The sequence below is a fragment of the Oncorhynchus keta genome, chromosome 28 (genome assembly GCF_023373465.1).
Source record: "Oncorhynchus keta strain PuntledgeMale-10-30-2019 chromosome 28, Oket_V2, whole genome shotgun sequence".
Classification (NCBI taxonomy): Eukaryota; Metazoa; Chordata; class Actinopteri; order Salmoniformes; family Salmonidae; genus Oncorhynchus; species Oncorhynchus keta.
In genome coordinates, this window is record NC_068448.1 from 29721103 (window position 1) to 29826590 (window position 105488).

Below are 105488 nucleotides of genomic sequence, written 5' to 3' on the forward strand. Positions count from 1 at the left end.
ATATTGCTCAGTATTTGACTGTAGCTCAGTTGGTAGAGCATGGCGCTTGTAACGCCAGGGTAGTGGGTTCGATTCCCGGGACCATCCATACGTAGAATGTATGCACACATGACTGTAAGTCGCTTTGGATAAAAGCGTCTGCTAAATGGCATATATTATTATATTATATTGTATAATTTTGCGCTCATCTTTATGAGATTGCCAATGAAGAAATTAAGAATGAAGAAATGTTACAAATTGTACCTTTTAAGTTTTATATGAATGCCCCAAGTCTAAAGCCGGGTTAAATTAGTCAGTTGGGTTTACTCACTGGCATTATTCTATCCGTCTTAAAGTAGGGCCATCTGTAATGACTGGGGTTACTATGGTGACCAGCATCCCGCATCCCTTCCTCATGGCTGTGACACCTCATTTTCTCAGCCGTTGCTTTAGCATTGAGAGTGCAGATGGGTATAATAATGTGCTTTTAGCAAGCACCAGGCAGCCAAATAATCACACCACAAACCATCAGGCGTTATTAGCGCATGCTGTGGAAAATAATCGCATTTTATCCCTCTGGTGCTCAGTAACACAAAACTTGTTGGGAGAAATACAACAGAAGCAACCACATTCAAGACCCCTAAGGTCAATTTGCAATAATATAATAATATATGCCATTTAGCAGACGCTTTTATCCAAAGCGACTTACAGTCATGTGTGCATACATTCTACGTATGGGTGGTCCCGGGGATCGAACCCACTACCCTGGCGTTACAAGCGCCATGCTCTACCAACTGAGCTACAGAACGTTATCATGGGTAAAAACAAATAAAATTAAAAAAAGAGAAATGTCCTTCCGTCTAAACTTGATCGACTACAACCTAAGTAGAAATTATAATAGACCTTCACATGTTCTAATAATTTAAACTTTGAGAACTCTTTTCGAGGCTGGTTTGGTTGCACGCGCCATTGTGTTCACCACAATCATGGGACTTGTCTTAAAGCAACAGCATAGTAAACATTTTTAAATTATTAATTGTGTACAGCTCAAGGACAATCACTCAAATAAAAGCTAGACAGTCACGGGGCATTGACAATTCCCCAAATTATGAATGAAGGAGTATTTCTTGCTGATTTGGGCAGACAGGAATTATCCCTAATTTGCAATGCAGCCCCCTGAACTTTCAGGAAGACTGAATGTACAGTATCTCCCGGGAAGAAAATAGTTTGACACCGCAGACTAAAACATTGTGCTTTTACAAAGTAAAAAACCTCACCGCTGATGGACAATCTATTATGAACTCTTGACAGAATTATACATATCTATACAATACTTTTAATAAAGTATATTACTGGTAGCAATATCCTTTTCTTGATGGAATTTCGTAATTTTTTCTTTAAAAATGTCTTAACTAGTCATCCATACTGTGTTTGTACAGTGCTCTCCAGCCAACCTATCTCAAATGTCACAACTGAACAAATTGTGCACAAGAGATAAATAAGACTGCTGTGGGCACTGTATCCATACTCTCCGGGTTAATGAAGTACGAGAACATATGTGGACTGAGAACAAGGATCCAACTTGTCCAACACAAGTTGGATCCTTGTTTTCAGTCCACATATGTTCTCCCTCTACGTGGTCAGTAGTTTACCTGTTGCCATACTTTTGTAAACCATTTTCAGGTCTGTTTACCAACATTAGTTGTCTCTAATAGTGTTCTTATCCATTCCGGCAGTCCAGTAATGAGAATGAGCACAGGAATGCTTGTTTTTCTTCAAACTGGTACCTTAAATGCGTAAGACATTCCATTTTAGAATTTGTCAAATGTGATAACCAAAATAAACCACAATGTTTCTACCCTTTGAAAAGTAAACTTAGTGTCCTCTCAGGCCTTTACCAGCACAGTCCATATTGGAACCCTCTTCCCCATAGCTGAAGTTTTGAATCACATTCTGCGTATGTGTTATTTTATCTGTTGAAACTACGGATATTACAGTAGCACAAGCAGGACGCAGTCTACACATTGCATTTTAGCAAAGCCACACATTTGTGGTGATGTGTTGATATCATCACTCCCTTCTGACAAAATAACATGAAATTGCTTCTAAGACTGCCCGTTTGTGTCGTGCTTATGTTTGCAATAGCCTACTGTTACAACACGCAAAGAAGTTTGTTGTACAACATGCCGATGTTTGTAAGCTACGCCAGACAAAGACTTGCGATCATCGCCACGGGGTGAAAGGAGGGGGAAGCGGCAGTAAACAGCAAACCAAATGTTATTTCTTACATGTGCCGAATAGACTTTACCGTAAAATGCTTGCTTAAAAGCACTTCCCAACGATGCAGAGTTAAAAAAATAATAATACAAAATAAAAATAGTAGCACAAGAATTAAGCTATATACAGGGAGTATCATTACCAGATCAATGTGCAGGGGTACACGGTATTTGAGGTAGATATGTGCATAAAGGCAGGCGAAAGTAACAAGGCAACAGGATAGATAAGAATAAGAATGAAGAACAGAGGAGCAACTGTGTGTGTGTGTGTGTGTGTGTGTGTGTGTGTGTGTGTGTGTGTGTGTGTGTGTGTGTGTGTGTGTGTGTGTGTGTGTGTGTGTGTGTGTGTGTGTGTGTGTGTGTGTGTGTGTGTGTGTGTGTGTGTGTGTGTGTGTGTGCGTATGTAGTGTATATGAATGTGTGTGGGTTTTGTGTGAGTGTCAGTGTAGTGTGTGTGTATATAATGTGTATATATATATATACAGATAGCCTCGTCGAAAACCTAAAACTGGAACCTAGGCATGTCCATGGTAGAGAAATATCTAAATATTGGTGGGAACCCGCTGTGAATCAGTGACTCCACACAACACGTCAAACCAATCAAATGCCATGCTTGGGCAGAGCTCCAACGGTGCTCACTAGTTTAGTGTAGTAAGTACAAGTAAGTGAGGATGGCCAGAAAATCAGCGATTAAAACCTCATCAAAATATGTTGACGTAAGCCGATTTTGTGGATAGAACACACTTCTGGCAAAACAGAATTCCATTTTCTGAAATGTTGCAAACTAGCACAGGAACAACTCTCTACAAAATGTGTCCTACCTGGTCTGAAAGCAGTGACAAACATAACACACTGCACCAAGACCCAGCACCAAAGGGCATGTGGGTTGTCACTAGTTACCACAATGTAAAATATCTATGACTTAAAAAAAAATGCACTAATGATAGTTAGCAACTTCCTTCAAGCTGCACGCAGAGACATACAAATTGTATCCACAAGTTAATCTGGGAAGTAAATAGAGGGTTTCATTGTCAAAATCCTGATGTATCCCTTTAACATAGTCTACGCCACAGGAGGATGGTGGCACCTTAATTGGGGAGGACGGGCTTGTGGTAATCACTGGAGCGGAATCAGTGAAATGGTATCGAATACATCAAACACACGGTTTCCATCTGTTTGATGCCATTCCACTAACTCCATTCTAGCCATTATTATGAGCCGTCCTCCCCTCAGCAGCATCCACTGGCCTACGCACACACACAAACAGTTGGGCATGACAGCGCCTCTTCTCCCTCAGGAGGCTGAAAAGATTTGGCATTGGCCCTTGGATCCTCAAACAGTTCTGCAACTGCACCATTGAGAGCATCTTTACTGGCTGCATCACCGCTTGGTATGGCAAATTCCCCACCCTAGACCACAAAGCTCTACAAGGTGTGGTGCGGACGGCCCAGTATATCACTCGGGCCGAGATCCCTGCCATCCAGGACCTCTCTATCAGGCTGTGTCAGAGGATAGCCCGAAAAATGTAGAAAAGACTTCAGCCACCCAAGCCATAGACTGTTTACTCTGCTACCGTCCGGCAAATGCTACTGGAGCATCGGCTCTCAGACCAACAGTCTCAGAGACAGCTTCTACCTACAAGCCATAAGACTTCTAAGTAGCCATAAGACTGCTAAATAGTTAATTAAATGGTTACCCTGACTATCTGCATTGATCCTATTTTGCACTCTTACAAGACTACAGGTAACTGCCAAAATAATGTAAACACTTGAGTAAATGAGGGATACAACGTATATAGAAAGCAGGTGCTTCCACACCTGTATGATACCTGAGTTAATTAAGCAATTAGCATCCCATCATGCTTCGAGTCATGTATAAAAATTATTGGCAGGCAAGTTAGTATTTTGGCTACCATGGCCCCTATAGGATGCCAATGCCCCCATCCATAGGGCATGAGTGGTCACTGAATGGTTTGATGAGCATGACGATGCAAACCATATGCCATGGCCGTCTCAGTCACCAAATCTTAATTCAATGGAACACTTATGGGAGATTCTGGAGCTGTGCCAGAGACAGCGTTTTCCACCACCCTTAACTAAATAACAAATGATGGAATTTCTTGTGGAAGAACGGTGTCGCATCCCTCCAATAGAGTTCCATCCAGACACTTGTAGAATCTATGCCAAAGTGAAATGAATCTGTTCTGGTTCGTGGTGACACTACCTCTGGTAAGACGAGGGGTGGGAGTGTGTGTATATTTGTTAACAACAGAGGACCTTATGATAAGCTGTAGACAACACTATCTACCAAGAGAGTTCTCATCTACATTATTCGTAGCCGTCTATTTATCACCACAGAACGAAGCTGGCACTAAGACCGCTCTCAACCAACTCTATAAGGCCATAAGCAAAGAAGAAAATGCTCACCCAGAAGCGGGGCTCCTAGTGGCTGGGGACTTTAATGCAGGCAAACTTAAATCAGATTTACCACATTTTTACCAGCATGTCACATGTGCATTACAGAAAAAAAATCCTAGACCACCTTTACTCCACACACAGAGATGCATACAAAGCTCTCCCCCGCCCTCCATTTGGCAAATCTGAACATGATTATAACGTCCTGATTCCTGCATACAAGCAAAAACTAAAGCAGGAAGTACCAGTGACTTCCTCAACATGGAAATGGTCAGATGACGCGGATGTTACACTACAGGACTATTTTGCCAGCACACGTCGTCGTCGACCCCACAGTGACTAAATACATATCCGAACCAGAAGCCATGGTTTACAGGCAACATCCACATCAAGCTAAAGGCTAGAGCTACTGCTTTCAAGGAGCGGGAGACTAATCCGGACGCTTATAAAAGAAATCCCGCTTATGCCCTCAGACAAACCATCAAACAAGAAAAGCTTCAATTCAGGATTAAGATTGAATCCTACTACACCAGCTCTGATGCCCGTCAGATGTGGAAGAGTGTGAAAAGTATTACGGATTACAAAGAGAAACCCAGGTGAACATAATTCTAACCTCCTGATTCCTGCATACAAGCAAAAACTAAAGCAGGAAGTACCAGTGACTCGCTCAATACGGAAATGGTCAGATGACGCGGATGTTACACTACAGGACTTTTTTGCTAGCACACGTTGTCGTCCCCACAGTGACTGTAAGTACATATCCGAACCAGAAGCCATGGTTTACAGGCAACATCCACATCGAGCTAAAGGCTAGAGCTACTGCTTTCAAGGAGCGGGAGACTAATCATGACGCTTATAAAAGAAATTCCGCTTATGCCCTCAGACAAACCATCAAACAAGAAAAGCTTCAATTCAGGATTAAGATTGAATCCTACTACACCAGCTCTGATGCTCGTCAGATGTGGAAGAGCGTGAAAAGTATTACGGATTACAAAGATAAACCCCCATTGAACATAATTCTAACCTCCTGATTCCTGCATACAAGCAAAAACTAAAGCAGGAAGTACCAGTGACTCGCTCAATACGGAAATGGTCAGATGACGCGGATGTTACACTACAGGACTTTTTTGCTAGCACACGTTGTCGTCCCCACAGTGACTGTAAGTACATATCCGAACCAGAAGCCATGGTTTACAGGCAACATCCACATCGAGCTAAAGGCTAGAGCTGCTGCTTTCAAGGAGCGGGAGACTAATCCGGACGCTTATAAAAGAAATCCCGCTATGCCCTCAGTCGAACCATCAAACAAGGAAAGCTTCAATTCAGGATTAAGATTGAATCCTACTACACCAGCTCTGACACTCGTCGGATGTGGAAGAGCCTGAAAGGTATTACGGATTACAAAGAGAAACCCAGATGCGAGCTGCCCAGTGATGCGAGCCTACCAGACGAGCTAAATGCTTTTTATGCTCGCTTCGAGGCAAGCAACACTGAAGCATGCACGAGAGTACCAGCTGTTCCGGATGACTGTGTGATAACGCTCTTGTTAGCCAATGTGAACAAAACCTCTAAACAAGTCAACATTCACAAAGCCGTTAGGCCAGACAGATTACCAGGACATGTACTCAAAGCATGCACGGACCAATTGGCAAGTGTCTTCACTGACATTTTCAACCTCTCCCTGAGTCTGTAATACCTACACTATTTATACAGGTGTCTTCTGTCTGTCTGTTGCCAGTTCGTCTTGTCAAGTCAACCAGTGGGTTTCCCATGCTCCTGTTTTTCCTAGTCTCTGTGTTTCTAGTCCTCCCGGTTCTGACCCTTTGCCTGCCCTGACACTGTACCTGCCTGCCTGACCACTCAGCCTGCCCTGACTTCGAGCCTGCCTGCTGCCCTGTACCTGGTTTATGAACTTCTGCCTGTCCTCAACCAGGCTCTTGCCTGCCCCTTATTTTTCAATAAATATCAGAGACTCTATTTGCCTCTGGTGTCTGCATCTGGGTCTCGCCCTGTGCCTTTATACACAGTCACTACAAAGATACTGGCGTCCTTCCTAACTTAGTTGCCAGAGAGCCAGGTCTCTTTGCGAACCAAAATAGCAGGGCTCGTATCATGCACCCAGACATAAAAAAGGTCCATCTTTGACATCAATCTTTGCTTGTTTAAGTGCAACAGCCAAATCCCTCTTCGTGATTTGAAAACTGAGGGGGTCTCCATATTTGTGGAATTCATGTGGTAGCCATGCTGGTTAAGTGTGCCTTGAATTCTAAATAAATCATAGACAGTGTCACCAGCAAAGCACCCCCACATCATCACACCTCCTCCTCCATGCTTCACGGTGGGAACTACACATGCAGAGATCATCCATTCACCTACTCTGCGTCTCACAAAGACACAGCGATTGAAGGGCCCCACATACCGGGTGCTCAATTTTCGGCAAGTAAAGGCGGAGGGGAGTTCGCTGGTGGATAATGATCACCAGGATGGAACAGGTGGAGCCTCACTGCGGTGGTGGGGCTCACTACCCCTGCCGGTCCTGGCAGTGACTACTAACGAACCTCCCCAGCTCCTGGTTGATCCTCTCCACCTGCTCGTTGGACTGAGGCCGGTACACGGATGTGAGGCTGGCCGTGGACCCCTGCTTCTCCATGAAGGATCTCCATACCCGCAACGTAAATTGGGGATCACGGTCGGAGACAATGTCCTCCAGAAGGCAATAGCGTCTGAAGAACTGCTGGAACAGTGCCTCATCAATCTAGTGAGACCAAAGAGAGTGGTAAAATGGCAGGATTTAGAGAATCTGTCAACAACAATAATAGCAGTGAAACCATCAGACGGAGGAAATCAGTTACGAAATCTATGGACAGATGGGACCAAGACCGCTGAGGCACAGGAAGGGGAAGGAGTTTCCCTGCTGGAGCGTGCTGGGTATAGTTGGTTTTGGCACAAAAGACAATAACAACAGATCAGCCAGGTCTGAGTACAGCTATTAGAGATCTAGCCTAGGCTACTTATCCATGTTCTTCAACATGAACTAGTCACAAGCTGCTACTAGAATTGGGATAATTTGCATAAATCCGTTTTACCTGATAACTACAACAAAAACAGTGGCTAAATGGAACAAATGTATGTCCTGTTTTGATTCAAATCATTGTGGGAAATTAGAGTTGTATAGAGAGTCAGTCAGCCATGGCATTGGAAACATTCTTGTTTGGTTTGCTAGTTAGCTAACATTAACATAACTAGCTAGCTACTTCTGTGCAAATTAAGTTTTAGCTGTTAGTAAAGACATATTTGGGAATGTGTTTTGGTTGAACTTTTTATGAAGTTTCCTTAACAATTGTTGCTCAAACCTGCGCGCATGTTGCAGAGACAGACAGCACAGCGTCAGCAGCACAGTCGTCACTAGTTAACACAGCCACAAAGTCATAAACCCTGTTACTATTTATCTTCTTCAAATCTGTTAAACATAACCCCAACCACACTGCTAACATTATGCCTAACCTTACATTGAGACCAAAAAGCAAATTTTAGTTTTCATACTGTAATGACCTGACTAGATCATAAAGAAACAATTGTCCAGACAGAGGATTGAGTTTACAAATTGACGGTTTATTAAACCAACTTTACATAAGCTACTGTTTGGCCGTAGCCCACGCCAAATAAATGAAAGATAAACCACAAGCCAATCGTGACCTTCTCTTGTGAAGCCCAGACGTAAGAGAGAGAACAAAGGCTAAACCTGGTCTTAACTTCCAATGCTCCATCCCCTGCCCAACCCCCCTCCACACCACTCTGCCAACCGCCAGGATGCCCGGCATCAGAACATTCCAGGCATTCCCGTGTTTGGCAGATAGCAGGTTGATTGGAATGTCGGACCCCGCGAACACTGGGTACTGGTAAGTACAACACAACCACCTACTAGCCTAACACATAACACACAGCTGTCTGTGCGGGTCGCTACAATACATTTTTACTACAGCCAATTAAGACTTTGTGGCTGTGTTATCTCGTGGAAACCCAGCAGCATCGACAAATATTTTTATAATTAAACCTTTCTGTGACAATGAGCTATATTGAAACAGTCAGTAGAGCTTGTTGTGTGTTGGCTTATGGTCCGTGCAGAAACACGTGTGGTTAAAAGGGGCCGGGTGATGAAGAATAGAGATGTGATTAACAGTGTCAAATAAATTTACGGTGTTAGAAATGTAACGCATTACTAAGTTTGGCAGCCCTAGTCAAAACACATGTTCATTTCGCAGGAGCTACACTACAGGAACAGCAAGTGTCAAGGGGTTTCCCAGTTTGGCCGCTGCTTAAGGGGAAACTTCAACACTAGACACTATTTTGGTTTTTTTCCCAGTCTCCCTACATAATTATGAGTGATGAGAGGTGCTTCAGACATAATTTTGCACCATAGTGGTATTTCTGAATTTGTGTACCGGAAGAGTTCAACCAATGTCATCGGTTGATTGACACTGCAAAGACCAGCATACATTTCATGCTGGTTTATGCTGGTCTATGCTGGTCAATGCTGGTCTGATGCTGGTCTGACCAGCATGGTCTAACTGGTTCTGCTGGCCGACCAGCATGATCTAGCTGGCATACTGTATCAGCATTCGCTGCGTTTTTGCTGGTTACCAGCCTTTGCTGTGTTTTTGCTGGTGACCAGCCTTCGTTGTGTTTTGGACACTGGTGACCAGCATAAGCTAAAGCAAAACCCATATAAAGTCACATTATTCTGGCTTGCAAAGTAATGTTTAAATCCTATTGGAATCCAACCAGAGTGGATTTCCACAATCTGCATTCAGAATGACTGCCAAGGTTAGAAAGATTAATGAATGAGACGACCTAAACCATCTAAACTGGAACAACCATTTCAGTAACAGGTGCAAGAAGTCCAACTACCAGATTGGGTTAGTTCAGAAAAATGTATTTTATTTATCTTTGTGCAGCACAAGATAAATTCATTGAATTGTGCCCACAGAGTCTTTTGCCTCAGGCTCATTGCAAAATGTGTAGAATAGCAGAACATTTGCTTTAAAAATGCTACATTTGCTCAACTTCATTGTAGAATGTATAGAATAGCATGAGGTTAGCTATAAAACTGCACAATTTATTTCTGTAGAATTGCAGGAAATGTTCTTTAAAACAGCAACATTTTCTCTCAGCCTCATGGCAAAATGTGTTGATTAGTATAAGATTAGCTATACCTTGCTCCGACCTTGCAAGTTATACCTTGCTACGCCACTGTCAATTAATGTACATGCAAAAACACAGAAAGAAACCATTCTAAAAATCTAACTGCATTAAAGCAGTTAGATGGGAAATATCATAATGATGGGTGTGGTTTTGCAGACCAGCAGAATTCTGAGTACTTGGGATTCAACCTCATTTGGGATTTGAACTCACATCCTCTGTGTGTGTCTATTTGTCAACAACAGCTGGTGCGCGATGTCTAATAAATGTCTAATAAATATTAATGTCTTGAGGTATTGCTCGCCTGATGTAGAGTACCTTATGATAAGCTGTAGACCACACTATCTACCAAGAGAGTTCTCATCCATATTATTAGTAGCCGCAAAGAAGAAAATGCTCACCCAGAAGTGGCGCTCCTAGTGGCCGGGGACTTTAATGCACGCAAACTTAACACGTTTAAATGTTTTACTCACGTCGGGCCCCAGAGAAGGAGAGCCCACAGTCCTTGCTACCGGGCCACGTCGGTGGCACTGTGTTATCATCAAAGCGTGTGAAGAATGTGTTTAGCCGGTCCGGAAGCAAGATGTCGGTCTCGGCGACGTGGCTGGTTTTCCTTTTGTAGTTCGTTATTTTCTGTAGTGCCTGCCACATACGTCTCGTGTCTGAGCAGTTGAATTGCAACTCCACTTTATCTCCATAATGACGTTTAGCTTGTTTGATTGCCTTGCGGAGTGAATAACTACACTGTTTATATTCTGCCATATTACCAGTCATCTTGCAATGGATAAATGCGGTGGTTTGCTTTTTCAGTTTCGCATGAATGCTACCATCTATCCATGGTTTCTGGTTAGGGTAGGTTTTAATAGTCACAGTGGGTACTACATCTCATATACATTTCCTTATAAACTCAGTCACCGTATCCCTGTAAGGGTCTAGATTCTTTTTGCAATCTACCCGGAACATATCCCAATCCACGTGATCAAAACAATCCTGAAATGTGGATTCCGATTGGTCAGACCGGTGTTGAAAAGTACGAAGCACGGGCACTTCCTGTTTGTGTTTCTGCCTATAGGACGGGAGGAGCAAGATGGAATCGTGGTCAGATTTGCCGAAAGGAGGGTGGGGCAGGGCCTTGTAAGCATTCCAGAAATTGTAATAGCAATGGTCGAGAGTCTTAGTAGCACAAGTAGGACAGTTGATATGTTGATAGAACTTCAGCAGCCTAGTCCTCAGATTTATTTGTTAAAATCCCCAGCTACAATAAATGCAGCCTCTGGATATGTGGTTTCCAGTTTGCGTAAAGTTCAGTGAAGTTCTTGAGGGCCGGCTGTATGTACTGATGCAAAACATTTCCTGAGCTTATAATGTAAAAAATAGTACAGAAAAAAAAAATACTGCAAAGGTTCCTAATACCTAGTCGCAATCCAGCCATCTCCGTCCACGTCATCTTTTCTTTGGATTCGGAAGACGTGCTGCACCATGAGCTGTGCCGTCTCATTGGCTGAAGGTAACTTGGGGAGAGGGATGAAATGGGTGGTTTTGGAGAACTTATCCACTACTGTCAGGATAGTGGTGTTGCAACAGACTGGGGAAGCCCAGTTACAAAATCCTGGGAAATGTGGGACTAGGGGCGATCAGGAACAGGGAGTGGCTGAAGGAGGCCAGACGGAGCTTGCCGTGGAGTCTTATTCTGAGCACGCAGCAACAAAGTCCGAGACGTCAGGAACCATAGTGGGCCACCAGAAGCGTTGTCGGTTGAAGACCAGGGTTCTACGGGAGCCAGGGTGACAGGTAAGCCTGGAGTAATGAGCACATTCCAGGACCTGAGACTGTGACGAATCAGGGACGAACATCCAGTTAGCCGGGTCCCCCCCAGGGTCCGGCTGGGAACGTTGTGCCTTGTGGACCAGGGTCTCAATACCACAGACAACTGAAGATGCAAGACATGAGGTAGGGAGGATGGTCTCAGAGTGTGGCAGCAGAACTGTACAGGCATCCGGCTTCACATTCTTGGACCCTGGGCGGTAAGAGATGGTGAAGTTGAACCTGTATAGTAGTTGGTGTGTTAAGTGCCAGATCTCTCTACATCTCATGTGTCTGTGAACACATACACATAGTCACTGTTCTATTACCAATGGCAGTTAAGGATAGGTAATATCTGACACACAAGCACATACTTTGTGTAAGTTTGAACAAGTCAGACTAAACCTCCCGAATTCTGTTCTCCCCATCAATGACCAGGGTAGAGGTGAGGTCTTTGCAAGACCCCCATTGATGGGCATAGCAACATAATTCAGCTCCTGGCTCCTTATCAAATAAACTGGTCACACACCTTGTCAGCTCGGGGATTTGAACTTGCAACCTTTCGGTTACTAGTCCAACACTCTAACCACTAGGCTACCCTGCCGCCCCAGGGTTGTTATGATTAGCCTGGTGGAAACAACCTGATCACTGTATTCACCTTTCTATTTAACTTCAGATATCATAAAATGGGAAGTGAAATACAATGATGAACACAGCAATCAGGCTGTTTCCACCAGGCTAGGTCATGCCCTGGATATTATATGCCTCTAAGTGGAAGAAAAAACCCTGAATCATGTTAGTTTACATAAATTATGTTTCACAATTGGGTTATCAAATGTATCAAAGTAATGAAGTGGGTTACCTTTGTATTCATACAAATGATGAGCCTGTGCAAGCTGTTGCTTCTGACAGTGGAAGGTTGCTGGCTGGATACTTGCCAACATGTGGCCCACAGCAAAGGCATTACATTTATATTTTAGTCACTCTTATCCAGAGCGACTTGCAATTAGTGCATTTATCTTTTAAGATAGCTAGGTAAGACAACAACACACCACAATCGTATCAAACTGCATTTTCTCTCAACAAAGTATTTATCAGCAAAGTCGGTGCTCATGGCAAAAGATAAGTGTTTTTTTAGAGACCAGAGGTGGATGAACGAAATGCGCTGGTTGGGATGTAGGGCTTGAGCATAGCCTGAAGGTAAGGATGTTGTAGTTCCCTTTGCTGCTCCGTAGGCAAACACCAGGGTCTTGAAAATGATGCAAACTTCGACTTGAAGCCAGTGAAGTGTGCAGAGGAGCGGGGTGACATGGGAGAATTTAGGAAGGTTAATCATCACCCGGGCTGTAGCATTCTAGATAAGTTGCAAGGGTTTGATGGCACAAGCGGGGAGCCCAGCCAACAGAGAGTTGCAGTCGCCCAGATGGGAGATGACAAGTGCCTGGATTATGACCTGCTCCGCTTCCTGTGTGAGGAAAGTTTGTACTCTACGGATGTTGTAGAGCATAAACCTGCAGGCACGAACGAGTTACTGCTTTGATGTTTGCAGAGAATGACAGTGTGTTGTCCAGGAACACGCCAAGGTTCTTTGCACACTGGGAGGGGGACCCTGTGGAGTGGTCAACTGTGATGGAGAGGTCTTGGAACAGGCACTTTCCCAGGAGGAAGAACAGCTCCGTCTTGTCGAAGTTGAGCTTGAGGTGGTAGGCCGACATCCAAGCTGAGATGTCTGTCAGGCACGTAGATATGTGTGTATACACTTAGTCGTCAGAAGGGGGGAAAGAGAAGAATAGCTGTGTCATCCACATAGCAATGATAGGAGAGACTATGTGAAGATATGACAGAGCTGAGTGACTTGGTGTAAAGAGAAAAGAGGAGAGGGCCTAGAACCAAGGCCTGGGGGACACCAGTAGTGAGAGTATGTGATGCAGACACATATCCTCTCCACACCTCCTGGTAGGACCGACCTGCCAGATAGGATGCAATCCAAGAGTGTGCAGATCCTGAGATGCCCAATCCTGAGAGGGTAAAGAGGAGGATCTGATGGTTCATGGTGTGGAAGGCAGTGGATAGATCTAAGAGGATGAGAATAGAGGAGATCAAGTCAGCTTTGGCAGAGCAGAGCCTCTGTGACACAGGGTTGGTCAGAGAAAGCGCACTCAAGTACTTTAGAAAAGAAAGAATCAAATCAAATATTATTTGTCACATGCACCGAATATAACAGATGTTGGTTGACCTTACCGTGAAATGCTTACTTACAAGCTCTTAACCAACAATACAGTTCAAGAATCGAGATAAGAAAATATTTCCTAAATAAACTAAAGTTAAAAAAAATCAAATGAATCAAATAGTAACACTATTTGGTCAATGTAATATTCCTGGTGGCGTATGGCTTGAAGCTGTTATGGAGCCTATTGGTCCTAGACTTGGCGCTCCAGTACCACTTGCTGTGCGGTAGCAGAGAGAGCAGTTTCTGACTTGGGTGACTGGAGTCTTTGACAATTTTCTGGGCTTTTCTCTGACACCACCTATTATATAGGTCCTGGATGTCAGGAAGCTTGGCCCCAGTGATGTACTGGGCCGTACACATTACCTTCTGTAGAGCCTTACGGTCAGATGCCTAGCAGTTGCCATACCAGGCGGTGATGCAACCGGTCAGGATGCTCTCGATGGTGCAGCTGTGGAACTTTTTGAGGATCTGGGGACCCATGCCAAATCTTTTCAGTATCCAGAGATGGAAAAGGTGTTGTCGTGCCCTCTTCACAACTGTCTTGGTGTGTTTGGAACATGATAGTTGGTGATGTGGAAACCAAGGAACTTGAAACTCTCGACCCGCTCCACTTCAGTCCCATCAATGTTAATGGAGGCCTGTTCAGACCTCCTTTTCCTGTAGTCCACGATCAGCTCCTTTGACTTGCTCACATTGAGAGAGAGGTTGTTGTCCTAGCACCACACGGCCAGGTCTCTGACCTCCTCCCTATAGGCTGTCTCATCATTGTCGTGATCAGGCCTACCACTGTTGTGTCGTCAGCAAACTTAATGATGGCGTCATGCTCGGCCACACAGTAGTGGGTGAACAGGGAGTACAGGAGGGAATTAAGCACACACCCCTGAAGGGCCCCAGTATTAAGGATCAGAGTGTTAGATGTGCTGTTGCCTACCCTTACTTACCACCTGGGGGCGGCCGGTCAGGAAGTCCAGGATCCAGTTGCAGAGGGAGGTGCTTAGTCCCAGGGTCCTTAGCTTAATGATGAGCTTTGTGGCCACAATGGTGTTGAACGCTAAGCGGTAGTCAATGAAAAGCATTCTCACATAGGTGTTTCTTTTTTCCAGGTGGGAAAGGGCAGTGTGGAGTGCGATTGAGATTGCGTCATCTGTGGTTCTGTTGGGGTGGTAGCTTTCTGGCGTTTTTGACATCAGAGGGGTCAACTATTGGTTTCTTGAGGGGGGAGCGACCCTGGCCATCTTGAAGTCAGAGGGGACACAGCCAGTGGTCAGGGATAAGTTTATCAGGGAAGTGAAGAATGGGAGAATTCTCCTGAGATGGTCTGGAGAAGGGAGGAGGTGATGGGGTCAAGTGGGCAGGTTGTTGGGCGGCCGGACATCATTAGTCACAGGATTTCATCATGCATGTCTGCATAATTCTGATTAGGGCCCCCTTGCTGGTCTTCTCTATGCTTCATGTTCGGCTGCAAACTGTACATCTCTCGAACAACTGCAGCATGCAATCTTATGAGGTGGTGGGCAGAGGGTATGCTGACTTCCTCTTGCTCAGGGAAGAGCGGGGGCTGATATCACAAGGAACACTCGATGGGTGAGAGACCAGTGGCCAAGCAGGGAAGGGAGGTCCATGGATCCGGAATACGTGCTGCACCATGAGCTGAGCCGTCTCCTTGGCTGAGGGTAACTTGGGGAGAGGAATAAAATGGGCAGCTTTAGAAAGCCTATCCACCATCGTCAGGATCTTGGTGTTGCCATCTGACGGAGGAAGACCAGTAACAAGGTCCAGGGATATATGGGACTAGGGGTGGTGAGGAACAGGGAGTGGTTGAAGAAGGCCAGCCGGAGCATTCCACTGAGTCTTATTTTGTGGACACAGTGCAGGCAGCGACGAATGCGGAGAAATCAGGAACCAAGGAAGGCAGCCAAAAGCGTCGTCGGATGAAAGCCAGGGTCCGACGGGAGCCTGGATGGCAGGTCAGTCTCAAGGAATGTGCCTATTCCAGGAACGGGAAATGGGCAGAGTCTGGGACAAACATCCAGCTGGGAATGCAGCACAGACGTGTGCAGACGCTATACAGGCAGGAGGTAGGAGGATGGTCTCGGGGTCAGACGGTGTAGCAGCAGGTCTATACAAACGTGAGAGTGCGTCATGCTTTACATTCTTGGACCCCGGGCGGTAGCAGAGAGTGAAATTGAAATGGGTGAATAACAGGGCCTCACAAGCCTGCCTAGAGTTGAAGCACTTGGCAGTGCAGAGATATTCCAGGTTCTTATGGTCAGTATACATTACGAATGGGTATTCCTCCCCCAGAAAATCTCCAATCCTCCAACGCTGTCTTGACGGCGAGGAGTTCTCGATTTCCCACATCATAGTTCCTCTAAGCAAGGGTAAAACGATGGGAGAGAAAATTGAAGGGGTGCAGCTTTTGGTCCTGGGCAGAACACGGGGACGGGACGGCCCCCACTCCGACATTCTAGGAGTCGACCTCCACCACAAACTAACAGTACGGGTCCGGATGGATTAAGATGGGGACTGTAGTGAATCGATGTTTGAGGTTCGAGAACGCCCGGTCAGCTGCTGGAGACCACGTGAATGGATCCTTGGGCGAGATGAGTGCTGAGTAACCCTGGATGAAGCAGAGGTAGAAGTTAGCAAATCCCAGGAAACATTGCAGCTGCACTCTGGATGTGGGTTGAAGACAATCCACCACCGCTCTCACCTTGTCTGGATCTATCTGTATATGCCCTGCAGCGATGACGTATCCTAGGAAGGAGATGGTGGAGCGATGGAATTTCACATTTTAACGAAAAGCTGGTTCTCCAGGAGATGCTGAAGGACCTGTCGGACGTGCAGGACATGCTGAACGGGAAAAGATGTTATCGAGGTAGACACACAAACCGGTTCAGCATGTCCCAGAGCACATCGTCGACCAGGGCCCGGAACACAGCGGGAGCGTTGGTGAGTCGGAATAGCATAACCAAGTACTCATAGTCTCCTTCCTGTATCCTAACCAGATGGTCGGTGTTCCAAAGGTCCAACCGAGAGAAGATGGTCACGCCCTGAAGAATTTCAACTACCGAGAAGATGAGTGGTAGAGGTTAACGTTTTTACCCGTGATGTCATTAAGGCCCATCCAGCACTCTGACGTCCATGGGGTTGAGGGTTTGAGTCGAGATTCCCAGCTCCGACACCAAGGTAGCGTCGATAAAGCTCTCGTCGGCCCCAGAATCAATAAGCATCTGGAGAGATTTGGCTTGGTCACCCCACAACAGGGTGGCATGGAGAGTGTTGCACGAGTAATGGGAGATTGGAAAATCCCTATACGACTCACCAGAGTACTCGTAACTACTGGTCAGCCTGGTCTTTTTAATGGACAGGTGGAAATATAATGTCCTGTCGTCATGCAATACAGACAGCTCCTGGTGCTCAACCTGCGTAAACGTTCATCCGGAGATAATCTAGCCCTTCCCAGTAGCTTGGGCTCTGGAGGATGCGAGTCAACCGCCCTCTTTGATTCCCGTGGGCACTTGGGTGACCTCAGATTTTCTCGGGAGGGTGGACATCGAGAACATCCAGGATTCCTTGGAGGTGAGGTGGGAGCAGTGGATGAGTGGGAGTGACTGGGATCAGACCTCGTCTCCCTCCTTCATTCCTGTAGCTGCCCATTGATCTGTATAGAACAAACAATGTGACAACTTGAGCTGTAATATGGCTTTTTTATTGGCTTGGATTAGCTTCTCTAGTGGTTTTACCCACACATCGCTACTGGGCTAGTTGGTAGCAAGCTAGCTAACATCAGCTATGCTAGCAATGATAGTGATAATGGTTATCAAAATATACATAACCAGATACATAATTAACAGTCTATGGTCTGGCTACTGGTATACTCACCATCACTGGGGACCAACGAACTCCAACCACCTATTCCGCATGACAGGGTCCTTTGTCGGGGCATGCAAACTATACAGTAGTTGTTGGCTGTGCATCCTACTAGAAGCATGCATTGCATGGTAAATCCATATAGGGCTTTTCAGTCTCAAACAATGATCCTATTAATGAGTTGGGGACGATGAAACAATGGAGCCCCTAGGGGTATGCCGAGTAGTCGGACAAAACAAGAATCACCATGGATATGGGCAATTTTCTGGATGTAATAACTTTTTTTGTAATGATCCGTGATTAGAAAAAAGTACTTTTTCCGGTGCCTGCCAATGTTTTTCTGATGTCATTCAGTCAGTCAATCATGTGCAAACATTTTGTACAGTTTCTGACCTGAACTATATAAGTATACAAATAACTTAGAAATGCTACTCACAGTTTGCTGCACGCACAAAACAAATATTAGCCATCAAGGCTCTTGATCCAGGAGGGGATTCTCTGCTGTTACCGAGTGAATGCTTGATTTTGGAAGAAGATGACCACTTAGCTAGATAGCTAACTAGATACTAAATTAGCAAACCAAATGCATGACTGCAGAGCATTTAGCACATTTTAGACAGTTAACTTAATAGTTATAAGATATCTAGCTGGCATGATCTATGCATAGCCACTTCACCCCTACCTACATGTACAAATTACCTCAACTAACCTGTACCCCCGCACACTGACTTGGTACCGGTACCCCCTGTATACAGCCTCGTCATTGTTATGTTATTGTATTACTTTGTATTATTCTTTTATTTGTTTAATTGGTCAATATTTTCTTCACTCTTCTTGAACTGCATTGTTGGTTAAGGGCTTGTAAGTAAGCATTTCACGGTAAGGTTTACTGTCACGATCGCCGTAAGCATACTCGGACCAAAGCGCAGCGCGATATGGGTTCCACAAATCCAGAGGCGCCCCTCAGTCCAGAGCCGCCCCTCAGTCCAGTGGCGCCCTCTACGAGGGTCTTCAGTCCAGGGCCCGCTGCATGGGTCCCCGCTCCAGAGGCGCCACATTAAGTGGGCCAAGACTGAGGTGGCGTGGGGTCCACGGCCCGCACCCGGGCCGCCGCCGTAAGAGGGCCCACCCAGACCCTCCCCTTTAGAGGGAGTCCGCACCTTTGGGGGGGGGGGTACTGTCACGCAGTACCCTCTATTTTGGTTAGGCCAGGGTGTGACTAGGGTGGGCATTCTATGTCCTTTTTTCTATGTTTTGTATTTCTATGTCTTGGCCTGGTATGGTTCTCAATCAGGGACAGCTCTCTATCGTTGTCTCTGATTGAGAACCATACTTAGGTACCCTTTTGCCCCACCTGTTTTGTGTGAAGTTAACTTTGTAGCTGTTCAGGGCACATAGCCCAAAGCTTCACGGTTGTTTTTTTGTTCTTCGTTTTGTCGGCGTCATTTTTAATTAAAGTTCAAATGTACGCTTACCATGCTGCACCTTGGTCCAGTCCTTCAGCCAGCCGTGACACCCAGTCAGAGACAACGACCTCTGATTGGGGACCATACCATGCCAACATACACCTGAACAACCTAGATTAGAACATCCCCCCTAGTCACACCCCGACCTAACCAAAATAGAGAATTAAAAAGGCTCTCTATGGTCAGGGACATTTACACTTGTTGTATTCGGCGCATGTGACAAATAAAGTTTGATTTGATTTGGCGAACATTTAGTGACGAGGGACTACCATAAGCTTCATAACAATGTGACAGGTGAAATGAAGAACACAATATTCTTTATCTCCTAACATATTTCACAAGTTTACTGCAGGTATTTACTTAAAAAGTAACTACAAATATAGCATTTTATAAAAATAACTTAAATAAATAGTTTCAACGGTATTGACGGTATTAAAAAAACATCCTGTGACTTTTTCTAACTACCCTGGTATACAGTATATATGGTATACTGCCAAAAGCCTATACTATACTGATCAAAAAAATATAAACGCAACATGTAAAGCATTGGTTCCATGTTTCATGAGCTGAAATGAAAGATCCCAGGATTTCTCCAAAGCTTATTTCTCTCAAATTTTGTTCACAAATCTGTTTACAAAACCAGCTATTGAGTATTTCTCATTTGCCCAGATAATCCATCCACCTGACAGGTGTGGCATATCAAGAAGCTGATTAAACAGCATGATCAGGTGCAACTTGTGCTGGGGACAATAAAAGAACACTATAAAATGTGAAGTATTGTCACACAACATAATGCTACAAATATCTCAAGTTTTGAGGGAGCGTGCAATTGGCATGCAGACTGCAGGAGTGTCCACCAGAGCAGTTTCCGGATAATTGAATGTTAATTTCTCTACCATAAGTAGCCTCCAACGTCGGTTTAGAGAATTTTGCAGCACGTCCAACAGGCCTCACAACCACAGACCTTGTGTAACCACGCCAACCCAAGACGTCCACATCCGGGTTCTTCACTTGCGGGATCGTCTCAGACCAGCCACCACAGCTGATGAATGTGTGGGTTTGCTCAACTGAAGCATTTCTGCAAAAACTGCCAGAAACCGTCACAGGGAAGCTCATCTGTGTGCTCCTCGTCCTCACCAGGGCCTTGGCCTGATTGCAGTTTGGCATTGTAAATGACTTCAGTGGGTAAATGCTCACCTTCGATGGTCACTGGCATGCAGGAGAAGTGTGCTCTTCACAGATTAATCCCGGTTTCAACTGTACCGGGCCAATTGCAGACATCGTGTGTGGCATTGTGTGGGTGAGCGGTTTGCTGATGTCAGCGTTGTGGACAGAGTGCCCCATGATGGTGGTGGGGTTATGTTATGGGCAGGCTTAAGCTTTCGGACAGCGAACACAATTGCATTTTATCAATGGCAATATGAGTGCACAGTGATACTGTGACGAGATCCTGAGGCACATTGTCATGCCATTCATCCGCCGCCATCAACTCTTGATTCAGCATTATAATGCACGGCCCCATGTAGCAAGGATCTGTACACAATTCCTGGAAGCTGAAAATCTCCCTGTTCATCCATGGCCTGCATACTCACCAGACATGTCACCAATTGAGCATGTTCGGAATGCTCTGCATCAATGTGTACAACAGCACGTTCTAGTTCCTGCCAATATCCCGCAACTCCAGCAACATTCCATGGAAAACAATTACCAGCCTGATCAACTCTGTCACTCTGTATGAGGCAAATGGCTGTCACAACAGACTCTGACTGGTTTCTGATCCACGCCCCAACCTTTTTTTAAGGTATATGTGACCAACAGATACATATCTGTATTCCCAGTCATGTGGAATCCATAGATTAGAGCCTAATGAATATATTTGAATTCACTGATTTACTTATATGAACTGTAACTCAATAAAATCTTTAAAATTGTTGCATGTTGCATTTATTTTTGTTCAGTGTACATGCTCTAACTAACTAAACTGGCTAGTTTGCCTGTCTGTAAAGAGAAGGGTGGGCTGGATGTTGATCCTGCTGCTCTGATTGGATAGAGTGAAGCTGTATATCCCCATCCACTCGCTTCATCATTTCACCCAATCAATTTTCCTCGCATGTTTTCGTTCTGATCATTTAGATTGCTGCTGCCTGCTACTATGATAAATCACAGGGTCAGGACTTTTGCCATCAAGCTATCAATGTGCATAACTTGGTGACAGCAAACTTGGCTGCTCGCTGCAAGTTGAGGACACATGTTGCATCCATAACAACTGTGAACTGGGAACTCGGAAATATCCAACTTTAGTGCGTACAAGACAACTGGGAACTCTCAGAATTCCAAGTTAGGAACTCAGGCCTCTTTCTAGAGCTCCGACTTTCTGACCTGAAGATCACCGACGTGATGATTTGACCATGTTCCATTTGTTTTGAAAGCACCAACAGACACACATACAGACCAGTGGCGGTCAGAGACGTTTAAGATGAGGGTCAGAGACGTTTAAGATGAATTTTTGTTTTTTATGAGCGTGGCTTTATTTCTATTACAGCATATTGGATGACTGTCATTCATATTCCATTCACCCAGCTCAATGTAACATCAAAAGGTTTAGACTACTACATTATACTCAAATTTTCCCTGGACTCATCATGAGGTTGCTACAACTTAGCCTATGAATGAAAGTTTAAAATCCAGCTGCACAGATCGACAGAATTTTGAGGAAACGAGGTGACAGACAGTGACACATTCAATACCGCCTTGCACACTCTTGCCTGCATATAGCTGATCTAGGGTGTAATCATTAGTCCAACAGTTGCAAATGAGAATGTCTATTGGACAAATTCAGGTATGTTTATCCTCATTTCATTCCGTTTGCTTCTGTTTAAGAAATGTGTTTCAACAGAATCGGAAGAATGAATACACCCCTGATCAAACGTAAACACAGTTCACTTTCATAGCATCCATTTTGGGGTGAGAGCGTTGGACTAGTAACCGAAAGGTTGATGGATCAAATCCCCAAGCTAAGGTAAAAATCTGTTGTTCTGCCACTAAGCTAGGCAGTTAACCCACTTTTCCCCGGTAGGCTGTCATTGTAAATAAGAATTTGTTCTTAACTGACTTGCCTATTTAAATAAAAAATATTTTATAAAATAGCATGATCACTTTGCTCGTTGTGTATATATAATTCCTTGTCGCAACTACCTACGCGCTCTCCTCATTTAATCTTTTCCCTACGCTTGTGGACTTCTGTGCACAACACATCAGCTGTCTGTGACAAGGCGAAAAAGCCTCATCAGAGGATGCTGGCCTTCTAGGCAGAGTTGCAAAGAAAGAGCCATATCTCAGACTGGCCAATAAAAAGAAAAGACTTAGATGGGCAGAAGAACACAGACACTGGACAGAGGAACTCTGCCTACAAGGCCAGCCTATTCACTGTAGACCAGGGGTGTCAAAGTCAAATGGACGGAGGGCCAAATAAAAAATTTAGCTACAAGCCGAGGGCCGGACTGTTCGAATGTTCATTGAAAATTTTTTAAATGACGCATATAGTCTAGTGAACCTAATTGAACCTACTGAAAACCTAACAAATATATTCCAATATGATCAGATAAATAAAGCAATATTTTCTTATGGCTCTGTCAGTAATCTTTAATTTTCAACAGACACAAAAGACAAATTTCCTTTATATAAAAATCCCCATAACATGAACATTAAATGAAAGAAACCGGTATTCAAGGCACCATCAGTAGCCTATATTTTCTATTTTAGCAAAAGTGGGCTAAATTTACTTCAAAGAAAAAAACAATAATAGCAATTTTCTATCATCCACTCAACTGAAATATTTTTAAAATATAATTGGATTGAAATACAATAAAATAAAGTGCAAAAATCTATTAATCAAAAACAACACTTTGTTTAAGGAGAAGTAACATGCAGTGAAAACAAATATTAAACTTTAACTTTTAAACTTGAACTGAGTAAAAACTCTAAATATGTGATTGCACAGTAATGTTCACTTGTTTGAGGTTGAGGGTGATACTTGGTGGTGTCCCATCTTTTCCACAAGTTCATCAATGTTCGGGGTAAGGCTCTGAGCTGAGGAAATCCTCAGAATTGAGTGGAGGTGTTCAGCAGTAAGTCGACTTCTGTGTGATGTTTTGTTCAAGTTCATCAAAGAAAACAGTTGTTCACACAGGTATGTGCTGCCAAACATAGACAACGTTTGAGCAGCCTGGATGCGCAGCTGGGGCATTGTGTCGGGGAGGAAACGGGCGAACTCCGCAGCACCCACTGCCGCATATTTTGCCCTCAGTGCATCATTGCATTGAGGTCAATCAACTCCATTTGGAGGTTTGGTGGTGAGCTTTCCACGTCAACAGCAAATGGGTTACCGAGCAGTTCCAACCTGCTTTTTGTGCTTCAAAGTCAGCAAATCGGCGTCGAAAGTCAGCGGCAAGCATACCTATTTTATCAGCCAACTGTGCGCTCGGGAACGCACTGGTAGAGAGCTTCTCTTTCATGGTCTGGCAGCTGGGAAAGTGGCTCAAATTTTCTTTCCGCATCTGCGTCTCCCACAGAGTCAGTTTGGTTTTAAATGCCTTCACTGTACTGTACATATCAGAGATGACACGATCCCGACCCTGCAGCTGCAAGTTCATTGCATTCAGATGACTCGTAATGTCACACAGAAAAGCCATTTCACACAGAAACATTTCGTCTCGGAGTTGTGTTGTGTCTTTCCCTTTGCTGTCCAAGAACAGACAAATCTCCTCACGAAGCTCGAAACATCTTTGAAGCACCTTTCCTGGCTTAGCCATCGCACCTCTGTGTGATAAGGCAAATCACCATGCTCCGTTTCTAACTCCGTCAGAAATGCCTTGAACTGGCGGTGATTCAAACCTTTGGCTCTGATAAAGTTAACTGTGCGCGTGATGATGCTCATTACATGCTCCATTTTCAAGGCTTTACCGCACAACGCTTCCTGGTGTATGATACAATGATAAGCTGTCAGCTCACCTGTCGCGTTTTCCTCTTGCATCTTTTCCCGTATCTTCGCCACCAGTCCGCTCCTGTGTCCACACATCGCAGGTGCTCCGTCGGTTGTCAAACCCACGAGTTTTTCCCAAGGCAGCTCCATCTCATTTACACATCTTGACACCTCTTCATACAAATCATGCCCCGTAGTTGTGCCATGCATAGGACGTAAAGCCAAAAACTCCTCTGTCACGCTTAGGCTGGAGTCCACTCCGCGGATGAAAATTGACAACTGGGCAATGTCAGAAATGTCGGTGCTCTCATCCACAGCCAAGGAATATGCAATGAAATCTTTTCCCTTTTTCACAAGCTGCTCTTTTAGATTGATGGACAACTGGTCTACTCTCTCGGCAATGGTGTTTCTGCTCAGACTCACATTTAAAAAGAGTTGCCTTTTTTCTGGGCAAACTTCGTCACAAACTTTAATCATGCAGTTTTTGATGAAATCCCCTCCGTAAATGGCCGGGCTGATTTAGCGATCTCTTCTGCCAAAATAAAACTGGCCTTGACAGCAGCCTGGCCTTGTGATTTGGCTTTTTGAACAGAGCCTGTCGAGATTTGAGGCCTCGTTTTAATTCCTCTGCCTTTGTAGCCTTTGTTCCATGTCCATATTCTTGTTTTTGTCCGCGTGTTTCGTTTCATAATGTCGTCTCAGATTATACTCTTTCAGTACCGCCACACTTTCTCCACACAGAAGACACACAGGTTTTCCAGCTACCTCCGTGAACAAATACTCCGACTCCCACCTTGTTTGAAACCCCGGTTCTCAGTGTCCACCTTCCGTTTTGCCATTTTTGATGGGTATCTGAAAGTTAATTTTACTGTGATGCTGACAACTGCTGTGCCAATAAATATTGAAATGAAGCAGCCTACTGCTCGGTGCGTCACCGTTGCATTGTGGGAAATGTAGTATTGGTGCGTGTAAAAGATCTGCGGGCTGCCGGCTTGCTGCGGTCTGCGGGCCGGTTCTAATAATAAATCAAGATCATCCCAGGGGCCGTAAAAAACCTTCTCGCGGGCCGGATGTGGCCCGCGGGCCTTGACTCTGACATATGTGCTGTAGACGTTGAGACTGGTGTTTTGCGGGTACTATTTAATGAAGCTGCCAGTTGAGGACTTGTGAGGCGTCTGTTTCTCAAACTAGACAATCTAATGTACTTGTCTTCTTGCTCAGTTGTGCACCTGGGCCTCCCACTCCTCTTTCTATTCTGGTTAGAGCCAGTTCGTGATGTTCCTTGAAAGGAGTAGTACACAGCGATTGTTTTCTAATGATCAATTAGCCTTTTAGAATTATAAACTTGGATTACCAAACACAATGTGCCATTGGAACACAGGAGTGATGGTTGCTGATAATGGACCTCTGTATGCCTATGTAGATATTCCATAGAAAATCTGCAGTTTCCAGCTACAACAGTCATTTACAACATTAACGATGTCTACACTGTATTTCTGATCAATTTGATGTTATTTTAATGGTCAGAAAATGTGCAATTTAAAAAAAAGGACATTTCTAAGTAACCCCAAACTTTTGAACAGTAATGTATATAAGGAAATCAGTCAATTGAAATAAATACATTTGGCCCTAATCTATGGATTCCACATGACTGGGAATACAGATATTCATCTGCTGGTCACAGATACCTTAAAAAAACAAGGTTGTGGTGTGGATTAGAAAGCCAGTCAGTATCAGGTGTGACCACCATTTGCCTCATGCAGCGTGACACACCTTCGCATAGAGTTGATCAGGCTGTTGATTGTGGCCTGTTAAATGTTGTCCCACTCCTCTTCAATGGCTGTGAGATGTGGGTGGATATTGTTGGGAACTGGAACATGCTTTTGTACACGTTGATCCGGAGCATCCCAAACATACTCAATGGGTGTCATGTCAGGTGAGTATGCAGGCCGTGGGACAACTGGAAGATTTTCAGCTTCCAGGAATTATGTACAGATCCTTGCGACATGGGTCTGTGCATTATCATGCTGAAACATGAGGTGATGAATGGCACGACAACAGGCCTCAGAATTTTGTCACGGTATCTCTGTGCATTCAATTTGCTACTGATAAAATGCAATTGTGTTCGTTGTCCGTAGCTTATGTCTTCCCATACAATAACCCCCACTGCCACTCTGTTCACAACGTTGACATCATCAAACCGCTCGCCCACACAACGCGATACATGCTGTCTGCCATCTGCCCCATTCAGTTGAAACCGGGATTCATCTGTGAAGAGCACACTTCTCCAGTGTGCCAGTGGCCATCGAAGGTGAGCATTTACTCACTGAAGTCAGATATGACGGCGGACTACAGTTGGTTCAAGACACTGATTAGGATGACAAGCAAGCAAATGAGCTTCCCTGAGACGGTTTCTGACAGTATGTGCTGAAATTCTTTGGTTGTGCAAACCCACACTTTCATCAGCTGTCAGGGTGGCTAGTCTCAGACAATCCCGCAAGTGAAGCAGCCGGATGTGGAGGTTCTGGGCAGGCGTGGTTACACATGGTCTGCGGTTGTGAGGCCGCTTGGATGTACTGCCAAATTCTCTAAAACGATGTTGGAGGCAGCTCATGGTAGAGAAATTAACATGAAACTCTCTGGCAACAGGTCTGGTGGACATTCCTGCAGTCAGCATGCCAATTGCACGCTCCCTCAAAACGTGAGACATCTGTGGCATTGTGTTGTGTTACAAAACTGCACATTTTAGAGTGGCCTTCTATTGTCCCCAGCACAAGGTGCACCTGTGTAATTATAATGCTGTTTAATCAGCTTTTTGATATGTCACACCTGTCAGATGGATGGATTATCTTGGCAAAGGAGAAATGCTCACTAACAGGGATGTAAACAAATTTGTGCACAACATTTTAGAGAAATACGCTTTTAATGCGTATGGGATATTTCTGGGATATTTATTTCAGCTCATGAAACATGGGGCCAATGTCGCATTTATATTTTTGTTCTGTATATATGCTCTACTTGCAAAGGAATGATTAAACTCTTTTAGCCGTCTCTTTGATGTTGTTTCATTTTTAAGAGGAGTCATGACAAAAGCTATTACTTTGTTATTTTTTAAATACAGGAAAACATGGAGTCACATTTCAATTTGAATTACACAGTTAGGTTGGAGCACTTTGCATCCCTTTCCTTCAGATCAAAAGAAAAAACCAATAGAAATGCCTTGGTTGCAGGCACCAGCTTTGATGTTCATCCAGTGCATGCTCTTTTAAGCTCAGGGGCATAAGGTGTGGAGTGGACAGCTTCTCCACTGACATCAAATTGCTTTGTGCAGTAACCTTCCTGGGAGGTTTTGGGAACAAACAGGACATTGAAATCAATCATTGGGAGGTTTTGGGAACAGAAATAAAGTTTCAATCATGTTTTGTATACACTGGGAAAGTAACGTCAATTTATGTTTTCCGTATCCATTTTTTCTGTTTTTACTGGAAGTCAAGATATATAATACACTTCATGAAAACAGTCATTTAAGATGTAGCCTACATATTTATAACCAATTTCGTATTTGTGTATTAATGTACGTATCTGTACAATGCCGTTTATGAAGGTTTATGATTGCGTTTTTATTCACCTACATTCTCAGGGTAATTTATTTTCTCATGTCTAGTTTCCTCAGTCTTTGGTGGAGGATACATGTAAATTCACCAATGTCTACTATCCTCCCTTATACACCGATCCCGGGTTCCACGAGGTGTGATGTGGCTTAGCCCTCTCGGTTGAAACTTGTGCCATTTTAATTTTAGTTTTATGTCCCTATGTAAAAATAGCAAAAAAGTTCAAATGATTGAGTGACAGGTTGGTGCGAAATCTGTATCTCCGCTGCACTGTATCAGCTCCATGGACATAGCGCGCAGTGGAGTGTGTGTGTAAGGGGCCATGGAATGCCACTGAGCGGTTAGGTTTGACTCCTTTGTTTTTCCATAAAAAGCACTGCTCATCTGTGGTTGGTTACATGAATAACAAGATACGCCTCCGCCTGTAATATTTGATATTGATTTATGAGGACGGGGTCAAGTTTACAGTTCAAGCTGGTTCACACAACTCTACTTCACGCCCCACCAATACAGAGTTGGTTTAGCTTCCAACTAGCTGTAAAAGGCGTAAATGTTATTAGCCTATTTAGCTCTAACTAGCTGATCTGCCACTGCCACAATGGACATCAACCGATGATGCCCATCAGCGATGAAGCTGCCTATCTCCAGCCAGCTCAGTTTGAAGAGCCCACTCCCACTTCCACAAGTGCCGCCAGGATAATGGCTCCAGAGCGCCCTCCACCTCCTCCTGTTCCCGAGGATCTTAGAACAGAAGAGCCAACCCAGGTTACCTTAGAATCCTACCCTAGCCGCAGGTTTTCTGTCCAAAAACGTTGATTTAATAGCAACTGGTTCATAGGAAGGAAGTGGCTGAAATACTCGGTTACAACAGATGCAGCATTTTTGTTCACATGTCGAAAGTTATAAAATAAAATAAAATGTTATTGGTCATATACACATGGTTAGCAGATGTAATTGCGAATGTAGCGAAATGCTTGTGCTTTTAGTTCAAACAGTGCAGCAATGTCTATCAAGTAATATCTAACAATTCCACAGCAAATACATAATACACACACATCTAAGTAAAGGAATGAAATATGGATGAGAAATGTCAGAGCGGTATTGTCTAAAATGCAATAGATCGTATAGAATACATATGAGATTAGTAAGGCAAGATATGTAAACATTATGAAAGTGGCATTATTAAAGTGACTTGTGTACCATTTATTAAAGTGGCCAATGATTTCAAGTCTGTATGTAGGCAGCAGCCTCTGTGCTAGTGGGTCCAATGCTAGCGCAGACTAGGCCTTAACCCAAGGCGGCTATTCTAGCTGGAAGCATGCTATTGATATTACCAACAGCCTATGTGAATGCAGGCGAATACAACTTGTTTTAATTTCCACAGTGCAGTGCATTTAAATTTCCCATTGCTTAATGCTTGCCTAGCAAATCCTTTGGTTCTAAGTTAATTACCCTATATATCTTGTATCTTATATTCATTGACAAATCGTCCTTGCTTTGCTGTGTAGGGTGCTGTCCATTGTGCTGATACAGTGCAGCTGAGATGGGATACAGATTTTGCGCCAACCTGTTACTTCTAAAGCACTCAATGGTCTCAGAGTCTCAGCATTGAATTTTATGTTTATTGTGGTATAGCATCCGGGTTTGGCCGGGGTAGGCCGGGTTTGGCCGGGGTAGGCCGGGTCTGGCCGGGGTAGGCCGTCATTGTAAATAAGAATTTGTTCTTAACTGATTTGCCTAGTTAAATAAAATAAATAAGCAGAATTAAATGTAATTCCAATGTAAGAACCTCCCAAAATTGTGCCCCCTCACCGATTTCAACTGCTCTCTTGGTCACTATATCCTGGCGCCGGGTTTGCTTATACAGGGTCTCGTCTCTTTTACAAGTGAGCCTTGCAAACAACATACTGTACATAATACAATATGCATATTTAAAGAAAACTATCAAACAATACAAGTGCAGTCCTCTATGAGCAGGTGGCCTAATTAACACCTTTGAAGCCACCATAGGGGACCAAACTTTCCAGTTTAAGTCTACCCTGGAGTTATTGAACATGATACTGTGCCCCACAGACATGGAAATCTTAGAAAAATGGGTTCCAAAAGGGTTCCTCGGCTGTTCCCATATGATAACCCTTTTTGGTTCCAGGTCGAACCCTTTTTGGTTCCAGGTAGAACCCTGTTGGGTTCCTTGGAGAACCCTCTGAGGGTTCTTCCTGGAACAAAAACGGGTTCTTCAAAGGGTTCTCCTACGGGGACAGCCGAAGAACCCTTTTAGATTCTAGATACCACCTTTTTTTAAATAAATGTATCACAGTATCATTATGTTGTTTAGCTATGTTTCTCACCTATCACCATATCATGGAATTGGTGAAATACCAAGGGGTATATTACAGTGAAGTAAATGAAAGGGTATAATTGCACAAGAAAATGAAAGTCCTCAGCTGACGCTTTGAGCGATGCATTACCAGACCATATAATTCCTTCTCAGGAGATCCATCAATTCGCTGTTACATAACGATGCTCCAGGGCTCTAGACTAAAGTCAATATTTGGTTGTACTGTACACAGTAATGATTTGATTATTGTATACCTGCTCTAGCCCTTGGTATTGAGCTAAATGAGCAGTCATCATAGGCATAGCCTATATGCCTGAATGCCTATGAGAGCCTGCAGGTTTCCGGTGCTTGGTAATTGTAGTGTGATAGATAGATCATCAAACTCCTATGTATAATGCAGGCCCTGTGCGATGAGAATCGAACAGACAGGCAAGATTTTATTATCTCCAATTGAAGATCCACCCGGTCTCTGGCTATACATGTATTGTGCTCAAGCATACTAATATAATAATAATATATGCCATTTAGCTGACGCTTTTATCCAAAGCGACTTACAGTCATGTGTGCATACATTCTACGTATGGGTGGTCCCGGGAATCGAACCCACTACCCTGGTGTTACAAGCGCCATGCTCTACCAACTGAGCCACAGAAGGACCAGGTATAACAAGTTTATTCCTAGCTACCCTGCTAGCACATATGGTTCCTTGGAACTGGTGGGAAAGTGTGTTTTTGGTTTCAGTTTGTTGTGGGAACATAGCCCTCAAGTTTCTTGAACGGTCAAATTGAATGTTTTTTTAAACATTCTCAGAACAAAAGATAACATTCTGGACTGTTCTGGCAACATGTGTTTATAGGTTACAGGTACTGTGAACATTTCACATGAGATCCTTGAATGTTTACCTGAAAAGTTTCAGTAACGCTCTGAGAAGGGAAATACTAGGTTATTAAAAGGTAATTAAATAACATTCTGAGAATGTGGTGTTGAACGCTGAGCTGTAGTCTATGAACAGTATTCTCAAGTTATTTCCCCTAATGTCCAGATGGAAGAGGGCAGTGTGAAGTGCAATTTCAATGGCATCATCTATGGATTGGTTGGGGCGGTATGCAAATTGAAGTGGGTCTATGGTGTCTGGGATGATGGTGTTGATGTGTGTCATGAACAGCCTTTCAAAGTACTTCATAATTACAGAGGACGATAGTCAGGACAATAGTCATTTAGGCAGGTGGCCTTGGAGCTCTTGGGGACAGGGACAATGGTGGCCTGCTTGAAATATGTTGGGATAACAGACTGTGACAAGGAGAGATTGAAAATGTTTGTGAAGACACTTGCCAGCTGGTTTGTGCATGCTTTCAGAACACGCCCTGGTATTTCATCTGGTCCGGCTGCCTTGTGATTGTTAACCTGTTTAAAGGTTAACAATCGGCCGTGGAGAGCGAGATTACACAGTCATACAGAAAAACGGGCTTTCACGCAAGACACAGTGTTATATTCCTCGAAGCGAGTATAAAAGGCATTTAGCTCGTCTGGGAGTTTTGCATCGCTGGGCAACTCATGGCTGGGTTTCCTTTTGTAATCCGTTATCATCTGCAAGCCCTGCCACATATGACAAGCGTCGGAGCCTGTATTGTCCCTTTGCATGTTTGAAGTCTCACCAGAGGTCATAGCGGGCTTTCTTATATGTGTCCATGTTGATGTCCTGTTCCTTGTAAGTGGTAGCTCTAGCGTTTAGGCCAGCACAGATGTGGCCTGTAATTCATGGTTTTTGGTTTGGATATGTTTTTATAGTCACTGTGGGGACGACATCGTTTAGGCACTTATTGATGAAGCCTGTGACTGTTGTGGTAAACTCCTCAATGCTATCGGCTGAATCCCGGAAAATATCCCAGTCTGTACAAGCAAAACAGTCTTGAAGCTTTGCGTCTGCTTCATCTGACCACTTCCATTTTAAGAGCATCACTGGTACTTCCTGTTTGAGGTTTTGTTTGTAAACAGGAAGCAGGAGAATGGAGTCATGGTCAGATTTGATGAAGAGAGGATGAGGGAGGGCCTTATATGCCTTTCTGTGGGTAGAATGGCAGCAGCTAATAGGGATCCTTAATTAATACAAATGCAAAAGTAAACCTCCACCAGAAATGCTGCATCTGGGTGGGCGGTTTCTTGTTTGTTTATGGTCCCACACAGTTTGAGTGCCAGAGTGGTGTTGGCTTGAAGACAGCTGTGATTATTACGGACGAGAACTCTCTTCATAGATAAAAGTGTCTGTAGCTTACCATGATGTATTGTATACATTATCAGGTGAGCAAAATTTCCCTCACACTTGAAGCAGCACACCAGTGGTTATTTATGAAATAAAACACTCCACATCCTTTTTTAAAAGGTTCTCTGAACTATTTGAGAACATTACCTAGGTCACACTATTTTGAGAACGTTTCTAGGATATTACCAAAAATCGAATGAAATGTTACCATGTGAGAACGTGGAAAAGTTATGTGAAAGTAATGAAATACCAAGAAAATATAACAAGCAACTATCATGCAACATTCCCAGACATGTGTGGGAATGTCGAATGCAAAATAACCATGGGGATAACCACACTCTAACCATAATAGAACGTTTTGTGGTAGATACTGGCAAGGCTTTCAATATATCAAATTAGACCTTTAACATACAGTAGGGAGTAGAGGTCCATTTAAATTGAATCCCTCCTCTGATTACATGTCTAAACCAGTGGAGGCTCCTCAGAGGAGGAAGGGAAGGACAATCCTCAGTGATTTTCATAAAAATTCAAATATTGAAACATTTAAGTTATCCTTTTTAGATAAAACTGTACAAAATATATTCACGTCACCAAATAATTGATTAAAACACACTGTTTTATAATGAAGGTCAACAGTAGCCTTAACAGCACTCTGTAGGGTAGCACCATGGTGTAGCTGGAGGACAGCTAGCTTCTGTCCTCCTCTGGGTACATTGACTTCAATACAAAATCCAGGAGGATCCGTTCCATAGACTTATACAGTAATTATGACAACTTCCAGAGGACATCCTCCAACCTTTCAGAGCTCTTGCAGCATGAATTGACATGTTGTCCACCCAATCAAAGGATCAGATAATTAATGTAGTACTGAAAGCATAAGATAAAGCTAGCTAGCACTGCAGTGCATAAAATGTGTTGAGTAGTTGACTCAAAGAGAGAGAAATACAATAGTAGAACAGGTTTTAACAAGTACATTTCTTAAAAAATGGAGGAGTGAGAGAGAGAGACAGCTAGCTAGCTATAAAAACAATAACTTTCACTTACTTAGCTAGCAAATGCAGCTAGCTAGTTTATCCTACTCATTTACCCCGGGGCTTACTGACTGTACACTGTACCTCATAAACACATTAGTATTATTAGCTACGTTGACTATGACTTTACTTTAGCTAATTTGGTGACAACGATGTAGGTTGTGTGTGGCGGTTATGAAATGAAGGGTTGTTTTGGAACGCTTCTTTCATCAGGTCACAGACAGCTGATGTGTTGTGCAATGAAGTCCACAAGAGAAGAGAAAAGGTGAGAGGAAGAGAGCGCATAGATGCGAGAAGGAATACAATGAGCTGTTTGAAAGTGAACGTTTGCATGTAATCAGGGTTGTATTCTTTCCACTGATTCTGTTGAAAAAACAGAAGCAAACAGAACGAAATGGGGATAAAAATACCTGAATTTGTCCAATAGAAACTCTCGTTTGCAACTGTTGGACTAATGATTACACCCTGGATCGGTAGATGCAGGCAAGAGTGTGCAAGGGAGTATTGAATGTGTCACTGTCTGTTACCTCAAATATTTCTCTTGACCTGTGTGCACCTACATTGTAAACTTTCATTCATAGGCTAGGTTGTAGCAACCTCATGATGGGTATAGGGAACATTTGAGTATAATGTAGTGGCCTAAACCTATCGATGTTACATTGAACTGGGTGAATGGAATATGAATGACAGTCATCCAGTATGCTGTAATAGAAATAAGGCCATGCTCATAAATTTTTTTTATCGTCACCGACCGCCACTTGTCTAAACTCTCATGAGGGAGGAGTTTGTATAAGACAGGACGTGATATTTCTGTCTGTGAAGGTTGCTCACATCAGAACGTTTGCACATCATATTAGCAGTACTACCTCCTGCACCTTTTGCATATTAGAATAAAGTGGTATGTGGGTGATCGTGACTTTTACTCATCACAAATAGATATTTTTTTTAAATGTGGAAAACCAACACATTCCTCAAACAAAGCAGGATAATTGTATTCCAAATGAAATACTGAGGAGCCTAGCGTGAGCTTTTGGGCATACATGGTTAGATTCTTGAATTATTGTCCTGTCCTTACTGACATGCTTTCTGACCTGCAATAATTCACGGAATCATCAGTCCCTACATGTGACCATGAATAAATAAGGATAAATGCAACAAGGGAGCTGATCGATCAACAAAAAAAAAGTCAATTTGGTCCAGAAAGAGAATTCTGACGTTCAAACCTTTTAACAGCAAGCCTTTTAACAGACATCTTACAATCATACAGTAGGTCCTATATTTTCAATCTACAAAATCTGCCGACATTTAGCCAGATGTCCATGTATGTCACTGCCTTAATTTTTTGTGGTGTATTGACGTCAATCGTATATTATGTTATATTCTACCTGTTCATAGACATTTACCTTTTTCACAACCAAAGAAGACAGTCATCTGAGTCCTTTAGCATATTATTGAATTAATTTGTTTGTGTTTTGTTGACCATGTTAAGTATTTTAATTGTAATATGTGGGTAATTCTATTGAATATAATGCAACCTTGTCCCCAGAATAATTACTATCGTATATAACAGTGACTAGTTTCACAGAGAGCGTTCCGGGCTGATGGACGAGACTAGATATGATGTCCCCTTTGCAAATTATGAATGCATGATATGGTTAGAAAACAAATGTAAGCAAGGCTTCACATTTTGATGAAAACATACACATTTTTACAAACATCTATTCTTGGCCAAAATATTTTTTTTTATCATTAAAGAAATGGTTTATCTGTAAACTCTATCTTAACTGTAGGTCAATTGTAGATCCTGTAAATATCACTTACAAATTGTTAAAATATTAGTTGACAAATAAAACATATATTTGTTGTGTTGATGATATTTGATCAATACTAGTGTTCTTTAGGATATGTTTTGCAGATAAAGAGCTAACAAATTAAGCTTGGCAGAAAGGGTAAACTATGCTCAGCAAGTTGTGTTGTTGTTCTGGACAAACAAATAGGAATTTATGTGTATCTTTGACAAGACCAGAAAATGTAAAGAGATCTCAAACATACCTGTCCACACAAATATAATTAATTGGCACTGGCATTCATTGGCACAATCCTTCACCAAGAGATTAAGCCATATCGCTATCAATCTATACACATCCATTTAACCTAACCCCTCTGAATCAGAGAGGTGCGGGGGGCTGCCTTAATCGACATCCACATCTTCGGTGCCCGTGGAACAGTGGGTGAACTGCTTTGCTCCGGCAGAACGACAGATTTTTACCTTGTCAGACCGCTGTGAAATGTGTTTTCCATAACCAAAAATAATTTGTTTTCAGCTTTTTCATGCTGGCGTACAAAACAGAAAGCTAAATATTCAAAAGCTAAACATAGAAATATCACACATAGAACAGATCTACCACTTCTTTGACTTGCTTTTAATGAGAATGACATATCTATAACGCACATTTCTATGGGAATTTGGTCAGTTGCCCATGTAATGTGAACAAAGAAAAAAAGAGACTATTCACCATAACCATGCTTTATTGTTTTTGGATCATCTAAAATAAATAAATACATACATAAATCGAGAAATAAATCATCAATATTTAAAACAGACTGTCAGTGTTTCAAAGGTCATTGAGAGCGATCTTCAAACTGGGTGGATGATATGTACAGCTCAGGTCTACCACAGTTCATGTTGGGTCTGGGTCAGATTGTGTTGTTTTGCGGGTCAACCGGAGCATAGCGGGCTGACTGGATATAACTATTAGCAGGAGGTGAAGGTTTTCCAGAAGAAGTTTTTACAGGGAGCTTTGCGGTCACGCTGCGGCAGCTGTGATAGCCTGTTGTAGGCGGCCCTCTCCTCCAGTCGAGACTCTAGGGGCTCCTCTAGATCCACAGGGGACATCCCTTCTCCGGGCAGCATGTTGGTGTCCGTCGCTCCATCTAACAAGCCAGACACCAGCTTGAGAATCAGCTCTTTGCGCTCTTTACTCAATTCCTAATAGAAAGGCAGAAGAGGTGGCAAATCAGTGGTTGCGTATATGTAGAAATATATAAATATGTCAATGTTAGCTACAAAGAAATGGTATATTTTGTTGACCTAGGTGACCTATTTCTTTATCAACTGACAAACCAGGTTAGAAATATTTGTTTCATTCAAATAAAAAAGCCATCATTTAATTCGTTATGAAAATGTATAAATGAAATTTCAAACCCATTACTAAAAAGAAATATAAAACCATTCAATTGTACTAATTTATTAAATATCAGTTATTGATAATTGATCACTACAAATGAATGTGTCAATTCAAACACAATTTTATAATGATTGATCAAACTTTTTATAATGATTATTTTTTTAACCTTTTTAATAATTGTAAAAATACATTTGAACACACATTTATCTGACAACCATAAAAAGCATAATGAAAATAACAATTGATACAAGTAATAGTAAAACATGACAATAAAAATTGTATGAAACATAATATAAAATTAAATTCTCTACTCACCCTGTTAAGTAGTGGGCTCCTTTCTTCGACAGGAAGCACGGCGGCTGCTCTAACACTGTATAGAACCCCCATGAGAGACGCTAAAATGACCAGGAGCTGCATGCTGAGAGGGAGAGAGCAGGGGATGGACGACAGGCAGACACTAAATTAAGAGACAGACAGAGAGAGAGAGATATATCTGGAGGGAGCGCACAAAGTGGTGAGAGTTCAGTGGGAGAACAGAGAGTGGTCGAGAAGGTGCACTGGTAGCCTTGGATAGGTTACTGTCTGAACACTAAAGCGATGTTGATTCTTAAGCTCTACCTCCAAAGTCCCCCACTCCTTTATAGCCCTCTCTCCCTGTCTCCCAATGACGCAGAAAGTGATGGGTGTATGACGGTGGGGTGGGGGGGGTCAGAGGAAAACAAATGGAGTCATTGATCAGTTAACCCCTTGACTAATGGCGAGACGTTTTCACGTCATGTGTCTAAGAATAGTTCTGACATCAATATCAAAATAATACATTGACAGTAATTTTATGTGTATCAAGCCATCTGCAAAAAAAGTGATCTCTGGCAGGTGTCATTTCTGGGGTTTCATCAGATGTATGCAGCACGGTACGTGAGGACTTCAAACATTAGACAACCAGCTTGAAAAAGGTTCTTCATCCTGATTCTAGTTTATTAATCCGAATAATGTTGTATTTTTTCCTTCAAATGTTTCTATTTAAAAAGATACAATAAAACCAAGGCACAGAGTCAAGGGCATGTATTTCATTCAGGACACAAATAAATAAGTGCCCTTGACTCTGCCTAGGTTGTACCATTCATTCTATCCACAGATCTATTGTATATTTCTCTGCATACAATTCCTCTCCCTCTGATTTCAACTCCAAAACCTTGAGATTACAATCGAACTGTCTGACGCCTGCTATGCCTTGCAGCACTGCGCCGACTACAAAGGGTTTGGCCATCTGTCTGTTTTCAGATCACCACATGAGAACAAGCTGTGAGCCTGTGAGACACAATAAATGCATCTACTGTCAACGGCATGTCAGATTTGGGCACTTCATTCAACAAAACACAACCGCTTTAACTGGTGTCTCTTTAGCTAATGCCTTTGTATCAAACCATACTCTTTCATCCAATTGTGGAATGGCTCCATGTATAATACACGAGAGAGTTTTCACCGGCTCCCATCCCCTGACAGGTCGGTTACTCATGAGTAGGAGCCCGTCCTCTGGTTTACTCTTGTGGATAAGGCACTCTGGTGAAATGTGTCTTAAGCCAGACACTCTTGATTTTAAAGTCCAGATATCCAGTTTTCTTCATTTACCAGTTTGTGATTGTAGTTTAGTTAGTCTTTCTGTTTCCATGCTCACCCTAAGGATTCATATTCTTATGGAGGTTGTGTTTGGGCTGAGCACACGGATATGAACTGAGCTTTACTCTCAACTTCTATTCAGACAATATACTTTGTGATTATCAGCGTGGAGGAATATGGAGTCTATGATGGCTTAGTTTAGGTAGAAAGCATTCATGTTTTTAAAAGGGCATTCTGGGATTGGTATTTTTGGACTTCTAACGTAATTATATATAGCCATTGATTCTTGAAGAATATACCTGTTTTATTCCATTGTATGTAAACAATTTAGCTTATTTTTTAGCACACACTGCTTCAAAACATAGTTAAAACTATAATGTTTTATATCCTTGCATCCATCCGTTCTCCAGCCCCATCCCTCAGCTATTTACCAAAACAAGTGGTGGGGTGACAGCTATGTTATTTTTCAAATCCTGATTTCCCCTTCAGTGCATTGATTGCATTTACATTTTATATTGTTGCCTATAGGCCTAGGCTAAATCAATCTGCCCAGACATACACTACCCTTCAACATTTTGGGGTCACTTAGAAGTGTCCTTGTTTTTGAAAATAAGGCAATTTTTTTTGTCCATTTAAAGTAGCATAAAATTTATCAGAAATACAGTGTAGACATTGCTAATGTTGTAAATGACTATTGTAGCTGGAAACAGCTGATTTTTAATGCAATATCTACGTAGGCGTACAGAGGCCCATTATCAGCAACCCTTACTCCTTGTGTTGTGTTAGCTCATCCAAGTTTATCATTTTTAAAAGACAAATTGATCATTAGAAAACACTTTTGCAATTATGTTAGCACAGCTGAATACTGTTGTGATGATTTAAATAAGCAATAAAACTTTAGACTATTTGAGTATCTGGAGTATCAGTATTTGTGGGTTCGATTAAAGGCTCAAAATGGCCAGAAGCAAATAACTTTCTTCTGAAACTCGTCAGTCTATTCTTGTTCTGAGAAATGAAGACTATTCCATGCGAGAAATTGCCAAGAAACTGAAGATCTCATACAACGCTGTGTACTACTCCCTTCACAGAACTGGCTCTAACCAGAATAGAAAGAGGAGTGGGAGTCCCCGGTGCACAACTGAGCAAGAGGACAAATACATTAGAGTGTCTAGTTTGAGAAACAGACGCCTCACAAATCCTCAACTGGCAGCTTCATTAAATAGTACCTGCACAACACCCGTCTCGACATCAACAGTGAAGAGGCGACTCTGGGATGCTGGCCTTCTAAGGCAAGAGTTGCAAAGAAAAAGCCATATCTCAGACTGGCCAATAAATAGAAAAGATTAAGATGGGCAAAATAACAGAGACACTGGACAGAGGAAGAAAAAAGTGTTATGGACAGACAAATCTAAGTTTGAGGTGTTCAGATCACAAAGTAGAACATTCATGAGATGCCGAAAAAATGAATGCTGGAGGAGTGCTTGACACCATCTGTCAAGCATGGTGGAGGCAATGTGATGGTCTGGTGATGCTTTGGTGTTGGTAAAGTGGGAGATTTGTACAGTGTAAAAAGGATCTTGAAGAAGGAAGGCTATCACTCAATTTTGCAACACCATGCCATACCCTGTGGACGGCGCTTAATTGGAGCCAATTTCCTCCACAACAGGACAATGACCCAAAGCACAGCTCCAAACTATGCAATAACTATTTAAAGAAGAAGCAGTCAGCTGGTGTTCTGTCTATAATGGAGTGGCCAGCACAGTCACCAGATCTCAACCCTATTGAGTTGTTGTGGGAGCAGCTTGACCGTATGGTATGTAAGATGTGCCAAGGGCGAGCCAATCCAACTTGTGGAAGGTGCTTCAGGGAACATGGGGTGAAATCTCTTCAGATTACCTCAACAAATTGACAACTAGAATGCCAAAGGTCTGCAAGGCTGTAATTGCTGCAAATGGAGGATTCTTTGACGAAAGCTAAGTTTGAAGGACACAATTATTATTTCAATTAAAAATCATTATTTATAATCGTGTCAATGTCTTGACTATATTTCCTATTAATTGTTTTCATGGAAAACAAGGACATTTCTAAGTGACCCCCAAACTTTTGAATGGTAGTGTAGGTCTCAATGATGTACTGTATTTGTGATTGGCCTCGGGCAGTTATAGCCATGACAACATTCATGATATTATTATCACAGTTAATTTTATCACCTGTCTTGTGTGTATTTGGAGAGGAAAGGCCAGGGGTTCAGTTTATCAAAGTGATACTGCAAATTTCTGCACCAACAACATCCTAGGGCGAATTGAAATCTAAATTTAACATGTTATTTTTTTTAAAATTCAAATGATTCCGTTTGTAGTGTTTGCAGTATTAACCTCATCATTGTGTGATGTGGAACCACATAGGGCACCCACACATCAGCCTCTTTGATATTCGTGCACACACGTCCAAATGGATTCCCCATGAGGCCAAACAGTTTTTTTTTTTACACTTCATGGCTGAAAAAATCCAAAGATTAATGTGTTGAAATGAGAGTGCCCTGAGGAAGATTGGTGATTTGGTGTGTTTGAAGGATTTACGGCAACAGACCTCTCTTTCGAATATACACAGCCCTCCCTGAGAGAAACTTCAAATATAGGAACTGTCAGCATAACACCCTGCAAAGTTCCCGACGAAGTATGTCTAATGGGCATGTTTTCCTTCATTTTCCTCTCATCAACTGCATCACTTGGCCTGGAGCTTCACTTTGACAGACCTCTCTGGAACTTAGACACACACACACACACACACACACACACACACACACACACACACACACACACACACACACACACACACACACACACACACACACACACACACACACACACACACACACACAGAGAGAAAAAGTTCACAACAACACAAAAAATATTGTTGGCAAGCTTAGTGAAGTTGGTCCCATAAACACGACATAAATGCTTCAAAAATAATCTATAAGCGCGTATTTAATTAATATTGTAGTATTTCTATAATGGTATATAAACCTACATAGTGCGTTGTCACATTCGGCAATTCAACCTACAGTGGAATTGTTAAGTCACCCTTCACATAACATTTATAGAGCGTGACATATGCTTATAGATGATTTGTGAAGCATTAATGTAGTGCATAGGAAGCCTTTATGTTTTATATTTGTAGCTTTTATAATTTCTACTTTTAAAGTAGGAATATAAAGTCATCTTTATATGACTGGGGTTGTTTTGATTCTTAATTATCCACCTTTTTAATTAAACAATGTCCATGTCCAGATTCATGTCAGACTGAGGACTGAATATATCATATGTACACTGTACCATGAAGGATACTCCTATTCTTACCCATCATCACAAAGCTGCACTGCAATCATAAATAAAGGGAGACATGAAGCTGAACATTGTACAGACAGAGGGTTTCATATGTTATACATTGTGCCATGGGGGATATTATATTCTATACCCATCTTCATCACAAAGCTGCACTGCAAGAGGTTACTGACCATGATATCAATACCCATTGATCATAAGTACAGCACGGCGAGAAAATGTAGCCAGAAATTATATACTGTCACTATATCAGAGTTAAAAGCCACAGATGTCACGAATATTACCGAAGGTGACTCCCCTTCTTGATCGGGTGGCGCTCGGTGGTCGTCGTAGCCGGTCTACTAGCTATCGCCAATCCGTTGTTCTGTGTTCCAGTAGTTCTGTCTAATTGGTATCACCTGTTTCTTGTTTGGTTGTTAGGGTAGGGTTATATATAGTTTGTTCAGCCCGCTTCTGTTTCGTGCGGGCTTGTTCGTCTGTTTTGTTGTTTGAGTGTATTTTTGTTTGATATTGGGTTTCACGCTGTCCGTTTATATTTCTGATCATTTGTTTTCGTACTTTTGTTCATGTTATGTTTCCGGGACATTAAAGCGTGTTTTTTCCCACATCTTTTGCTCTCTGCGCCTGACTCCACACCTCCTCACTCATTTATTGTAACAACAGAGACCAGCAGTGGCGAAACTTCATTCAGGGAAAGTGGGGCGCAGCCCCACCATTATCCAACAGATGGTTCTGTTTTGCATGTAATTCTGGCATTAATTTGTGTCACAAAATTATAGAATATCAGTTAGCAAACAATGTAAAGAAAATAATTGCTTCAGAATGCAGCTGTTTCAGCCTCTCTGAGTGCTTTCTGTGGTGGAAGGGCAGCCAGAGAAAGCACAGAGTGCAGGTGTCGTTGATCTTATCTGTTTGAAAGTGATTGGCTCAGGTCAATGTCACTCACATCACCACAGCACCTACTGGGAGAGCCCACTTAGGACCAGCAGCTTCTGCCCCCTTGCGTGCTGCCATAGAATTACATTGGCAGTGCCCGTCCAAAAAGTCTCAAGATCATTGGCCATAGTTAAATCAAAGTTTCTTTCTCTGATAACTTTTATTAGACTGATGTGTGGTAACTTCATTTTTTACCACTTCAAGAAAGCTGAAAAGTTATCATGAATCATGTTGACTATCTATTCATTTTCAAATTTAACATTATGAATGAAAATGTATATTTTCCCTATATCCATCATGAAGTTGCTCCAACCTAGACTATGAAGTATACAACGTAGATGTACACAGGTCGCGAGATACATTTGAGGTGACAGACTGTGACAGATGGACAGACAGTGTCACATAGGATGTAATCAGTCCAACAGTTGCAAAATAGTTTTGTTCGGTTTGCTTCCATTTAAGAAACATTTTAACAGAATCAGTGGAATGAATACACCCCTGATCACGCGTAAACACAGTTCACTTTCATAGCAGCCACATTGTAATCCATCTCACATCTATGCGCTCTCCTCCACTCACCTTTTCCCTTGACTTGTGGACTTCAGTGCACATCAGCTGTATGTGACCAGGCGAAAAAACCTTTCCAAGCAGTTTAGCACTTACAGTTGAAGTCGGAAGTTTACATACACCTTAGCCAAATACATTTAAACTCAGTTTTTTTTTGTTTTTTTTGTACAATTCCTTTCCACAAGCTTCCCACAATAAGTTGGGTGAATTTTGGCCCATTCCTCCTGACAGAGCTGGTGTAACTGAGTCAGGTTTGTAGGCCTCCTTGCTCGCACATGCTTTTTCAGTTCTGCCCACACATTTTCTATAGGATTGAGGTCAGGGCTTTGTGATGGCCACTCCAATACCTTGACTTTGTGTCCTTATGCCATTTTGCCACAATTTTAGAAGTAAGTTTGGGGTCATTGTCCATTTGGAAGACCCATTTGCGACCAAGCTTTAACTTCCTGACTGATGTCTTGGGATGTTGCTTAAATATTTCCACATAATTTCCCTGCCTCATGATGCCATCTATTTTGTGAAGTGCACCAGTTCCTCCTGCAGCAAAGCACCCCCACAACATGTTGCTTCCACCCCCATGCTTCATGTTTGGGATGGTGTTCTTCGGCTTGCAAGCCTCCCCCTTTTTCCTCCAAGCATAACGATGGTCATTATGGCCAAACAGTTCTATTTTTGTTTCATCAGACCAGAGGACATTTATCCAAAAAGTATGATCTCTGTCCCCATGGGCAGTTGCAAACCGTAGTCTGGCTTTTTTATGGCGGTTTTGGAGCAGGAGCTTCTTCCTTGGTTAGCTGTCTTTTCAGGATATGTCGATATTGGACTCGTTTTATAGTGGATTATAGATACTTTTGTACCTGTTTCCTTCAGCATCTTCACAAGGTCCTTTTGCTGTTGTTCTGGGATTGATTCACACTTTTCGCACCGAAGTACTTCATCTAGGAGACAGAACGCGTCTTCTCCTGAGCGGTATGACGGCTGCGTGGTCCGATGGTGTTTATACTAGCATACTATTGTTTGTACAGATGAATGTGGTACCTTCGGGTGTTTGGAATTGCTCCCAATGATAAACCAGAGTTGTGGAGGTCTACAATATTGTTTCTGAGGTCTTGGCTGATAACTTTTGATTTTCCCTTGATGTCACGCAAAGAGGCACTGAGTTTGAAGGTAGACCTTGAAATACATCCACAGATACACTTCCAATTGACTCAAATGATGTCAATTAGCCTATCAGAAGCTTCTAAAGCCATCACATAATTTTCTGGAATTTTCCAAGCTGTTTAAAGGCACAGTCAACTTAGTGTATGTAAACTTCTGACCCACTGGAATTGTGATACAGTGAAATAATCTGTCTGTAAACAATTATTGGAAAAATGACTTGTCATGCACGAAGCAGATGTCCTAACCTACTTGCCAAAACTATATTTCTTTAACAAGAAATTTGTGGAGTTGTTGAAAAACAAGTTTTAATGAGTCGAACCTATGTAAACTTCCGACTTCTACTGTACACCGGCGGGCCCTGGTGGCAATACATTTGTAAAACCAAAAGCTTACCTTGACTTTCCAGTGTTGTGTTGGATAGTCATCAAATCAATATCAAAATCAAATCAAATATATTTGTCACATACACATGGTTGGCAGATGTTAATACAAGTGTAGCGAAATGCTTGTGCTTCTAGTTCCGACCATGCAGTAATATCTAACAAGTAATATAACCTAACAATTCCACAACAACTACCTTCTACACACAAGTGTAACGGAATGAATATGAATATGTACATAAAAATATATAAATGAGTGATGGCCGAACGGCATATGCAAGATGCAGCAGATGGTATAGTGTACAGTATATACATATGAGATGAGTAATGTAGGGTATGTAAACATTATATAAAGTGGCATTGTTTAAAGTGGCTAGTGATACATTTAATTACATCAAGATGCAGTAGATGGTATAGCGTACAGTATATACATATGAGATGAGTAATGTAGGGTATGTAAACATTATATAAAGTGGCTAGTGATAAGTTGATTACATCAATTTTTCCATTATTAAAGTGGCTGGAGTTGAGTCAGTATGTTGGCAGCAGCCACTCAATGTTAGTGGTGGCTGTTTAACAGTCTGATGGCCTTGAGATAGAAGCTGTTTTTCAGTCTCTCGGCCCCCGCTTTGATGCACCTGTACTGACCTCGCCTTCTGGATGATAGCGGGGTGAACAGGCAGTGGCTCGGGTGGTTGTTGTCCTTGATGGTCTTTTTGGCCTTCCTGTGACATCGGGTGGTGTCAGGGTCCTGGAGGGCAGGTAGTTTGCACCCGGTGATGTGTTGTGCAGACCTCACTACCCTCTGGAGAGCCTTACGGTTATGGGCGGAGCAGCTGACGTACCAGGGGGTGATACAGCTCGACAGGATGCTCTCGATTGTGCATCTGTAAAAGTTTGAGTGTTTTGGGTGACAAGTCTAATATCTTCAGCCTCCTGATGTTGAAGAGGCGCTGATGCACCTTCTTCACCACGCTGTCTGTGTGGGTGGACCAATTCAGTTTGTCCGTGATGTGTACGCCGAGGAACTTAAAACTACTGTCCCGTCAATGTCAATGTAGATAGGGGGCTGCTCCCTCTGCTGTTTCCTGAAGTCCACGATCTTCTCCTTTGTTTTGTTGACATTGAGTGTGAGGTTATTTTCCTGACTCCACACTCCGAGGGCCCTCACCTCCTCCCTGCAGGCCGTCTCGTCGTTGTTGGTAATCAAGCCTACCACTGTAGTGCTTTCTGCAAACTTGATGATTGAGCTGGAGTCGTGCATGGCCACGCAGTCGTGGGTGAACAGGGAGTATAGGAGAGGGCTGAGAATGCACCCTTGTGGGGACCCAGTGTTGAGGATCAGCGGGTTGGAGATGTTGTTACCTACCCTCACCACCTGGGGGCAGCCCGTCAGGAAGTCCAGGACCCAGTTGCACAGGGCGGGGTCGAGACCCAGGGTCTCGAGCTTAATGACGAGTTTGGAGGGTACTATGGTGTTAAATGCTGAGCTGTAATCGATGAACAGCGTTCTCACATAGGTATTCCTTTTGTCCAGATGGGTTCGGGCAGTGTGCAGTGTGATGGCGATTGCGTCGTCTGTGGACCTATTGGGCCAGCTAGCTATCATAGCATCCCTCTGTTTGAGCAGGGTGTTTGAGTAGACTCAAGTAGCTAACTGCATTTGCGATCTAAGTAAGTGAAAGTGAAAAAAATGACTCTCTCTTCTTCATTTTCGAAGAAAATAATTTGTTCAAAACTGATCAACTATTGTCTCTCTCTCTCTTTAAGTCAAATATCAATCAATCAATCAATCACATTTATTTATGAAGCCCTTTTTACATCAGCCCGGTGTCACAAAGTGCTATACAGAAACCCAGCGTAAAACCCCAAACAGCAAGCAATGCAAATGTAGAAGCACGGTGGCTCGGAAAAACTCCCTAGAAAGGCAGGAACCTTGGAAGAAACCTAGAGAGGAACCAGGTTCTGAGGGGTGGCCAGTCCTCTTCTGGCTGTGCGGGGTGGACATTATTACAGTACATGGCCAAGATGTTCAAATGTTCATAGATGACCAGCAGGGTCAAATAATAATAATAATAATAATAATAACAGCAGTGGTTGTAGAGGGTGCATGGTCCTTGGGCTCAGGTCCTCTGAGAGAAAGAGAGAGAGTGAGAGAGAATTAGAGGGAGCATACTTAAATTCACACAGGACACCGGATAAGACAGGAGAAATATTCCAGATATAACAGACTGACCCTAGCCCCCCGACACATAAACTATTGCTGCATAAATACTTGAGGCTGAGACAGAAGGGGTCGGGAGACACAGGGACGACCAGGCATGATATAACACACGGCTAGAGGGATATCTTCAAACCACCAACTTACTACCCTGAGACAAGGTCGAGTATGGCCCACGAAGGTCTCCCCCACAGCACGAACCCAAGGGGGGCGCCAACCCGGACAGGAAGATCATGTCAGTGACTCAACCCACTCAAGTGACGCACCCTCCTAGGGACGGCATGGAAGAGCAAGTGTAAGCAAGTGACTCAGCCCCCGTAATAGTGTTAGAGGCAAAGAATCCCAGTGGAGAGAGGGGAACCGGCCAGCAAGGGCCGTTCGTCGTTCCAGTGCCTTTCTGTTCACTGTTCACTCTGTTCGCCAGAGTACACCCAATAATAGTACCTACTGAAGATATGTCACGCCTTGATCTGTTTCACTTGTGCATGTCTCCACGCCCCTCCAGGTGTCGCCCATCTTCCCCACTTATCCCCTGGGTATTTATACCTGAGTTTTCTGTCTGTCTGTGCCAAGATTCTAGCAGCCGTGTTTAGCACTAACTGAAGTTTATTTAGTGGGGAAAGTCCTTCTCTGACTACAAGATGGTTATCATTAGCATCGCTAACTGGCTGAACACAGAGTGATAGACAAACGCTTGCACCATACAGACAGGGCCAATATTGATGGCAATGAATTGGCAGATATTGTGTTACGATTGGATTTTTAAAATAGAGATGAGAGTTTTTTTTCATGGGCTGCCTCTCTATCTACTGCATCCGCCTATGTTGGCACTCCTCACCTGCGGTGGAAGGTGGCTGAGCTACAGCGGTGTTTGCCAGACCACGAGACATCCCGAAAATCTGCCTTCTCACGAAAATGTCTGTAGCGTCTGAATGGTTTGACATATGACCACTCTCACCTAGATGCGCAATCAAAGGATAATTACACTCAAAAAAACAGTTTTAGTTCATAGCCCCCCCTTTATTTGTTGTTAATTAACCATTATGCATTATGTTTTCATACATAGTTCTGAGCTATAGTTCAAATCAGAGTTTGATTAATTTGTTACATTGTATTATTTATTTTTTGGGGTCCAATTGGTTTCACATTGCCAAATGTCAAATGAACTAAAATTCCTAAACAAAACAATGTGTTCATGCAAGTCATTTGTTTATTGGCCAAAAATGCTCATGTTAAAACCATCTATGATCATCATGGTACATCACCTTGTGTCCCAATTGTCATATTACTTTTGCTTTGGTCTTCCAACAATATTCAGGAGAATAAAAATGTGTAATAGCTGCTCTAACTGCTGAAATGCTGTGAATATATTCAGTAACCTATATCCCCTGGTCTCCCCTAATCTGCGTAGGATACACTCATAAATGCACTGCTCACAAAATATTTATGATATTACGTGCATTTAATCAAATGCTCACAGTCAAACAACCAATAATATTGTGCGCCTGTGTTTGGTCTGGACTGCTTTCACACCTGCAGCCAACAACACAATCATACAAATGAAAATGGATTGAGACCACCCTTTTGGCGCGAAACACACAATCATACAAATGAAAATGGACTGAGACCACCCTTTTGGGGCAAACCACAATGCGTTGCTTCCGAGTGCATATAGTGTTCACACCAGTCCAAACTAGCTGAACTAAGGGGGTGGTCACCAGAGTTTGGAAAAACCTGGTGTAAAAGCTCCCCAAGTTACATTGCCCACAGACATGCTGAAGCGAATATAGAGTTTTTTTTAATCTAAAGGGACAATCTGAAATTCAAACAACAGCAAAGTGGTCACCCCACCACTTTATTTGGTAACCACCTGAGAGAAAGTGCTGGAGAAATGTAACCACTCTCAAATTCATAGACAGAGCTATGCTGCCCTAACAAGAAAAAGAGCAGTACCTGCACATTTCGTAAGAAATTAGTTTTTTGATTGTTTCATACATTAAATGCATGCTTCATCATGTGGACAATTATTCTGCCTCCGTTGTGTTATGGAGAAATTGTGGGGTCATGTTTACAGTCACGGGATAAAGGCGGTAACTGTCATCACTCATGTCACTTACTGCCTTTTATCTTGGTTTCATTGAGCCTTGGGCTGCAGTGTCCACGGTTTACCATGGTATTATTTATTATTCTTTACTGATACAAGTATCAAACTATATGACACTGACAGCCACATACAAATAAATACATGAACACAAGTTTGTTAAACAAAATTGTAATGGAAACGTATTCCAGTGGGTGTACCAAGCAAGAAGGCAGTAACTGCCGTCTAGGGTCAAAGGTCATGTCAAAGGTTAGGGTCAGTATTAATCAAATATAGCCTCATAGGAAGACATCTCCAATGATCTGCCTACAGTTAATTTGGCTGGACAATAAAACAACTTTTTACGTCATTTTTGTCAGTTCGGAGGGCATGCTGTCCGGTCCTCTGGCAGTCTCTGTGGGGGTTCAATTCTCGGGCCGACTCTTTTCTCTGTATATATCAATGATGTTGCTCTTGCTGCGGGCGATTCCCTGATCCACCTCTACGGGTTCCGACCTTGAATATGTGGACATCTATAAGTACCTAGGTGTCTGGCTAGACTGTAAACTCTCCTTCCAGACTCATATCAAACATCTCCAATCAAAAATCAAATCAAGAGTCGGCTTTCTATTGCGCAACAAAGCCTCCTTCACTCACGCCGCCAAACTTACCCTAGTAAAACTGACTATCCTACCGATCCTCGACTTCAGCGATGTCATCTACAAAATTGCTTCCAACACTCTACTCAGCAAACTGGATGCAGTTTATCACAGTGCCATCTGTTTTGTCACTAAAGCACCTTATACCACCCGCCACTGCGACTTGTATGCTCTAGTCGGCTGGCCCTCGCGAAATATTCGTCGCCAGACCCACTGGCTCCAGGTCATCTACAAGTCCATGCTAGGTAAAGCTCCGCCTTATCTCAGTTCACTGGTCACGATGGCAACACCCATCCGTAGCACGCGCTCCAGCAGGTGTATCTCACTGATCATCCCTAAAGCCAACACCTCATTTGGCCGCCTTTCGTTCCAGTTCTCTGCTGCCTGTGACTGGAACGAATTGCAAAAATCGCTGAAGTTGGAGACTTTTATCTCCCTCACCAACTTCAAACATCTGCTATCTGAGCAGCAAACCGATCGCTACAGCTGTACATAGTCTATTGGTAAATAGCCCACCCATTTTCACCTACCTCATCCCCATACTGTTTTTATTTATTTACTTTTCTGCTCTTTTGCACACCAATATCTCTACCTGTACATGACCATCTGATCATTTATCACTCCAGTGTTAATCTGCAAAATTGTAATTATTCGCCTACCTCCTCATGCCTTTTGCACACAATGTATATAGACTCCCCTTTTTTTCTACTGTGTTATTGACTTGTTAATCGTTTACTCCATGTGTAACTCTGTTGTCTGTTCACACTGCTATGCTTTATCTTGGCCAGGTCGCAGTTGCAAATGAGAACTTGTTCTCAACTAGCCTACCTGGTTAAATAAAGGTGAAATAAAACATCTAAAAAAAAAGTTTCCCTCTATGAGCAGTTACTGCTCTTTTGCTTGATATGGCAGTATAATGGATGCAAGGACTGACTATCCATGAGATCAAAATGTTGGGCCTATTGCAACCATTATTGTGGCTGTATTACCGTGAGGTGATCTCTCATTGAACCATCAATATAGGCTAAGATCAACCGCACAACTGATCTCAGTTGCAACCATTATTGGCCACTGTATTACCACTTTTGCTAAAGCGTGTTAACTTAAAACCTGCTCAGTGAGCAGACTAATGACAGATTTATTCATTTCAAATAATTCCGTATAACTCAAAGTATTTCCTTGTTTACAACAACAAATATATACTGTGGCAATTTAACAAACACATTTTCTGAATTGAATTTATCAATAAAATTGTCTAATTAAGAAAATTAAACTTGCACAAATGATATAATTATGTTGCCATGAAACGTTATGATATATACTCCATTATTATAATAAGAATTGTCATCACTCCTATAGGTTTTGGGGGCGGGAATAGAAAAACTAGACACTGGTATAAATACAGTAACAACGAGATATGATCTACTCTACTTGTAAATTCTTGCGGGTTTTTATTCGAATCAAGATTATTTTAGCACGCAGGTAGGTAGGTGCATGTAGTCTCCCGCTCTTATATTTGAAGAAAAATAACTTTAATACACTGCAGTGTGCGAAGTTCAGCTTGTTCGTTGCAATTGGCCGAACAGTTTTAATCAAGCTGTTTGTTTACATTGTTTGTTTACCATTACATTGTTCACAAACAGGAGTATGGGGATAAGTTATATTCTTCAATAATCAATGACTGTATACCATTCATTTAAAAGTCCTCCAGAAATGGAAATGCTAATTCGTTCGCAATCTGCAGAAGTGTCAGGTTAACTTCCATTTTGCCATGTAGGCTACGCCCAGAAGGTTAAGTTAGTTTGAATTGAAGCACAGCTGCATCACCTGGCATGGTCAATCTAACTGCAGAGGATATAATTTATCCCGCATTGTAGTTTTGTTTCTCTTTTTAAACCTTCAATTATGAGTTTAAAATACTGTGTAAAATATGTCTTTGATACAGGCTTTCCAATAATATTCACTGGACCAAACATGTCAGAAAGTAGAGGATGCCATCTTCTGGTTAGAACTAGTATGAGATACAGGATAACAACTCAAAGGCTGCTGTCACGTTCGTTGAAAGATGGATTGGACCAAGGTGCAGCGTTGTAGGCATACATTTTTCTTTTGTTTAAATGACACCGAAAAAACAACAAAACACAAAAACGAACGTAAAGCCGCATGCAGTGCAGAAAGAAAGAAAGAAACTACATACAAACAAGATCCCACACACTGAAGGTGGAAAAAAGGCTGCCTAAGTATGATCCACAATCAGAGACAACGATAGACAGCTGCCTCTGATTGGGAACCATACCCGACCAACAAAGAAATAGAAAAACAAGAATGCCCACCCAAATCACACCCCGACCTAACCAAATAGAGAAATTAAAAGGCTCTCTAAGGTCAGGGCGTGACAGCTACGTTTAAACTGCCAGACCAATTTAATTGTCCAAAGACCTGATCTGATTGGTCAAAATACCAATTAGTGTTAAAAGATCATAATTGGGCTACCAGTGTTGACGCTGCCTATACAGCCTGAATGCTTGAATCATGTCATGAATTATTAAATGAAAGATGACATTTTTCAATTAGTTAATTGCCTTTCCAGGATATATTTGAGAATATGTTTACATTATCAGTTTACGTTGCATTAACTTTGAAAAGCCTTTAAATTGGAGTTAGAGAAATAAATTATATGAATATTATGAAACTTATTAAAGAGCGACTGAATCGAAAAACATAAACTTGTTCAACAATCTTGAGCAGGTGGTCAATATGGATTACATCCAACGCTAGCTACTACTTCTGCGGGCTGTTAACCGTCAAACCTGAGACTGGTGTTGTTGGTGAGTAAATGTTGGTTATACTAGCTAGGTAGCTACATTATTTGATCATTCTAGCGAGCCAGACTAGCTATGATACTGTGATGTAACTAGCTAAATTCAAAGGGTCTCCCTAACATGTAAATTGATGTAATGTCAGAGTGGAAGATTTGCATTGCTAACGTTAGCAAGCTAGCTACATTACTAACACATGTTTTTCAACTGCAAGTTGGAGGGATTTCGATTGGCTTTCATGACAGATCTTGTAGCTATATTCATTGGCATTTCAGGTTGGATATGATGTTGCCAGCTAGCTATCAATAATGTTTCAACTCAAACTGGCTACCTAAGATCCTAGCTAACGTTATCTAGCTAGATAACTCATTTCAAGTCGGAATTGCATATTAGGTAGCTATCAAATGTTATTTGTCACATGCGCATGATACTACAAGTGAAGAACTTACTGTGAAATCCTTATTTACAAGCCCTTAACCAACAATGCAGTTTTAAGTAAATAGAGTTAAGAAAATATTTACTAAATAAACTAAAAAGAAACAATAAAATAACAAGGCTATATACAGGGGGTACTTGTACCGAGTCAATGTGCGGGGGTACAGGTTAGTCGAGGTAACCCACAAGCCATAATACTCCTGAACAGCTAATGAAATGGCTACCCAGACTATTTGCATTGCCCTCCCCCTTTTATGCTGCTGCTATTCTCTGTTTATTATCTATGCATAGCCTCCCGGGTGGAGCAGTGGTTAAGGGAGCTGTACTGCAGCGCCAGCTGTGCCACCAGAGACTCTGGGTTCCCGCCCAGGCTCTGTCGTAATTGGCCGCGACCGGGAGGTCCGTGGGGCGACGCACAATTGGCCTAGCGTCGTCTGGGTTTGGGAGGGTTTGGCCGTTAGGGATATCCTTGTCTCATCGTGCACCAGCGACTCCTGTGGCAGGCCTGGCGCAGTGCACGCTAACCAAGGTTGCCAGGTGCACAGTGTTTCCTCCGACACATTGGTGCGGCTGGCTTACGGATTGGATGCACGCTGTGTTAAGAAGCAGTGCGGCTTGGTTGGGTTGTGTATCGGAGGACTCGTGACTTTCAACCTTCGTCTCTCCCGAGCCCGTACGGGAGTTGTAGCGATGAGACAAGATAGTAGCTACTAACAATTGGATACCACGAAATTGGGGGTAAAAAAGAGAAAAACTTTTTTTTAAATCTATGCATAGTCATTTTAACTCAACCTACATGTACATATTACCTCGACTAACCTGTGCCCTGCACATTGACACTGTACCAGTACCCCCTGTATATAGCCTCACAACTGTTATTTTACTGCTGCTCTTTCATCATTTAAAAAAAAGTTTACTTATCTATTTTTTTCTTAACTGTTGGTTAAGGGCTTGGTTAAGGGCTTGTAGGTAAGCATTTCACTGTAAGGTCTGTTGTATTTGGAGCATGTGACAAATAACATTTGTGGACTAAGCACTCACCCCTGAGGGGCCCCTGTGCTGAGAATCAGTGTGGCAGATGTGTTGTTGCCTATCCTTACCACCCGGGGGTGGTTCGTCAGGAAGTCCAGGGTCCAGTTGCAGAGGGAGGTGTTTAGTCCCAGGGTCCTTAGCTTAGTGATGAGCTTTGTGGGCACTATGGTGTTAAACACTGACCTGTAGTCATTGAACAGCATTCTCACATAGGTGTTCCTTTTGTCCAGGTAGAAAGGGAATTGTGGAGTGCAATTGCGATTACGTCATCTGTGGATCTGTTGGGGCAGTATGCGAATTGGAGTGGGTATAGGGTTTCTATGGTGAGGGGACTGTGGTGGTCTGCTTGAAACATGTAGGTATTACAGACTTAGTCAGGGAGAGGTTGAAAATGTCAGTGAAGACACTTGCCAAATATTACATGACATTACATTTCACATCACTTTCACAACATAGTAAGCGTGTTCCCTCAGGCCACTACTCTACTGCCACATATCTACAATACAAAATCCACGTGTGTGTATAGAGTGCGTCTTATCACGAGTGTGTCTGTGCCTGTGTGTGTCTCTCTTCATAGTCCCCGCTGTTCGATAAGGTGTGTTTTTATCTGTTTTTATAAATCTGATTATATTGCTTGCTTCAGTTACCTGATCTGGAATAGAGTTCCATGTAGCCATGGCTCTACGTAGTACTGTACGCTTCCCATAGTCTGTTCTTGACTTGGGGATTGTGAAGAGACCTCTGGGGGCATGTCTTGTGGGGTATGCATGGGTGTCCGAGCTGTGTGTTAGTATTTTAAACAGACGCCTCGGACAACACTTCTTACAAAACAAGTAGTGATGAAGTCAATCTCTCCTCCACTTTGAGCCATGAGAGATTTACATGCGTATTATTATACATTTAAGGCCCAGCCGTGCTGCCCTATTCTGAGCCAATTGTAATTTTCCGAGAACCCTCTTTGTGGCACCTGACCACACGACTGAACAGGTGTGACAAAACTAGGACCTTTCGGACCTGCCTTGTTGATAGTGTTGTTAAAAAAGGCAGAGCAGCATTTTATTATGGACACACATCTCCCCATCTTAGCTACTGTTGTATCAACAGGGTTTGACCATGACAATCCAGGGTTACTCCAAGCAGTTTAGTCACCTCAGCTTGCTCAATTTCTACATTATTTATTCCAAGATTTGGATTTGGTTCTTATTCCAAGATTCCTCGCCACCCATTCTGAAACTAACTGCAGCTCTTTGCTAAGCATTGCAGGGATTTCACTCGCTGTAGTAGCTGATGTGTATATTGAGTTATCTGCATACATAGACACACTGGATTTATGTCATGTCATTAGTCAAGATTGAAAAAAGTAAGGGGCCTAGACAGCTGCCCTGGGGAATTCCTGATTCCACCTGGATTATGTTGGAGAGGCTTCCACTAAATAACATCCTCTGTGTTCTCTTAGACCGGTATCTCTTTATCCACAATATAGCAGGGGGTGTAAAACCATAACACATACTTTTTACCAGCGGCAGACTATGATCCATAATGTCAAAAGCCGCAGTGAAGTCTAAAAAAAACTGCTCCACATTATTTTTATCATCAATTTCTCTTAGCCAATCATCAGTCATTTGTGTAAATGCCTTGCATGTTGAATGTCCTTCCCTATCTGCTCAAACACCATTTTTTCCAAAAGTTGGTAACTGGGACTTTTTTCCATTACTATGTTGCCAATATATGGACTCTTAACTTTAATCATACATTCTTTATGCTCTCATTCATGATCGGTTATTTGAGAGAGTGAAGGGGGCTTTACAATTCTGGAATTACCTTTCCTTCGCGCCAGGCCTGTAGGAACACACTTTCTAGTAGGCTTAAATTGAAGATATGGCAAATAGGAGTGGCAATATTGTCTACTATTATCCTCAGTAATTTCCCATCCAAGTTGTCAGACCCCAGTGGCTTGTCATTGTTGATAGACAACAATAATTTGTTCACCTCTTCCACACTCACTTCACAAAATTAAAAATAAAAATGCTTGAATTTCTTAATTTGACCAGTTATACTTGGATATGTAGGGTCAACGTTTCTTTGCTAATCTTACCAATGAAAATAAATCATTAAAGTAATTGGCAATATCAGTGGGTTTGGTGATGAATCCCCAAAATGTCATTAGTCATTATAGGTACTATAAAGCTTTTTACTATCATTCTTTATATCATTTATCTTTGTTTTTTAGCACAGTTTCTTCTTATTTTTATTCAGTTTAGTCACATGATTTCTCAATTTGCATTACGTTAGCCAACCAGTTGTGCAGCTAGACTTATTTGCCTCATCCCTCTCAACCATACAATTTTTCAACTCCTCATCAATCCACAGGGATTTAAAAGTTTTTATAGACATTTTTTTTAATGGGTGCATTTTTATTAGTCATTTTTTAAATTTTAACTAGGCAAGTCAGTTAAGAACAAATTCTTATTTTCAATGACGGCCTAGGAACAGTGGGTTAACTGCCTGTTCAGGGGCAGAACGACAAATTTGTACCTTGTCAGCTCGGGGGTTTGAACTTGTAACCTTCTGCCGCCCCAATTGGAATAAGTAACAGGAATAACTGGAAGTAACTGGAATAAGCAATTTCATAAATGTGTCAAGTGCAGCGGCTGGTTGCTTCTCATTACACACCACCGACCAACAAATATTCTTTATATCAACAACATAGGAATCACTACAAAAATTATTGTATGACCTCTTATACACTATATTAGACCTAGCCTTTGGAACTTTGGTTTTCCTAGATATGGCTACTATATTGTTGATACTGCTTTTAAGCACATTTCTGCAGCATTAGTAAAGATGTGCTCATTCCTGTGCTGTTTGTAACTACCCTGGTAGGTTGATTGATAGCCAGGCACTGATAGCCAGGCACTGATAGCCAGGCACTGATATTTGGCCCCATGAAAAGATATCACATTGGGCCGCACCACCACAGGCCACACCAACCCTGCGCAATTGCTGTAACCACACACCTCCAGGACCCAGTCGACACATTCAAAGCTTTAAATAACTCTACCTTTGCAGGCTTGAAACTCTCTTGCAGTCCAATATTTACTGTATGATATTTACAGACAGTGAGCTGTGAAAATATAACACTGTGCAGATATGCAAGCGACATTCTACATAAAGTGGAACTAGAAAATAATCAGCTGTAATAGTGGAAAATGGAAAACAAAATGGAAATGAAAAGGCCTGATGGTGGCGCTAGAGGAAAGGTCAAGTGGTCACCAAATCAATAGGTTTCTTCCACTTGTAGTCTTGATTGTGCACAACTAATTTTATGGCAATCCAGCCATTACTTTGAGATATATCTTGTTCTCGGTCTTGTTCCAAGCCTGTGGGCATCGTGTGTAGTGATTCCATATCCAAAGCTATGCCATTTAACAGTTATCACTGGCCCTTGCTCAGCCTTACTCACCAACCTAGCGCCAAGCCTTCTTGCTAGCAAAGTCACTGATCACCTTGTTTTTCAACATCTTCACTTTGTCGGTCTCTTTCTGTGCACTTTTTCTCATTTTCTCCATCCTCATTATCTGCATTGGTACTGCCAGCACTGTCTTTCACCTCTTCCTCCACTTCCACACTCGTCCCTGACAAAACTGTATCACTTGAAGAGGGTCCTGACTCTGTAGAGTGTACATGACACATATGATAATATATCCTATAATATAATACCATTTGTAATAACATCATAACCAAAATGTCAGTTACTACCATCTTGTTGATTTAAAATAGCTGCATGCACCACGGAAAAAATTAAACAGCACTGAATCCTGCAGAATATTGACCCAAATGACCTGCAGTTACGTATCACCACCACTAGACGTCAGTAACCAACCATATTTCAGTCTGCGTCAAAGCCATGGAGACGTCCCTTGACCATTTGAAGGTATTATTTTAACACTTATACAGACTGAGTCACTCAATGCTTCAAACTGTCTAGCTTCCAATACAGTCTATAGGCTGTTTTTGTTTCATATAATGATCATTATGTGGAAAAAATTATTTGTGTTTGAATTCTTATCATCGAAAAGGATTTAATAATTTGTATTTTTTTCATAATAATAAAAATAGAAATTCCCATGGACCCCTAGCAATTATGCCAACTGACATGTCATTCACCACAATGCTGCTCACCTCCTCCTCCAGTTGTGAGTAGGGCTGGTTCAGGGGTGTGGGGATGTGAAATGTAAACACTCAGAATTTTCTGTCAAGATATTAAGTAACTGTACTCCCTGTTCACCCAAGACTACGTGGCCACGCACGCCTCCAACTCAATCATCAAGTTTGCGGACGACACAACAGTGGTAGGCTTGATTACCAACAACGCGACGAGACGGCCTACAGGGAGGAGGTGAGGGCCCTCGGAGTGTGGTGTCAGGAAAATAACCTCACACTCAACGTCAACAAAACTAAGGAGATGATTGTGGACTTCAGGAAACAGCAGAGGGAACACCCCTATCCACATTGATGGAACAGTAGTGGCGAGGGTAGTAAGTTTTAAGTTCCTCGGCGTACACATCACAGACAAACTGAATTTGTCCACCCACACAGACAGCAGGCTGAAGAAATTCAACTTGTCACCAAAAGCACTCACAAACTTCTACAGATGCACAATCGAGAGCATCCTGTCGGGCTGTATCACCGCCTGGTACGGCAAATGCTCCGCCCACAACCGTAAGGCTCTCCAGAGGGTAGTGAGGTCTGCACAACGCATCACCGGGGGCAAACTACCTGCCCTCCAGGACACCTACACCACCCGATGTCACAGGAAGGCCATAAAGATCATCAAGGACAACAACCACCCGAGCCACTGCCTGTTCACCCCGCTATCATCCAGAAGGCGAGGTCAGTACAGGTGCATCAAAGCTGGGACCGAGAGACTGAAAAACAGCTTCTATCTCAAGGCCATCAGACTGTTAAACAGCCACCACTAACATTGAGTGGCTGCTGCCAACACACTGACTCAACTCCAGCCACTTTAATAATGGGAATTGATGGGAAATTATGTAAAATATATCACTAGCCACTTTAAACAATGCTACCTAATATAATGTTTACATACCCTACATTATTCATCTCATATGTATATGTATATACTGTACTCTATATCATCTACTGCATCTTTATGTAATACATGTATCACTAGCCACTTTAACTATGCCACTTTGTTTACATACTCATCTCATATGTATATACTCCACTCAATACCATCTACTGTATCTTGCCTATGCCGCTCTGTACCATCACTCACTCATATATCTTTATGTACATATTCTTATCCCCTTACACTTGTGTCTATAAGGTAGTAGTTTTGGAATTGTTAGCTAGATTACTTGTTGGTTATTACTGCATTGTCGGAACTAGAAGCACAAGCATTTCGCTACACTCGCATTAACATCTGCTAACCATGTGTATGTGACAAATAAAATTGGATTTGATTTGATTTGATAACTAATGTTAAGGGAGCAAAAGTTGCCTATTTCACTATGGACTCGCTTACAGGTTCATTTCCACCACTCTCGGACTACACCCACCTTCCTTTGTGAGAAACTGACATACTGTCGCCCTTTCTTTTCTCTCTCCCGTCTTTCTTTTCTTTCTTTTCGTTTTTGGAAGCCACATTTTTCTTTTCTTTCTTTTCGTTTTTGGAAGCCACATTTTTCTTTAGGAACCTGAGACATGATTCTCCATCGGCACTCCTCACTCGCAATTCACTGCCGTTCGCGCCTGGTTTGGGGGCAGAACCGAAGCATTTCATGTAAACAGAGAGGGGGGGGTCTCTCTGGATGTTTACTTTTTGCCGAAAAGAAAAATAAACCGTTAGTTTAACTAGTACATTTTAAGTAAAATATTATATTAATGATGATAGGTTAATAATTCAATACTGGAAAAAATTTACCTCATGTTCTAATCATTTTTTAGGGACCCTGTCAGTCACACACAGGCCCTTAGAATTGTCCTAACCTACCCCCCTCCTCCATACGGTGCCCCTGCCTGTAACCATATTACTTCAAAAGTATTTGACATGAGATCTTTTCTAAGCTTTACAGGAATGTGGTTCTGAATATAAACAGTAACACCTCCACCATTGGCATTTCTGTATTTTCTGTAGATGTAAAACCATGTATTGCTACCACTGTATCATCAAAGGTTTTATCTAAGTGAGTTTCAGAGATAGTCAGAATATGAATGTAATCTGTTACTAGCAAGTTATTGATTTCATGAACCTTGTTTCTAACAGTATAACTCTGGTTCATAGGCACATGATTACTGCATACAATAGCTGTGGGATCAGCAGAGGCATTCAGGGCAGTTAGAGGGGCATAAATTAGGTTACTTACATTGTGTCTACCAGTGGCAGTCAGTGCCGTTTTAAGATGAGAGAGGACAATTTATTTTTTCATGAGCATGGCCTTATTAGCAGCACAACATGGTAGCAGCACAAAACATGGTACAAACATTATTGGGCACAGACAACACACAATGCACAATGGGCAAGAAGGTAGAGACAACTCAAAGCAGCCACAACTGTCAGTAAGAGTGTCCATGATTGAATCTTTGAATGCAGAGATTGAGATAAAAACTGTCCAGTTTGAGTGTTTATTTGCAACCTGTTCCAGTCGCTAGCTGCAGCGAAATGAAACGAAGAGCAACCCAGGTATGTGTGTGCTTGGGGGACCTTGGGGGACAGAATGTGACTGACAGAACTGGTGTTGTATGTGGAGAATGAGGGCTGCAGTATGTATCTCAGATAAGGGGGAGTGAGGCCTAAGAGGGTTTTATAAATAAGTGTCAACCAGTGGGTCTTGCGAGAGGTATACAGAGAGGACCAGTTTACAGAGGAGTATAGAGTGCAGTGATGTGTCCTATAAGTAGCATTGGTGGCAAATTTGATGGCCGAATGGGGATGATTAGGTGGCCATAATGGGATGTGGCCAGGTTGGGAATTTAGCCATGACACCGGGGAGTTTGAATGACCACAGAGAGTCGGGACACCCATTTTAACGTCCCATCCGAAAGACTGCAATCTACGCAGTGCAACTCAATATTTGGAAGGTGTTCCTAATGTTTGGTATACTTAGCCCCTTGATTATGGCTTATGCTTTAATTGTAGTAGTGTAACTGTGTTATGATATCATAACTAGAACGAATAGAAACTATTACTGGAAATAGTCAATGGGATAGTTTATGTTGACATGGGAGACTTTTAAAACCAATTATGTGGCTGGCCACCCCTTTACAACTTGGAAGGCATGGTTTTGCAGATATTAAAAGTGAACAAGACTATTTCGATAAGCAATTGTCCTCAAACAACTCGTTTCAAGGTGAAATCACTGAAGTAGAAAACTTAAAACATCAGTTTTGAGTTAAAAGCAGCTGACAATCTGCAGCAGATGTTGTTTATTTAAAGCATAATTCACCCATCAACTCAGTGGCCTTGGGGTTAGTGTTGGCCCTGAGATTGGAAGGTTGGGTTCAATCACCAGTTTAGTCATACCAAAGACTCTAAAAAGCAGAACCCAATGCATCTCTGCTTGGCAATCTGCATTAAGCAGATTCATTCGGGGTAAGGCATTGAGATAGTCTAGCGTCCTGTCCAGGGGGTATACTTGTATATCAAGTTGCCTCACGCTACTGAAACAGGAGATAGGCTTCTGCCCTATAGGCTGTTATAGCTGGGACAGGGCTAATTATAATGCACCCAGAGGTAATGTTATATCCCATACATTTTTCACCAAACCTAAACTTCGTAAGCTTGTTGATTATGTTTAATATGTGAAATGCAAAGTTTTTTATGTTGTTGACCCCGAATAATGGTAAAACTGAATTTTCGACTGTGTATTATGCCGTTACGTATCACAGATACCAGCTTCATGAGATACCAGCTTCATGAGGCAGTCACCTAGAAAAGGTCAGTCGAAGTAATTGAGGTAATACTGTATGTACAAGGAGGTAGAGTTAAAGTGACTGCATACATAATAAACAGAGTACAGCAGCGTAAAAGAGGGGGGAGGTGGTGACAATGCTAATAGTCTGGGTAGCTATTTGATTAGCTTTTCAGGAGTCTTATGGTTTGGGGGTAGAAGCTGTTAAGAAGCCTTTTGGAAGTAGACTTGGCGCTACAGTACCGCTTGCCATGTGGTAGCAGAGAGAACAGTCTATGACTAGGGTGGCTGGAGTCTTTGAACATTTTTAAGGCCTTCCTCTGACGCCGCCTGGTATAGAGGTCCTGGATGTCAGGAAGCTTGGCCCCAGTGATGTACTGGGCCGTATGCACTACCCTCTGTAGTGCCTTGCGGTCGGAGGCAGAGCAGTTGCCACACCAGGCAGTGATGTGCAACCAGTCACGATGCTCTCAATGGTGCAGCTGTTGAACTTTTTGAGGATCTGAGGACCTATGCCAAATCTTTTCAGTCTCCGGAGGGGGAATAGGTTTTGTCGTGCCCTCTTCATGACTGTCTTGGTGTGTTTGGACCATGATAGTTTGTTGGTGATGTGGACACCAAGGAACTTGAAGCTCTCAACCTGCTCCACTACAGCCCCGTTGATGAGAAGGGGGGCGTACTCGGTCCTACTTTTCCTGTAGTCCACAATCATCTCCTTTGTCTTGATCACATTTGGGGTGAGGTTGTTATCCTGGCACCACACGGCCAGGTCTCTGACCTCCCCTCCCTATAGGCTGTCTCATTGTTGTCAGTGATCAGGCCTACCACTGTTGTGTCGTCTGCAAACCTAATGATGGTGTTGGTGTCGTGCCTGCCATGCAGTCATGAGTGAACAGGGAGTACAGGAGGGGACTGAGCACGCACCCCTGAGGGGCCCCCGTGTTGAGGATCAGCGTGGCAGATGTGTTGTTACCTACCCTTACCACCTGGGGGCGGCCCGCCAGGAAGTCCAGGATCCAGGTGCAGAGGGAGGTGTTTAGACCCACGGTCCTTGTTTTAAGGGCACTATGGTGTTGAACGCTGAGCTGTAGTCAATGAACAGCATTATCACATAGGTGTTCCTTTTGTCCAGGTGGCATAGGGCAGTGTGGAGTGTGGAGACAGATAGGTCCGATCGGCCGGCATGCCGGATAAATGCCTGGCCGGGTGGACCTAGGTATAGAGTGCATTCGGAAAGTATTCAGACCCCTTGACATTTTCCACATTTTGTTACGCTACAGCCTTATTCTAAAATGGATTGTTTTTTTCCCTCATCAATTTACACACAATATCCCATAATGACAAAGCAAAACCTTTTTTCATTTTTTTTAAACGAAAAATAAAAACCTGAAATATCACATTTAAATAAGTATTTGGACCCTTTACTCAGTACTGTTGAAGCACCTTTGGCAGTGATTACAGCCTCGCTAAAAGCTTTGCACACTTGTATTTGGGGAGTTTCTCCCATTCTGCTCTGAAGACCCTCTCAAGCTCTGTCAGGTTCGTTGGGTAGCGTTGCTGCACAGCTATTTTCAGGTCTCTCCAGAGATGTTCGGTCGGGTTCAAGTCCGGGCTATGGCTGGGCCACTCAAGGATATTGAGACTTGTCCCGAAGGCACTCCTGCGTTGTCTTGGCTGTGTGCTTAGGGTAATTGTCCTTTTGGAAGGTGAACCTTGGCCCCAGTCTGAGGTCCTGAGCACTCTGGAGCAGGTTTTCATCAAAGATCTCTCTGTACTTTGCTCCATTCATATTTCCCTCAAACTTGACTAGTCTTCCAGTCCCTGCCGCTGAAAAACATCCCCACAGCATGATGCTGCCACCACCATGCTTCACTATAAGAATGGTACCAGGTTTCCTCCAGATATTCAGGCCAAAGAGTTCAATCTTGGTTTCATCATACCAGTAAATCTTGTTTTTCATGGTCTGAGAGTCCTTTAGGTGCCTTTTGGCAAACTCCAAGTGGGCTCTCATGTGCCGTTACTGAGGAGTGGCTTATGTCTGGCCACCCTACCATAAAGGCATTGGTTGAGCACTGCATAGATGGTTGCCCTTCTGGAAGGGTACCCATCTCCACAGAGAAACTTTGAAGCTCTGAGTGACCATCGGGTTCTTGGTCACCTCCCTGACCAAGGCCCTTCTCCCCCGATTGCTCATTTTGGCCGGACGGCCAGCTCTAGGATGAGTCTTGGTGGTTCCAAACTTCTTCCATTTAAGAATGATGGAGGCCACTGGATTCTTGGAGACCTTCAACGCTGCAGAACGTTTTTGGTACCCTTCCAACAGATCTGTGCCTCGACACAATCCTGTCTCGGAGCAATCCGACACAATCCTGTCTTTCCTTCGACCTAATGGCTTGGTTTTTGCTCTGACGGGCACTGTCAACTGTGGAACCTTATATAGACAGCTGTGACTTTCCAAATCATGTCCAATTAATTGAATTTACCCCAGATGGACTCCAATAAAGTTGTAGAAATGTCTCAATGATGATCAATGGAAACAGGGTGTAACTGAGCTCCATTTTGAGTCCCATAGCAAAGGGTTTGAATACTTATGTAAATAAGGTATTTCTGTTTTTTATTTTTAATACATTTGCAAAAGATTCTAAAAACCTGTTTTAACTTGGTCATTATGGGGTATTGTGTGTAGACTCATGAGAAAAAAAGTATTTAATCCATTTTAGAATTGTTTTATTTATTTAACTAGGCAAGTCAGTTAAGAACAAATTCTTATTTACAATAACGGCCTAGGAACAGTGGGTTAACTGCCTTGTTATGCATTGTTTGCTCGGGGATTCAATCTAGCAACCTTTTGGTTACTGGTCCAACGTTCTAACCACTAGGCTGGCTACCTGCTGTAACGTAATAAAATGTGGAAAAGGGGAAGGGGTCTGAATAGTTTCCGAATGCACTGTAACGCAACATATTTTTTGTGATTAAACCATCAGTAGAGTTGAAAATGCAATGGAAACCCATTTAACTTGTATTTTTTTTATTTGGAACATGGGTATTTAACCATAAAAGGTATTTGTATGTGTACTACATCATCATTCAGCCATTTTGGCACAGTAACTGTTTGCAGAATCTATGAGATGTACCTATATACATATTTGTAGCTTTATAATAGGAGCTTAGTATAGGAGGTTAGTGATGGTAAAGAGCTCTCTGCTTAAAGGCATAAAGGAGGCCTATTGGTGTGCACATACAACATAGTTTCACCACTTCCCCCACCGTAGGGTTGGTTCCTCTCTTCCACGTTCACTCCCCTCAACTGGTCTAGGAGTGTAGTCAAGTACATTGGATAGAGATAAACTTGACGAACAGAATAGACCTGTATTGTTTCCAATCATCTTTGCTTCTGAGTAACTTGGTCACATGGCATTAGACAAAGATGGAGATATGAAGAGAACAGAGGCTAGCTTGGTAAAGAAAGGAGTAACGGAACTGCTGTTATCACTTGTTTGTACGAAATGACCTCACAGACCCGATACACATAGCCACAAGAAGAAAACAAGGTAGCTTATGATGCCCCAATCTGCCGGGGAGGGGTGGAACCAACCATGATTAAGTCGTTTTTAGGGTTCTATATAAACCCCTTGCTTTTGTTTTATTGGGCTCTCAGCGATCACCTCAGCTCCATTGTTGCAATAATGAATCGGTATTAAAGGCTGATTGATTGAATAAATTGAGTCTCTTCTCCCTTACTTGATTAGAATTTCCACTACATAATTCACTACCCAAACCAACTGGTTTCAAGCGGCCAAGAGACCTTGTGATCTCCTACTACGATCTCGTGGACAAACTTGGGGAATCAGACGGGACAGATTTACATCAATGGATAGGTAGAGACTTTCTCGTATGTATGTCACTCCTGTAAGACAAAAAAAGAAGGCATGGCACGTTGCTCAAGCTGCTGTATCTCGGGCTCTGTAGTAGTAATTTCTGACATCTTAATCAGAATTCCACAGTTCTTGCCTTTCTAACAGTACTAAGCATGTATTTGCAGGACTTATAGTTTAGAAACCGAAATGTACTTTGAGGGTAGCATACAATATAATGCGATGTTTAGAAAATGCCACCAGAGTTTAACAGGATAAGTTCAAGGTCATAATATGTGTAGAGAGAAGTCCATAAATGGAATCTAGCTATATTTACGGTCTCATAGCTATAAAGCGGAGACCCTGAGCTCTGACATGTATAGCATGTTACTGTACAGCCACTCCGTTCCAACTTAGGCGCTGAAATCGGTGACCAAATCTTATAATTTTCGTACAGTATACGATTGTATAGGGCTATGAGGTCAATAAGTTTGAAGGTGGAATCAACATGTAATATTTATTTAATTGATAAGTTCAACCACGAAACAAACTATATAACATGATTATTCACAATGGTGGAAAGAAGGGCATGTGCTCCTTCATACAATATTAAAGTGAAACTGCTCACCCAGCAATATGTTGATATGGATGCAAGACTAACTATAAACGGTTTACTTTCAGACTTCAGAAATATCGAGTTAACGTGTAGACTCAGAGGGAGCAAAGCAGAACATTGCAGGTAAACCTGTTATGTATGCTGTAGGTAGATGTGGCAGTTATCTATGATATCGGAGAACTATGGATCTAACATGTACAGTGCCTTCAGAAATTATTCATACCCCTTGACATACGCCACATTTTGTGTTACAGCTTGAATTAAAAATATATAAACATCTCATCCATCTTCACACAATACCCCCATAATGACAAAGTGAAAACATGTTTTTAGAAATGTTGGCAAATTTATTGAAAATGAAATACAGAAATATCTCATTTACATAAGTATTCTCACCCCTGAGTCAATACATGTTAGAATCACCTTTGGCAGAAATTACAGCTGTGAGTCTTTCGGGGCAAGGCTCTAAGATCTTTGCACACCTAGATTGCACAATACTTCAAGCTCTGTTGTTGATCACTGCTAGAAAGCCATGTTCAAGTCTTGTAACTAGGGCACTCAGTAACATTCAATGCCATCTTGGTAAGCAACTCCAGTGTATATTTGGCCTTGTGTTTTAGGTTATTGTCCTGCTGAAAGGTGAATTTGTCTCCTGGTGTCTGTTGGAAAGTAGACAGAACTAGGATTTTGCTTGTGATTAGCTCGATTCAGTTTCTTTTCATCCCCCCAAAAACTATGTAGTCCTTGCCGATGACAAGCATAGCCATAACATGATGCAGCCACCACCATGCTTGAAAATAAGAATAGTGTTCAGTGATGTGTTAGATTTGCCCCAAACGTAACGCTTAGTAATCAGGACAAAGTTAATTTTTTTGCCACATTTTTTTGCAGTTTGACTTTATTGCCGTATTGCAAACAGGATACATGTTTTGGAATATTTTTATTCTGTACAGGAATCCTTATTTTCACTGTCATTTAGGTTAGTATTGTGGGATAACTTCAATGTTGCTGATCCATATGCTGTTTTCTACCATCACAGCCATTAAACTCTGTTTTAAGTAATTGGCCTCACGGCAACTAGTTAGGAAGGATGCCTGTATCTTTGTAGTGAATGGGTGTATTGATACACCATCCAAAATGTAATTAATAACTTCACCATACTCAAAGGTAATTCAATGCCTGTTTTTCTTCCTTCTGCCTATAGGTACCCTTCCTTGCGAGGCATTGGAAAACCTCCCTGATCATTGTGTTTGAAATTCACTGCTAGACTGGGGGACCATACAGATAATGTGGGGTACAGAGATGGAGTCATTAAAAAAATCATGTTAAACACATTGCACAGTGAATCCATGCAACTTATGTCACTTAAACCCATTTTTACTTCTGAACTTATGGCTTGCCATTAAAGGCATTGAATACTTGACTCAAGACATTTCAGATTTTTATTAATTAATTTGTCAAAATAATCTACAAACAATTCCACTTTGACATTATGGGGTATTGTGTGTAGGCCAATGACACAATCTCAATGTAATCCATTTTAAATTCATGCTCTACACAAAATGTGGAAAATATCAAGCGGTGTGAATGCTTTCTGAAGGGCCCTGTGCAGTGGACACAATTCTACAATATGGGTTTGAAACCAAATTGGTTCATTGTAATTTTCATGCCTAAACTAGTTCAGGTGGATTTCTCACTTCATACAGTTTTTGTATAATCACTTGATTTTGGACGAGAAATGTGGAGCTTTAAAACAGAGAAACAAGTCTCAGATATCCAGTTTACCTCAGATTTATTATATTTCATCATTCTTATAAAAAAACATGATCTTAATGTTCATGTGTAACACCATTGCCTTGGACATAGGTTTAGTATGGATGAACTACTGATACATACTCCATAGAGATCTATAGTTTTCAATATTTCACACCTAAGATCATAACAAATCAGGTCCCCAAGAAATAAAAACCAAAAGGCATAATTTTGACATCAGTATTCTGGATTATTCCATACTAGATCAACAACCATATAGTACCAAATATAGGGATTGAATAGCAAAGGATAAGAAACCAACTAAATTGATGTGCAGTACATCAGCATTCAATCAACTTACACATGTAACTTCATCTCCATTGGTGAATAAACTATATCTAAACAAGTGTTATATAAGAAACAAGCAACACTTCTGTTGACATTTTAAAGTGGTAATGTTCTCAACTCAACTTCTGACCTGAGCTTTTCCATTGTGGCAGATAATACATTTTCAACCAATATAAAAATCATACCATTCGTAAACTATGATAGAAACCACTTCAACAAATGTTTACTACTGTAATGGAAAAACACAATCCAGGCACTATTGGATCATCTTGAATTATTTGGGTGAATGAGTTGACGGAGAGGTGCGAAGAGGAATACGTTTGTATTGGTTTTCTTTAAACCAGAGTGGGCATGTTTTGCAATTGAGTGTACCTTAATCTTAAGAGGTAATCTGGTATTTATACAACCAAGTACTATGATTACATCCATACTAATGTGTTAGAATCACATTGCTCCAAAGAGGAGGGTATGAATGTTTTCCATCCCACCTCATTTTCCAACTAGATGTTGACATAAGTGATTACCAATTAAGAATCAAGACATGACAAATTCCAGAACAAATAAATACAAATAGTTTGTAAGACTGGAAGGAAGCACTGGAAGGAATTAATACTCTCTGAAAGGAACAGAATTGCCCACTGAAGGTCTTTCCTTCCTGGTGGAGACTGAGAAAAGAGGCGTAGCAGCTCGTGTTGCTTCTGTTGCCAGAGAGAATCAGGTCAAGGATTAAGATTTTGTTCATCATGCCACTCATGCTTCACTCAGTACCTGTGAAGAGAAATAGTATGGATAAAAGTGAGACAACGCAAGGATGGAAGATACCTGGTGTAGGAATTTCACTAGGGTGGGGGAAATGCCCTCAATTTTTGTATGAGGGGTCTGACATGTACAATAAATATGATTGTAACAGGGTTACCTTTCTTGCAAACTCAGGGAGGATGAACGATGCTCTGTGGATCTCCGGGTTGTAATACCTCAGGTTCATACTTTCCACCTCATTTGTTGATAGTTCTCTCACGGGATCTCTGAAAGTGGTTTGCTAAATACAAAAACACAATTGTTGTAAGAATATGGGACTGTGACTGACTGTGGAAAAAAAGTCATCACTACGGAATTGGGTTTCAGAATGTTTTTAAATACTTTGCTTGTTTAGAGGCCTGAAAAACTACTTTTTCCCACATCTTGGAATAGACCTGTCAATGTAAGGTTCATACATGCATTATAAACCATATGTAGTCATCTTTTAACATATGAATCCCAGAAATCCTTACATGCAATTATTTAAGGTCTTCATGCATGTTAGCGAAGCGCATGCCTTTTTTGAGCACCGCGAGAATATATCAATAGAACAATTATGAATGCATCCAAAGTTAGATTTACAGATAAAATGTTCTACAAGTTGGATTGGGAAGGATCTTAGACCATTCATCCATACAGAACCCTTCCAGAGTCTTTATATCCTGAGTCTGCGATTATGGAGTTCCCTCTTCAATTCAAACCACAGGTTTTCACTGGGATTGAAGTCCGGAGTCGGCCATTAAAATGTGGATTTTGATGTGTGCTTGGGGTTATCGTCTTGCAGTCAAGTTTCAGCCTCCCCGCAGAGGCAACAATGTCCTGGTACAGGGTAAAGTTCATGATGTTGTTGACCTTAGCAAGGGCCCCAGGACCAGTGAAAGCATAATAGCCCCATAAAAGATCCACCACCATAATTTTACAGAAGATGTGGGGTTATTTCCTGCTCATGCATTCTCATTTTGACATCAAACCCACCACTTGTGTGCGTTTGTGGCCAAATGGCTCTATTTTCATTTAAACGCCTGGAGTTTGCTAAACGTCTATGGCACTTGGATTGGAACTTTGCTCAGTATTAGACCTTGCTAGTGTCACTTCTCTCTTTCAATGCATTTATCCGGAAACAAAGTAGCCTAATCCCAAAAATATACAAGGCAAGTCAGTTAAAAGGGCCCTTTTTTCTCTCCACTTCCTGTGTGAATGACGTGCCCAAAGTAAACTGCCTGTTACTCAGGCCCTGAAGCCAGGATATGCAAATAATTGGTACCATTGGAAAGAAAACACTGAGGTTTGTAGAAATTATAAAATAATGTAGGAGAGTATAACACAATAGATATGGTGGGAGAAAATCCAAACAGATTTTTTTGAGAGAGAGACAATGCTCTTTCAATGGCCAGTATAAGGGAATACTCAATTCTAGCTCCCAGGATGCAATTCCTATGGCTTCCACTGGGTGTTGGCAGTCTGTTCAATGTTTCAGGCTTATAACTTAAATAACAAATAAGAAATAACAGTTTTAGTACGAGGACACCGGCATAGAAATCCGTGTTTGCGCGTGCCAAGACGCACCTGCTAAAATCGGTTTCCTATTGAGTTCACTTTCCGTAAGAAATATTAGTTTGATTATATTTTAGGGTATCTGAGGAACAAATGGAAATGTATTTTGAAGTTTAGGCGTAGATTTTCAGACTCCTTTCTTTGCATGTTGAACGAGTGGATTACTCAAAATCGATGGCGCCAACTGAACAGACCTTTTGGGATATAAAGATGAATTTTTATCTAACAAAACACTACATGTTATAGCTGGGACACTGGATGACAAATCAGAGGAAGATTTTCAAAAAGTTAATATTTAATCTCTATTTGTGAATTCATGAAACCTGTGCCGGCGGAAAAATATTTTGATATGCGGCGCCGTCCTCAAACAACCACATGGCATGCTTTTGCTGTAATAGCTACTGTATATCGGACAGTGCAGTTAGATTAACAATAATTTAAGCTTTCAACCGATATGACACTTGTATGTACCTAAATGTTTAATATTCACAATTTTTATGATTATTTATTTGAATTGCGTGCCCTCCAGTTTCACAGGAAGTTGTTTCGCTAGCGGGACTCCTAGGCTTAATAAGTAATTAAGAACAAATTCTTATTTTCACTGTTCCCCGGTAGGCCAACGGCCTTGTTCAGGGGCAGCACGACAGACTTTTACCTTGTCAGCTCTGGGATTTGATCCACTACCTGCTGCCCTGGTTGGACAAGCAAATGTATAGGATACAGATGAGATGGCATTTCAGCTGCAAATACATTGATCATTTTCAACCTGATCAGAAACATTGGTCACAATCTTCCTAAATAGTATCACTTATGTCTCTTGTTGAATTTGGGTACTATTTCACAATAAGGATTTATCGTGGACTCCCGAGTGGCACAGCATCTCAGTGCAAGAGGCTTCACATTACATTACATTTAAGTCATTTAGCAGACGCTCTTATCCAGAGCGACTTACAGTACCTAGTTAAAATACAGGCTGTATCACATCCAGCTGTGATTGGGAGTCCCATAGGGCAGCTCACAATTGGCCCAGTGTCGTCCATCATTGTAAATAAGAATTTGTTCTCAAACGACTTGTCTAGTTAAAGGCTAATAAAAAAAATGTTTATTCTTTCATCCATTTAGATATCCTGGGCACAACACACAGTATTCATTCCATAGAGGCTATCAAAGGCAACTGTTTCCACTTTTTTTTATAGATAAGTACATTGTGGCCTGCCTTCCTGTAATGTCAATGATCCAAATCAATAATTCCATATTGTCCTTTTTTTTTGTCAATCGCTGGCTTGTAACCTGATGAACAATGTTGATTGGCAGATGAAATCATTTCCAATGATGTTGTAAGGTTAAAGTAATGAGGTTACAGGATGGGCCCAAGCACACCTAAGAATTTATTTTAACTCTTTGCACACACCTGCATGGACAGAGAGCAACGACGTGGTACGTGACGTTGTACACACAAGACACGCACTCTACACACACATGGATTTTGTATTGTAGATATGTGGTCGTAGAGTAGTGGCCTGAGGGCACACAATGTGTTGTGAAATGTAATGTCATGTAATATTTTAAATGTTGTAACTGTCTTAATGTTGCTGGACCCCAGGAAGAGTTGCTACTGCCTTGGCAACAGTTAATGGGGATCCTTCATAAATACAAATATATTTTCAAGGACCTTTTTTTGGCTGTTGAGCACTAGTTTCAAAACTACTTGCTTAAAAAGTACACAAACTTTAACTCATTCATTTCTATAAGTAATGAACCACTAAGAACTACATCACTGAAGACAGAAAAAAGCTAACCAGGACAAAGATGGAAACTTACAGCATTTTTACTGCACAGCATAAAGCCAATCTGACCACTTGGGTAGGTGGGAATGGTGCAGTAGGCATAATCTACCACTGGGAACAGTGTCTTGCAGAAGGTCCGCATCTCTTTAATCAGCTCCAAGTGGAGCCATTGACACTCTCCTGTGGAAATCAGAGGCAAACAAAAAAGGGTGGGTCAATTCTCTGTCAGTGTTATTGATCTAACCGACTGCAAAAAAAATCTAACTATTTCCTCACAGGGCAATAAGTAAGCTGCTGAGCAGCATTTGCTGCAAATAAAGATAGGGATGGTCTTCTGACTCCCCTCACCAATTGAACATGTATCTTATTGGCAATCTTGCTATAATAATGTGATATAGGTGGCAACAGGTTCCTGGCCAGTTTAGATTGGCTGTCTATTTACCTTGTGATACTGCTATGAATTGCACACACTTTGCCATCTTTTTTCTAATAACGATATCTGAAGCAGGATTGAAGTAGAAATCATGTCACCTTGGCAACAAAGAATTCCACCATCTCGTAAGGCTGTCTTCATTAGTTCATAATAAGACTCTTTGAACAAACTCTCAGCAGGCCCTGTAACAGCAAGACATAAGTAACTGGATTAGACTTACGGAAAAGTGAACACTTGAGATAGCTATTGATATGTCAATTATCAAAAGGTACATTTATTTTCCAGATTACAAATAAATATGAGCAAATAAAACACTCATGTCGCAGGCATCTGTTTCCTTACCAACAGGGTCAGATGAATCTGTTATAATGATGTCAAAGGCATCCTGGTTCTGTTTCATGAACTCAAATCCATCCCCAACATTCAGAGTGAGTTTGGGACTGAAGAACCCTTGTGCCATACCTGGGAGGTATTTCTTCGACACATTGATTACATCCTTAAGGGCAAAGTGAATATTATAACAAACTTTACACTTCTGTCTTCTATGCTGTTACCAGTCAATTACATTTTGAGAGAAGAGCATGATTCCAGTTAGTGTTTTGTACCTACCTCGTCGATTTCACACTGAACCACTGATTCAACAAGTGGATGCTTTACCACTTCTCTCAGGACGCCACCATCTCCTCCACCAATAATCAGGACCTACAAAGAAAAGGGAACATTCATTATAATAAGTGATACAAGACACCAATTTCCAAAACTTCCCCAAAAGGTCATCTGTCCTGGATTCTCTACAAGGCACAATTAAGTCTTGTAGTATAATATGTTCAACTGAATTTATGGTGGGATGACTATACCTTTTTGGGGCAAGGGTGGGAGCACAGAGGTAGGTTGGCTATCATTTCTTGGTAGGAAAACTCATCTCTCTCTGTGCATTGAATAACTCCATCCAGCACAAGTACATTTCCATAGGTTTTGCTGAAAATATATGGTATGAGATTACTTACTCAAACGACTAATTAGTGCAAACAAATAACCCCAGAAACACTAGAAGAGCAGGAACGGGTCAAAAAGGAACAGACTGGATGTGGTTGCATGATAATAAATCAGGAATGGGTTAGGGGTGTCAAATAAAAGTAAACTGACAAGATAAAGCTAGCAACCTAGTTAGCCAACTAACGTTACGTATGAGACAAGTTGTGCCAAGACATGATAGCTAATACAGGGCTACTTACATTACTTAGCACACATAATATTGCAGCAATTTCAATGACGGAAGTGAGAAATGGCAACATTTGGGTTCATGACATCTGGCAAGTTAAACTAGCTAGATAGTTAGCTTTGGCTAGCTAACGAGCTAACATGAATAAAATGACCGCGACAAACAATCAAAACAAATAACTAGCTAGAAAACCTTGGAAACATTTACACCCTTGGAACCAATTAGGTAACTAACCGTATAGTAGCTAGATTAACGACGTTGAGATATTGCTGTCAGCTAACTAGGTAGATACGTTTGCTAGCTAATTAACGTGAGCTAACTAGTTAGCGCTAGGTAAACTTCTAGCAATAATGATTAGATGAGAGAACAGTTACTTAACATTTCAAGTTTAAAAGCAGACTAAATACTAGCTAGCCAGCCACTCAGCGTTACATAACTAGCTAACGTAGCTAGCATAAACAGTTGTATTGCTAGCTCGCGTTAGCTACCTAGTTAAATAGCTAGCTACTTACCTCCTGAAAACCATGACATCTTGAAATTTCGATTTTTGTTGGTAAAGAACCTCTTCTACTTGCAGACTCATCGCTTGTCCAGGCCATAACGTACACGTTTCTGTGAACCATCCGTCTTTTATGCTGTCCATTATTGATGCAGTCAAAGTTTACAGTTCGTTATAGTAACAAACAAAAAATATTTGTTAATGTTTCATTCAAAATAAATCTGACTGAGCTGTGAACCACGTTGGGGCGTGTAGCATGCCTTCTTCGCTTTGGTATCTTCTTCGGTGGTTTTATCGGTGGTTGGCATCCAACGTTATGGTTCATTACCGCCACCTACTGCACTGGAGTGTGGGACAGAGAGGGAGAAGCTAAATCCTACCTGCCAAGCCCGTTGCTCGCAGGTAACGGGCTGGCAGCAAAAAAGATCAAATATTTGAGACTAAATCTAATGACGTTCTCCTCAATATACTCTTTAAACTAATTTCCTGTATCCCCTTCTTCCTCATACGAGATCTCAGCTTCCCTCTGATACTGCCCACACTATAGCAATATTTAGGCTCCTGAGTGGCACAGAGGTCTAAGGCACTGCATCGCCGTGCTAGAGGCGTCACTACATATCCTGATCCGATCCTGGGCTGTATCACAACCGGCCATGATCGGGTGGGGCACAATTGGCCCAGCGTCGTCCGGGTTAGGGGAGGGTTTGGCCACGGTAGGCCATCATTGTAAATAAGAATTTGTTCTTAACTGACTTGCCTAAGATGTGGATGTCGATTTAAGGCAGCCCCCCACCCCTCTCTGATTTAGAGGGGTTGGGTTAAATGCGTTAGACACATTTCAGTTGAAGGCATTCAGTTGTACAACTGACTAGGTATCCCCCTTTCCCTTTAAGGTTAAATAAAAAATAAAATATGCTCCATGGTCTGTTTCCTGGCAATAATCACAATTTCCTGTTGGATGCTTTCCTATCACATTTAAAGTCTTATTCAACCGGCTTTGTCCCACCCTTAATCTAGTAAAAATAGCCTCCTCTCTTCTGTCCTTTGCTGCTGCCCCCCTCCCTAACTTTCCTCTGTACTTGAAATACATGCCTGCCCTTAGTATCTCATCACTGTCCATAACAGGCCTTTTGCCTCTGCCTTGCTCGTTGAAACTACAACATCAACATCCCCACTACTAAGTGCTTGTTTAGCCAGTACATCAACTGCCTCATTCCCCTCCACCCCACATGGGCTGGGACCCAAGTAAATCTTCTGTATACCCATCTGTCTAATCCTGCCATGGGTTTGTAGTACATCCTAAATTATGTCTTGTCTGCTACGTAATCTAAAGGACTGCAGACTCATCAACATTGCATATGAATCAGAGAAAATAACTACTCTGTCTGGTTTAACTTCCTCCACCCACTGCAAGGCCAACAGTAAGGCCATCAGCTCCGCCGTATATACACAGTACAGCCAGATGATCTGTAATGATCCGTCCTGTCCTTGGATCTTTTGAACCATCTGTGTAAATGGCCACAGAATCCTGAAACACAGTATCCAGACGTCTATTAAACAAATCAACACAACACAACACATCACACATCAGCTGATTGTGACCAGGCAACAAAAACCTTTCCAAGCCAAACTTGCATATCATAACCGCTACACACAGCCTACATTGTTGTCAACATATTAGCTTACGTCAAGTCAACATAGCTACTTGAACTAATGCGTTAGTAAACCCGCTACAATAATGCAGTACAGTGTACAGTTAGCAAGCAGTTACACCGGCAGGCCTCAGTGTGTAAAGGAGTGCGTAACTGGCTGCAGGGAAGTCAGGTGCAGGAGAACAGAAATGGGTAGCAAACGGAGCCCTTTATTGAGGCGAACAAAACACGGCACTCAGAAAACTAAACACACAAGGGTTACAATAACCCGGCGCAAATACATTTACATATAACAATTCCACACACAGACATGGGGGAAACAGAGGGTTTAATACAAGACGAGTAATGAGGGAATGCAAACCAGGTGTGCGGGAAAACAAGACAAAACAAATGGAAAATGAAAGGTGGATCGGCGATGGCTAGAAGACCGGTGATGTCGACCGCGGGAACACCGCCCAGGAGAGGGACCGACCTCGGCGTCGTGACACAGTGGCAATACATTTATAAAACCAAAAGCTTACCTTGACTTGGAAGAGTTACAGTGTTGGATAGCCATATCCAATTAGGTAACATAGCATCCCTCTCTGTTTGAGCCGGCTGTTTGAGTAGGCAAAACTAGCTAACTGCATTCTCTAGCTAAAAAAATAGAAAATCTCTCTTGCTTCTCAATTTTTTTATAATTACATTTGTTCAAAACTGTTCAACAATTGTCTTTCTTTGAGTCAACTACTCACCACATTTTATGCACTGCAGTGTTAGCTAGCTGTAGTTTATGCTTTCAGTACTTTCAGTACCTTCTCTGATCCTTTGATTGGGTGGACAACATGTCAGTTCATGCTGCAAGAGCTCTGATAGGTTGGAGCACTGTCCTCCAGAATTTGTCATAATTACTGTGTAAGTATGGAAGCGGGTGGGAACCACGATCCTCCTAGGTTTTGTATTGTATTGTTTGTATTAAGTCAATGTACCCAGAGGCTACACCATGACTCTACCCTACAGAGTGCTGTTGAGGCTACTGTAGACCTTCATTGCAAAACAGTGTTTTTTAATAAATTATTTGGGGACGTGAATATATTTAGTATAGTTATCTAAAAAGGATCATTTTAATGTTTCACTATTTTATTTCTATGAAATTCACTGAGGATGGTCCTCCCCTTCCTCCTCTGAGGAGTCTCCACTGTGCTTTGACCCTAACTGATACTACACCAGGCTAGGGGTTTTCTAGTTCCCACCACAACTTTACTTCTTGTGTTTCTCTTCTTTTTCGCCACTGTAACCCACTCATTCTCACTCTCTGTGCTATTATCTTCACCCGACTCACTAGCAGTTTAAAACAAAACCACAGTTTCCGCCATCTTCTCATATACTTTCCTTCATTCCGAATCATCCTGCCGCTCTTTGAGCCACCTTCTGTTCTACTCTGACCCAAGCCCAATATTGGACTAAAGGAGCCTAACGTTACTCCTTAGTCCAAGGACCGTACATGTTCTGTTTAAAGGCCGAATTGGCTCAGGAAGCCAAAACAGACAAAAACTCAATCTAAACGTGAATTGATTCTCAATTGCGGTACGTTTCTAGAAACATAAATCCTTCTACTTTCACATCACATCAAAATAATTTCATAAATGCAAAATACACCGACAGTATTTTTCAGTGAAAACACATTTGTGGCATCTGTCTTCCGTTTACACACAGGTGTTCAGAGACTCAAGATAGCTAATTAGCACAAGTGCAGTAACATTGAAATATGGCCATGTGGGAACCCTAACTTTATAAAAGGTATGTATCAAATGTAACCTTTATTTTATTATTATTTATTGACGATTTGAAAGATAAAAGGTCCTTATTCTTCCAAAACCGTACCGCAAGCGATGCATATTCATTTTCAGACCAAGCACCACAGAAACCCCTACAGAAGATGCCTTCGTCCAATTACTTATGTGTAATGTAATGGAACTGAGAGTCATGATCAAGGGCTACTCTGACCCTGGCAACCTCAACCTGTCTCTCACGCACTGGACACTTCTGATCCTCAGCAACATGGGCACTCCCACAATTTACACATTTTTTTCCTAGTGGTTAGAGCGTTGGACTAGTAACCGGAAGGTTGCAAGTTCAAACCCCCGAGCTTACAAGGTACAAATCTGTTGTTCTGCCCCCGAACAGGCAGTTAACCCACTGTTCCTAGGCCGTCATTGAAAATAAGAATTTGTTCTTAACTGACTTGCCTAGTTAAATAAAGGTAAAATAAAAATAAAAAACACAAAGTGCTTTTTCCCTCTGGATGGAAGAAACAAAGAAAATCATCACAAGTCCACTTCAAGCTACCTTTACCGATTTAACAGTACCCAACGTATTTTCTACCCAGCCTGATATGGATATGGATCAGCCAAAAGACTTTCTCCAAAAATGTAACTCCCACTGGGCCCGAATCATCCGTTGCATGACCATCGGGGCGAGACTCAGACCACAGGTAATTCATCTTCACTCTTGTCAAGTTAAATTTCTGAGCCATCAGAGACTACAGAATACCATTTGGATTTGGCACCATTCTTCCTCAACACACATCTTCCCACTGCACTTGGCTCTTCTCCTTCTTCCTCGCTGTCCATAACCACATCTACCGTGGCTTCATCCACTGTACTGCTTGCAGAACATGCACTGATGGCCTTTCTCCAATACCCACCTTCTCTTCCTTAGCCCAATTTACTAGTCTGGCTATCTCCGGCCTCTCCATGCTCACAAAATATTGGCTACTCTGCCCGCTTGTTGACATCAACCTGTATGTCACATTATGACGCACCTAGCATGTGTTCTTCTCCTGTGATGTTTTATGGCGAACGACACGCAAAAAGATGGCTGCACCTCTACACACGTCTTCCTGAAGAAATGTGCCTGTCCATTGGGCTGCCTTCCTTGAACCCTCCATAAAGGTACACGTGAACTTAAAAATATACAATAACGTTCAAAAGTTTGCGGGTCACTTAGAAATGTCCTTGTTTTTGAAAAGAAAAGCACATTTTTTGTCCATTAAAATAACAAATTGATTAGAAATACAGTGTAGACATTGTTAATGTTGTAAATGACTAGTGTATCTGGAAACAGATTTTTCATGGAATATCTACAGAGGTATACAGAGGCACATTATCAGCAACCATCACTCCTGTGTTCCAATGGCACGTTGTGTTAGCTAATCCAAGTTTATCATTTTAAAAGGCTAATTGATCATTAAAAAACCCTTTTGCAATTATGTTAGCACAGCTGAAAACTGTTGGTCTGATTAAAGAAGCAATAAAACTGGCCTTCTTTACAGGCTCAAAATTGCCAGAAGCAAAGAACTTTCTTCTGAAATTTGTCAGACTATTTTAGTTCAGACTCCTCACAAGTCCTCAACTGGCATCTTCATTAAATAGTACCCGCAAAACACCAGTCAACGTCAACAGTGAAGAGGCGACTCCGGGATGCTGGCCTTCTAGGCAGAGTTTCTCTGTGCAGTGTCTATGTTCTTTTGCCCATCTTAATCTTTTATTTTTATTGGCCATTCTGATATATGGCATTTTCTTTGCAACTCTGCCTAGAAGGCCAGCATCCTGGAGTCAAATGTAATCTATTACTTCTGTACTGCCATAGTAGTAGCCTATACTCAGATCTGGGCGGCCCTATACGCTCACAACGCAAGTTGCCTGGGGCCCCGAATATTGCGCAAGGGCCCCGCTTCCCCCTCATGTCAAAGCAGGTGTCAATGTTTACGACTTCGATGAGAGGATGAAGCGGAACTATCCTTCTGGTCACGAAAAGTGAAGAAAAAAAACATGGAGAGTGAATTGCGGGAACAGCAAGTTTGATGTCAGCAAATACAGTAACGTTAAGTTGATGTGTTAGCTTGCAGTGCATCTCCCTCTAGTCTGTCTGTCTTGCTAACCTAGCTGGGCAGTGCATATCTTGGTCTGCCTGTGTCTTGCTTGCCAGCCACTTCCAGGGCTGTGTTCTGTGATTTTGTGCCTGACAAAAGTGAGAGTGAAATACAACTATTTATTAAGTTTGATTAACACCAATGGGCAATGGTGTTTATAATTTGCAGCTGGGTAAAGATAACCTCGTAGTGTGTGAACATGCGTTCATATTCACGTGCACAAAATGAAACTCGCACTTTCCAGCAGCAACCTCTGGAGACCAATCCAGACAATTATATATGGGCGTGATGGCACTCCTCAGAGGTGCACAATTTTAAAACAAGACAATAATAATCTAGTCTCTCAGTCAAGGTTTAGTTACAATTCTGGACTAATGCAAGATTGAAAGCAATGGATTGACATTGACTATCGATTTATATATTGAATTTAAAATGTTGATTAGCTCGGCATACTGGGCAATATGGATGCACATCTCTCAGTGAATAATAACCATCAAGTATTCAGCCAAGCCATAGTATAAATAGTATTTTATATTTGAAAATGTTTAAAAAGGAAATCTGGGGGAGACAGTTTGAATGGGCCTGATGCAGCTGATAAAAATAATAATAGTATTGTTATATATAACATCTACAGGTGCTATGTTAAGTTTGTCAGTAGAGGAGATGCTGGATCATCAGCCAGTACAAGCATCTACTCAGTTGATCCACATCCAGCCAGTACTAACACAGACCCAGTACAGCCGGCTTCAGCAAATACTAAAACAGACCCAGTGCTGGCAGCTCAGCAAGTACTAACACAGACCCAATACAGCCATCTTCAGCAAGTACCAACACAGACCCAGGTGAAGTACAGGTAGCCTCAGCCAGTACTAGTATTGTTTTTGATGTAAGCTCTTTTCTTCAAAACACTACAAAATAATAAAGGAAGGCATGAATGACTGGTCAAATATCAACGCCATTCTGAAACACCATGATGGTCGTCCTGAACACACACACAATATGATTAAGTGGAGAGGACTTGATATGTGCCTAAGTCAGGGACAGACTCTTGACCAGATACAAATGACAATTTTGGAGGCTGAAAGAAAGATAGCGGGATGTCCTTACACATTTACTAATAATCACCCAGTCTCTGGCTGAAAGAAACCTAGCATTCAGGTGTTCATCAGACAAACTCTTCCAACCAGATAATGGAAACTTCCTAAAAGAGGTTGAATTACTGGCCAAAAATTGACCGTTATGGAAAATAATCTCAGCAAAAAAAGATGGAGAGATACATCCTCATTACCTTGGAAAGCGCACACAGAATGAGCTGATACAGATTGTGAGTGACAAGATTCTGGAAGCAATAGTGACTCAAGTCAGAGACTCAAAGTACTTCTCCATTATCTTGGACTGTACACCTGACATTAGTCACCAGGAGCAAATGTCCATTATTCTGAGAAGTGTTGCTTTAAAGGGAGAGCCAGAGATCAAGGAGCACATCCTCGGCTTTGTGAATGTTGAGGTTAACAGGCTTGAATCTGTCCACTGTCATCTTAGATGAGCAAAACGAGCTAAAGATTCCATTTGAAGCTTGCTGAGGGCAAGCTTATGATAATGGGGCCAACGTGAAGGGCAAGCACCAAGGTGTACAATCCAGACTGCTAAAAAAAATAAAATCCCAGAGCCGTGTTCATCCCATGTGGAGCACATACTCTAAATATTTTCATTGCAGATGCTGCCAAATCTTCAAAAGATGCAGTTGGGTTTTTTGGGCATGTGCAAAAGCTCTTCACCTTCTTTTCAGCTGGCACATAAAGATGGAGTGTTTTGAAGAAACACGGGAACATAACCGTGAAGTCATGGAGTGATGCAAGATGGGAGAGTAGGCTCCAAAGTGTTCATGCAATCAGGTATCAGGCTTCTGAGTTTCGGGAGGCATTACTGGAAGCCAGACAGACGATCAACGATCCTGTGGCCAAAGGGAAGGCACAAGCACTTGCAGAGGAAGTTGGGTCCTACCTCTTCTTGATTTGCTGTATTGTATGTGTGAGATACTGACAATGACAAACAAGGTGAACAAGCTCCTCCAATCCACCTCAACGCAGTTAGATATCGCAGTGAATTTAATCTCAAATGCAAAGGCCTCCCTCACTACATACCGGGAAACTGGATTGTCTGAGGCCCAGACAACAGCCAAAAGCATTTGTGAAGAAATACATGTGGAGGCTGATCTGAAAGAGAAGAGACTGAGAAACAGCAGGAGGCATTTCAGCTATGAGGTTCCTGATGATCCAGTGACTGATGCACTGAAAAACCTTGAACTCAACCACTTCAACATTGTGGTTGACTCTGCTGTGACATCCATGAATGAGAGATTTCTAACACTCAACCAGGTGACAAACCAAATATGGAGTGCTGCTGAACTTCAGCACTGCCTCTCAGATGTCCAGTGAATCTTTAAAGGCTCACTGCATGGAAATGGAAAACACTATAACCTTCAGAGGTGACTAACATCAGTGGAATGGACCTGGCACACGAGATTCAGAATTTGCCTGATCTGCCATCAGATAAGATGACTGTCTTTGAGCTACTTTCCTTTCTCTGTGAGAACAACCTGGAGGAACTCTATCCTAACCTTTGAATGGCCCTCAGAATTGCAGTCACCCTACCAGTAACAGTAGCATCGGCAGAGAGGAGCTTCTCAAAATGAAAGCTCATCAAAAGATACCCGAGGTCTTCCATGTCACAGGAACGTTTGAGTGGTCTGGCCATCATGAGCATAAATCATGAACGTTTGAGTGGTCTGGCCATCATGAGCATAAATCATGAACGTTTGAGTGGTCTGGCCTTAACTTTTTCATTACATTTCATTACATTTCATTATAGTACAACGGTTTGATTTGTCTAATCTTAGCAATTTCTTCTTAGCTAGCTACATAGCCGTCTTTGTATCAAAGATAATTGCGTAATTATCGTATTTCGTCGTCCTAACGTAGTCTACTGCCCAGCAGTTAGCCACATAGCTAACGTCTACCGTATAGCACCACTGTAGAAACTATTACACTCAACGACTTGATTGGTGTAGTGTTAGCTAGCTACATAGTTGTCTTTGCTGTCTTCGTAGCCAAGATAATTGTGTAGTTTAGAGTGTGTAGTCTTAGAGTGATTATCTTAATTTACCGAGTTTAGCTAGCCAGCTATTTGTCGTCCTTAACGTAGGAGACACTGCTAGCTAGCTAACAGCTAACAGCTAGCCAGCTATTTGTCGTCCTAACGTAGGAGACACTGCTGGCTAGCTAACAGCTAACAGCTAGCCAGCTATTTGTCGTCCTTAACGTAGGAGACACTGCTAGCTAGCTAACAGCTAACAGCTACCCAGCTATTTGTCGTCCTTAACGTAGGAGACACTGCTAGCTAGCTAACAGCTAACAGCTAGCCAACGTCTACCGAATACAACTTCTGCACTCAACAACCCGGTCGCATTCCGCTTCGCTCCACAGGTAGTATCACATTTTCATTTCATTTCATTACAGCACAACGGTTTGATTTGCTTGATCGTAGCTAGCTACATAGCCGTCTTTGTATCAAAGATAATTGTGTAGTCTAGAGCGATTTTCTAGGTTCGCTAGCCAGCTATTGTCGTTCTTTTAACGCAACGTAACGTAATCAACACTGCTAGCTAGCCAGCTAGCCCCCGAATAGTAGCACTGTAGAAACTATTACACTCAACGGAACGACTTGATTAGTGTAGTGTCAACAACGCAGCTACTGCCAGCTAGCCTACTTCAGCAGTACTGTATCATTTTAATCATTTTAGTCAATAAGATTCTTGCTACGTAAGCTTAACTTTCTGAACATTCGAGACGTGTAGTCCACTTGTCATTCCAATCTCCTTGCATTAGCGTAGCCTCTTCTGTAGCCTGTCAACTATGTGTCTGTCTATCCCTGTTCTCTCCTCTCTGCACAGACCACACAAACGCTCCACACCGCGTGGCCGCGCCACCTAATCTGGTGGTCCCAGCGCGTACGACCCACGTGGAGTTCCAGGTCTCCGGTAGCCTCTGGAACTGCCGATCTGCGGCCAACAAGGCAGAGTTCATCTCAGCCTATGCCTCCCTCCAGTCCCTCGACTTCTTGGCACTGACGGAAACATGGATCACCACAGATAACACTGCTACTCCTACTGCTCTCTCCTCGTCCGCCCACGTGTTCTCGCACACCCAGAGAGCTTCTGGTCAGCGGGGTGGTAGCACCGGGATCCTCATCTCTCCCAAGTGGTCTTTCTCTCTTTCTCCCCTTACCCATCTGTCTATCGCCTCCTTTGAATTCCATGCTGTCACAGTTACCAGCCCTTTCAAGCTTAACATCCTTATCATTTATCGCCCTCCAGGTTCCTTGGAGAGTTCATCAATGAGCTTGATGCCTTGATAAGCTCCTTTCCTGAGGACGGCTCACCTCTCACAGTTCTGGGCGACTTTAACCTCCCCACGTCTACCTTTGACTCATTCCTCTCTGCCTCCTTCTTTCCACTCTCTCTCCTCTTTTGACCTCACCCTCTCACCTTCCCCCTACTCACAAGGCAGGCAATACGCTTGACCTCATCTTTACTAGATGCTGTTCTTCCACTAACCTCATTGCAACTCCCCTCCAAGTCTCCGACCACTACCTTGTATCCTTTTCCCTCTCGCTCTCATCCAACACTTCCCAGACTGCCCCTACTCGGATGGTATCGCGCCGTCCCAACCTCCGCTCTCTCTCCCCCGCTACTCTCTCCTCTTCCATCCTATCATCTCTTCCCTCTGCTCAAACCTTCTCCAACCTATCTCCTGATTCTGCCTCCTCAACCCTCCTCTCCTCCCTTTCTGCATCCTTTGACTCTCTATGTCCCCTATCCTCCAGGCCGGCTCGGTCCTCCCCTCCCGCTCCGTGGCTCGACGACTCATTGCGAGCTCACAGAACAGGGCTCCGGGCAGCCGAGCGGAAATGGAGGAAAACTCGCCTCCCTGCGGACCTGGCATCCTTTCACTCCCTCCTCTCTAAATTTTCCTCCTCTGTCTCTGCTGCTAAAGCCACTTTCTACCATTCTAAATTCCAAGCATCTGCCTCTAACCCTAGGAAGCTCTTTGCCACCTTCTCCTCCCTCCTGAATCCTCCTCCCCCCCCCCTCCTCCCTCTCTGCAGATGACTTCGTCAACCATTTTGAAAAGAAGGTCGACGACATCCGATCCTCGTTTGCTAAGTCAAACGACACCGCTGGCTCTGCTCACACTGCCCTACCCTATGCTCTGACCTCTTTCTCCCCTCTCTCTCCAGATGAAATCTCGCGTCTTGCGACGGCCGGCCGCCCAACAACCTGCCCGCTTGACCCTATCCCCTCCTCTCTTCTCCAGACCATTTCCGGAGACCTTCTCCCTTACCTCACCTCGCTCATCAACTCATCCCTGACCGCTGGCTACGTCCCTTCCGTCTTCAAGAGAGCGAGAGTTGCACCCCTTCTGAAAAAACCTACACTCGATCCCTCCGATGTCAACAACTACAGACCAGTATCCCTTCTCTCTTTTCTCTCCAAAACTCTTGAGCGTGCCATCCTTGGCCAGCTCTACCGCTATCTCTCTCAGAATGACCTTCTTGATCCAAATCAGTCAGGTTTCAAGACTAGTCATTCAACTGAGACTGCTCTTCTCTGTATCACGGAGGCGCTCCGCACTGCTAAAGCTAACTCTCTCTCCTCTGCTCTCATCCTTCTAGACCTATCGGCTGCCTTCGATACTGTGAACCATCAGATCCTCCTCTCCACCCTCTCCGAGTTGGGCATCTCCGGCGCGGCCCACGCTTGGATTGCGTCCTACCTGACAGGTCGCTCCTACCAGGTGGCGTGGCGAGAATCTGTCTCCTCACCACGCGCTCTCACCACTGGTGTCCCCAGGGCTCTGTTCTAGGCCCTCTCTTATTCTCGCTATACACCAAGTCACTTGGCTCTGTCATAACCTCACATGGTCTCTCCTATCATTGCTATGCAGACGACACACAATTAATCTTCTCCTTTCCCCCTTCTGATGACCAGGTGGCGAATCGCATCTCTGCATGTCTGGCAGACATATCAGTGTGGATGACGGATCACCACCTCAAGCTGAACCTCAGCAAGACGGAGCTCCTCTTCCTCCCGGGAAGGACTGCCCGTTCCATGATCTCGCCATCACGGTTGACAACTCCATTGTGTCCTCCTCCCAGAGCGCTAAGAACCTTGGCGTGATCCTGGACAACACCCTGTCGTTATCAACTAACATCAAGGCGGTGTCCCGTTCCTGTAGGCTCATGCTCTACAACATCCGCAGAGTACGACCCTGCCTCACACAGGAAGCGGCGCAGGTCCTAATCCAGGCACTTGTCATCTCCCCGTCTTGATTACTGCAACTCGCTGTTGGCTGGGCTCCCTGCCTGTGCCATTAAACCCCTACAACTCATCCAGAATGCCGCAGCCCGTCTGGTGTTCAACCTTCCCAAGTTCTCTCACGTCACCCCGCTCCTCCGCTCTCTCCACTGGCTTCCAGTTGAAGCTCGCATCCGCTACAAGACCATGGTGCTTGCCTACGGAGCTGTGAGGGGAACGGCACCTCAGTACCTCCAGGCTCTGATCAGGCCCTACACCCAAACAAGGGCACTGCGTTCATCCACCTCTGGCCTGCTCGCCTCCCTACCACTGAGGAAGTACAGTTCCCGCTCAGCCCAGTCAAAACTGTTCGCTGCTCTGGCCCCCCAATGGTGGAACAAACTCCCTCACGACGCCAGGACAGCGGAGTCAATCACCACCTTCCGGAGACACCTGAAACCCCACCTCTTCAAGGAATACCTAGGATAGGGTAAGTAATCCTTCTCACCCCCCCCCCCTAAAAAGATTTAGATGCACTATTGTAAAGTGGCTGTTCCACTGGATGTCATAAGGTGTATGCACCAATTTGTAAGTCGCTCTGGACAAGAGCGTCTGCTAAATGACTTAAATGTAAATGTAATGGCCATCATGAGCATAAATCATGAACATTTGAGTGGTCTGGCCATCATGAGCATAAATCATGACGTGGGGAAACATGTCCTATGATGCCTCAAGAAAATGCAGAAGAGGAATATTTTGATGTTAAGATTTTAATTCAAACATTAAAATATATACACTTAGTAACATTTAAGATTGTACGGCAGAAGTGCATGTGTGTAAATGACTGCTTAACTATGTGACATACTTTCTCAACTTCTTCCAGACAGTCCAGATAGACTGGTGCCTGTGCTGATGCTGAAAATGCCCAGGCTGTAGAGGGAACCAAAAGTTAATCACACAGCTGTATAGGTTTTATTTGACTATTTTGAGACATAAAGCTGCAGCCATATCCTATAGGCTTATGGTTACATTGTAGAGACAACGCTGTATAATATTGTAAGGACTGGACTAATTACCAGGCAGCAGAGCCAAAGCTCATTGTTATATTTTATTTTCTACCATTTCTTATTTATGTTAATATTTACTCATAAGATTCTATAGAAAATATTATATTCAATAAATATTGTTTGTTTATACCTCATTCTGTTCTGTATAGGTCTACTTATTCTTAGACTGACAGATGGAGCAAAATGTGTTAAAGGAGGGAGGATTGTTGTGGGAGCACGGGTGTCAGGTGTGACAATGGCAAACGGTTTACATGTCTCACGGGTCAGGTAGGAGGGCCACTTAGCAGAATTTTGCTTAGGGCCCCAGTGAGGTCAGGACCGGCTCTGCCTATATCACATTCATTGCCAAGCTTAATTGTAATTTAACTAATTTTAAATGGGTACTATTCTAAAAGTGTCCATTCTTTTTTTTTCTCTAGGCATATCATAATATTTCAAAATACAATCGCGGGAAAACAACTTTGTTTGAGAGAATTACATCCAACCGGCCTCACAATCAGTATTCATCTCCCTTTTCATAGGTTGCAGACAAGCCTGCATAGCTACGGGAAATTGTTTTGAGTAGCGGGTGCTGAACACAAAATACAAAAAAACCCCACCTTTATAACAAAAGCATTGCATGCATCTATGCAGACTAACACAATCCAATTCCTAATGTGATGAGCAGCCTAAGCAAAAGACAAGACTCGGTAACAGTATCACTGCAGCCTAAGTTAATTTAACTCATGGCTTTTTGCAAAAACGCCTGTGGTGAACAGCACGCACATTTCTTTATAGGTTACCGCATAATTGCAATGGGTTTGTGTGTGAATGAGAGAACGAGATAAGAGGGGTGTTGTAACTAAATGAATATACGCAAGATTGTGGCTAATAAAACTGAGCACAAAAATAAACGGTTTCAATAACATTGACAGCTATGCGAGCCATTGCAAAAAAAACAACAACCCTGCCTTGTATCCAGCACTGGCAGGTGGAAAACTCACAGGGCCTTGCTCAGCACTGTTTTGCTTCGTGGTCTTGTAAGCCTATATGCTTGACATTATTAGGAGCAGACCTGCGAGCTATGGGTGAGAAAATGCCACGTTCCTAATATAATACTGTTCTCATTCCCCAAGATTAGAATTGTAAAAAAATATAAAGATTCTCTACCCCCAACTTCGTCGCAGGAAAACATGGTTTGGGATGAAAATCGCTATTGGTGTAAAGAAGACAATGAGATGGTCTTTTACTTATCAAAATTCAACAACTTGAGCGAACAGCGGCCTATCTTATTGGCACCAGCGGGGAGCATCGTCCATATCCCCGGTAACTATCACTGGTCAGTGCCACTGGAAACATTTTTGGACAATAATTTCCTCTTCCAGGTTAGATGGACTTCATATTGTACAATTTGTGTCTACCCTTTCCAAAGGCCTAGATTAGATGGTTGCAAACACAGTTGTTTTTATTGAGCTGTTTGTCATTGTCAGCAGTAACCTATAGGACTATTCTACCCTGTACATTTTTGTCACATTAAAACAATATTCTGCTAATGTCTCCAGACAGTGTAGAATTGTATGAAGTGGGTTTTACAAACACAAAAATCTTATATAGCCTAGGCTTACTCTACGCCACTACATAGTCTTTTTTGTGAACAGTGATTGAAGTTATACGACTATAATCTACTGATCACAGGAATAGTAGGCTATCTTACATAAGTCTCCAAATGTGATGATCGATGCAAGGAATGCTTTATTTACTTTTTTTAATGGTGAAAATTTTCTTCCCCAAATTTGAAACTCAGAGACCCGACTCAACTCAAACTAAACTGTATATCATACAGCAGAGCACCTGTCCAACTCTAAACTCCCACAAATAAATAGATAAGAGCATATCATGAGCACGCCGGGGCCCATATATAAATATCCCACGTTTTTTTTTTTCACTCCCCTACCCCAATCATTTATCTAAACAACGCAAAGTGAAAATCTTACAAATTCTTGCAGTTTTACCATCTAATCACCCCTACTTCATGGCATGGATCAAATCATAACAGATGTCATAATTGGCAGCGCAGTTTAGGTCAGAAAGGCTTCTGGGGTAACTCAAGTCAGGTTTTCAACATACTCTTGAAAATTGTAATAGTAGAATGCACAAGGTTTAACTGGGTAGTGCATCAGTTTTCCTCTTATCCTGTCAATCATTGCATACCTTACAGAGCCATTTATAAATTGTCAGAAATGTCCAGATCAACTAACCCAACTAGTCAGCTAATGTTTTTTAGCCCATAGATTGTTGTAATGTTTAAGTCACTTAAACTTAAGTCACAAACAGTTTGTGTCATGAACCGTGCTTATATAAATAGATGTGGTGTGCGTGCAGGGGCGGGATGTTCCCTTGCGCTTAAAAGGGGGGCCTGAGTGAAAAAGTTTAGGAACACCTGACCTACTGGATTGGAGAAGAGTTTGAGATTAAGAGTTCCAGTGATAAGCACAAAGTTCTTAATTTTTTTAATAATTAAGCGCTGCTCCTGCACACCTCTCGCCCCAGTTTCGGAACAATGCATTAAGTTGTCAGATAATTTTGTCTTGTTTCGGTCAACTGAAATGAAAATTCCTTTTTGTTCTTTTTTTTTCTGGGTCTATTTAGTCAGTTATAATCCCATCAATTGCCACTGAAAAATAGGTGTTTGAAAAAAAGCACAAATCCGTCGCTGTGGACATATAATATACAGTATATTTTGTCCATTTATCTGCATATTGAGGTAGCTTAGAATAGATACTTTGTCAATTTGTTAACTTTTTTTGTCTGTCTTTACAAGATAGTATCAGTCAACAGGCATTAATACACAGTCAGTATAACAAAAGGGATTTCCTACGCTCCTGTTCTTTGGCTCTCCCCTCAACCATTACTTTCAGCCAGGTATAATAGAACTTGTTGCCCATTAGACAACAGTCACTGGTTGCTGATCATTTACAAAACTAATCTTGGAAAGGTACTCAATTTATGAAAACTACTGCAAATGTCTTCAAAATGATCATTCCCAAAGTCTGCAGTTTTGACCAGTTCCTCTTTTAATGAGTGGCAGCCAATAACTGTATGAGCTTTAACAACAAGTGTGGTTAAAAATGTACCTGAAAGTCTAGTCTGAATGTTTGCAAGCACATTTTGTAAGGATTCCATCAACAAATAAAATAAGACAAATTCCCTTAAAAACTATTTTAATAAGCAGGCTGCAAATACTTTGTTAAAGAAAAAAATATTTTGTGCACCACTGTACTGACATAGGGTAACTAGATCCACACACAAAACAATCTAATTTTAAAACAGGTTTCCTTTTTGAGAAGAGAAGAAAAGTTCATTGATGGGTAGACCTATCTTTTAGGCCAGTTACGACGGACTCCTCTGCAAGATGAATAAAGAAAACCAACACAGTGATATTAGTAGAACAATCAAAACTGGAATTGTGATAGAAAATTAATATGCACGTCACAATGGTAAAATGTAAACTGGAGATACCCGCCATTTTCTAGAAAAAGTAGACGAGATTGTTAACTGTAAACAGTTTTAGGTGGCTAGCTAAACACCATGCCTAATTGTGGCTAAGCAATTAACTTATTTACTGTTAATTAGCCACAGCAAATATCTTTGCGAGCAAGTACGATGGTGTCTCCAAAACAGCAAGCATGGATCTTGTTACCTTTCGGATTTTCCACCAAAAAAGGACATACTTCGGTTTCCAGCACAGGCATTCGATTTTTGTGCTTTTGCATTTTTCTACAGAAACCAAAAAGAATGTTCACTTGATATTACAATAGCCATGAGTACTGTTACTTTTCCACAAATATCTTGCCAATGTTAAAGGTAGACTTAGCAAGATGACATTGAATGCACAATGTACACAGTGGGTTAATTTGGCAAATGTAATAATTATAACTTGATGTTAATAATACCTTTTTCCTGGGTTCATGACCTTGTCTGTCTGGATCAAACTGTTTACCATCATTTCCTTTGGCCCCTAGAACATCACAAAATTATTTATTTCACCACATACAATGAGAAAGAAAGGTCATGTGTGGAGATGCAAAATAATCGCATCAACCAACTACAAATATCATGACCAAAGTCAGATAGAACATAAACAAATACATGTGGTTGCGTACCAGCAAAGACTTTGAAATCTGACTGGCTGTAGTCATATGGTTTGAAAACGAGAGGTGTTGTAGAGTCCTCGTTTTTCTTCACAGCAGCTTTCATTAGTTTCTTGTTAGGTTTTGGGGTCGATTCTCCTGTCGCACTGGCAACCCTCTCCCTTTTCTTTCCTCCTGGTTTTATAGATTCCTGATGGAAATGTAAACACAATGTAATGAGAACTTGCCTGCACAGAATTGAAAATGTTTTCTTATAGCTCTGAAGAAATTTGAAAACTACTCACTGAAGCTTGCTGGCGCACAGTCGCAACATTCTGAAGTGATTCCTGGTAGCTCTGCTTGGCCTTCTTCCTTTCCTCTGTAGGACAATAAATCTCACAATATTCACAAAGGATGGTTTGAAATAATTTTAGAAAGTTAATTTGAATCAAGTCAAGTACACCACACCTGCTACTGCCTTTGCCTCTTCCTTCGCTTTCTTTTTGGCCTCTACCTCCTTCTGCTGCTGTTCCACACTCTGCAGCTTCCATCTATTACTGATCTGTTGAAACATAGTGGATAATATAACAAGCAGGACAAATTAAGTTCGACAGCTCGAACTTCAAGATAATATTGACCTTCTTCGAGTTCAGATTTCAGTGGCATAATTTCTGCCACAATCATTGTTATGTACAAATATCAATGAATTAATAAATACCTCATATATTTTCGTAGAGGGGTCGAACTTAGCATTTTTGGAGATATGGATGTCGTTTGACGGTAGATACTAAAAACAAGAGGATGCATTATAGCAACACAAACAAAACACATCATTGGTTAACCACGCATTACCAGGTCAATGCAACTTACCATTCGGAAAGGGTTCTGAAAAGACTCGACAACCCTGCATGCTTTCTGTTGAGCCACTGTGAGGTTACCAGGGTCTTTGACGGTGTCCTCCTTCAAAAGAAGCACAAAACACGCAAGTCACCAACCGAGATCATTACAGTCATATTTCAAACAAGTCTTATAACAGACAACAAATCTGAGAGGTGTACTGTAGTGTACCATTCATTCATGGGCCAAAACACAACCAGACATCATAGTTCTTACCTCAAACAATGTGATTTTTGCTGAAACTACTAGACCCAGCATTTTATGCATGTCAACCTCCTCTCCCTGCTCCTCTTCAGAAAAGAGTGCCCCCTTTTTGGTTGAGAGTTCTGAAAGTAGACGCAAAGTACATTTTCATTGGTTTAATTGACTATAGCCAAGGACAACATAATTAATGTTAACAATGGACTCAAGATATATCTTACTATCTGGGTTAAAGCTGGGGATATCACTTTCAGAGACTCTGGATGTATCATGAGGACCAAAAAGAGGAATTTCTGGCTGCAAAAAGAACCAATGCATGGCACTTCAGATAGGCAGTTTTGCTCATAAATGACCTGTGAAAATGTATAACCAAGTGGATGTGGTATCAATTAACTAGTTTTACAAACCTTTTTTATGGGCGTGAGTGTTTTCTTCTTGTCAGCCACAATTTCAGCCTATATACACACACACACAGAAAACATTGATTCAAGTGAAATCCATTGTATAAATGCAGGGGGCAAACTACATGCCCCCCATGACACCTACAGCACCCGATGTCACAGAAAGGCCAAAAAGATCATCAAGGACAACACTGCCACTGCCTATTCACACCACTACCATCCAGAAGGCGAGGTCAGTACAGGTGCATCAAAGTTAGGACGGAGAGACTGAAAAACAGATTCTATCTCAAGGCCATCAGACTGTTAAAACAGCAATCACTAATTCAGAGGCTGCTACCTACTTTGAGACCCAGTCACTGGCCACTTTAATAAATGGATCACTAGTCACTTTAAACAATGTTCACATAGCTTACATTACTCATATCATATGTATATACTGTTTTTTATACCATCGTTTGCACCTTGCCTACGCCGTCCTGCCATCACTCATCCATATATTTATATGTACATATCCTCATTCACCCTTTTAGATGTGTGTATTGGATAGCTGTTGGGGAATTGTTAATTACTTGTTAGATATTACCGCACTGTCGGAACTAGAAGAACAAACACTCGCATTAACATCTGCTAACATCATCTGTATGTTACCAGAAAAATCAGATTTTATTAGAGTACCTTTATTCACTAGTTACTTATTTGACACTATAACAGCATCAAGTCACCCAAACCAAGATGTGTCAGGCTGGTTAGTGAGGTTGTCATCATTGAAAATAAATAACTCAATTAATTCAGGTAGTTGATGGAGGTTAAATGTAGTATACAATCAACACTGCCCCCAGGCATGTCTCACCTTGAGAAGGGGCATCTCCCGGGCCTGCTGCACCAATAGGTGGAGCTCGTTGACCTGCTGCCGCACCAATGGGGGGACAGGGTTACAGCAAGCGATGATGCCTTGAGGCTCTCTGGTAGAAGAAAAACAGATGGGGATTGTTTAACATGGTATTAATGTTTGTGTGTGTGCATATGCACAGGTGTGTTTTTTGGGGGGGACCGGCATCTCAACTTACTTGGGCAGGATGTCAGAGATCTTAATCATCATATGATTGGGCAGGACATATCTGAAACACATGGCAAGCAAGTTTAAATAAAAGTCATATACTTAACAAAAACCCTTGCCATTTTCATTATTTCTATCTCAGTTTGAGATGAATCAGGTGATTTTACATATCAAGCAGTGTGAGAAGCTTACTGGGGAAAGAGGGCAGCAAATGTAGCAGACAGTATAAAGCTGGCTTTCATAGACCAACTTCACAATCCAAACCAAATACTCTTGAGCATCTGGATCCTAAGCGAGCAAACGCCAAATGGGTCCATAGGCAAGACCCTCCCTACCCAGTGCTCTCATCCTCCTGTCTGGCCAGCTTGTCTCTCCAGCCGTACAGCAGTCGGAAGGCAGTTAGCTGCTGCGTGTTGAACGCCTTCTTCTGCTTCCTCAGCAGGTCCATGTAGGAGTCATCGGTGAAGAGCGGCTTCATGTATTTCTGCAGAGAGGGGTTTTCACTGTTATTGTCTGAACAAGTTAACAAGGGAATTAGGCCTAGGTGGTGCGGTAATGTTCAGTCGCGCTATTCAGCTCGAGAAGTGTACCTTTAATGAGATGTCTTTGCTTTTGTGCCAGACCATCTGCAGCAGGGCAGGCTGCCCATTGCCCACGTCCCACAGGTCCACCCTCAGCCGATCGTAGACATAGAGGAGGTAGTGGGTATCTGCCCGGGCATACTGAAACATCTCATCTGGCAAAGGCCTAGGGAAAATCAAAAGCAATTCAATCAAATCATATTTTGCTCCCAGGCCAACGTGAACAGCTTTAAGTGAAAACTATTTAGTACACATTCATGAACAATCAAAGCACACATGAACATCTACAACATCAAAGTGCATAATAGAGGGTTAGCGAAATGACATTACCGTATTCTCCAGTCTGCCAGTTGGTAGCGTTTGTCAGAGTCCACGTTGCAGAACAGCTTAAGCAAGTGGTCAAGCGAGTGCCTGCCCAGATTAAGGGTACGTGACGCCTGGTGAGTGTCAAACATGTTGACAATGTAAAGGCCCAAATCCTTTTGCAGCCACTCAATATCAGAGTCGGCACCATGGAAAACCTGTGAAAGCCATATAAACCTACATTAGTGACTCAAATTCTAGGCTATACTGAAGTTTCTGTAAACTGAAATGCTAAGCCTGCTAACATTGCCATTATTGAGCATTGGGCTGTGAAATCCAAAATGTGCTTAGACAACCAGGAAATGACCTTGACGATGGCGGGATCTGTGAAAGCCTCATTGAGTATGTACAGCTCACTACGCAGCTCCAAGGTGTCTATAATGAAGTCTTCATCCCGTGTTGAAATCTGCATCAGGCAGGTGATGCCCAAAAAACTTCTGTAGGAGTGATGCTAAGAGAGAAGATACACATGATTCAACAGAAAATCCTGGTTGGGTAGGACAGATGAGAGGTCACAAAAGGCTAAAACTAGCAAGCGTTAATTTCCCCCATCTTTAAAGCTTAGTTATTTGAGGTACAATTTAATTGTCTCAGACAGAGGAACATGTGTAAAACCCTCAATTGTACCTCCAGATCTACTGCAAACTCTGACGTCTTGGCCAGTTTCTCATTTACTGCCACCAGATCCTCCAGATTGTCAATGAATGAGCACTTTGTCTCAGCAAGTGGTTTGTACATCTGAAAAATAAAAACAAAGAAAATGAAGTCTGGCATCAATTGAGAAAATGTATCACAAAAAAAAGTGCTTATTTGTGCCAGAGGCGAACTTGACCAATATTAGCTTTCAATAAAGATATCCAGCAATGTCAAGGTCAACAAAGTGTCAGGTGTCATGGTCAAAATACTTCATGACTGCGTCAAAGTGTATTTAGCTATTCAAAAATGAAAGTGACACCAGATGGACTTGACAAGGTCTCAGGCATGATAATGCATATTTTTGTTTGTAGTAAAGTAGCCCAATGTTGCAGGTTTTGCTGAATATATTATTGTAATCTGCAACAAGTGCCCGTGTGGGGTATTTTCAAGTGAAAATATTGGACTTTATTATTTTATATATACTTTAATGGTTGTTTTTTATTGACTCTCCCCTTTAACTGCAAACTAGAGGGGGGCTTTGGATGACGACTGGCTGTAATGCGAACGAGTGATGCGCGTTTGGAGCAATACTGGGTGTATCTAAACCAATCATTTACATAACAGAATGCAGCACGCGACTGGAGAAAAGACAACCAATTAGCTAGTTACAACATCAGCGCGCGCTCGGAAAGAGGCGTGGTTAATTTACAGCAGCGCGTCCCCTGAACGATAACAAAGAGGTAGGTGAGAAGCCTGACCACGGAGACGGGGGTGAGAAGGTGATGAAGCGTACTTCATGAGCTGTAACCGAAAACTGGCATTTGGAAAGTTTGAGTTGAGGCAGAAAGTGTGGTGGAACAAGTATTGTTAGCATTGTTAAGTATCTTGCTAGCTGGATCGAATTACCCGTTATAGCTTGCCAGAGAAATGTTGAGCAACTTTAGCCAACTGAACTGATCAAATAATTTAGTTTATGATGTGAAAATAAAGTCAGACAGCTAACGTTAGCTAGCTAATGTTACATCATCAGATGAACCAACGTTAGTAACCTAACCAATTCGATCTAGTATGAACTGGTAACGTTATACCACTCCTTGCCGTTCCTCAAGTTAGAACGCGTTAGTTGCTTACTGGACCCTGGAATTCTGAAATGTTAACTAGCTATCGAACTAACTACAATCTGTGAACTAATGTTTTCCCTATACAGTAAGTTAATTTTCAGAATGAGAGAATTGTGTGAAAATGAGGCATTACTTGTTAAACAGTTAAGTGTCACTGGAGCTGGCTTAAGCTGGATGCCACTATAGAGGTGAAAGGACCACCACACACTTTCCCCCTTTCTCACTTTTTCAATACAGTGGATAAAAAGGGGTATAGCGGGTGTATTCTCTGCCTGAAAGAGATCAATTATGTCAACAAAGGGTATCATGCTCTGCTGGCACATTGTACACTTTCTGCCTGTGGACATCTGTTCTACAATGTAATAATGTGCAGTAGCCGAAAGATATTGCTTTTGTTGTTTTGAACTTGACAGTAACACTTGTGAGTGAGGGGGGATTATTACATTTTTGCACACATGTAGCCTTGTGCACTTGATCGATGGCCACTATAATAGAGCAAAAATAGAATGCCTCTGTCTCTTTCTACTTAAGATGTTTTTTCCCCCAAGTGCAATATTTAGATGTGTGTGTGTGTGTGGTCACAAGCATTCTATTATAAAGGCTGTCTTGGCTAACAGCAAAATCAGTGTATTGTTTTTTTCTTAACTTGAGTGCCATTTGCAATAAAGTCGAGGAAACAAATAATTGGAATGCTTTCCTTATTTTTTAAAGCTGTGAGTTAGGTTCACATTAACCACTATTTTACACAGATTGATCATGTAGATAAAATATTATTTGTTTAATTAGTTAACCCACATTTCCCCCTAGAAGGGATTTTTGCATGTTTCAGTGCAAAAAAAAATAAGAAAAGTAACCTTTTTGGGCCCTCAACAGTTTGCATCCCTGCTAATAGTCCATCAAGTTTGCCAACACAACAGTGGTGGGCCTGATAGTCGACGAGACAGGAAGCAGGTGAGAGCACTTGCAGTGGAAAATGACATCTCCCTCAATGTCAGCAAAACCAAGGTGATCGTGGACTACCGGACACAGGAGGGGACACCCCCAATCTCCATCAGCAGGTTGCAGTAGAGGGTCTAAAGATTCAAGTTCCTTGGCATACACATCACAGAGGATCTGACATGGACCAATCACACAGACAGTGGTGAAAGCACAACAGCACCTCTTCAACTTCAGGCAACTGAACTTTGCATGGGACCTCGAATCCTCAAGAAGTTCTACAGCCGCACCAATGAGCATCTTGACCGACTACATCACTACGTGGCAGGGAAACTGCACCGCACACAACCGCAAGGCTCTACAGAGGGTGGTGAGGATGGCTCAACACATCACCGGGGGCAGGCTCCCTGCCCTCCAGGACATTTATAGAAACCGGTGTTTGAGGAAGGCCCAGAAGATCAAGGACTTCAGTCACTCGGGCCATGGACAGTTAACTCTTACCATCTGACCAACAGGTTCTGAGACAGCTTCTACTACCAGGCCACCAGACAGCTAACCCTAGCTGTCTACCTGCTCAGACCTGCACCATAGACTATTTGCACTGACTCTCCACTCAAGCACACAACCAATGTCAACGCTGCTGTTCTATTTTATACTATTTATTCAACTGCGTGACCAACACACTATCCAGTTTATTTGTATACAGTCATACTTGTCATGGGACATTAATTTGTACTGTATATACTATTGTGCACATAGTTATAATACTATGTATATACCTTACAATTACTAGTAATTTTTTATTTGACCTTTGTATATTATTGATATTGTACTGCAATGTTGAGTGAGCTAGCACAAACACACTACTGTACTTTTATATCTGCAGTGAACTGTGTATGAGACTAACAATTAGATTGAGTCCGTTAAGAGTCAACTTGAGCAGAGTGAGGTGTATAATCATTGATCTACAAATAATATTCCCTGCTAAATAATAGGTTTTGTGCGATCAAGATTCACAGAGCCTCCCCTGACTCAGGCAATCCCCCCACCAAACACACACACGCACAACCAGACATTGATTGGAGACATCTTGTGTAAATAACATTTCCTCTGACTTTTTACCTGCAGCGACACTAGCAAGATAATGCTTGAAATACCAGTGTCTTATTTTATTGCTCAAAACGCAGGATCCTAGTTATGACGCTATACCTCAAATAAAGTGTTAACCAAACAATTTACCTGGGGTTCAGGCTTGGACAGAAGATTCTCGGGTAACGCAAGGTGATCCAGTTCGTATTGGTATGGGTGAGTGAACCTATGGAGGAAAAATGATAGCAATGTCAGATGGGATGTTATCACATTTCAACCTTGGAACAAGAGTACACAGACTCAGAATGTCTTACATGTCTTCTACATGCTCCTGAGTTCTCTGCTGGTGAATGAAATCAGCCAGGGCGGCAGGGACATCCAAATCCTCTGGTCTCTCTTTGCGAATGTGTTTGTTGGTAAAATCTACAACAGGAAAGACTGAATCAATGGACATCTTCATCGCACCTCATTGCATGTACAATTTATTTAATTGGTACTTTTTAGTAAAGAATTTTGTATTTTTGGCAACTACATGGAACACAATCGATCATATTGGGTAATACAATGCTGATGTGTAATTTCTAAATACCAGGAAAGTGTTGGCACAAAAATAAGTTACAACTGAATTTTTTGGAAATTATGGCAAACGCGACCTACATGAAGGAAGTGGTTTTATTGCATTGGGTTTGACGAAGATCTTTGGAGTAAACGGTGTGTTGCTATTGTCAACTTTTTCCCGGAATTTCAACTGAGGTCTGGTGACGTTTTTGGCTTGGAGGAGTCGGAATGTCTCTGAACTACGTCCAGAACCAGAGTCACCACCCTGTTCAATAAAGACAAAATACAATCAATAATACTACCATACCATTCCAAACAACGTTATAAACATTAACTTTTCGTAAGATGTGGACATTTGTCTCCACTTCCTACCGTCAAAAGGACAACCCGCAAAGTACACTAGCTTTCAAAAGTTCGGGGTCACTTATAAACAAACGTCCTTGTTTTTTGAAAGAAAAGCACATTTTTGTCCATTGATCAGAAATAAAATGTAGAAATTGTTAATGTTGTAAACAACTATTGTAGCTGGAAACGGACGATTTTGAATGGAATATCTACTTAGGCGTACAGATGCCCATTATCAGCAACCACCACTCCTGTTTCAATGGCACGTTTTGTTAACTAATCCAAGTTATCATTTTAAAAGGCTAATTGATCATTAGAAAACCCCTTTGAAATTATGTTAGCACAGCTGAAAACTGGGGCGTCTTTCTCAAACTAGACATTAATGTACTTGTTCTCTTGCTCAGTTGTGCACCGGGGCCTCCCACTCCTTTCTATTCTGGTTAGAGCCAGTTTGCGCTGTTCTATGAAGGGAGTAGTACAAGATCTTCAGTTTCTTGGCAATTTCTCACATGGAATAGCCCTCATTTCTCAGAACAAGAATAGACTGACTAGTTTCTGAAGAAAGCTCTTTGTTTCTGGCCATTTTGAGCCTGCAATCGAACCCACAAATGCTGATGCTCCAGATACTCAACTAGTCTATAGAAGGCCAGTTTTATTGCTACTTTAAAACAGTTTTCAGCTGTGCTAACATAATTGCAAAAGGGTTTTCTAATGATCGAGACTTAATTATAAACTTGGATTAGCTAACACAATGTGCCATTGGAACACAGGAGTGATGGTTGCTGATAAATGTAGTTATTTAATTAAAAAGAATCTGCCGTTTCCAACTACAATAGTTATTTACAAAATGAATGTTTACACTAGATTTCTGATCAATTTGATGTTATTTTAATGGACAAAAAAATGTGCTTTTCTTTAAAAAACAATGACATTTCTAAGTGATCCCAAAACTTAGGAACGGCAGTGGACGTTTAAATGTTTTTCAACATTCTGTCTGGTAGAGATTATTGCATATTTTTTTACAGCGACTTCTTTCAGACTATGTATGGAGTAACCATGATAACAGTTGTAATGTTTAGACAATAGTTCTGACAGGTTTGTCATTTTGTGGCCCCTGTGCCAAGAAGCTTTGTTTCTGCACCTTACGATTCCAACTGGATACAACGATCTTAGGGGGCTGAAAACCTGCGGGCATGACAGGTTGCTGGCTCCTGTTGACTCCGGCAGCATCATCAAGCAGAATACCCTGAAAATCAATTTTTAAAAAGGGTTGACTTCAGAATAATTCCCAAAATAATGGGGAATTAGAAAAGTCATTAGTCCAGAATATGTTGCCACTTTGGTATACATACCACTTTCTCAAGAATGACATCATTGGAGTCAACCACCAAGTCAAATCTTTCCTCCAACCCCGTCAGTTTGTTGCGGTCTCTCATGTGAGCTCTGCAGCCATGGTGGTGCATTATCTGACTCATACTGACCATGGGAAGAAAAAGACAAACATGTTGGGAAGATGGTGCATGAGCGACTTATGCCAACCATTTTTCTTGGCAGCAATGTCAAACTGTTTACAATCCAGTACTACTTTACCAGTATGTACATGTGGCCCGACCACAGCTAAGGGCCATTTTCTTATGTACAGACCTTAGTTGTGGTATATTGGCCATATACCACAAATACCCAGGGTGCCTTATTGCTATTATAAACTGGTTACCAAAGTAATTAGAGCAGTAAAAATAAATAAAGATTATACCCGTGGTATATGGTCTGATTTACCATGACTGTCAGCCAATCAGCATTCAGGCTAGATGATGTGAAGAGGCTCACAATAATGACTGGAGTAAATGGAATGGTATCAAACGTATGGAAACAATGAGTTTGATACCATTTCATGAATTCCATTCAAGTCATTACTATGATCCTATCCTCCCCACTTATGGCAGCTGCACCTCCTGTGAAATAAAGCAATGCATTACGGGGTTACAAATTTTTACTCACCAATGCAACAGTCCATCTCCTTGAGTTTCACAGAATTCTTGAAATCCCGGGAAGCTGCGATATAAGTCATATTCATCCCCTACTTGCGGTAGACTGGCAGATGCCTTGGTAGCTGCTACGACAGTGCCCAGTCCATACTATAGAAGAGAAAGGGTAAGGCTTACTCAAAGTTAAAATTACCTTTATGCATAATGCAGCTAGCTAGCGTCAAAGATGGATATACTGACAAGATACATGGTTAAATGCTACTAGCCTCATACCATGAATAGCAATCAAGACAACTCTGAAAGCGTTTTTTCTCAAAGTTTCCGGGATGTCACGTGTCTTACTTACAGCAGTACACTCTTAATTACTGAAGCATTACGAAACTTCTATTCGAGTAAATAAACCAACCTCACGTAGAAAATAAGTCATACATTTTTTTTTGTTGACCCAATGTGACATTCTCATGGACTTCTGTACAAAATATCATTGCTTGTCGAAACAACTCCACCTGCTGGTGGTTGAGGGAGACAGGTTTTACGCTGAGTTGGGCCTCTGGTATTACTGTGAGGATTCTCGCTCGCGAGAAGTGGAACCTGGCGTGACCATCCTGAACACCCGAGACAAAATTCTTGCTTATGTTGTGTATAAATTATTTTTTTGTTAGAATCTTTAAAGCATTAGTTAGGCTTGCTAACGTAGCTGAAGCTACTATTACGAGACATATAGCTAGTTAGCTAACGTTAGCTGTTCCACGTTTTACATGCTGCAGACACAGTACAACTTGTTAATCAGCTCACTACCTTCACAAATGCATCCACATCCTTGAAACCGGGACAAAACTCGTTGTCCACACCAGCTGGGTCTTCGTTAACAGATTGATTATTATTGTGTTTGTCACTGTTTGAAGAATCCATCTCTAATTTCTGTACATGCGAGTGGCAGGAAGCAACCGCGCTTGGTTTTTCTTCTTCACCGTTGGGTTTTATGGGTAACACTAACATTAGATGAGCAATAGCGCCACTAACCGGACTGGAGTATAGAGCAGAGACAGAACGCACCATATTTTAGTTGTTTTGAGTAACTTTGAAAAATATATATAGCATATATCACTCACATACAATTAAACCCCCCAAATGACTAGAGTGCCCTTAGTAAAATAACCCTAAAAGTGTTTGTTCTGTCCCCCATCTCCCACTGCTCAATATCAACTTGCACCCACCCTGTGTTGGCACTACTGTGAACTGCACAAATATTTTATTACGCTTTGTGTAGGCATAGGTTAATTAAAGGGCGGGACTGTTTTTGTGGACCCTGCATTCTATTTCTCTCCTCACACAAGTCCACAAGGCTGTTGTAATTAGAAGATTGTACCAGCGGATGGCAGTGTTCATTTGAGAATTGTCCCCATCTTCCTCCATGTATATCAAAATGTACACAGATTTGCAGTTGTTATCGTAGATACAGCGAAATGCTTGTATTTCGAGCTCCAACAGTCCAGTAATACCTGGAAATACAAAATAATACACACATAATCCATAATCAAGTAAATAATAAGAAATTAGGAAATATCAGAATGAGCAATGTCAGTCGGTAATATACAGTATACTGTATATTTTCCACACACACAAAAAGCTTATTCTTCTCAAATTTTGTGCACAAATTTGTCTACATCGCTGTTAGTGAGCATTTCTCATTTCACAAAACATCCACCTGACAGGTGTGTCATATCAAGAAGCTCATTAAACAGTGTGATGATTACATACGTGCACCTTGTGCTGGGGACAATAAAAGGCAGTGTGCAGTGCAATGGCGATTGCATCGTCCTTGGATCTGTTGGAGCGGTATGAGAATTGTAGTAGGTCTAGGGTGGAGGAGATATGGTCCTTAACTAGCCTCTCAAAACACTTAATGATGACAGAAGTGAGTGCTATGGGGCGATAGTCATTTAGTTCAATTACCTTCGCTTTCTTGGGTACAGGAGCAATGGTCTTTCAGGTGTTAAAGTGGGCTCCTTTTGATCCACTGATCAATAGCATGTGCAGTGCAGCGCTCTGGGCATTGACACATTGACAAGTCATTATTTGGATCTGTGGTGTGGGGAGAGGGAACTTTTCTCTTCCATTCCTCTTCATATTGATCTTTGTACATGGTCCTTTTCTCTTATTATCTTAAATAGATGTTCTTGTGTTTTATATATATTTCCACACTATACGGTTTGGATTGTACTGTGAAATTATGATAATGCCCTTTTAGTGTAAGAGCTGTTTGAAAAGATCGCCTGAAATGTCAGCCTGTTTCGGTGGGATGGACTTTTGGCCTGCCTGTTGACATCACCAGGCAATAAATTATTTAATACACCAATATGAAAGAGTTCCAAACCTCTCTGCCAATTACAGCTAGTTTTCAGTTTTTCCTTCCCAACTATTTTATTTAACCAGGCAAGTCCGTTAACAGATTCTTATTTACAATGACGGCCTACCCCAGCCAAACCCTAACGAAGTTGGGCCAATTGTGCACAGAGTCCTATGGGACTCCCAATCACAGCCAGTTGTGATACAGCCTGGAATCAAACCAGGGTCTGTAGTGACACCTCTAGCACTGAGATGCAGTGCCTTTGACCGCTGCGCCACTCGGGAGCCCTAAGACACTCCCAGACAGTCCTAGCAAAATTCTTGCTAGAGAAATCGCTTTTTTTCAAAGAAACTATTTTGTTTTTTTTTACTATGTTTTTTTTATTATTAAACAATAACTGTGAGGTACTTAATTGTTACCCGAAAAATATTTGATATTGAGATAGAAACGGCTGCATTGGACATTTAAAAAAACGTCTCTGCAACACTGGGTTGATAGATATTTCAGCACATAGAGTACCTTCATATGCCGTTTGTGAGAGGAAAGGGGCTGGACTTGAACATTGGACACATAAATCAAATCAAAAAAGTGTATTGGTTTAGCAGTAATTATAGCGGGAGCAGCACAATGCTTATGTTACTAGATCCTAACGATACAGTAAAATGTCAGACAATTAAAATGTAAGAAAATATATATATATATATACTTTCGTGGACAGACTATGTAACCATAAATTGTACTGCAGATCCATAGATGGTAGATTATCATGATGCAACGGGAGATAACGAGCAGCGTTAGTTCCCGTGCTTTGGATAAATCAAGATTTCGCAGGTGTTAGCGGTCGCGTTCCACTACTTAGACGTTGCATCAACCAATGGTTGCATGCCACTGTATCGACCGTGTCATTGACCGACAGATTGCTATAATATATGATATGGTTACCTGATAGGTAAAATACCTATCCAGGCTTTGTAAGATCTGGCAACGTCTAAGCAGTCGAACGCAACCTGCATTTTTGTCATTTCGGAAGGGTAGGAGAAATTTGGCCCATAGACTTGCGGGTAACTTGCAAAAAGCTTTTCCTTCCGGTTCCGATCGTCGTTATATCTCTTCTCTTAACACCTATGGACCCAGCATTTAACCGAGCATCTGACCAATTACGCAAGACTTTTGTT

General features: G+C 42.1%; 3 protein-coding genes and 1 long non-coding RNA gene across 4 annotated transcripts; 1 reads left to right on the plus strand and 3 right to left on the minus strand.

Moving 5' to 3' along the window:
- The first annotated feature begins 8372 nt into the window (after positions 1 to 8372).
- Positions 8373 to 67635, plus strand: LOC127912778 (uncharacterized). The gene is made up of 3 exons (XR_008083354.1): positions 8373 to 8568; positions 66370 to 66427; positions 67509 to 67635. It is a non-coding gene; the product is annotated as an uncharacterized LOC127912778 (long non-coding RNA).
- LOC118360413 (somatostatin-1B-like) lies at positions 35973 to 37273 on the minus strand. The gene is made up of 2 exons (XM_035739671.2): positions 36965 to 37273; positions 35973 to 36450 (listed from the first exon to the last, which is right to left on the minus strand). Exons 1-2 carry the CDS (start codon positions 37064 to 37066, stop codon positions 36217 to 36219), a joined length of 336 nt encoding a protein of 111 aa, XP_035595564.1. The 5' UTR covers positions 37067 to 37273; the 3' UTR covers positions 35973 to 36216.
- Positions 67636 to 68079: 444 nt separating the features above from the next.
- On the minus strand, positions 68080 to 74984 carry srm (spermidine synthase). The gene is made up of 8 exons (XM_035740675.2): positions 74711 to 74984; positions 73834 to 73954; positions 73586 to 73678; positions 73319 to 73472; positions 73075 to 73158; positions 72578 to 72723; positions 69321 to 69443; positions 68080 to 69172 (listed from the first exon to the last, which is right to left on the minus strand). The coding sequence occupies exons 1-8, from the start codon at positions 74839 to 74841 to the stop codon at positions 69155 to 69157; spliced, it is 870 nt and encodes a 289-aa protein (XP_035596568.1). The 5' UTR covers positions 74842 to 74984; the 3' UTR covers positions 68080 to 69154.
- A 15883-nt stretch (positions 74985 to 90867) lies between these two features.
- Positions 90868 to 102947, minus strand: exosc10 (exosome component 10). The gene is made up of 25 exons (XM_035740676.2): positions 102762 to 102947; positions 101977 to 102113; positions 101331 to 101454; positions 101120 to 101224; positions 99733 to 99898; positions 99390 to 99498; positions 99226 to 99301; positions 95921 to 96031; positions 95601 to 95744; positions 95261 to 95451; positions 94940 to 95096; positions 94685 to 94833; positions 94360 to 94410; positions 94143 to 94254; positions 93299 to 93346; positions 93113 to 93188; positions 92907 to 93016; positions 92664 to 92753; positions 92512 to 92580; positions 92262 to 92355; positions 92099 to 92172; positions 91827 to 92004; positions 91617 to 91681; positions 91364 to 91440; positions 90868 to 91068 (listed from the first exon to the last, which is right to left on the minus strand). Exons 1-25 carry the CDS (start codon positions 102873 to 102875, stop codon positions 91038 to 91040), a joined length of 2658 nt encoding a protein of 885 aa, XP_035596569.1. The 5' UTR covers positions 102876 to 102947; the 3' UTR covers positions 90868 to 91037.
- Between the last annotated feature and the right edge of the window lie 2541 nt (positions 102948 to 105488).

Excerpts from the sequence above, each read along its gene's own strand:
- LOC118360413 (XM_035739671.2), bottom strand. The coding sequence starts at position 37,066 with ATGCAGCTCCTGGTCATTTTAGCGTCTCTCATGGGGGTTCTATACAGT. Across the intron at positions 36,451-36,964 it reads GGAGCCCACTACTTAACAGG|GAATTGAGTAAAGAGCGCAA; the intron begins GTGAGTAGAGAA and ends CCTTTCTATTAG.
- srm (XM_035740675.2), bottom strand. The coding sequence starts at position 74,841 with ATGGACAGCATAAAAGACGGATGGTTCACAGAAACGTGTACGTTATGG. Across the intron at positions 73,473-73,585 it reads TTCAGTGTGAAATCGACGAG|GATGTAATCAATGTGTCGAA; the intron begins GTAGGTACAAAA and ends TTTGCCCTTAAG. Across the intron at positions 69,444-72,577 it reads TGCTGTGCAGTAAAAATGCT|CAAACCACTTTCAGAGATCC; the intron begins GTAAGTTTCCAT and ends TTTTGTATTTAG.
- exosc10 (XM_035740676.2), bottom strand. The coding sequence starts at position 102,875 with ATGGATTCTTCAAACAGTGACAAACACAATAATAATCAATCTGTTAAC. Across the intron at positions 95,452-95,600 it reads CAGATCCCGCCATCGTCAAG|GTTTTCCATGGTGCCGACTC; the intron begins GTCATTTCCTGG and ends TGGCTTTCACAG. Across the intron at positions 94,255-94,359 it reads ATCTCTGACATCCTGCCCAA|AGAGCCTCAAGGCATCATCG; the intron begins GTAAGTTGAGAT and ends TTCTTCTACCAG.